The following is a 144,179-nucleotide window of genomic DNA, read 5'->3' on the forward strand; positions in this document are numbered from 1 at the left end:
AAAAAAATAAATAAAGGTGAGTCATCACTAATTTTGTTGATCTTTTAAATATTAGGAGTCAACTTGTCAATCAAAACGCAGGTCAGTGGAGAAAGCCAATAAAACTAGGATCCCTAAAGTAAAGCCTTTGGATGTTTGGAACTGAGGAACAACTTTGGAGGAATTCTCAATCTGGTCTCATTGGAGTGTGGACAATATTTAAGAGCGTTGGTCACCATTTCTTTAGTAATATAAATTTGAAACCAGCTGCCAATCCAATTTCAATAGGGTGAAAAATGTAATATTTTAACTCCCAAAGGAGTTCTGAATTGTCTTCAAAGAGGAAGAAGTTACCGCTGGCGCACAACATTTATTGCAGTTTATGAAATATCCTTACCCAAAAGGCTCAGATGTCCATCCTGCACTTCCTGTGAACCGAGTCCTTAAAGAGCAAATGCATGAAGCAGATAAATAAGTAAACACGTACTCGGCTTGATATTCTCTGTATACACCCACCTCCTTTCATATTGGTGGGACCAACTTCAAACAAGGTGAAAAGATACACCCTTACAGACTTCAAAAGTGCATTTGATATCCCAAGCTGGACATTTGGGGCATAAATAATAGATTTTGTGATTTTATTATTTAAAATTGAATGGGATGTTTCTTCTTCGAGGACCATTTCCTTTTTATCATCTCTGTGTGGAAACCAGCTGAAGACCAAGATGGTAAGACAGAGTGCAATATGGGGGAAACCGTCAAAGCAGCACAAACTGACCCTCTTTATTCTTTTCAAAGGCCCTCCTCTGCTATACGCTGCGAGAGGCACAGTGCATTTGTTCCCTGCTACTATGGAAGGCGTAGGTGATCGAAGGCCAGTAAGGGTGAATGACTCACAAAGCAATTCTTCTTCCTCGGCAGATATCTGAGTAAGTGGACAGGCCTGTATAACCACAGCATTTCCCGTTTTCTTATTACAAATCTCAGCACCAATCCAGTTCAGTCATACACTCCTCCAGACAAGCTAATGTTAAAAAAATAGAATGTGTTCAGGTACAAGTGGCTACAGATTCTAAATAACTACCTTAACTAAATAACTACCTGTTGCCGGTTCGAGCCCCGGCTTGGACAGTCTCGGTCGTTGTGTCCTTGGGCAAGACACTTCACCCGTTGCCTACTGGTGGTGGTCAGAGGGCCCGGTGGCGCCAGTGTCCGGCAGCCTCGCCTCTGTCAGTGCGCCCCAGGGTGGCTGTGGCTACAATGTAGCTTGCCATCACCAGTGTGTGAATGTGTGTGTGAATGGGTGGATGACTGGATATGTAAAGCGCTTTGGGGTCCTTAGGGACTAGTGAAGCGCTATATAAATACAGGCCATTTACCATTTACCATTTACCTTTCAGTTAAAGGGGAAAAAAAGGAATGTTAGAACTCACCTTGAATTTCTCTTTTCTGTAAATAATTCAATTTATTATTGATTGCTCTTGCTGTCTGCTTGCTTAAATAAGGTATACATAACTCAATTTGCTGCTTGTTAAAAAAAAAAAAAAAAACCTTAGAAATTCAACATTACATACTGTAGATGTGATGGTAGAAATAACACAATTAGCTATGAAATATATACTCAAAAGTTATGAGTGAATCCTGAACAACAGTAGATATGACTTAAAAAATAAATAAAAACACTAAGTGAAATGCTTCGAAGTTCAAAGGGGCAGAGGATGCTTTTTTCCCCTCTAGTACATCAGAACAGAAACATCTAGCATCATATTCATTTTTTACAAAGGGAAAGAGAGAAAGATCAATACCCCAGTTGTACTTTGTAATGAACAGACAGCTGAATAAGTCATTATAATAAGTTTTGTATTGCTACATTAAAATCTCTTTAAATTTGTTAATATGTTATTAAACAAATAAGCCTCCCCCCAAGCGCTGGGAAGAGGGGGGAGGGGCGGTAGTTACACTCGCAGTAGCACAGGAACAGAGCAGGAGGGAGAGACAGAGAAAGAGAGCCAGGGACAACAACGTCACATCAGAAAGGTGTAGTTTAGTGGTGTGCAATACTGCATATTTTGGACGATACCAATACTTTTCAATAAATAAGGTGGATGCCTCATTGAATTGCTAAATCGCAATTAATTTTCATGACCTTAAGTGTTTTTTGTGATTTTTCTTTTTGTATTATTAATTATTTAAAACCCAGGACATAATTAGGAGAAATAATTTATTTATAATTAAATAAAAAATGCTTTATTATTGTGGCGGGCCATGGTCTGCGATGCTGCTGCAGGTGAGATGGACTCACCTTCACTGCAGCTACAATCATGCCTCACCGGCTTATAAACCTGTGCGCTGCTTGTGCTGTTGTTGTTTTTGGTGTTGATGTGTACAGCTGGCAGCAGGAGGGCTGCAGCCGTTGAATGTAGGCTACTGTTACAGCAACCGGGTGGACAGCACGCGGCTCGGGGTGAGCCGGAGGCTGGCGCGCCAGTGGGACCTGCCAAGCTGGAGATGGAGGTCGAGATGCGCGGGGGTCCTGCCTGAGGGCGGCATGCTGTCCGCTTCGGCACGCAGGCTGCATGGTCTGCCCAGCTGCCTCTGAGCCCGGCTCACTTCCACTCCTGCTGCACCGCCGCTGCTTGCCATATGGGTGGCCATCAGGCCAGCTCCCGGGCTTCCGCTGGAGGCGCAGGCGACCGCCAGAGTGGACACTTCCCAGTCGCTGGGCTGGGGCGCCGATGGTCCGGGCCGATTCCTTCACCTGTTCGCGGGGTGGGGTGAAGCGGGCGATGGGGGTATGTGGCAGGGCGTGTTCTGCGATGCCGCTGCAGGTTTGGTGGTGGGGGAGTTGCAGCTGTTGAATTTACTGTTACAGCAACCGTGTGATTATTGTAAGAATAAATGATGCGGCGAAGCATGAAAATGCCATCGGATCTGCTGTGGTGGCGATCTTTCTTTCTTTTTTTTTTTTAAATCTTAAGTGCACGCAAACCAGTAAAACAAATGAAAACAAATACTGTTGATAAACTATAATACAAAAATTACAATTAAAATTCTCAACAACAAAAACAACTGGTAAAAATATAATTAATATGTAAACAACTTAATAACTCCCAAAGTGTCTAAGTCACGTGACGTGTCAGCGCAACACCGAAACATAAGAGGGGGGGAGCAAAGTGTGCCTGCTCTCCGCTGACACAGGAGCGGCGAGTCCAGCGACCTGGCTTTTTCGTTTTTGCCGAAAGCACAGCATAACAAACAAGCAGAACTCAAAGTAAAGAATCGATCTAACCAGGCTAGTATCGATCCGATACCGATCCCGACTTGGGATCGATACTATCGATATTTGGATCGATCCGCCCACCACTAGTATAGTAATCAACTATTTTCAGTTGCGGATGATAAAGGATTCAGAAAGTTTATTCATGCAGGCCCATATGACGGAATATGCATCTTCTTTTAGTTTTCATATTTTAATTTATATTTAATTGTGTTGTGGTTTGTAGTGTTTTGTGTCGTTTCATTTTAAATTTGTTTAAAAGGAAAAAGCTGAAAATTTAAATAGTTAAAAGTTGAAATGTGACTAGTTGGTTTTTGTATTATATGATTTATTTATTACATTTTATGTGGAGTGAATAAATAAAAGCATATTTACGGTGGCCCCTACAGAAAAAAAAAAGACTCCAAAACACGTACGAACTCTGGAGCACGTAGAAACTCCAAAGTCAGCAAGTACCAACGACCGGATTTGGTGTGTGGTAGTAACAGGTAAATTAACATTTTTTTTAAATTATTTGAATATATATGAGTGCTTGTGTATAAATACACAAACAATACACATATGCTTTCAATTGTGTAATTTAAGTGATCTAGGTAGCTCTGTTTTGGAAGTTCAGTTAACGCTAGAAATGTGTTTTGGAGTTTGTACATGCTTTGTCTCTAGGGGCCACTGTATATAAACATATATAAATAAAACCACTTTTTTTTACATTAGTAATTCCTTTTGTGTATAATTTTATATTATTGTTAATAATAAATTAATTAAAGCAACAAAACAACCTGAAGAGCCGGTTCAGAGCTGAAAGAGCCGGTTCTCTAAAACGAGCCGGAAATCCCATCACTACTCGCTACTACCTGCTCTTTTTCCTACTGCACACATCTTGCAATATAAGCACCACTGAAGTTGTATTATATGTAGTGTTTAATATATGTACATTTATAAAATACTGTTTAATGTAAATTTTACATGTAAATAAGAATAACTTACATTGTAATATAATATATACAGTTAATGTGTCATTCACAGGCACTAATTTGTTTTTATAAAAATGCTGTGAATAACAGATTGTTTTGTAAGTGCGCTACCATATAAAACCTTTTTTCACTTTTGTCTGGCGTTTTAAAGAAAATAGTTCTTTCTGTAACCATGGGAAAACAAATCTATTGATGGATCATGAAAAAAAAAAAAAAAAAAGATCAGTTGCACGGAAAACTTTCTTCTAGTCTGTAACTGATGAGTGAAAATATTACAAATAATGTTTTGCAGCTCCCCAATCCAAAGTTTATTAATAAAAAAATCTATTCATTTTTGACACCACTTCTTTTCTCCTCCCCATATGTTATTCACTTCTTTCTCTTTTCCTATATTTGTTCATTAGCAGAGTTCCTCCCTGAGCTTTGAACACTGTTGAGCTGACAGATTCTGGCCTTCCTGACAGAAAGCAATTAGTGAGCGTAAGGTTGAACAGCTTGAGGCCTAAGGCTGCCAAAACTACTCTTTGCCTGCTCCTGTTGAAAGAAGCTATTTGATCATGTAGCTGTGCTCACCATAAGTTAAGTCCAATAATGACTGGACCCCTTACCAGGCAGGCTGGACCTGTTCATGACAGGTCAGAAAGAAGTATGTGTCGAAATACTGTAAAGATGACAACCGATCTTTAACCACTCAAGTTGTTGTGCAGTGCCACATAATAAGCTCCCAGCAGAGACTGCAAGTATTCACAGCAGAACCAATTTATTTTGTCTACTTCAGATGTAGTGTGCATGTGTGTTTTTTGGATTTGTCTAAATGAGAAAATGCATGCAGATTAAAATCTCCAAGTCTCTAATAGCATTCATGCAAGAATGGCGGTATTTGTCCTATACACGCATGTTGACATTGAAGACTGTTTTGTGATTTCCGCTTCCAACGACACATAAACTGCACAACATCTAAAAACTTGATTTCCTTTGGTACAAAGAGAAAATTAAAAATGCCCTTGCATATAAGGAGATCACACACTATTGCCTGAAACAGCCTGATTCCACTATCCAAAGCTTCTTTCCTTCTTGCTATGATGCACAAATGTGCGTCAGAGAAGAAAAGCACTATGAACCATGAATTATCCAAAGTCCATATCAAATGACAGTCTGCTATTAGCTTACACATTCAGAGGCAACAGTAAGTCCCAGCAGAGCCTCTGGTAGAGATTACAGAAAGAAATGTGGTGGCATTTATAGCAAGCACCCAATTCATTTGTAACTATTTTTTCTTATGTAAATTATATAACCAAGAAATATCCTTTCTTTGAATCTACCAAAAAAAACAAATAAATAAATAAAATGCTGACCTCTATAAACTATAACTCTAGTATCCAATTGGCCAATTGACTATTTTAAAGCAGAACTTACTATTCTGTGTTATTTGATAAATTTGTAAAAGAAAAAAATCATTTTAGGACAATTTTAACACAATTTTACGGTCACAAGAAGCGGCTCAATATAAAGCACAGCAGCAGCTGGCAGATTCAGTCGCTAAAACAACTAGCTGCAGACAATCTGGTGTGTTTACGAGTTGCACTAATGAAATACAGCAGGTGATACAAGTTTATGAAGTTTATGTATTTATTCCCAGAATTTTAGGGTCCCTTATTATTCATGGTGAAAAGAGTTCCTGAAGGAGAAGGAAGTCATTTGCTTGTATTTGCACCGTCATTTTTAAATAATCTAGCTCCTGCTCTCTTTATCTGCCCTATGTGTGTGTGTCTGTGTGTGTTCAGCCAAACCAGTCCAACTAAATATTAATTTAAGCCCCACTTGCCAAGTGTGGTGGATGCAGCAGAGCTGTAACAGAATCATTCTGGCTTTAATGACACAGTGCCAAGTGAATTAGACTGACAGCAATTTATTGACCCAATTTTGAAACAGAATTGCTGGAATCATCATCTTCAGTGACAAATTAGGCTCTGTATGGTAACTGCCACACAGCTACCTTGTATGTTCATAATATCCGAGCTGCTCGAGAATCATGTGCAGGGGCTCATTATTTTCTATGTTTTATTTTTTATTTACTCTTTTTTTGTAATCAATAAATAAGTGGGACACTGGTGGCCTATTAGACGGAAAGGCACATGTAGTTGTAGCATCTTTGGTCATTTGGGAAACTTTGCAGCGTATCTCCCTCCTCCTCTTCCTATATTAATGTTTTCTTTAAGTGATCCAATAATTTCAAGAAAGAAAAAATACTTAAGTGACAGCAAAGAAAATTGAACTACATATAATATTTTCAATTCATTTGATTTACTCGACTATACTTTTTAAAGTTCCTCTCGTGCTTACTAGAAAAGAAGCCTATTTAAACAAAACAACAGGGAACAGTATAATAGCAATTGATCTGCACTGTGAATCAGCTGCTGAAGTTCAAAACGCGGGTAAAAATAAAGCAGTAGATCCTCTTTTTTTTTTTAACTATTCAGGTAAATAGTCATTTTGGTGGAAAACCATAACAACCATAAACAAAGGAGTTACTAATATTTGTACCTTTCCATTATCTCTTGAAACTAGCTCCATGTTAGACAAACATGCTAATTCAGTTTGTATTTACAGATGGTTTCACAATCTGACAGGCTAAACGTCAAATTTGCTTTACGGACTTTTAAACATTTCTTTAATAGACCACCAAGAGCAAAAGAAATGTCGACATTGTGTTAAATATGACTAACATTTTATCATTACAATCAACCCTAGCCAGAAGGGGCCATGCACAGTGGAATACAGATCATACAGCATTTTAATTATTTGAATATAATTATAATATTAAACTTACAACTGAAAACAATGGTCATACTTAATTTAAAGTGCTACCTTTAATTTCTCTCCTAATGACACCAGTTTTAAATCGCCTACAGCAAAATCATCCACCTGATGTTTTCGATGCAGGTCAAATAATTTCTGTCAGATACATGAGTACCCTTTGCAATTCACAATACTTTGGCAATTACAGTGAATTAGCTGTGATTTGTTAGAAAATACAATATCACCAGTTAAGGGGAAAAGGGGTTTGTTGGGAGAGATGACAAATTCAGTTTAAACACATCTGTTGATTGGCCACACAGTGGGAATTCAGGGAATAATAACTGTGACGGCAGTGGGAGAGAGCTGGGATGAAGGGATCTAAAATCCAGGAAAGCCGTTTCCCTGGCACCGTTCTTCCCTCAGAGATTACATGTCTCTCGTTTTCATCATAACATCCAAGTTGGCTTGTGACCATTAATAGGACAGACCTCAGTACTTTTCCCCACTGCAACAGGCCAGGCACACAGACCGCATCAGAGGAACTGTGTCATCTACACAGCACTGACTTACAAATGCAAAACATGACATCACAGTGCAAGCTTACTGAGAGATGTTTAAGTATATCACTTCTTTTCAAATGCGAAAACAACATAGAATTCTTTTCACAGCACTAAGCTTGAAGTACAATTATGTAGTCTGGGAGAAATACTTAAATGCTCTCAATAGGCTTAAGCATGAGGCTGCGGGCTGCATTCAGGTGGACAGCGTGGAAACGTAATATACTGTCGCTGCAGAGCACAATTCAGAGCCTGCAGTGAGTTGAGGCAGTTTCTGCACCACAGCCCTGCCGGCTGTTCAAATCATCCTCGTTCACTCGCTCAATATACCTCCACCTCTGCAGGCTGGAGCCTATATACTGCCCGCCTCATCTCTCCACAGTATTTAATGTGTTCCTTCCTTCCCACTCTTAGTTCAAACCTTTGCCAAACGCTTGCCTGACAACATATCCCGCAGCTTTTGCAGCAGACAAGTAATATGGGCTCATTCTGCAGCAGCCTGTGGCACTGACAGGAGTGGGCTTGTGTCTGCCAGAGCTGATTACTTGCCAAGATTGCTGATCAAATTGTCAAATCACCCAAACTTTCAGACAGTTTTCACTCCCACCTAGTAAAATGTGACCCGGTTTTATTTGCAGGGCAATTTCTGTAATATCTGTGCTTTGCAGACAAAGACTGATGCGACTCCAAATCAAAATTTATGGGTTTTTCTCTCATACAACTCGTACTATTCTTCTAGGAAACGAGTTCCAGTTCCAGTGTATTAAATCCCGGTCCATAATAATTTGTCTTGTATTATTACCTTTTATCTTCTTCTAGAGGAGGAAAAACATCAGGGAAACACGTGCCGGCCTCACTCAAATAAGCGTTTTTAATCTCTTTCATTAAGTTGGCATTAGAGCTTTGAGAAACTGATTAGATGCCTCATTCCTAGTGGCTGCACTGATTGTTGTTAATGGCAACCTGTATTGCAGGGGCATTGTCAGACCCTGGCTCACTCTGTTCAAGCAACTTTCTGAAACACATGGCTGTTTTAATTAGGTCTCCATTCAGATCAATGCAGCATTGCTACTGTGATCAGTATTCAGTATTTGAGTTTTCCTTAAAAACTCCCCTCACTTTCCTTCTGGTCTTGATTGTGAAGAGCCTGCTTTATATGAAGAGCTTTAATGAAAGATTATTCCGCTGTGATTTCACACTGTGGATGTGGATCTCAGAACCAAATGCAACTCCAAAAGGCAAAGAGATGAAAAAAAATGCTTTCAAATTGGTTCACTAGAATGTAGACTGCCTTGTCTAGGTATGAAATGTTTTCTTAATGAAACCTATATTATAAGGTATACTGCATTATTGTCATAAATAGCTTCTCACTGGAATATATATTAAACTAACTAATCATTGTTTCTTTGTAAGGGAGAATGTCACAGCCTATGAGCAAAAATGGAGCCTGGATCAAGTATTCTTTCTACACAGAACATATCACAGGTAAATAAAAAACAGGTTATTTAGGTTCAGTTTTATTGATGCACTACAGAAATCCGTATCTACACATGTGCTGTGCTGAGGATAAAGCCTGCCTCTCTCCTACTAGTAAATACATTGAGTCAGAGTGGGGGAGGCAGACAAAGGCTCCAGATGCCCACTTCTGGGCTAGACCTCCCTCAGGACAGGCTCGCCTCTTCTTCGGCTTCATGATCCGGCAAGAAGCAGACTGGTGTTTCCATTAGCTTAGCCTCTAATAACAACTACACCTGGGTCCTTGTTGTCCTGCAACAAATCCCTCTCTATGTGACCCTCTTCATCCTAGTCACGCTCCAGGAAAATGAAGTACAAATGAATCTAAATATTTTGTAAGTAATATGGACAAATTTCTACAAAAAAAAAGAAAAAGATTACTGAAAATATCTGAAATATCACCCTGCCTTTGTTTATACACCACATTGTTAATCTATGAGCTTTTAAATAAAAACATTATAATATGAAACATCAGACCTGGTGGCCAAAGAAAAGTTCATGAATAAATCTCATGCCCTTAAACTGCCCACTATAGCTACACCATCATTTAATATTTGTAAAGAATAAATCAATATAATAAGTTATCAATCCCTGAGCACAAAACTAAATGGTTTTTAAGCACATTTTGCCATTTATAGGAGCTTTACAAATTTAACTTTATTTGAATGGCACAAGTTCATGTCTGGTTTTGGTTTCCATTAGGTTCACAAAGGAACCAAATTTCACTATTAAAATCTCCTTTTTTAAATATAACTACATCTATATTTGTGTTGAATGCAAGGCGGGGCTTTCTGCCACATCTTCTTTGAATCTTTAAAAATGTTTAATTGCCATAGCAGTACTGAAAACTGCTTTTCTATTAAATTGTTGTGGTCTAAATAGCCCAAACCTGGTCAAAAGGAGTTCTAACTTCTATCAGAGATGTTTTCTTTAAATTGGTCATTCTTTTTAATGTTTCAATTTTTACATCGCTTGTATATTTTTTCTGAACTTTATTTATCCTCTTCTTCCCCTTTAGGTATATTTAACTCATATACATAAACATGTATCTACTCATGTGAAACACAATAAGAAAATCTAGAGAAATAAAATTCCTATTTAACAACATTAAATCAGTGTTTGTATGGTCTTTCTATTCTGATTCTGATTTCTTGTATATCTACAGCATAATGGAATGTTGAAACCTTATTCATCATAATATATTGAACGTCTATTCAGTAAGAATGTATCATCACATTCAGTTACTTTTTTTTATGACACCAATGGATTTATCTCTTCCTCTGTCTTATGCATGCTTCCGTGGGACACTTTTGTGTCCCACACAGCAGTCTGAAATGCCCTGATTGACGCCTGACTCCAAGCATCCGTTCAGCCTCTTGCTTTGCAAAGCTTGTGCCAAGAGGATTAAAAATGGAGTTCTCTAGGGCCATGCCATGCCATCTGGACAGAGTTGATCTGGGAGCAGGGTTGTCAGCCAGGAGTGCTGAGTGCAAAAATACTACATAACTATATTCAAACACAGCCTTTAGCCTTTTAGAAAGACATTAAGAAACACATTTTTTCTGTGACTGTTCTGTGCATTCAGGAAGTAATACAAAATATGGTCAAAAGGAAGACAACGACTTTGTTGTCATTTATTATTACTATTTTTATTTATTTATTTTACTTTCTTCTGCCTAGTTTGATATTGCCACCTATTGTATAAAAACAATGAAATGAAATTGAAACAGGATGACTGACTAATTACGGTTAACAGGGGAGTCTTGATGTAAAGCACTGTTTTGCACTTTGAAGGCAATTACTTTCTCTAAAATAAGGCTAAACTACAGACAGGTGACACATTATATGAAAACCCATCAATGTGTCTAAGTTGAGATATGTTTTGTTTTAATGTGACTTAGAATTTATTCTACCCGTGGGTATCTTAAAGGGGGCGATCTTAATCCTGTATTTTCAGAAGGTATTTGTATATGCTGAAAAATCTTTGTTTTTCTGAAATTAAAAGCACAGACTTTTAGAGTTTGTAATAAAAAAAAAATGCAATGAAATGGGCAGAAAAGGAAATATAGTTTTACCATGAGTCCTGTCTCTCTTTAAGACATTTAAAATGAAATATTGAGAGGACTAAATGCTAATGCCTCAATAACCTTTTTCCATAGAGTGATGTGTGTCACCTTTGATTCTCCCACCATATCTCGGTCTAACTTTAAAGGTTAAAGTGAGCCGTTGCTCTTCAATATGCCTGAGAGAGGCAAGATGACATCTGCGCTCTGCGTGGCCAAGAAAGCCAAGCATAAGTGCATTAAAAACATGCACACATGAAAATAAGAGAATTTAGGTCACCGTCAGTGACAACTGCTATACTTCAGAGGCATCTGTGAAGTTTTGATGTTTAGATGATGTAATTCTTTTTCTTTGGCGATATCTGTTGGGAATAGAAGCGGGAGATGTTGGGGTTCTTTATTAGCTTTTTCTCTTTGAGTGGTTATGGCTATTAGCAGTAACCAGCTGATGCCTCCTTTTCTGACTGGATTCCCTCACCTTATTTTCACTGCGGGCATTCCCTGTACCGCTGTATATTATCGCTTTTTTTGAAAGGTGGCATCCACATAAAGACATATTTCACAACTTCGTCCACAATCTACCCCTGAAGATGCACATATTTACACTGATGCATAGTATAAACTTATACTGATTAGCTTACCCAGTACAAGCTCTGGGGTAGCCTACTAGCTCAGACATGAAAATGGAGACCTCCACAATGGTGCTTTGTTCTACAAAGCTTAACATGTTGCCATGGTATTACATTTACTAGTCATATATGATCAGGGTCTGGTGGTGCAAAAAAAAGAAAAACAAATTTAGTTAATAGAGCCCAATAGTTCTGTCAACTCATTGCTTTAATTTTGTAGTTTTTATTTCATTGCAACACTTTACTGAACTACAAGGTCTACTATACTTTACAGTGATATACTGAGCCACTTAATGCCATCTAATAGTTGCAGTTTTTACTCAATTTCCTGATTTTGACATGCTTGTTTTATATAGAGATTTACCATTTGATTTTTGAATGAATGAATGAATGAATGAATGAATGAATGAAAGGCTTTATTGGCCACATGCAGGTTGCCCCGCAGTGGAGCATTAACATGCACTGTCCTAAATAAATTAAATTAAATTAAAATTAAATAAAATTTTTCCATACACTGCAAAAACCAGCTTGATGGATTTGCAGAAGGCTACATCATTGCTATGTATGAACAACGCTAGATTTCATGTGCAAAAACGATAATAATGAAGACTTTCTTTTCACCTCTTAAAATGAATCACCAAATGCAGTTTTGGTGATTTGGCAAATTTCAGTTTTAGCTTGTGAGTTTATTTACACTACACCTCCATCTGGCTGGTTCAGCTGCCACTCAGTCCAGGATAATGGCCCTACCCAACACTATACTCTTCAAAGCACTGCCCAACAGTCCCAACAACTTCAGAAAACCAAACACACAGATCTACGTGAATCTTCTTTTTAAAGAAATGATTAACTCGCTTCTGTTTGCAAATACAAATAAGTCATCTAATTTCAGTTGAATTTTAAATGCACAACATCCACATGAGCTCTGGACAAAGGAAGCATCTCCAACCGTCTTTCTGATTAGAATATCCCCAGGGACCACAGCATGCATCATTGCCTCTGTGTGTGTGTGTGTGCGTGTGTCATTGGGAGTTTTGGGGGTGGGGTGCTTACTGGTCGGTTTAATCTGCTTGATGATGAAGATCTCCGGTACTCAGGGGACCTGATGGGGAGGGTAAAGGGTTTTGAAGAGAGGTGTTGCTCTACTGTCTTGCACCAATGCAATCACGACCGTTGCTCGCCACTGAAGCCAGCAGCGCTCACAAACGCTCTCCCTGTCTCTTTCCCTCGCTCTCTCACTCCTCCACACACTTCCTCTCTCACTCTCCGATACACGCACACACAGACTCGCACACTAGCTAACTTCACTGCTCACTGACTCGTTCGCCCTCCCTCAGTCGTCACCTTGTAATGGTACGGACACACTCGGCTTTGCTACAGCTCCTGTGTAATTCTCCAGCTATTCCAAAGCTGCTGTCTCAGTGCCTCGCGTAGCGCGTTCACTCATAAGCATCTGTTCTGATCTAGCGTGGGCTCAAAGTGTACACAGAGAGCGGGATAATGAAAGAAAGGCACCAAGGAGGAAGGCAGGGTGAGAGAGGGAATTAAAAGGAAGAGAAGGATAGAGCTTGCTCTTGCATAAAGGTGGGAGGACAGTTTGATTCAGTGAGAATTTGGATTAAGCTGGCTACGACTCCGCTCTAAAGTTACCACTAAAGGTAAGTGCATCTTCTCCTTGAGATATTTTCACTCTGCCTCTATGCATTTCACATCCTAGTTTTCGCCTCCATCTAATTTAAACTGATTTCCAGCAACTCTGCAGCTACTTGGTTTAGTTGAGACTCGTTTTACAGCTTGTTGACAGAGCTTCACAGAATAGACGGAGCTTTATTCGATTAAGTCACTGTCATCGTTTCTTTGAGACACACAGTTGAGACTCTTCTTTGCAAAAGCTAGTTAAGTGGGATGAAATTTGGATCGGCAGTGCCCTTGACAGTGTTGTAATGCCGTTTAACTCTGACGACGGCAGACATTTAGTTGTCTGCCTCTTGGACTCTGTCACGTCTCCCAGAATTAAATGAGAATTCAGTGAGTGTCAATTAGTCACATGTCAGGGAACGCTTCACTCTAAATGTGCTAACCCCATTTGTAGGTCTCCGTTATTTCAGCTCGTCTACATACAAAAGACTGTGAAGCTTTTCAACTCTGTGTACTGGAGGGTGCTCAACACTGATTAACACACCATGGTGTGTCAAGTGGCTTTGGCAAGTTTTCCTTGCGACTTCAAAATACCAACCCCCCCCCCCCCAAAAAAAAAAAAGAAAAAAAAGAAAAACATGAACATGACCATGCTTTCCTTCTTAAAAAATCAAACTATGGTAAAATATTTAAATCAATAGCTTCAAATTAGCACTAATATCAACGTTTTTAGCTGAGAGTAAGAGCACGCAAGGTCTGATGGCTCAATCACAGGCTTGAGATTATTCTTTTTGTTTGAATAGTGTATATCTGCAACATCATTAGTTGGTAAGGCCATTCTTGTGGTGTGGAAAGGGATTAGGGAGAACAATCTAAGAGGATATCAGATAGGCTTGACAGAATCTGATTTGCTGAGAAACATGGGATCGCAGATGCAACCTTGCCCCCATTTTGCATAACAGATGCTTATTTGGATGAGCTAGAATGGAAATCTTAGGCCACAAAATATGGAAATGTACCCTTCAGCAATGCTGAGACATTTGCATTAAATATATATATCTGATCATTACATCGGCAATTCCGCTGTGATTTGTAATTGCATCAAATTTGCATTTCTCAGACGAGATCATGCAGTGGACAGACACAGACACAATGGACTTACCGGACTTCTGAAGCAATGTGCGTCATTTTTATTGCAGCAGGAGTAATTAAGATCGCAAACTTCCCAATCTCTCTGTGTAACATCATTTCAGTCTAAAGCGATACCTTTTGAATTCAAGCACAGCTTTTCAAAGTCAATCCCATCTTTACTTACAGATTAGATTAAAAAAAAAAAGTCTCTTGCCTTCCTCTACTTTAAGCACGTCTAATGTAACTCACTTTAGTGTCAGAGGAGCTGAGTCTTCTTATCAGCATTCAGCTGAAAACACCTGCTTTGGAATAATCAAATTACGCTCCAAGGAGTCCACTTCCAGAGGAAAAAGAGGAGCTGGACCCTCTGAGTACACAGAGGCTACTGTGCAGAAAATGAGCATTCAGGGCATGCAGCCACCAACCACTCAGGTATTATAACTGCATTAGAGGGGATAAATGAAGAGGCATGCAGTATACTTATGGTATATTAAGTGATGACAGTGATATCTGCTGACTCGGGTGCATATTAGGACAATTATTTTAGCCACTTTGGAGACAGCGTGAGGTGGAAGGAAACACTTTCCAAACGACAGGCAATCTATAGGAAATAAATGAACAACTTTTTTTTAAGAATAAAACAATGTCAGGTTTGCATATTTTGTTTTAGATTTTCAGCATTGCCCTGCATAAGTGAAATTTGTCTGCAACGGGAATAAGCGGCATCCTTGCAGATTTCAGATCCCCACACTGCCTTCTATTTACATGGATGTAATCAGGTCTCAATGACCAACAAAATTATGATGAGCATGTCTTGTTTTTTAACTACCTCTTCTAATCACAACAACTGACAATTATGTTTGATTACTTCTTGGGATTTAGAATTAATTTAGCTCAAGGCACTATGAAAAAAGATATTAGCACTTTGTTCTATTTGTTGTAAATGTAAATGTGGAATGTCCAGAGTAATGCATATGATTAGTTTCCTAAATGCCCTGATAGATGGGTGACAAATGAAAGGACATCAAGTGACTTAGTAAGCCTCACTCTGATTTGTTTTATTCACCAAGTCTTTGTAACTCGAAAGGAGGCATGGGACAGCAACTTTTGAACATGTATTCTTTAATTTAGAGTTTTGATGACAACATTTGTTATCGTCTGCATTAAGTGCACTGAGTGGTCTAAATATTGCACAGGTGTTTAGTACTGCTGAGATCTGGTGTCTATGAGGAGGGTAGCGTAAGAGCCACAACCCAAACCTTTCACTGACTTTTCATTCTCTGTGAACAAGAGCATCTTCATCCTGGTGCTCTGAGTCCTGACTGCTCACATCAGGGTAGACATGTTTCAGTACAGAACAAAGGTGACCACTCAGAACAACTTTGTATTGATTTGCTAACTCTAAAGAGATAAAGTGGATCCAAACCACACCAGCAAAATACCTCTAACTACTCACTCTAAGGGGCAGTCATTCAGGTTTTTCCTTTAATTTGTCAGCTGTCCGTATGAGACCATGAGCCCAGGAAAATGTAAAGCCAAGCAGCTCCTGATGCCTTTCTCTGCACTGTGTCCATGTAAATTTAATGGCAACCCTGAGTGCTTTGTGGTAAATTACAGCATTAGGTCTACAAAGCTGTCATCATTCGTTAGGATCCACTGCTCTGTTTGATTAGGGCTGAGCTGTTATTTATGGAGAGTCTGCAGCCTTTACCGTAAGCAGAACTACGGTGATCAGTCATACAGATATGCTACCTATCACTGCATTTTGAAGTAAGTGTCCATCAAGAGCCTTGGGCTTAAACAGAATCAATACTTGAGATTATTTGAAGTCCCCAGACTCTCTTTACCTTGGGCTCTTCAATCTCCGCCCTCACTCAACGGACTCATTTTGACATCATTCCACTCTAAATGAGGTGTGTCCGAGTGTGTGTGTGTTTGTGTGACAATAACGTGTCTGTGTTCATTTCTGTAGCACCCCAAGATGTAATAAGCCATCTGTCAGAAACTTGCCTCCATCGATTAAAGCATCTGAATGCTAATCAGACAGTGGATTCAGTTGTTCTGTCTGCAGTCCTTATTGTACTTGCATAAATGCGCTTTGTGTAAGGCAGTGATTTCTTGCCCTCATCCACCCACACCCCCTCCCGCAAGCCGCTCTCAACTAAGAACCCTGCAGACCTCTAAGACCAGGCTCTCATCAGCAAGAGTCCTAAACATCTCAAATTAAAGTCTTGCAGTGATGGATGACTCTCAATCTCTAGGAGATATTGCGCACGCTTCTACTCTGAATGATGGGCAACTCCTCTTCACTCTACTTAGTAATTATTTATATGGATTTGTCTCTGCTCGTTTGTCAGTTTTTGAGACGTGTCGTTTCTTCCTCTCTGTGGTATTAATACCCAGCAGAGGTAAAACCTCACAGTTTCTGCAGCCGTCTGATGCTGGTGTTTCTTCTTTAATATATATTCTTTTCTCCTTCTGGAAGGAAAACGAATATAACCTTCCCTGTGGTATACGCTTGTTGTCTGAAGCAATGGTGAAAACAGAAGTAGGAAGGATGCAGTTACCTGACGATACAATTTATAGAGGACACAACTGTTTTGCCCTACGAAAATACAAAACAGTGAGCTCAGTGTGGTGTTCTGTGTGAGATAAAAGGTGAGGCAGGTCCTCCGAGACTCAACTGTGCCGAGTTTCAACATTGATTATTACTCATATCTGAGCACTGCTGTGGCTTATCTTAAAATGCCCACAGTTGGAAGCATCAAGGAAAATGACAACAGTTTTTTATTCCTTCTTCATTGACATTATTAAGCTGCTTTTCCACATCCTTTAAGAGTTTCACCTAAATGCCTCTGATTTTTTAAGTATTCCCTTTGAAGATATTTCAAGGAAAGTGGGGTCACATCATTGTCTCTCCTTTTGTTCGATTGCTTTATGAACTTTCTTTCATAAATGATTTTAACATTGCAGTGCAAAGTCTTTAAATATCCCAAAGAGGCCCCTGGGCCTTTGCGTCTTTGAATGTATTTGTGCCATCCCTTTGAGAAATCCACCACAGATTCTCAGCCAACAGTGGGCAGAAACAGTTGGGGTTATAAAAATCACCAGAGGCAAAGCACAGGCACAAGTACAAGCAGATGATTGAGGGTGTTTTTGTGCCAACGCTTTTACGCCACCATTTATAAAAGTTGTTCTTTGTTGTGTCTCCATATTCGAAGAGCACTGAATAACTGGTTGCATTGTTTTCAGTCTTGGTCAGACAGGCAATTAGCAGGTTATATATGTAATCTCCATCCTCTGCATTTGTGATGAAATACTTTCGATCTGACAAACATTTAATCACCGGGAGTCGTCCAAACAATAAACAGTCATCTCTGGCTGGACTCGACTTTATAACCTTAAACACAACCTCGCTCGCCCCAGGGGGGGACGTGGGAAAGATTTCCTGTCACACAGGTGAATGACTATTAGTTTACTGACCCTAGAGGTAGAGGGAGATTGTAATGATTTTTAGAGAGGGTGCTGGGGGGCCTTTCATTATAGGGGCTGAACAGGGCTGTGGAAGTCCTGCAGGAAAGAGGAAGGCAGATATGGAATACTCTATTCTGGTGAACTGATTAAATCTCGCAGATGACTGCAACCCCTTGGCTTTAACGGGTCAATAAAATTATCGCAAGTTTATTTTCATTTGAGTTCGGCTCTTCAGGAAACACTGGGAATCGTTTCTATGTTGGCAATCCGTCACTTAATCCGTCGGTGATGATAAGATGAGCACTGAGATACAAATACAGTGACATCCCCAGGCCAGACAAAAAATAAAACGTGATACAGAACATCCTGAAGCAGGCATTAGTATTTTAAAGGCCCGTGATCCCAAGCCAAGTCAAGCCATTGGCTTTAGCTTCAATAACGCCAAAGATGGAGTGCTCAAAGCTGAGGTAATGAAAGCATAAGAGATGAGCCAAGGAAGTCGAGGGACCTCCTAGCCATCTGCAACCATTACGAACCCGGCTGTAAGAGGATATGGAGAGAAAGAATATAGTCTGCTGGTGCACCTGAAGCAGTGGAAAACTGAATGACTGCATCACATTTAAACACTACTAAGCTGAGCATTAGCAAAAAAAATAACAAGAGTGATGAGTTTTGATTAGCATAGATTTTAAAATGGCAGGGTTTTCACAGGCTACCACCAAAGTTGGCAACTAGGGGCATTAACATTTATTCATGTATGTATTGCTTTATTTATTTTATTCATTTGGTTGCAGTTTTGGTCACAACTTGTAAAAGGATTTAAAACAATACAAAACCTGATGGTATGTTGGGTTATTTTTAATTGCCACTTTTCATTCAATTAGCATCACCATTTTATCAGTCATACACATTTAGCTCGAAAACATATTTGTCTCACTTTAATGCTCATTACTTAGTATAGTATATAATGAGGCTACATGGTCAATCTTATTAATGCTAAATACAAGCTTAATTTTGATTTAAGGAGATGAATGTGTTGTTGTCTGGTTCAGTATATATTATTGGCAATGCCTCCTTTTTCAGTTTTCAAGAAAACTTTGCAATTAATTCATTCATTCTTCTACTACATGCTGCATAAAATTGTTACTTTATTAATTATAACTCTTTTGTATTTAATTAAAATGAAATTAGCTCCTTCAATGACAATATCCAAGTGCAGCAAACACTACTTTTTCATGAAGTACCCTCAGCAAATACATTTTGTTTAAAACACCTGAAGAAGCTAATCATCCGGAAAGTAGACTTCAGTAATGCAGCTGGTGAAGCCGAAGTGTTTTATACTCCGTTTCCCATGTCCAGCAATACTATCACAGTATCAATTTCATAAGTCTTTGACACTGGAGAATATTGCATAGATATTTCTAAGATCTTCCAAACTACAGGTGAGCCACAAACTAAAAGAACAAAAAGGGCATATAAACACAGTTGTATGATTTATAATATCTGAGGTGTAATTTCAGTCCTGTGTGCATAAAACGGCTGGTGTAGGTGTTCAAGGTGATTTGATAAAATTACCCATGGAAGTTGCTCCCGCTGGTATCTCCTCCTCTTATCATTATTGTGGTAGAAAGGAAAATTACATCATAACTTACTGAAGTAGAACAGGGGCTGAGCTAGCACAGTTGCAGGCTGCTGTTTGATATGGGCGCTAACCACAAAAATCACTTGAATTATCACTCATTCATGTTATCACAGTATTGGTACATCCTAGAGTCAGGCTGTTAGGCCTGTCAACCATTGCTGATGGAGGTTGCACTCAGTGTCTGCAGAAACATGACATGAAACTTTGTAGAGTTTTTGTTGTTGGTTTTTTAGGATTAATTAAAACTGGTGGGTTTTGGAATTAAAGACACACTTTCTAGAGTTTTGTGCAGCACATAAAGATGCTGATGTTAGCAAAAGTTGGCTTTTTGAATGGGACCAAAAACATGCATTTTAGGCAATCTTTGATTAATTAGCTGCAGAAAAAAGAAAGTTAGTAAACTTTCATATTAAACAACTGACGACACTGTAATTTAGGAGGTGTTGTTCAAATTAGCCTACTACGAGATTTCAGCCAAATCAAAAACCTTTGGAGGAAAAGAATTAAGACTCTGAAGTGTCGTCTTTGATCACGTCTTGAGGACAAAGAAGCTGTTTCTATCGTATTCGTTCGTGCTTATCTTCCAGTAAATGCCTCTGTGAAAAAGGTCCCTGAGATAGGCAAACATTGTTGTCTGCTTTTTAGTTTACTATTGAGAAGAGCGCCAATCCAATCTGAAATTACCCATTCATTCCCAACACACTTAAATCACTGTGACTCTTAAGGACATGTCTTTTTTGTATACAGGGTTTTTGACTTAACAGCTTGCCATTTCAAACAGGTTTGCCTCTTATGTCTTATATAAACCATGAACTTGGGGAGTGATAAAGCGTTGCACTTCTTCCATTAAATAGAATAAGAAATCATCCTGACAGACCCTAGATCTTGGCCTGGGTTAGTCTTCTTATGAGCGAGACTTCCTCAAGGTCAGCATGATGGTACTTTTCTTTGGTGTGTGCAAGCACCTGTGATGAATAGGACACAGTGTATGCGGGAAAAGGATGTGAGGGATGAAGATTCACGAGGGTTAATGTATTGTGTTTACCTGTAAATAGAGGCCACGGGTTTCAAAGACGTGACAAAGAACTTTTTTTTTGAGAGAGCGTGCCCTGATATGTCCCAGTCTTTATAAACTGTTAATGTCATTACACGGACAGGCACAAATCACCAGCTATTAAAACCAACAGTTTGTCAAGTTAGTTACCAATTCAAAGATTATCTCTGTGTAACTAACTATGCTTTCTTTTTATTCCCTTTTTATTCCCTTGAAAGATTTCTAATAATGTTACGGTTAAGGTCCAAAAAGGAGCACAACAAATCAAAAAAAGATTGTAATAGTTTGATTCAGTACTTAAAAATGTTAAGAAGAAGCGTGAGTCATTGTTAAAGTTGAAAAGCTTTCAAAGTAATTTCATGCTAAACTTGGAAGTTAAAAGCAGTGTGACACTGAGGTGACCTACATCAAAAGTGCTGATTGGAATACTTGAGATTAGCATGGAAAGTCCCTCTCTACAATCAATATATTATGCCAAAAGAATTTGACAGGTTTATGTCACAATGTCTCATCTGGAAATAACCCATTGAACACGGTGAAATGGTCAGAGGAACAAGACAGTTTCTTTGTGTTTACGGGATGTATTTTTTCTGAAAGTGTGTTGAGTACACTAGAAAAAAAAAAGAAAATAAATAAAAAGCACTAGTGAAATATTACCTATTACACAAAGGCGGCCTTTCAACCGGGGATGGAAATATGCTTATTGTGTGCTTCAAAGAAAAGAGAACTGTATCTGAAAATGAGAGGATCTGAATACTGAGTGTGGATTTTAACAGTCAAATACAATTGTCAGTGCAACAGACAGTTCAAGACAGGTTGCCTTGATCTGGCTGGTCAAAACTAGTGTCAGGTCCATGCAAAACATCTTGGCTACAATATCACAGGGTTCTTAATGCTGAACGAAGACGCTGTCTTGCAGTTTACTTACAAAATCTACTTACACTGTAAGTAGGGCTGCCACGATTAGTTGACTAGTCGCGATTACGTCGACTATCAAAATCGTCGATGACTGATTTAATAGTCGACGCGTCGTTTGAAGCTTTGTAAGATCACAAAAGACGCAGGAATAAGTAGTAGGATTTAAGAGTGTAATAACGGACTGAAACAGAAGATGGCAGCAGTGCATGTACAAGGATGCCAGCTGCCGTTAAACCCAGAAGAAGAAGAAGCTGTGTCCCAGAATTCATAGCGCTGCCCAGCTCAGTTTCCAACAATGGCGGCAGCTAGTTAGTTTTAATGTTACTCTTATTATTCTTTCTGGGTCACAAAATAAACGTTTAACATATTTTCAGGTGAGAATGTAGCTGTGTAAACCTCAAATATCTGCTCAGTTTATCAAGACACCACATATTTTCAAAAGCGCTCCGACGTTTTCGGTGACGTCTGTTACCCACTAGCTCGATAGCTAGCCGGGGGCTAGGTCACTAGAGCCCATGAGAACACCGGACTCCCGGCAAATCGTTTTCAAACCCACCGCCGTCTTACGCTACTCAGGTTAAACATATATAAGTCACTTAGATAACTTAAAAATGTTATTATTTGGCTTTTTTTTTGTATTTTATTTGTTCCTGAGTAAATCGGTTTGGCTGAGATTATAGTTATAGTTTTTACACAGCTGAACAAACGTCAAGCAGACAACTGATTATCAGAAGTGTGAGATGCTGGAGAATTTACTCCGGTGTCCTGTTAGATTTTAGATAGCAAAGAGTTTCTTAAACTTCACCGAAACAATCTGCAAATTTCATTAAAATTTAATAAACTATCATCTTGTCTTTATTTTTAGTTAGCACATACCTTAAACACTTAAAGCTGTAAGCTAATGATAGTTATATAAGAGCAGATGCTGCTGGTGCAATAAGCTGTACGCTGTACGTCCAATGGATGCATGATCTGATTAGTCGACTAATCGCAAAAATAATTGGTGACTAGTCGACTATCAAAATAATTGTTTGTGGCAGCCCTAACTGTAAGGACATTATTTTGTGGTTTACTGCTCTGTCCGATGTAAATAAAACAAGTAATTACCTGAATCTATATGAACATGCTATTAAAGCAGGTTATCAGTGGTCGCTGTTTAAATAGCATGGGTGGCTTTTTCCAATTCTAACTACCCTCAAAGTGGAAGTGCTCCAAACTTCCACAGGTTCTGCTGTACTTTACTTCTGCAGAGCAGAACAATGAGTCACACAAAGCAAAATTCAAAACAAAACCCCAAAGGCTTGGTGCCTGTGTCTTTGACAGCTGTGGCCTAGCCTGCTGAGTTTTCCTGATGAGCAAGACTTCATTGTGTAGAAGATAAACAAGAATGTGCTCAGTCACCCTTCTCCAAGCAAGGCCTCTGTGAACCCCATTTCTGGTAGTCTGCACAATCCACTAGACTGACAGATCTATCATCTTTGTTATATAGAGCTATAAATCACTCTGGCTATGTTTTAGTAACTTAAAATTGGTTACATGTTTGATCAAATAACCTGCAGTAACAAAAGGTTCACAGTGTTTACAAAATATAATTTATGAAAGGGAAATCTAAACTACACACACAGAACAATGCTTTTCTTTTTAAATAAAAAAAAAAAAGTCCCTTCATACATTTTTAAATACAATTTGTATTCTTTATCAAAACCACATGCATTGCACAAGTAACTGGGCCAACTAGGACAACAAAGCATCCGGCAAGGCTATATTTTCTTTATATAGCGCTATCCATTAGCACTGCAGCCTCACAGTAAAAAAGGACCTAGGTTTTAACCTGGGGCCTTGTCCCTGTTCTCCTTCTGCCTGCACGGGTCTCCTCTGGGTGATCCACTTTCCTTACTCAGCCCAAAGACATGTTTGTCAGGTTAACTGGTCATTGTCTGTCTCTCTGTGTTAGCCCTGTGATGGACTCTGAGGTGCAGCTCACCTTTCGCCATTAGTCAGCAGGGACAGTGTATACACTCCAGGCTCACAAAGTTGGAAAAGCAGTAAAGGATATTGACTGTATCTAAACAAACATCTGAAGACTTGAGTAACATCTTTAATTAAAGAATTAAATCAACTGAAATATGTTATAATTCAACAAGAAATTTGACATTGAAGATTTAGCTAATTTTTTGGTTCTCTGTCAGTGTCATTAACGACTGCTGCCAATATTCAAGTGACTGGCAACACTCGTGTGTGCTTGCATCCAAGAAAAAACAAAAAAAAATACAACAGCTTATGTTAGTGTCATGACTCAAGAGAACTATTTCTTACTGGCAGAGATGATCTGTTTTAGACTGTGTGATTTTAAGAGTTAGGGTGAGAATTATTCCCCAAAATGTTTTTGTATCGTGCAACAATAGTGGCGGTCTCTGTTGTTTTTGGAGTATTGCACATTAACCCGACATGTGGACCAGTGCACTTATTTTCATTAATTTTATGTGACTACTAATGCACTTTGTCATGTGGCACTTTGATTGCATCATTGAATAAGAGTCAAAGTACACACAGTACAAGTACTCGGGACTGCATGGTGCACAGAGTTTTGACTTAAACCTAATATGACAAGGTTTGCGACTGTGGTTAAGATAACAAAATGTGCTGTAAACTTGGATTTAGTCAAAGAAAAAAACAATAAAATTCCATGTAATCCGAGTATGAACTGGTGTAGCAACATTGCGTACAAAAATGTAATCCATTTATTTCACTCTACAGAGAGCCATTTACTTTCCACCTCAAAGAAACATAATTAAAACATTCTGCAGATGTTTTTGGGTGACGGGTGATGATTATGTCTCTACACGTTACGCACGATAACTGTGAAAGAAATAAATAAAAAAAGGCAAATAACTGGTACATGTGACTCATTCAAGAAACACATGGCTGATCTCTTATCTTATCACACGAACAGGGATTACATAATTAACAGTTACTCTGGGAAAATAATGATTTGATGGTTGAAGCAGCTGGGGAAAAAAAAAAAAGGAGCCGCATAGCGCTGTCAGATTATACAGACGATGCCTCACAGTAGCTGCTCATCAACACTTAATTTTCTCCTCTACAAAAGAAAAAAAAATCCACATGAAGATTAATTTTCCTCCCGCTTATACTGTTGTTTTTAGAATTTTATGGATGCAATTTCTAGTCATTTATAACCAAATAAGAAAATACTTCTTGTTCATGCTGAAGCAGTGAAATCGGCTACGTGTGATTAAAATAATAGATTATAAACATGTAAACATTGCAGCTTATCTATATATTTGCATTTAGCTTTTCAGACGAAGAAGTAGAGGTTGAGTGTATTGCAGCCGACAGCCAGCAAAGAGCAAAAATATCTTCTTCCTGTTGCATAACATCATACCTGGTATACAGCTTACAGTAAGAGACTGCTTTGAAACACCTATGTATAGAATAGTTTTATATTCACTTCAGTTCAATGGATGATGGATGAATAATTTGTATTTTCTGGCAAAGGGTTTTTTCTGTTTTTAACGGAATTCATATTAACCTGCTCCAGTTTCAGCACATGCCAACACCTTTTCTTCCCAAAGTTTACTTGCTAACTGGAACAGAATAATGTAGAGGAGATGAAATGTGGTATGTGAAGTTATTCATAAACCTTTTATAGCTATTGTCAGCATTAGACTCCATCTTTTCAATATTTCAATACAGCTTGCAAAGAAGAAAGTACAATAGAAGGAAAGCAAGTGAGAGAGTTCCTCCCAAAGGGAATTTTATGTCCAGCGCTGTTGCTTAACAGACAAAAGATATTATACCATTTTAAATACTGAAAGAGTCCTTTATAAAATAAACCAGCACAGAGATATTTCTTTTTCCGAAGTCAATAAATACACTTTTTGCAGCAATTAAACAGTCAATATTGCTGCTTTTAAATAGAGGAGTAACTGCTGACAATTAGCTTTAACGTCCAAATTTAACAACAAACATAGATGCACACAAATGCCATAAAGGACATGAAGAGCCTTCAAAACAGAGGAAACAAAGTGACACAGACAGACTATCAGGCAAACCTAACTGTGTTGTTTATGAGCAGGAAAAGCCGGAGACCTGTACTCTTTATTTATTTATTTATTTCGACTTGGTTTGTTGCGGGGGAAAATGTTCCCGTTTTCTTCCCATCAGTGTGAGTCATGAAACTCAAGTGCAGCAACCTCAGATCTTCTTCTCCAGTTTTGTATGCCATACCATTATGCACCATTGACCCAGTGAGACAGGGCCATTACAGAAAAGACTAATTCTTAATCTAGGATATTGCTTTCTCATTATTCCCTCTCCCTCTGGCCTCTTGCGTGATAACTGTTTGATTAAGGCAGTTATGTCACTTGAGGCCCTGAAAGAGCCCACCTTTTAATATTACCTGGCTGAGTGATTATGCCAGCACTGCTTGAGGCTAATAATGTTGAACTGCGATGCTTGATTACAAATGCTGATGGGGCCTCTTTGACAGCATTCAGAATTCTTAAATATTAATCAATAACCACTACAAACGGAATCCCAGTGCCAATTCATTTTTAATAGCGTGCACTCAGATTGACTCTGAAGTTTACATTTTTGTTTAGTCCCTGTGTAATTCTACCATTTCATACAAGACACGCTACTGCTGCCTGTGAAACTTCATTCATCTGCATTGAAACTGAAGAGCATGAGCAGTCCACTTCAATGAAATAAAGACTGTCATACCTTCAAGAATGCTTTGATTGCACACTGTTGGAATGAGGCTCGTGTCACTTTAATTAAGTGCTGAAAAACACTGGGGCTTAAGTAGCTTTCTGAATGCCTGTGAGGTCAGGCCACTCTATTATAATAGTGAGGCTCAGCTGAGGGTCCATTACATTATCTGTGCTTTGAGATGAGAACTTGACAGCTTGAAAAGGAATTTCAGGACAGGGGAGCGACATGGAAGTCAAACTGTGAGCAAAAAAACTGGGAAAAACTCTCAAAGGAAGAGAGTCAAATAAAGATGCATGTAGCAGCTTTTTTTTTTTTTTTTAAATTTACTTATAAAATCTGTTTTCAATTTCAGACAAGCGCAGGCTTATATGCCGTGAAGTTACGCTGAGCTGGAAGTGTGCTGTGTATACAAAAAACCCCCAAAAAACAACCTCTGTTTTAACTGAAAGCATATCATCCTTGCCTGTCCTAATGCTCTTTGACAGCTTTGTGTCTCGTATTGTTTCTCAGTAATCAGTGGCAGACGACAGCAGGCAGGGGAAATGCCAAATAAATGAGATCACAACAGTTTCAAAAAGATAATCCCACCAAACAGCCACCTCAAAGTCACTGACTCACAAAACTGTTCCCTCTTCTATTTGCACAAAAAGGTATCACAGGTTAAAGTGGACATTTTTGCCGGCACAGTAATATCACCCTGCAATGCTGCAAACATCAATAGCTTGCAGTGCAAATTGCTAAAGGGGAGGAAGATGAGATTCCGTGAGGCGTATCATTTATATCACATAGTGTGGTCACCGAGGGGCCGCCTAAGGCAAAACCCTGAACTCATTCTCTTTTACTTGCATTTCTTTGATCTTCATTAATTAATTAGATAATTATTACACCAAATTTCAAGCGTGTGAAATGCGCATAATGGACCATTAGTTTGGGATGATGTGATTGGTCTACTGGGTTTCTAACACTTGCAAGTCAATGAAAAGCCTAAAGAAATGTTTACTGCTCAGTTCTTCTGTGTCTTCTTGCATTAACAGTGAGATACTCTGCACTCAGTTACAGACTCGCACACTTTAATATACATATGTACCAGCATGACCATTTGGCTACATGGACACACATGAAAAACACAGAAGCTCATTAGCATAAACCAATGACATGATCATAACTATACATCAGCGACTTCCAACCCAAATGTTCTTTGTGTTTATCTTTACCCTGATAATGAGACTCAGCTTAATGTGATTCTGTATCTAATAACCCAGAACACCATGACAAAAATATTTGCTTTTGTCTCTCCCTTTCTAGTTTTATTTTGCAGCATGGTTGAGCAGAAAATGTGCACCACGCAAGAGAAAATAAAAGAGCCATTAAAACCGAGGATAAAATAGAGCCAGCTGTGGAGGAGTGGAGGTTGACTGGAGGCCACAGAATAGTAACCTGGTCTAAGGTTGATTCACTCCCACACCTGCCCACCCGTGACAGATAGTGGAGACCAGAAAGTTCAACTGCATCATTTTAGGTTCACTGACTTGGCAAAACCTAACGGTTAATGAAATTAGGTGCAGAGTTTTGTTTTTTTTGTCAAGGTTTCATTTCAAGGACATAACTCCAATAAAGGAGAAATAAACCTGGCTGTGTTACTGATATGATATTCTTCCATTCCATTCTTCTGATATTCTACTTTTCTATTTTAAAGGTTTCTCTTAAAGGGCTTACATCTATGAGCTACATAGATGCATTGATTATATAAGCTATCTAATTAATCTAAGTTAGATGTGTCACCTTACATTTAAGAACAGCATGTTTTAATCATGCTTTTCATCGATTAATGATTCAGAAAAGGATGAAGCTCATTTAAATCAGTTTTGCTGTCTACAACTGGGAAAACACGAGTAACTACACTATCTTTTACATGCAAATTAAACCAGCTTCTCTCTTCTTCCACTTGTCTTACAGTTCTGAAAATGTTATTGTTTCACAACACTTAAACCAGGATTTTTCAATAAAAGTTGCCCAGGAGCCCCAAACAAACCGACATAACTTAACATCACCAACTGTGTGGTATGGGGGAGTCTGTTGCAGTGATGCAAGCTACTCTTCTATGTGTCAGGAAGAGGAAGACGACAAAGAAAGTGTCAATTGCATCAGCAGATACACAACAGGCACTGCTCATGAAGAAAAGACAACAAATCAGACTCCTGATATGTTTTTTTTTAATGATGCAGCAGTCTGACTGTGCACAAGTCCAGTCGCTCACACAACAGAAACTATTGCTCCAAGAGTAAAACTATAATTTACTAAGCTAACATAAATAATATAAATAACAAGCTCCAGGCTGCATTTACTGTCAAGGTTGGGTTCAGAAATTCAATGTTCACCGGTCACTAGGGGTGAGCTACATAAAAACGGCCTGCTCGCCATGTGAAATTGGCCTTTGATGAGGATTTTAATTTAACAGTTCATTAATGCTCATAATGCCAGACCTTTCCCGACCAAGGAACAGATGTGATGTACATGCCCCTGCTTTAAAGAACCTTTTTCTTTTTATGTTTTAGGCAATGCTTCCAAGTAATTAGGGTCAGACAGGGCAGGAAATACCAGGTTTAGTACGAACCATTTAACTTTAAAACTACATGCAATATCCTCCACCTCTGTCTTGTGATCACAGGTCCAACTAAACGACTCAAGAAGAATAGGTGTGCATCCACATTGATCTCAAATGACAGCAACCACCTCAGAACATTTAAATGGGGATATGCGGTCAGGATCACTTCTCTTTTCCTTATCTTGGAGGTTGTCCTGATAGTCCCAAAATAAAATGTCAAGTGTTCGATCCATGAAACACCAATCAATAGTTTAGTCCTTCTCTCATACAGGCTGATTAAGAGACACATTGAACCTATGTATACAACGGTTCTGCATAATAAATCTAAATGTTAATGTGCTGCTCAGTGTGCCAGAACAGTAGCGGACTCCCTGCAGTCACACTGCATCTTCGTTATCACTTGTTTCAACACATGTAGGCCAACAATAGAAATACCTGCGGTTTGGCCACATATTTAAGTCTGTCCAAATGTGAAGAGACTGTTCACTTTGTGCGTGCTCTTTCCTGTGCTCTTTTAGTTGGGACATCATTTTCATTACTCCTTGTTGTCACAAAGGTCATATCTTAAATAATTATTGCTTATTTGATAATACATGCTGGTATTTCAAATTCATTAGATGGGGCATGCAAATAAAAAAAAAGGTTTTCTACTTACATATTCAACTGGGTTTTCTATAGAGTTCTGCAGAATTTCTGTGGTATTTCTGTGGTAGTAATAACAGTCATATGTGACCTCAAGCCGGTGTTTATCTATTTGCTGTACACAACTGAATCCATTTGAGCGCATAAATAATTTAAAAAACAACCTCTCTGCGATAGCATTTTCTCATTATACTCTAATTGCTAACTTTTAAGAGCTATTGTTTCATTCAGTGTTTCTACATGTTGTTTTGGGAGGTCACATAACCCAAGTTTCATATAGAGTTGACTGCAAGAAAGAAGTGAGTGCAGGTATTTGATGATCATTATAAAATGTTTCAAAATCAATTATTAACTATGCATTCAGTGCTAATGCTGCACTGTATGCTGTATTTAGCAATCTTGCGGACTGTTCATCTGGTTTCAGATCTACCCAGAACACCACAAGCTGTGTGGCTCTGCTTCCATCCATCATGATACTGGGATGGGGGGAAAAAAGGGAAATCCGCAGGACAGAATGCTGAAGGATAGGAAAAACAAGACTACTGTATCTCCTCAAATAAAAACTAGCAGTCAGTTTAAAAGCTGAGTTGACATGTGTGTTGAAAAAAATACAAAAACAGAACAGACGAGCTATTTCTGCATAATTTAAACCTGCCAAAGTCTCAATAAAAGTATAACGCAACATCTGTGTTTAGTTAAAAGTCAAAGTTACACAATGTGTTAAAATTACTTATACTGCATTCAGACTGCATGTCAGAAAACTTGGCGTTTTAACAGTAGCCAAGCTTAAGGACTAATGCGTTCAGTCGTTTTAAGTAATTTCATGTTTTGCCCCACCCCCTCCCCTCATTTACCGTTTGGTGGCTCATGATGTGTTTTATTTAACCTCAACTCAGACCAGCAAAGCTGTGACACTATGAGTGCAGTTGATGAAAGCATACTGAAATAAATTTGAGTAATCCCTTTTGAGGAAACAGTGCCCCCCACACCCACCCCAAATTTAAAACAAAACGCCAGCCTCTGATACAAGCTTGTTCTCTTGAATAGTAGAGGCAGATCCCAAAGATCCCTTTGTTCGAACACACACATTACAGCAGAGCATTAATACCAGACGATTAAGATTTGGAATTTCTATAATCATATCATTGTGCCCGTTCAAGAATAAAGTAAACCAGTCTGTGTCACAAAATTACTGGAAGAATAAATAAGAAATGAATTCACACAGTGTCAGATGTAAAAATGCAATAATTTTCTACAATTTAGCATTTTTAATTAAAAAAAAAAATGATTCCACTTCCATCGGTGTAGGCGTACATTAATTACCATCAGTATTTGTTGCACAGGTTTTTGTTCCTGTGCATTTGTCTGACCCTTGATCGTTTTGCCTCTTTCTAAGCTGTTGTGAATTAGTGGAAAATAACAACATTTTAACTGAAACATTAAATCCCCTTTACATTAGAACATTAATACACAGACAATACAATTTGTCAGTAAACACTATAAAAGTGTATAATTAACCTTATCTGGAGGGCCTTCTTGCACTCACCAGCCTCTTAACAGGCACTTCAACAAGCACCGATGGCACCCACAGTGTCAGCAGTACTCAGTTCTTTGATTCTCATTTTTATTTTTGTGGGGTTTGTTTCAGGAAATTTTCCTGTTGTATTCGAAATTCCCCATTTTTGACAGCTTTGAGGAGATTAAAATTGTTTAGAATTTCACAACAAAACCAAAAAGGCTTCCACTGAACTCAGTTTTCTGAAACTCTGCTTGTTAACAGGAAAGATTGTCAAGAGAATAAAAATTCCCTGTCTCATTTAAACATCCTAAGCCTTTAAATCTGCAACAGGGGAGTAGAAGACTGTGGGGTTTCATTACCCACAGAGTGTAAACCTTTTATTTAGTTTTTATGTTTTTCTTCCAGGTTCGTCCTAAATAAGTACAGCTCTTTTTTTCCCCAAACATCAGGCCAAAATGTTCTATTTATTTTCTGAACAAACAAACTTTTCTTTTGGTATGCAGGAAAAATCCTGCTAGAATGATATGAGAAAGAAAAATAAATAGAAGGGACTGGACAGCATTTTCTTCTTGCAGACTAATTTTGTAATTTCGAATTGTGAGAGGCAGATGTGTTTCATTTTAGATAAACTCAAATAGAAATTGAGTGAAGAAATGAATGATATGGACTCTGATATTCCACAGCTTCTAATGAAACAAAAATGATAGGAAAAGGCCATGAGTATCCCTGACCACGTCAGTAGAGTACAATTGAGTGGCAATGCCAAAGCAGCAGCGTGCAGAGGTAGATTATTGGTATCAGACCTCAAACATGTGGGTTTAAAGTTACAGAAGGACAGGCACGTTCAGCTCCTACGCTGTGGAAGTATTTACAGTGCTGCAGAAGAGGGGAGATAGGGGAAAGCAACTTCCCAGGTGTCACTCAGGACCATATCCATGCAGGGAAAATTGATGATGGCACAAGAAGGAAGGCAGGAATGATGAAGATTTTCACTGCCACCAATCCATATCAGTGTATCTGGGATGTCTGTGCCACCACACTGCGTGTTTGTGTGCGTGTCTGTTTCCTCATTCCATGTGCAATCAAAGTAGGCAAACCTCTGAAAAGCTTCCATCTAAGTCCAAATGATAAATTCAGCATATCCGCTAAGAAATGCATGTTTTATGTAAAAGTAAAGTCCCCAAATTATAATTTGATTAGCTTCAAAATGATCTGCATCACCAAAGACAACCGCCATCCATTCCTCACCTACTGACTGCTCCATGTCATCGTTTAGTTCAGTATCATATTCCGCTATTTAGGCATCCTTGCACATTTCCTTGCTACTTGTATCGCTTCTCCTGAAAGTACAGGCAAAAATGTGTCAGCATCTAACCAAAAAGCTTTATTTTGGTTCAATTAGTGACATCTTTTACAATATGCCAACCTGATAAGCAGTCTCTATTCGCTGAAAGTAAAATTTATGTATAACAAAAGGTAGAATGGGAAGGGAAAAACCACATGTCAATTCTAGTGCACATGCTGTGCCATAAGCATCATTCTGGTGGAAAAAGGGGCAGTTAAAATTTGCATTTAGATTACTATGGTAATAGAAAAAAACTACAGTGATGAATCTTGTTCTGAAAGAGAGACTAATGTGGTTGTATTTTGAATAAAATTGTAAAGTTAAATACTTGTGGTAAGCTGTATGAAAAGAGGTACAATGTAATCCTCATAATTAATTCATCGGGGTTAAACAATAAAAGCCAAGCCAAACTTACTACCATAAGGAAAAGATGGCAGTGGTTTAATGGAGATGAGCCAAATCATGTGTCACCACCATTGTTTATCAAGTGCGCTAAAGATTATGTGAACTTGATGCTTACTTCTGCCATGTGTACTTTATAAAATGGACTAATGGTAATGCAAAGCAGTAAAAGCTGAAGACAAGTCATTATTTCTTCAACATGCATAATCTCCAAACATTGCATGAATAACTATATAATTGTAAAATAAAACTTAAAGACACGAGAAATTCAGTCATGAGATGAATTTGCCACACACCACACAAGTACTGATTTTCATATTCATGAGCACCACATTGTTTGTCAATAGTGCATACCAAAAGGGCTTAATTTGTTTTCAGTTCTCCCCCGTCCTCCAATTGCAAAAGTGACGGCTCTGCAGCATCAGAGCCACTTAATTAAGCATCGCCGAGCACACACACACGCACTTTTTAGAGCTGTCTCAAATAATCAAATAATAAGGCATTCTTTGGGTGAGAATTCCCCCGATGACTGTAGTCATTACTGTGGAAGGGAAAATGTAAACAAAAGGCAGGAAACACAATTGAACACAAGTTGGAGGAAATTTATTCAGGGAACTTATTTTGTACTTACTTCTCAAGTTGAGAGAAGTTTATTTTGCAGCCCAGGATGGCAACAGGCCAACTGTTACTCCAGGCCGCCTGAATTATTAACTGCGTGTGACAAACAGAAGTTGGGACTTTTTAATTTCTGTCCAAGACTTACTTGTTGCACAGCAGATGTTTCAGTGAACTGTCAGACGCCATTAGCATTCAGTTGACTGCAGAGGTGGAGAGTCAGATTAAAGATTCAGCATGTGACAATATGCACAAGCTTGCAATTCATACATTTGTAAGTACTAAAAGTTTGACTTAGTATGGACTTTTTCCCCCCACTTCAACCTCACACGCTTTTCTCACTATGTGAGAAATATGATCCATCCCCTGCATCAACATGATGAGCATAAGAGAGACGCTGCGGTTGATGTGAAGACACTTATTAAGTAAAATGCTTTTGATCTGACTGTTGAATAGAAGATGCAACATTAAAGCAGGCCTCCATAATAGCTATGCTTTTAAGTACATCACCACAATATCATGAAAAACAAAATAAACAGGAGGAGGGAGGGTGGGAAGAGGCGGAACTGCTCATAATATCAGCTCCAAAACTGTTGATTAGAATCTACAGAAACGCCTTCAAAAATACCACAAAAGCGAGCAAAGGCTGGTTCGTTCTCTGCTACCATCAAACGGGATTTCAGAAACTGTTTAGACTCATTTCTCTCTCTCTTTCTTTCTTTCTCTCCCTCTCTCTCTCTCGCTCATTTCTAATTTATTGCCATCTGCTCTGCTCGGGTGTAAATCTGAACGCAGGCTGACTTGCTCGCCCAAGCTTTATCTGTTAACATTTAGCAATGTCTAATTAAGCAAAAATGGGAAGTGCGTTGGCTGAAAAATGCTGCGGCCGGATAATGACAGTCATAACAGTTTGGGATACGTGTCTGTCACAGCAAGCAAATGCACTTATTAGATCAGGGTAATTAGAAGAAGACAACAGCTATAATAGGCAAAAGCTGTTCAGCTGTGATTAAAGAGGCCAACTTGCAGTACGTCGCTTGCTTCGTTTTTAAGTTTCAGATGTGCAAATTGCTGATGAAGGTCACTAAAAAGGCAACATACTTCATTCACCGTACATACCTACTGACAAAGACAACAAATGCTTTAATTAAAACAAATGTTCTAATCTGATGAATGCAACAGTAATTAACTTTTCTGGCTCAGCTAGACAATACTCAGTAATCATCACTAAGTTGGCTAAATCAGGGCTTTAAGTTGGCGTATCCTGAAGTAGCCAAAGTTGAGCAACAGCAAAGATAAGGAGCGAGGAATTAAGCGCTAAAGCCGTAGTGCCCCATAGGCCTTCAAATATTATTTCATTTGGATACTTAAATACATTAGAAACAATACATATTTTGACGATTCTCTGCCTGTCCCACCAATCAAACGTGTGAAACCAAAGTAAAAACAACCATCTGGAAATAATTCAGCTGTCAGAATTCAATTTTATGAACAAAAATTATTTTATGGCCAAGTGAACATAGCAAAATGAACTTCTACTGGTTAGACATTTTTACATGTTGTCAAACCAGTATTTAATTATAAGATAGGTGCCCTCTAGGGGGTAAAAAAAAGTCTATACATAGAATCCCTTATAATCCCTTAAAACTCCTCTCAGCTTACACGAGGAGTGAAATGTCCCAAGATGGGTAATTCAAGTCAACAAACAACTAAATAATGCTTAACAGACCAAAAGTAACACATTTGCAATGCTAAATGGTTGTTCCTGAGTGTCATTAATGAGTTTATCCCATGACTGACTTTAATGTGCTGTATTTGCTGCCTCACTAAAAGATTTCCAATTTGTAAGGTAAATCTAGGAAGGGCTTCCTACTGCCTCACTGGAAGTTTAATGTTTAAGTGTATACTAGGACCGGACAGTTTGACCAAAAATCTTCTCATCGCTGTAGTTCTTGAAATTCGGATGGTTTCACAGTATAAAAATTGAATGTCACAATAAATATATAAATACAAGTAAAGAAACCAGAAATCAATAAATAATCTTCTCTTAAGCTCTATCAATTCAATTATTTTCCAAAATGCTTGCAATGTTGAACAGCATTAGTTTGGTTAATTGTTGTCTCATGTAAAAAATGTATCTCGTGCATGGAATTACAATTAGTATAGAGGTAATAGAGTAATCTAGTAATTTAGTAAAACTACACAATCCCCTGTTATAGCTGATAAGAATGTGTTTGGATGGTGGATTTCTTGCATCTACCAGTCCTTTGGGCTTTGGGACTCAAAAGGTAAAATTCATACAGTTGACTCAAACAGCTGGATGAATTTATTTTATACTTTAATGCCAGCTGACTGTACTGTTAATCTTTCAACAGAAACTCTTGTGTGTAGTGACACTATAGGAGATCAATGCACACCTGCAATGCAGTTTCTGGAAGCAGAAACAGAAAATAATGGCATTATTTGACACCCGCATGTACTCTGCTTCTTGGCATTTCAGTTAGCATTCTATATCTGGCATAAATCATTTTTTTGAAGTTCATAAAATGATGTTTAAGACATTTTTTTTATCCTCAATTAACTTTAAACTTTTCTAGCACAGAAATTAAAATCTGCCTTTCTGCAAACACATTTACATTAAATTACCAGTGTTGTTCATGACAATTATGGATTTTTTTTCTTTTCATGAGTTTTGATTACATATGGTTTTCTGCAACTCGAAACTTAATTTTCTTCTCTCACCTTAAAGAGAACCGGTACTTAGCCACTTCTCTGGTGCTATCAGTCTTGTTATCATCTGACTTGCCTTCTCTAACCTTGTCTGCCAATAGTTGGTGCTGCCTTCAGAAGAATTTAATGGCACACACTGTAAGGCAGCAAAAGAGTTCAAAATTCAGCCTTCGACCATTTCTTTCCATAGCTCAAAATGAAGCAGCAGGGGCTGAAGCACTATCTGAGCTTCTACAGCGTACACTACAGTAGGGAGGTAAAGCAAGATTCCTCCTACTGCCAATTTGGCTTCTGGGTCTGTGCTCAAGCTGAGCACTGACAGGTCTTCACAGTCACACCTTTTATTTTAATGTACCTTCATTGAGTTCAGATCAGAGAACAGCAGTAGCTTTGACTAAAACAGCATGAACCAGGAATCACTTTTGAGCTGTTCCACCTTTAGGGCCAGTTTTTCTTTTCTGTATGTGTGCAGCATGTCACAGATTATCCATAGCATCTAAACTTTAGAAAGAAAATACAGAATTCCGATCCTGGGTGCCTGTCTGAAGTTTTATACATTTTTCCTTTTTAATCATAACCTTTCATTTGAGCGATATCTGTTGCATCATAGATTTTGTTGGCAGGGGATCCAGACATGTTCACGCTGGGGAGAGCTGAGTCAGTGTGGAGCTTTTTTTTTTTTTTTTTTTTTATTGCCTCAGGCCAGTTTTGTCTCTACAGCTAAGCCTTCCATATATTCAGGGGGGAAAAGTTCAGTTTCTAACAGAGAGGCAACCTTCGTTCAGTAGGACACATAGCTAATTTATTTTTCATAATAACTGGATTATATTCAAGGTGTTATACTGTCTCACAGAGTACTCAGTGGCATGAAAAGTTCCTAAATGAACAGAACTAAACTTGTGAAAAGATGTCTTAGTTTGTAATCTAGTCTACCTGTCTTAAATGACAATACAATGGAAAGCCATGGAAACCGACGTAATCAAGGATTCCAAAAACACCCCAGCAAGCACATCGTCAGTTTTCCCCCTATCTGTCTCTGAACTGATAAGGAGGTGACAGATTTATGACTGGAATAATCTCCAAAGTATCAGGTATCCACAGCTTTGGACACATTTTAGCATAAATCTTTAGCTTTTGGTTGTCGTGTACTTGGTATGGTTAATTTGTAATCGACACCACAATATCCCAAATATGCATTCACCAGTGCACAGCCATTACTGAATTATGAGCACTGCTGCTGAAATTTCATGGTTCATCAATATCCACAATGGAAGGTAATCAACACAAATTGTAGTTTCTACATTGCAAGCAGCTAACTGGGATCAGTATGAAACAAAGAGGACCAGATAGCCACAAACAATTGCATGTATAATTTAACCACTGCTTACCATAGATGGCTCATCAAGTGTTACACAGACAGCTGGAGTCAAAAGTTCATGGAGAATTTTTATTCCCAGATACAAAATTGGACCTAGACTAGTGCAACAGTGTCCTGCACAAAGTGTATTCACTACAGAGCTCCATCAAGTCTCAAACTCCACAAGGCAGACATAAATCATCCTAAAGATTCAAATTTTGTTTTAAGCTACTCCTCAGCTAGTGTGTGTGTGTGTGTGTGTGTGTGTGTGTGTGTGTGTGTGTGTGTGTGTGTGTGTGTGTTGGTCCAGTCTTGCACTTTAATGGTCATCGGATCAATAGCTTCACTACTTAAAAGAAATATAAAAAAAAGTCTGCTCCTAAATATATTTCTGGAAGTCATTTTCTTTTGGCATAAACACAATCATCCATTGAATTGTGATTATTTCTTAGAGACAGAGGCCCATACAGAGGTACTGTCACAGAATGCATGCAGTTTAAAATGAGAAACTCTGAGGACCACTGCTGCAGTCATGCCTCTGAAACGCAGACTTCTACTCTACATCAAGATAGTGACTTTCTACCTGCTTACTCTAAATAGATCCTCCAAGATACCCAGTTATGTTTAAATAAAAAAAATGTAAAAAGCTAAATGATACCAAATGCCACAAGACAGAGTTGTGAATCCCTCATTAAGTGCTGTTTTCAAGCAGCTCAAATTCACAAGGTCAAAAACTTGTTGTCTGGCATCCCTGAGAACTGTCTGCCTGAATGACGACAGTTGCCTGTGTACCATTGGTGCACCATGGCTGCCTTGGGGCAACAGGGATGTTTCATTTCATCTTAGTAGCTGCTTGTCTTTCACTGCTCCAGAATAAGATCAGGCATGTCTCCTGACTCTGAATATTTGTATCTGTCAAAACCTCAGATGTCAAAAAAGTGATAAAAGATAGCTGAGGACTGGTTTATCAGGATATAGGGGAAATATATTTGTTACTGTGATTCTTTGATGTACCTGGGTATTAAAAGTCTGAGTAAAAAAAAAAAAAAAAAATATATCTATATATATATATATATATATATATATATATATATATATATGTATTAAGTCAAAATATATTAATATATATTAAATGTAATCAAAAATAGTTTGAGTATTTGGGATTTTTTATTTTTTTTTGTACACCAACACGTTAAATTTTAAATCAGACAGACAATCGAGGTGTGACTGAAGTGAAGTCTTTCGTCTCTAATTCAACTGTTTAACAAAGGCAATGTGAGAACTGACACTTTGTGTCAAAGTGAAGTGACGGGGTGACAGACATCAAATCAAAGGCGCAAAATAAGCTGTTCTTGCATTTCCTGCCTGTCTTGTTTGACTTTATTATAAAACTCTGCTTTTTGGCAATCAATTGTCAGTTTTTATCATTATAAAAACACTGCATGTTGCCAAATCCATGCACACCTAGATCAATATTCCAAGTCCTTTCAAAGTAGCAATCTGCTGACTCCTCGTCTGATCAGATACTACTACTAATTGTGTATCAGACACACTGAAATACCAGCCTTTTATTTCGTTGGAACACCTTTTACTTCCCAAACTAATTCATCCAAATAGTGAAGGCCCTTGTTCCAAACTATTAAGGTGATGAGCTTAAATTATTGATATGACTAAACATTTTAGTGGGCGAATTCATCTCTTGAAGTTGATATAAATTGAAATGCTGGAGAGAAGACGTCTCACTCTCTTGGTTGTACAATAGTCTTAGAGTAGAGCATCTCAGACACCAGCTTGCAATGTTACAATAATTTGACAAGACAAACTTAATTACATAAGAAGATTTTAAAATAATTACCTGAAGCATCTATAACTTTATTTTTCCCTTTCAAAGGGAACACTGACAGAAATCGGTGCACACAAAGCAATACTGCAAATGACAAAGAGTCAAGGTGGACAATGCGGTACAGTACAAAATGTGTCATTTTAGGCTGTTGAACTCCCTGTCCTTGTTGTGATACATAAACAATGAGATGTTTAGATATGTGAAGCAAGGAAAGCAGTAAAAGTATACTTCCTAAGCAGCTTCTATCAAAACCCCTGCAAAGTATCTTTGTAGTGATGACTTTCTGGTTTTGTCGATGTAGCACTTTAACAAACATCAAAGCACATTCATCACAGAAATAGTCTTGGCAACAAGCATAGTTGCCATTTGTCACTATTAAAAGAATGTGTTTTCGGCTACTGTCTAGTAGTTGTAATAAACTCAAAGGATTGAGTTCTTCTTCAACAGTCCAATTTAACAGTTTAGTTTAAAAATGCATACTGGCATTTAACAGTGGTATCACCTCTTTTAAATCAATGGGGTTATTTGCTGCTGAATCTATTTGTTGGCAAGGTAGTTTTTTGAATGCTTTTACAGTTGTTGATACCCAAATAAGACACATATTGAGGGTGCATGCAAACTGGAGAAACACTTCCCGACAAGACTAAAGTGTAAGTGCCAAACTTTTGTGAAAACTTTTCAATACGTTTTATGATTGGAAGCAAAATATGTACGCAACCTTTTTGAAGGACTCAAACTTTGATGGATGTGGACATGAATTTATTGCAGACAGAATGCCACGGGCTACCTATGGGAAAATAAAATTCATCATATTCCTGTTATGCCCACAGTATTTCATATCGACTTCGTGCTGCTTGTACATTTGTGTTATAGACCTTACATGCTGACGCCCTCCAAAGTGAAGAATGTTTCCATTTCCAACATTAGCTGTGTTATTTTACACATGAATAAAGGACTGTATTTTCAGACAAGCCAACTGCATGGTAAATAAGTACATTTATCTGAGTAACTAACTGAGCCCTTTTGTTCACTATTCATTACTTAGGTTGTGCTATAACCTACGCATGAGGTGTTCCTCGATAATTTACCTTGACTGGCCAGCTGTGTTGTTACTCCCATTTTCATTACATTGCTTCCACCTACACCTCTCTCCTCCCACTCTTTCCCTCAAGGGTTTCAATGATATTACTGTCTTCTTCTGCCTTAGCTCTACAAAAAAATTCTTCCAGTTATTTCCCTGACACTTTTTTCCCCTCACATGTCCTCAGCTTTAGTGCACATATTTCCTCCTCAGTCAGAGCTGTACTTGACATGAGGTTTCTGCCTCGAACACTGTAGTGATAGAACTGTGACAAGTCCTTTCCTATTAAAACTTGGAAACAAAACTCCTTGTATGTTACAGATTCTTTAATGCAGTGGTCCCCATCCCCCGGGCCTCGGACCGGTACCGGTCCGTGAGTCGTTTGGTACCGGGCCGCGAGAGTTGAGGCTCAGGTGTGAAATGTGTGGTTTTCAGGGTTTTTAATCGGTTTTCAGCGTTATTTTGTTATCGTTTTTATCGTTAACTTGGTTTTCCTGGGTCTTTTCACGTGTGTTATGAATAACTCGTCTATTTTTCAGTACCGGTACTAGTTTTATTTTGTTGTATTTTTCCGCGACACCTTAAAGGCCGGTCCGTGAAAATATTGTCGGGCATAAACCGGTCCGTGGCACAAAAAAGGTTGGGGGACCACTGCTTTAATACAGATACACATATAGATCCTAATACCATTATATCTTTTAATATCACCAGCTGATAGTTTGTCAAATATAAGCACAGACAGAGGGAGACTAATCCTTATCTAGATGTACATGTAGGTGCTCTCAGGGAATTGAGTGAAAAGCCTAACAATAATGCAGAAGTGAGTGAGTCAGCACTATGTGGAAACACCTATATTCAAAGGACAAATTATCCCTCATGAAACAGCATTTAAAAAGGTTATTCTTGGTACACACTGAGGAATTAAAAGACCTAAGGAATGTGAATCAGGTTCATAAAAAATGTCAGTATAACATTCTCAAACAATATATGAATAAGTAAAACAAACTGACAGCAAATTACTTGAATATAACTCTTGAGATTATTAGAACAGCCATGTCTGGTCTAAAAGGAAGACCAGACATGGCATTCAACATAAAATCTAAATATTGTCCAATGTCCAGTATTTACAAAAGGATTTTCAGTTCTGTTTAGAAAGTTACCCTTAACACAACAGTTAAATAGGGGAAAAATGTTTACTTGTTTTAGTTTGCTTGAGTCCCCACAAGAGAAATCTTTGGTGAAAGCCTCGGAGCTTTGCAGAGCTACAGGAAGCCAGTCTAGAATATGTTGAGACCAGAGTTCGATAAGCTTTCTGAGATGCCCTGCACCCCCGTTGCCAAGAATGATTCATTACTCCTATGCACAGAATTCAATTTGTAAAGTATAAATTGTAGCACTAGGGATAAGGACCCAGGTCATTCCTGGACTGGCAGAACATGTGTCCATCACAGTCTGTGACCTCCTATCCATAAACTCAAAATCACTCTTTTAAATGCAAAAGTCATTATGAAGATTTACGAAAAAAGAAGCCATACGACAATAAATTATGTATTACATTCTTGCATTGTTCTGCTTAGGCTGCACTACTTGATGCTTCTGTCTACAGTGAAATGTGCATGCTGTTGCTCTATAATCAATGGAATATTTATTCATCTCTGTATAAGTCGATAACCTCGTGTAGATGATCATCAACATTTACACAAGGTTAGTGAAATCTCATTCGGTAGTTGTACATTCAGGAAATCTAAATGCTGCTGTTAGGGTTGGACAAGATGGTAAAACCTCTCACACAGGTACGTCTGAGGAAAATAACAGCATGCAGTACTAAACTATAAAAACGTAAAATTATAATATTGTAGTATTACTTGTTATTTGCAGAGTCACATGGAGAATACTGTGCCTGACAAAAAAAGATATTAATAGAGAAAATAACAATGTAGAGTGTAAGAAAAGATGTGCTTTGTGCAAATGCTTTGTAGCAATTGTGTTACTGGTTAAGCCTTCCTCTTTCATAAGGTGACCTTGTGTGCTACCTGTGTGTATCGTACACAGGTAGCACTCTATTTAAAATATGAAATCAAGATCAATTCTGTTGTATATCAAACGTAGCTAAATCCCTAACCTTATTATTCCAAGTACAAATTTTCTGCTGGCCGCCACTGCAAGATGCTGCAGTTTTTAAAGAAGGACGAAAACAAACATCTCTGCCCACTTGTCTACCAAGACATTAATGTGTTTGCAAAACAACAACTTGATCCAGATGACTCATTTCTCCCCCCTTTTCCAAAAGTCAATGCCTACTTATTCGTTTGTCATGTTTATAGCAGCCTTGACGACTAATAACTTTCTGTGGGAGTTTCTTGTGGGTGGTAATCTGCACCAGCAGATCGGCCAGCCATATGTTGTTTGATTATTGAAGGTGATGTGCGAGAACACTGTCAGCCTACTGCGTTGTGTTATCTGAAGTAGACACCTGGGTCAAGGCTCACAACCGAAGCCAGACATATGCTAATTAACTTATCTCATAAAATATGCATCAAGCCCTCCCAGGACCGTACAGTGGCAGAGGATCGTGATTTTCCAGGAATTATGGGAACAGTCATTTTCCATTATGTCGATGCTAAATGAGGAGTGACCTGCGGGAGAGGCATGTCTGACCCATGTCAAGACAGTTCCTGCCAATTTTGCACAGAGAACTTTGCAGATCAGTTTTGACTTTTAAGATACTGTCGTGACAGAGAGAATAAATGGATCCAGTTGCACCGCATAACCTTGTTGAAGTAATCTTCTTCTGAAGCCGATGTTCCAAGTCAGTATAATTAATCAAAGACAATGATGTCAATGAGGGCTCCAGTTATGAAATTAGATTCACGCTGTCTTCCATTACTGTACAGCTTATAAGTGCATTAGGAGGGAAAGAGGAATAATAAACCAGGTGTGGAAACCATTAGCTCCATTCTTCATTCCCACCATTTGTGGTTGCCTTCTCTTGTTTTCAGCACAATTAAGTGTCTTGAAACAAGGCCAGAGTTGAATGCGTGAGTGTTGATATGGTAGTCAAGATTGTAAACAAGGTGTGAACAGCAACACTCGGTACAACAGTCATTTGCTCAATAATGAATGAGCTTAACAAATTAGGCTCCTTGTGTAATATTTCATTCTCTTCTGTGCAATGGACTAATGAGTGATTGTTCAATTACAATACCATTTCAGTCCTTTTATTAATAATAATTTTAAAAAAAAAAGACTCACCTGACATCCATAATTGCAAGTAAATTAGTTTGAAACTGTATATTTTTTATGTCTGTCTAAACGCAGACAAAAATGGGGTTTCTAAATTATGTACTTTAGCAATCCTGTTTCTCTCTATAATCTCTAGACACACACAAACGGTCATGTTTTTGTGTTCCATTCTCATTTGTTTATTTAAGACTGGTGGATATGTGTGTTAGATCAACACTAAAGTATACCACAGGGGCTGAGCGGTCAGAAAAACTATTAAAAATGCGCTGTGGAGTCGTTTCAATATTATCTAAAATCTGCATGCCATATTTCTGCAAATACTGCAGGGCCATTATTTACCTGAACTGCAACAAGAAAGGTTTCATTTGAAGCTGGCTTGAATTAGAGGCAGGCTTTTATTTCTAGTTTCCTCTGTTTAATCAATACAAGTGTCCATGTATCAGCATTAAGTCTCGTTACGCACCAGTTTGCCCCGTTAAAGTCACCAACACGTGGTAACTTACTTTTGGGAGAGAGAGAGGGTGTGTGATCAGCGAGGTACTTTATATTAATGATTTCACATACATGTAAAATAATTCTCCAATGCACCAATGTACAGGTCAAAACAATTTGTAATACTTCAAGATGTTTACTGTACTGGAAAAAAGTCTAAGACTTCTCTAAGAAAGGCAGGCAAAATAAGGTGCTTTTTCATTAACATAATTTATGAACATAAATATTTAAGCAACTTAAATCCTTATGTTTACCAAGCAGTTTAGGTTTGTTCATACTTTACATCTGGCGCTATAGCACAAGTAAGACCACAACACAACCATTATTGTTTTAACCGTTTTTACATTTTTCCTTCACTCATTGATGCAAAATCAGATCAAATGAACTTCTAATGAGTTTTATGCAAACAAAACCTCTTGGATATACTGTAAGTTCTAATGAAATCTAACATTATATGTCTTTGAGTGGTAATATGTATAATGAATATCTTCTGCATGAGGTGCCACTTTTGTACAATACATGTCTGTCAAATGACACGCTACAGCAATAGGTTCAATCTCCTGTGGCCACTAGTTGTCAAAATGCACTCCACATAAGAGCGATGTCTGAAAGAAAGCAACGTATCCTAAAGAAATCACTGAGAGCATGTTGACATTTTACACAATACGCATGTCAATTTGATATATGAACTGCCAATGTATCACGTTTTATTTTCAGATGGCTGCGTGCAACGTTTGTCAGGTTTTTTGTTTTTTTTTCAGTAGAGTTCAACTTTCAAGTTTCATTGGGTTTCATACTAAGACAAGGTTTGTGAGGCAAAACATAAAGCTAATCAGCAACCTCTCATTAAAGCGTCACTAAATAATACATAACTTTGAACTTCTGTGGGAAATCATGGCAGTGACAGGTCCACAGCACAGTGGCACACAGTGGTTTGACAGCAAGAATAAAGTCTCAGTTTTCACTAAAGAGATGAGTAGTCTAGATAATTAGTGCATGCGTCAATAAGAACCGTCTGGTGTAGAGGTAATCTATCACCAGGCAAATAATTACAACAATTATTTTTATGCTTGAGAATCAAAGTAGTCTCATTTATCACTGTGCAGTTAAAAAGTAAAGCATGGAGGTTGGGGGAAGAATAAAGGCTATGCTGTACTATCGATTCACTGACATTTATGAATAGCAGGATAACAGCACTTCATATCAACCTGTGATAATCACAAGTGCTGTAAGACATTCCTGGACTGTCTCTAATCAGAATTAGCTGTATTATTACAGTTTGGTGCAGGTGTGGAGGATAAGGACGTCTTTTCGACTAAACATTTGTTTTCTTTCCTTCAGGTGATGAGCTCCACAACTCTCTAAGAGGGATCCTGACAGACCGGGGAGAGCTGCAGAGTCTCACAACTCACCCATTTTCCATACACGCCATCGCAGATTGTTTCACTGTGGCTCAGTTCTCGTCACTGGACTTTAACTTGGGGACCTGAACCGCACAGATCGCCAATGCTAACAAGGAACTGCCTGCTGCTGTTCCTGTGGATTCTTGTCGACGAGGGTTCGGTCTCTTATTTACGTCCACCTTTACCACCATTGGGACGGAGCAGGACGGGAAGGGAGCACACCAGGAGCTTGGTGGGCCCAATGAGGAATGGGGCAGCTGGATTTCAGCGGGTCAAAAGGGGCTGGGTGTGGAACCAGTTCTTTGTACTGGAGGAGTACATGGGGTCAGATCCGCAGTACGTGGGCAAGGTAAAAAACTTTTTTTTTTTTTCCCCACTGTTATTTATGGTGCAGCAGAAGTCATAAATCACATAGTAAGGAGCCTAGGAGAAATTGAATTGGGAGTAAATGGAGGGAGCGATAGAACATGAGGAAGATAAAATGGGAGGAAGGGAACAGAAAAAAAACCTTCTAGTTTAGAGTAACTATAAAACTACCCTAAAACTACCAGTATTTTAGATGGGAAATATTTTATTCCTTGAGGTTATAATTAATTATTGACTATTTTAATACCATGTACTTATACAAGTAACAGCAAATACTAGAAGTTGCCTATTTTCATTCATCCCCAAGAACTATACCTCTTTAATCTAATAATGCTCCTAAGGCTTGTAAATCTGCTCCTATTTCTTAGTGTTTTATGATGTGACCAGCATCACGCAAGAAAAAAATCCAGACCTAATAATGGAGCTGTGCCACAAGATTTCCACGTTAGACCAGCCACACATGACATTGAAGTGGTGAAAGGTTTGATGGTGTGGTAGAAATAAATTTAAATTACAGTCCTTGTAAAGGTGTCAGAACATCATAGTTATGAGCCACGGAAGATGCTGACAGCAATAAAAAGACAGCAGAGACCCAACAGCCTGATCTGAAACCAGACGGAGATATATACACATACATCCCATCAAACTCACATCTTTTTGTGTCACCTCAAACCTTGGCCGTCCCCGCTTTTTAGCACAGGATTTCTTATTCACTGTTCTGGCTTAAGACATTCGTAAGCAAACTCTGTGGGGGTTTAAGGCTAAAGTTGTAATTTGGCACTCCAAGCTTACATAGGATAATAGTAAGACTGACTTATCTGCCTCAGTGCCACTGCAATCAGCCCTGACAAGCCACGCTGTTTGTGGAAGTCTCTGAGGCTAAAGCAGGGCCAGGGAAGCAGCTGTCTACTGCACTCCTAAATCACTTAATCCTGGGCGGCTGCTCTTCTTCAAAATAATTGACTGATTCTTCAACATATGAAAAGCATTTGGAGATCCTCGGACCTTTGTTGGGAAAATCTTAAGGGAGAGGATTTCCCTTTGAATCTTAACCTTTTTATTGTACACTGTTAAATGGCACGGGGAGCGCTGGAGTGGGTTACCATTTACACACACTTCTGTGATATCATATTGAACGGTAATGTGAGAAATGTTCAAACAGAGAGCATACTAAGAGATAAAGATGTAGGTGAAAGGGTTCAAGGACCTTAGGAAGCAGCTTTGTTTACAGGGCACATTAATGGACTATAATTGACCATAAGTCTGCAATGAATGCGTGTTCTATATTACATCAATATCTAATGTGGTAATGTTTTCACTTTAGAGTGTACTCATGATTTCCAGCCAGTGACCTGCAGTGAATTGGAGCTCAAGACACTTTTGTTTTATCCTCTGTGGCAGAAGTGTCCTTCTGGACCAATTGAAGTAGTAATTATCTGACAACAGAGAGGCAACTGAACCCAAGAGGAAAAAGTTTAGTGAAGCAGCTGAAGCAGTTTGGGGTATTTTTTTAACATACGCTAAGTAATATAGAAAGCACAAGTAGTGTACATGTGACTAGTTTATCCAAATGCACACCTATAGCTCAAAAAGGGTATTTTAATGAGACATGGTTTGTGAGTATGTTACCCGGCATTTATTTAGGTATATAACGTACACAGTGCTGTTATTATTCATTACTTTTTGTGTTTTTATTATTATTTTTATTGTTTTGCCTTTATTTGATAGCTGCAGCAGAGATCTATGGGAAATGTGGGGAAAGCAAAGAGGAGAATGAAACATGAAAAGGAACCAGGAGCTGAACTGAATTCTGAATACAGCAATCACTATACTTTAGTACGTGATTGTTAAAAATGCTGTCATAAGAGATTTATCAACAATGGACTAATAAGGGGGGGGGGGATTTTACATGCCACACTCCAATTTATCAAGGAGATGATTAATGCAGACAATTAATATTTCCTTTTAAAGTTTAAATGGCACGATCTGACTGTAGGAACAGCGCTCACAGAGGAAGCTCAGAAAAAGGTACTTCTGACAGCAGGAGGAGAACGACTTGCATCCATGCATGTGTGAGACGAATGACAAACATTAATAAATCCTGACCCTGTTAGCAATAATCAAAATCTATTTCGAGAGCATTAAATGCATCACTGCCAACTGTAATTTTGACAGCCAAATCACTACTAATTAGTGCTGGCCAATAAATAAAAAAAACAAAACAAAACACGAGTCACATTACAAACAAGGTGTATTTCTGCCAGTTGTTCTGACAGCACAGAATGCAGACACGTATCGGACGAGGAATGGGGACATTGCCAGTACTGGTGTTATGGATCAGTAAGTTTGCCTATTAACTAGTGCCTTTGCCTGAACACACCAGCTGTTTGTGGAGAAGGAAGATGTTAAAGCACAGCGGGATAACATTTAGTTGTGCTTACATCTGCCTTGCTGTACGTCAAATTGTCAGAACACGCTCACCTCAGTTTTAGACTTCACCAAAACAATATCCGCGCCAATGCAATCGGCACAAACATAACTGGATAACATGCAATTCTACCTGGTTTTACTGCTTGACTATTCCCACTAAAATAACTCATGTTTCAAAGCATCTGACAGACATAAATAACCAAATCATTTTGTGTATCTCAGAATATCCTGCTTCTTCTATTATATTGGTAAATGTATTTATTTTTCCTAGTTGCAAATCCATTTAATAATGATGCAACAAACCTAATTGGGCATTTCTGTACTTCTACCTGGGGCAGCATGTGCATGGTGATTAGTATCGTTACTTTACAGCAAGAAGGTCCTGACATCTGGCCTGGCCCTTTCTGTGTGGAGTTCAGATGTTTGCAAGGTTCTCTCTGAGTACTCTGGGTTCTGCCCGTAGTCCAGTTATTGGGTTTAGGTGGTTCTAAATATGCCATGGGTGTGTATGTGACTGTAAGTGTCTTCCTCCATGTGTTAGCTGTGACAGACTGGCGATCTGTGGTAGCTGGGATGGGCTCCACCCCCCCCTCCCTGTGACTCGGATAAGCAGAAGAAGATGGATGGATACAGTTACCTGATATAACGGATATAAAAAGATGATTCACTGGTCCAGCTTTAGTTTGCTTGATTTAATTTACCTTAGTCCTGTCTTAGTGGCTTACATAAGGTTTAGCTAGAGCAACTGAAGGTCTTTTAAACATGATATAATACTAAAAATAAATAACAAGGTTCTGGGTGACAGACTTATGTAAATTTGTGAGACTAGGTTGTCTGTAAAGGGCAGAAGAAAAACACATGAAAAAAAAAAACATCAAATGCTGCCTGATCTATTTTGGATTAATGAGTGCAAGCAAAGCAAGATTTCTTTTCTTCTGCACCACAAGCAGAAAGATATGCCATGTCTGCATTTTCACTTGTTCTGTTATTATCAGATGAGTACAAAATAAAGAAAATGAATCTACACTCCAGCTTATATACCGTTTAATATATGCCATCTAAATTAAAAATACAAACTGTGTAACTGTGTGTGACAAAAAAAAGAACCACAGAGCTACAATATTCACACCGTTTTTAAACACATCATATATCTTAATATTTAGATAGGATTTTATACACTCCAACACTAACAGCTACATGCTCGGGAACTTAAGGTAGGAGACACTAAACGTGAGAGGAATGTTAGAAACGCTACAGTCACAACTGCAGGTTCACCTTCACTACTTACTTAATTACCCCGATTTCTCCCAGAGGTGTAAGTAAGGTCACCGGATTCAGCAAGGTCTTTAGCACTACTACTACTAGTCCCAACTGCTTGTATTAACAAATGCTCTGAGTTCTTGCATTTTTTTTTACTTTTCTGCATACAATCACAATGCTTTATGGACTTTTTTCTATTAAAGATGCACTTAGAGTGAATCACATTTACATTTGAAAAAGCAAAAAAAGGGCATGTTAATACCAGATTTGATTTGTAGTGTAAATAAAGGAAACATAGTCTGCCAAGGATATTATAAAGGTTTTAAACCACATTAACATGTCATGCTCGTCGTTCACTTTTATGGTGAGGTTGTTCTCAGCAATGTGAAGAAACAAGCTTTAATGCCATAAACATAAAAGTAAAACAAATATATTTTCACCATCTTTCTCTGCTGTTTATAACGATAGCACATAAAGTATTGTGTCAGCGTTTGTGTGTACAGCATTGTTTCTTTGCTGTTCCATTAGTATTTTCACAGCACTTTTCATTCACTGAATGGTTAGGCACCTAAATTTAAATTAAGTTTTCCACAGTGTAATTGTCTACTAATGAGACTGCATCATCAATGTGGTTTCATTCCCTCAAATTTAAAGTAATACGCTGCACCGACAATACGTTTGCAGAGACAGTTACTGAAAGTTGCACCAGCAGGTAGAGCTTGTCACTAACAGAGGGACAGTTACAACACCAGCTGTGGTGGCCACGTCATCTTCTTGCTGACAACTTGATATAGCTGCTGTAGAATGTTTGGCACACATTGCAAATGTTTTCTTAAATCTGATGCGTTGGCTGTTTCGATGTTTCGAAACTCGTGTACATTCAGTATCAGTCCGGTGCAATTAAAACATGAGCTGGAGGGGAACTTCATGTGCTGGCCCAAATACTATGTAGCAAATAGTAAATTAATTGATTAATCTCTATCGCTAAACTATAACCAATAGAAAGGCATGATCATTAATAAATGCAACGCTAAATGTGCATTTGCATAGTGATAAATTTACTGCTAATGTCAATAAGCTGCACCCCTTTTAATACAACCATCAATAAAATCCTAACGACACCTAACCATGCACTTAACTCAAGAATATACGTGAAGAAAATTTTAAGACTCATGTTGACAGCATCATTATTGCAGTTTAGCAACGAAGCCCAGAGGGCTCGTGGGGGTTAATATAACAACCCTCTGTACCCTCAATAAGATAATGCTGAGGCCTTTCGTGTGCCAAGCAGTGATTATCTGACGTTAAAAAAAAAAAAAAAAAAACTATTAACAGCGTGGCTGCATATCAAGTCAAACTGCTTCCTCTCACTCTCGATTAAACTCTCCAATGAGTTCGGGAGCTATTTTCGAGATTTTTCCTCTGACATCATGTCACTTTCTGTTTAAAGTTGATGGCTATGGAGGATGGAAGCAATTCCCTAAGATTTTTAATAATATGGAAACTCAGAATACACTTAAACAGCACTTGTCTTCTGAATGACAACACTATCTTAATACTTAAGAGTAGAGATGTAATCAAAACCCAATGTATCTCTTATTTTTGCCAACCAGACTGCTGGGATTTTTCTAGCTTGATGCTCCAATTTTATATAAAGTCATGCATATTGTGAGTACTTTATATTGCATTGCATATGGATGCTCAAGACAATATGCTTATATACAGTTAGAGGAAGGTAAAGAGAGATTATTACACTGATACTAAACTAAAAACTTTGTTTTCAGTATTTTCAGTGCAACATTATCTAAGAATTGTAACTGAGTACTGGCCCCAGATAAGAAATGTTTTCATGTTATCAAATCCATCTGAACTGTACGCCTGAATTGGTTTTTTTGGGGGGGGTTTTTGCTGTTGTTGTTTTTTCTAAATCAAGCAGTGCACTGTAAAATGACAGTATAAAGCTTGTGACACTGGATGCTTTTGCAAACTTGATTCACATGCATGATATATTTTTTTTTACCATGTATTCATTCTAAGAGATAATTAACCAGTTGTACTGAAGATGAAAAAAATAGACATGATAGGGAATCCACTATTTTCTCTTTATGCAAGTCATGAGAAAATGACAACAATGGAATGTGCTGCCAATGACAGTCTCAAAAGATACTCAACAAATTATACACTTGGCAAGAAAAAGCAGACAGGGAATTGCTTTCATTAAAAAAAATAATAATAATTTAAAAAACGCAGCAACACGGTGGCACAAAGCAATTATTTAACCCGTAACGGCACTGAAGGTTAAAGAGAAAGCCAATCAATTTAAAGAGTCACATTTACAACCCATACAAGGAAAGAAAAAATATATGCAGTGTATGCAAAGACATGCAGGACATGCCCCAATGCCCTGCTTTTCACACTTGCAGACAAAAGGTCACTTATTTACATATAAGTCAATAAGACTCTTTTTCTAGAAAGGGCAGAGCTGTTTCTCCCACAACTTGTTTGTTTCCTGCCTGACAAGGAATGACCATCCTTCTTTTTATTGATGGCTCTTCCTCCCAGTACCACCCCACACCTGGCTGAGATTTATTACTGATGTGAAGCCTGCAATTTAATCTTTCAATGAGGACCTATAAGAAGGACATAAAAACCTTTTCAGCAAGACTTATGCACCAGGCTCAACAAAGAGAGCGATTCCATCAGCTGACCATATGAAATTTACAAGCCTTACTCTGCGATAGTATGTTCCACACTGTTAAATACAGTTTGTTTTAAATGCTATGGAATTAAGCTGTAAAGCTAAAACCTGAAGACGGCCATATAAAAGCAGCAAACCTGTTTACATCATTTGATGATGACAGCCACTGCTGTAAAATACTTGGGATAAAATACTTTGATTGACTACAAGGCAAGCGAGCGGATAATTAACTTCAACTCCAAAACTCTCAGCCTTCATAACACTGTTTTGCATGAAGCTATGAAGACTGGTAGCCAGTGATCAACAGCTAAGCTACAGAAAGCTACAATTTGAAGAGTCTTTCAAGAATCCTGTTGAATTGTGCATGACTTCTATGCAGTATGTCCAACTTGTACATATGCTCCCTACCGGTCTCTGAATTCACCTCTGAATTCAAGTTTGCCACCTTTTTAATTCACTGTCACATTCTGCATAATTTGAAAGGATTGCTCTCCTGAAGAGTATGCATGGAGTGTGTCGGTGAGTCAGCTGCTCGTTACAACATATTAAGAGGTTGAGAGCATTTACAATTGTAATGTACGTTAGTGATGAATGCTGCAGGATTTCTGAAAAGAACAGCTGAAATAAAAGCTAATGATGCCATTCATCTGTCCTGCCAAAGTAATATATATTTCACATATTTTGTCCTCATGGGTAATGGGCTTTTTCCCCTGAATTGCTTGGGCCATATATCCAAATGGTGCACTAATGCCCCAATCAGTATCACTTTATACCATAGTCCACTTTTTCTATGTTTACAATGACACTGATGGGCAGTATTGTTGGCACTGTAGGCAGAAAATCGCATTGTGCATGTCATATCACACATCAATATATCGTTTAATCATGTGTGATATGAGGAAATGGAATGCAGCCTTAACCCTGTTTTCTGGGATCAACAGAATCATATATATCAATGTTTTATTTAAAGAAAGAAGAAGAAAAAAATCAGTACTGCATAATGTTATTTGCAAAAGGTAGCCTTGTATACAACCAGTAATCTTAGCACGAGTTCCTCGGATTCTTGGCCTAGGAAACATTTACATCAAAAACAATTTACAATTGACCCATTTACAAATGGTAAATGCAGTTGTCTCAGTTCTGACTGCTGCTGTCGCACACCCACGACAATATCTGTCACTCTGTTACTGCCTCTTGCTTTCGCTCTCTCCCTTCCTCACACGTGTTTTCTGAGATTGCGTATCTACCAGTATAGCCTCCTGTATGAATATCTTTTTTTTTGTTAGCTTTTCATCCCCATTACCTGACTGAGGTATGACACAAACCAGACAGGGAGCTCCGAGTTGTCAGCAGCAAAGAAATAGCTCGGAGGCCAGTATCGATCAGCTATAATAAGCTTGCAGGATTTGGCATAGTATTTTCCTTCCATCAGCCGCTGCTCACCAAAATTACCTGCAAAAACTTACAATGCAACCAGGAGTCATCATGTGCCCTGACAATACACGAACTTCAAGCCACCTGCAACGTACCCCAATGCCAACAGACTGCCATACTGTCATCATACTCCTGAGTTGCTAGGACAGTGGTTGAATGGCTGAACTGAATGGTGGTTTCAGACCTTATCTAATGAATACAAGACAGCAATAGAACAGGGGCGCATAAGAGCAGTGGAATGTTTTACTCTCATTAACAGTGCACAGTATAAATTCTGACAGGTGACATATAGAATATGCCCTGGTCTTGCTCAAAGCATAATCCACAATTAAATATGGATTAGAATCAATTTATTTAATAAATATAAAGTATAATAAATATGCAAAGAAGAGCTTTGTGATACCAGTCAGGAAGCATGTTTCGCTTGTATACCACGAAATGTGAATAATCCACAGAGACATTTAACTGCATTTAAAGACAAGAAGAGCAAGTACGTTCTAACTCTTTTTCGACTTGTTTACAGTTTTGTAAATGCACTCAGTGGTGCGGGATTGCTGGACCATTCAGGGAACAATGTTGGCTCGCAATCAGCAAAGGGTTGTGGCTGTGATATGCATTCCTTAGAGGAGCTCCACATAATCCTGGTTGCAGAAATCCAATTACAGCATTTTCTACAGAGGTTGGTTACGTTCTCTGAAATCACTCAAATTAATCAATATGCAGGGTTTACTGCATTGCCAATGAGGAACCATGCACTGCAAATCCTAAAAGGAACAGGGATCACCGACCTCTTGCACATTCAAGAATTTACTGCAAGGCAAATTCCAAATATGTGACTATTTTACAGCCGGTAAGATGAGCTACCATTTCCCATCATTTCTGCTAGTAGTTGAGTAGTCTGAGTCAATATTAGTATTTTGCCCTGATGATTAATAGATGAGTAGTTGCCTTAGCCATATTTGTTTTCAAAGCATTGCTGGCGCATTGGCTGCTCATCATTTCTTCAATACTGTGGAAATTAAAGGTTTAACCCTAAATCTAATCTTTTTTTTCCCCTTTAAAAGCTATGCCAACAAAATCTGAACTGCTTCGTGATCACTGAAACATTTGTCTGACAGTCTGTGAACACTAAAGGACATTAAAGAAAAAAAAAAAAAGAAATGTAAACAAATGAAATGTAAGTGCAGTGACAGTGTGAGCTTGGATGGCAACAGGAATCTCATTTCAGCTCCACACACGAGCAGTTTCTTTTTATAGCTGCCATGTCACCTGATACCTTGAGCAGAGAGTTTTACTAATTGTGCTTAACATGAAAAATGGAGAGGAAGGATATCATCACAAGCCAGCTCTTATTCACTCATTCTCCACAAGTTAATTTACTTAATGTGTGCAAATGAAATAATGGCATTACTGAAAACTGTAACTGTTTTGTTCATGTGTTAGAAATTGGAAGCAGTGCTACAACAATGGAAGGAATTTCCCCGTCTCTATTTTTAAAAAGCCGTATTGTTAAAAAGGTTATGGATACGATCATGTCTCTTGTCTTGTGGGTGTTTTATAGCTTAAACAAAGCATTTGTCTCCCTTCTTATTAATGGACTTTCTTTACATAATTGATTACCATTGTTAGTGCAATGGAATTTTTAATTAATATCAGTCAAGTTTCACTTATAATTAATGGGGCAATGAGCCTGTTCATTTTCCATTTGCATTTCTTTTTCATCTCCAATTCTGCAGCTCTGAATCAATGTGCAGGTTCCTCTCTTGGGTACTTGTATTGAATAAACTACAAATGTGAAAAATATTCTTTTTATGCCAATACCCAGAAGAGGCTTGTTTTTCCCCACTCTCTTCTTAGTTAAATGACAATTAAATATAAACTCTCATAAATACAATGTGATTATTTGCTCAATAGTACACAAAAATATGAATGCGCCCACAGTAGTACTGTGTTGACTGATGATAGGGCAGCCTATTGAGTCATTAGTATATTGATTAAACACCATCACATCACAAAGTAGAGTACATGGAAGCTATCACAAACAACTAAACAACCTTAAGCAATCTGAAACAGTGCACTGTAAGAGACAGTGGTGTGAAGATGTTGGCTCAGCACTACTGACTACAGACTTCAAGTGCTCCCTGTTTTGTTCACTGGAACTGTGGCAGATAAAGTTATGTAACTGCAATCACATTGTGCGATTCATGTGTGATCAAAACAATTATTTTAAAATTCATTATCATATTTACATTGCTTGTTGCAGAACCTGTATTAGACGATGATGACTGAACACAGGTGTTTGTGCTGAGTGCGACCCTGTATGTTTCTTGTCAGCAGAGGTGGCAAAAGTACAGACATTCTATACTTAGAGGTACAAGAAGAAGTGCAGATACTAGTGCTAAAAACCACTCCAGTAAACGTCCAAGTACTGATTCAATTTCTTTACTCAAAAGTAAAAATGTACAAGCTCTCAAATGTAATCAAAGTAAGAAAGTAAAAAGTTGCTCTTTGGGGGACATATCTATTTTTGTGCAAAGCTAACTGAACCTTGTGCTGTATTAACATAATGACAAAATAATATCAGGAGATGGGAATGGAAAAACTTAAGTCCAAAAAAATTAGCTGTAGGGGCTCAGCGTGGGGAAAAGGATCTCACAGTAATTTCTACTGAGAGCTCCAGTAGATTTTCTTAATGTACAGGTTGTGATCAGCTGGCCTGCTTCTCTCTGTGGATGCACACAACTGAATTCAGCAAGATGTCAGCGGATGTTTCATGAGTTGTCTTGGCCGATTTCCATCCTCACTGACAGTACACTGTTTATGCTGTATTTTTTCTAGACAGTATAAGTTGGTATGACGGTGGAATTCAGTCAGTGAATCTAAGCATCATCTGCTAAAATTCATATGAATCTCTGCAACACTCGTTGTAACTCTGACCATGAAACCACAGCCGCTGTGCACCACACGCTGTTCTTTACTTTAAATCCATCACAGTACAGCAAACTAACCTGTTTAACCTTCACTATGCACAGGATTTTCATGCAACCTTTAAATAGCAATGTTCCACAATATTAAAAAAAATCAAAACATACTGTCACATGTACAGACCCAATATCCGATTTAAAAACATGAGGACTTACATGTAAGCTTTAATTTTCCAGTTTATCAGATACCACAGAGCAGTTCTTACCTTTAAATGTATATCTTCTTCCGCTCCTGTCCTGTTTTTCTTATCTTTCTCCATCTCTGAGTGAAGTTAGCGCTCCTTCTTTTCTCTCCCTGTGAAATACAGCGGCTTTAGCTAGCAACACAATGTGCGACAAACCGCACATGAACAGTTTGTCTTTGCTGACGTTTGTTGAGCTGACAGAAACATTGCGTTTGAAATTACCTGACACTTAAAAAAAGGTCACTCCTTTTATGCTCGCTCCTCTTCAGTAGGGCTAGTCATTCCAGTGTTGTGGCAAAAAATAAATAAATAAATAAAAACACCAACCCACTTTTAGCCCCTTAATTTGGCACATCTCATCTCTTTTTATGCGATGTCCTCTGGCGATTAATACACGAACAGGATTTCTTATCATATGTTACTGTTTAGGCTCAAATCGGTTTGAAGACCAGCAGTGACATAAAATAACTCCTCTCAAGTGCATTAAAGCAAAAGTTACGAACCTGTTTTGAAAATGTAAAGAGTAGGAAGTAGTCTTGTGAGATACCACGGATTTCCTTTCCGAACCGATACCAAGTCAAATTCACGGCGCTATCAACGATACTGATCCGATACTTTGTACAAAAACTTAATGTGTTATTGTATTTCAGATTATAGCTTTATAATGATTACAGGACATCAGACTACTTGTTCTTATTGTTCAATTATGAAGAATTATCATAAAGAAATGTAAAAAGAACTAAAGTTGTGTGTTAATTGATGCTATTTGAACAGGTATCTTGTCATTTAACATGTATACTTGCCTGGACATTTCAGCAAAAACATTCAACATTCACACTTTCCCTCATTCACAGCAGTGCTGTGCCACACTACAAGTTTTGGTATCAATCCAATGCCAAGTAAATACAGGGCCAGGATTGCCGATATCAGTACAAATTATTTTAAGTTATTCAGGCAGCTAATTGTGGGAGAGTAGGTGCCATGACTTATGAGATAAATTCTCAGTTTGCAAATTCTGCACAGTTTTAATCACCACTATATCACTGTGATTGTTACTTTCCACAATAATTAGTTAACACAACAAAACACACCTTTCAGTTTTTCACGTGTTCTGAGACTGGGTTTTTGTTGACCTGGGATGTAAATATTTCTGTCTCTAAAGCACACAAAAACGTTCAGACATTTTTTTATAGTGCATGTTTGCGGTTCATTTTTTGCAAAGAAATAATTAACACAGTTCAGTGGGCTACATACTGAACTTAATGGATAAAAGCAAAGTATCAATCCAATCGTGCTAGTACCGATCCGATACCAATACTAGAGTTGGTATTGATATTTGGATTGATAAGCCCACCGCTAGTAGGAAGTACAGATATTCACTAGGTATTCACTAGGGGTGGGTTTAAAAAATCAAATCGATTTTAGTTTGAATTATGCCATATCGATTCATTAAAACCTGAATTGATTTTTAAATATAAATGTATTTTTCAGTAACACCACAATCCTGAAAACCGAAATCTCACAGATTCTGAAGCTGCAGGTTTCGTCAGTCTCCAAACAAAACTCACTGAACCAGCAGCAAAAGAAGATCAACACTACGCTTCACATTTGAAAAACTTTGCTATGAATTCCTTCTTAATTTTGCTTTTACTTCCTGCACAGCTCTCTGTCAGTGTACTTAGAGACCAGTTTACCATCAAAAATCTCTATTTTCTGCATTATTCTCTTGCTTATTGTGCTTTCGTGCTGATTATGCGCCAGTCTACCGTTGTGTACCATGCCTTCGGGAGCTGTTTTTTTTTCCCCAAAAATGACCTCCAACAAGAAAGCCTAATTTCTGCTGTTGAATACCAAGGAAATGTAAACTTTAACAAATTATGTCAAATTGCAAAACGCTTAGCTGTGTCTCCAACAAAATATTTGTAACTTTGCCCTGCTTCACTTCAGCAGCATCAGGTAATGTTCATATGTTGATTCATGGTTTTCTTCTGTTTTTGATTTCCTGTGGAACATGTTTAAGTTGGTTATCTGCCATAAAAAGCCAGGCCAGCAAAATTTTCTTCATGGTTTTCCGTATTTGATCCTCAGTTGCTTTAACACAAAGGCATCTGCTGTGATGCTAACACCTCTGATGAAGTCTCACAAGTGTCAACTTTGTTTTTATACATGGATATAAAAATCTGAATATGTCTGATCATTCATACACTAATGAATGATCAGTATTATGATATTTCTGACTGTCTGAGTCAAAATTGAATCGAATTGGGATCTTGTGAATCTGAATCGGATCAGTTATAGAAATCAGTGACGATACCCAGCCCTAGCATTCACTCGTACGTCAGATCATTGCATTCAGGTGTTCCAGTCACCTTAATGGGCACAGGTAATATAAAGGACTTAGGCATGCAGAGAGCTTCTAAAAACCTTTTCGAAAGAATGGATCACTCTCAGGAGCTCAGTGAATTCCACTGTGGTATTGTAATAGGATGACACCTGTATAGCAAGTCCAGCCCTAAAATTTCATCACTGCTAAATATTTCACAGTCAACTGTTATTGGTGTTATTATAAAGTTGAAGCGATTGGGAACAGTCGTGAATGTACGTCACATGCATCACCAACACTAACAAAAAAGTGTCAGATACAGTGGTGTAAAGCATGATGCCACTTGACTCTAGAGCAGCATTCTCTGATATACCATATCACTGGCAATCTGATGTCAGTGGTCTCGGTTTGGCGATGCCAGGAAAATAGTGCGTGTCTGACTCCAATGTGCCAAGTATACTTTTGGTAAAGGGGAGATTATTGTGTGGGGTTGTTTTTGCAGGAGTTGGGCTCGACCCCTTAGTTCCAGTGAAAGGAACTGTTAATGCTGCAGCTTAACAAGACAGTTTGGATAATTTCATGCTCCCAGCAGTTTGGTGATGGCCTCTTCCTGTTCCTAAGCAGTCCTAAAACAAGTTTCAGACTAGCTGCCTGAGATTATACCCTTGGTTTGAACTTATAATGGTGAAATGAGTTGCGCGATTTCTAATATACACAGGGCTGATGTGGTGATAGTTATAGGAAAACTGAAAGAATGCAGAATGCCATGGAGACATGGCCATGGAATAATATAAAACTTCCAAAGCAAATATAAACAGAGCAGATGTTACAGCAATCATGTAGTTTAAGGAAAAGCACAATCAAAACACAATCTCTACCAAGGATAGGGCAATAAAATCTTTAGTTAAGCTCACAGTGTATACGAAAACCCTCTTGCGGAAAACATTTAAGTGAAGAATTCCCTCCGCAATTTTGAAATATGTATTTCAAGCCCTCGCTGTTCACTATTAATTTAATTTCATCTTCCCACAGTTGGAAATCTACTGTAGTACAAGTGATTTCATAAACCGTTTGAATAGATTTTGAATGTTTACAAGATTGCAAAACAGGACACAAGGTGAAAGATGCATGAACCATAGTTACACAAAACCCTTATTCATCTTGTACTCTTCTTGATGCTCTGATACTGTCCAACTAAAACACCAGGTACTAGAATACACAGTGTTTTATTAAAGACCAGCAAACTCTGAAGCACAAATTCCTGGGGAGCACTGGAGGGCAACAACACTTAAACCATACTGCTGTCAGTCAAAAGATCCACAAGAAATGGCTGCCTTTCATTTGGCTCAACAAAATACAATTCTCCACATAAGAGTGCGTATATCCACAAAGGACTGTGTTTATACCCCAGGCCCTAGGGTATCTGAATGTAGTTTAACCCGCAGACATGGTACTGTGTTACATATAGCATCAGAAAATGATAAATAACTGTAATCATTACTGCTCCAAAAAGTGCTGCCCAGATTTTGTGATGAAGACAGTTTAATTAGAGAGGGAGCTCTCTGCCCAGCTGATTTTACAAGAGCCTGATGCATCCTACAACAGCGGAGACAAGAAGCAGGGAACTGCAGCCAGCAACATCATGGCAGGTTTACTAAATGATGAAATGCACAGCCAAGCACAATGGCCAAAGTAAGAGCACAATGGCTTAAACCAAAGTAGAATATAAACAAAGGAAAATAAAACAGCCCAATTATACTTTATAAAGACAGAAAACATATCAGGAAGCCTATTGCATCTAGGTGCATAGGTGCATCTGCACCTATTGCCTTTGCATCCTTAAGCAAAGCCATCACAGAATTTCCCACATGGATTCTATGTTTTACAAATCAATAATCCGAACAGAGAAAAAGTAAACCACATCTTTTTTCATAGCCACTGAAACCAAAACCCTTCTGTCTTTTCTTGATTTTTATAATTACTGATTCACATTTTACATTTTTGAGACATGGCATGACTCAAAATGATGGGGGAAAAAAAAAGAATCATAACAACTCAAACTATTTCATCAACTTCTCTGCTGCAATAAATAAATGTCAATTGGATATCTGAAAAAGCTGAACAGATGGGCCAAAACCATGACGCACATGCTGCACAAGCCTGCACACATGCTAGCAGGAAACAAACAAAATTCAAGTGTACATGAAACAAATCTCACAGAAGCTATAAGCAGGACATCAGCCAGGCATAATGGCACAGCAGCCTATAGCCCAACATCACAGCAAAAAGTAAAATAGATGATTATAGATAATAAATAAGAATGTTCCTCTTAAATGTTTTAGGTCAGACGCAAAAAGAAAGGAAGCAAGAAATCAGACAAAAAAACAGTAATGATTTAAATTAATTAATTAATTTTGGACTTGAGAAACCTGGTGAAATAATTGACATACACTGGCAGTCAATACGTCGTTATATATTATGCATCACCCAGCCCTTGCACTCATACACATACACAGGCAAAAGTAAAACTGCAGCGAGCCTGAGATTGACAAATGGCACAGAGGCACAATGGCACCCAGAAATGGAGAAAATGACAAATGGAGTCACTGAATCATATGCTATATTTTGTAATCACAGTGTTTTCTTTAATGTGGTATTTAATACGATATTTTCATCAAACCCAGAACTCCTCGGGTCTTTGCAGTCCTCATGAGCTCATGTTACTCCATTTAGCAGCAAAGCATTGTAACATTAAGCAAAACTATTCCTGGTTTCTGATGGCATAGGTGTGTGTGTAAGTGTGTGAGTGTGCTTTTCTTTTTAAGCTGCTAATTACTTGGCATTTTGCACATTAAGTTCTATTGACTTCATCCACAACATCTTCCAGTTACCGTCTATCATTCCATCCATCCAACCATCCTGTTAACCAGTTCAAGATCGCTGGGGACTGGACGCTTTCCCAGGTAGGGAACACCCAGGACAGGTCACCAGTCTGTTGCCTGGCCAGTTCAAAATTTATTTTTTAATTTTTTAATTCTGTGTGGTTGCTTTGTCTGTCCCTGTAGTTCCCAAAGCGAGGCTCCTTCCTTATCAACATATCTTCCAAACTAGAAGTTTCCACCCTCAACCCCGTGTCATTGCCCATTGGGTTGAGTGCAGGCACTCATCCTCACATGAAATGAAGATGCATTGTTAAAGTTTTAAAAATGAGTTTTTCTGTACACTTACAGTGCTGCCCTGTAGGCGGATAGCAACAAAAGAAATACCCCAAAGCCTTTTACAATGTTAATTTGAGACACATGAAAAATCACAATTAATTATCATTAAAATTAAGAGACCCTCTGGGATAAATGAAACTGCTCAACCATTCAAGCATGATTGGAAAGAAGTTTTCAGTTGCAAATACTGACACTATTGTTTCATTGTAAGCACTTGCAACAAGTTTTCATTTTATTCTGTTTAGTTTTAATACTTTATGACAGGCACGTTACGACATCCCTTTCTTTCAAGGACTGAATTCTCTTCATGTGGAGACACTTGATCCACTGGTTTCTCTTCATTATAAGACCAACATGTCCCTCGGCAAGAGGGCCTTCAGCCAATAAATGTTACCATCTTTTGCTTTAACTCACATGTCAGTTAGTGGTTAAATCGACATAAGATGGTAGTTTTAAATTAACAGTAGTACATAAGGGTATAATATAAGCACAGCACATCTGCATATAGGAAACCAAGTAAAAAGGTACTTTTTAATTATTTAACGTTGGTTGTGGCCCACATTCTGCTACATCATGATATATACTGTTACGATGTTACAGTACATGCCAATCATAAGTTAGAATCACCTTATATTACTAACTAAGGATAAATGCAAACACATTTTAATGTTACAATATCTAGTTTGTGCCTGAGGATCATACTTTTATCATTATTACTTTATGTATATTAGACAATAATAATACTTTTTGCATTTTTTTTGGTCATTGCAGAAAATATTATGTGGTTTTGCTGCCATCCAATAGGGGTCATGTACTAACTCTAATTTTCATTCATTTCTGTAGAAATAAATAATGCACCACGGGTGATAACATTATAATGCCAGGCTATGCTTGCGTGAGCTTGGGAATTTGCTCTGAATCTCAAATTACTTCTAGTGTGTTTGTGCACATGTCTGTGTGTCTTGGGTTGTTTTGAACCATAATCTACAAAGAATTCATGGCCTCATCCCACATTTACTCTTGGCTCTATGCCGGGCATTGCCATGAAAATTCACTGGAATTATCTATGTGCAAAAAGGTTAATATTTACAGGCTGAAGAAAGGCTAATTTAATCGAGAGAAATGTGAGTGTTAGAGTGTGGATCTATCCACGTGTTAGGTAGTGCCATTGTAAGAGGGTGATTACAGGAATCAGTTCACAGGTTTAAAAACAACCAGAAATGTAGCAACCTCTACTCAGATCCCTTTTTTGATAGAATAAAAATGAAAAAGATGTTTTGCCCCAAGCCACAAGTAGTTAGCTGGCTATGGAAATTCCATACCTTAGCAAGCAAAAATCCATAATCATATATGGTGATGATCACATTGCATTACAGCCTTTAAATATTTAAAAGGCTTTGAATTGTATGAATGAGCGCTGCAGTGAGGAAAACATAACTGTGTCAATAGGCTTTCGAACACCAGCCCAGAACTTGTTTGTCTTGTACAAAGAGAGCTGCCACTGTCCTGGGTTTATATACAAAGAGGTTCTCTTGCTGGAGCTGTGATACTGTGAAACTGTGCTGACTCCTCTGGTTACAAGACTTTTAAGGTGAAGGTTGAAAACGAGTATTTACTTCAAGGATTTATAGTTTGAACTTTGCTACTTGGAAGAAAAAACAGAAAAAGAAAAAGAAACCCTCACATCTCCTGTTTTATATAAGAGAAAATTTTTTCGTCATTCATGATTAGGAATTGATCCACGATGTTGAAGAGTTATCACTGCAGCGTAATTGCACAGAGAGAATACATTATTTATGAGCGACTTAGCCTCATTAATCTGTGAAATGTTCTGAAAGCACGATCATTTTATTTTTCTCATGACTTAGTGTTTTGCAGATCTGTGCAGAGAAATGAATTTGCTCTTTGATGCGCAGTCAGTTTCCTTGGCTGTCTTTGTGAAATAGTCTTCCTTGACAGCCCTTCCCCGGCGCATTCAATGAATCATTATATGTGCCAATGTTTGCACTCAACCTGTCGTTTTTTTCTGCTTTGTCTTGCAGCTACACACTGACCTCGATAAGGGGGACAGTGCAGTGAAGTACACTCTCTCAGGAGAAGGGGCTGGCTCCATTTTCACAATTGACCAAACAACGGGGGACATCCATGCCTTAAGAAGTCTTGATAGGGAGGAGAAGCCTTACTACACCCTGCGCGCCCAGGCTGTTGACATCAACACCAATAGGCCCCTGGAACCTGAATCAGAATTTGTAATCAAGGTCCAAGATATCAACGACAATGAGCCCAAGTTCCTGGAAGGACCATATACAGCCAGTGTTCCCGAGATGTCACCAGTAGGTAAGTAATCATTCAGAGTTACTTTTAAATACTTGGATCAGTATCATCATCGGCACACCGCAATTCTCAGCATTGAAAACTTTATTTTTTCCACTTTGGAAACACATAAAGTTCTCTTTCAGGCGCATCTTTACAACCACAGGGTAAGACTGCTCCCCCCAACAGATTTTGACATTTCAGAGGACCATTTATTCTTGGTGTGCCCCGAGTGAATTGCACTGCTTTGTCTTTCAACGTTATCCCCAGGGAGAACAGATCAAGGTAATTCACGGGGAAAAAGGCTCCTCTTGATGTGAACTGCAATAAAACCCTCAAAACTCCAAAATCAGCACTCTTTGGAGAATTGGTAGGAAAAACAGGAACAACGCAGCATAACCCCAGTGAACACTCCCAAATCACAGGCTGCATGGTAACTGTTTATTGTAGAATAAGAAAGCGACTTTTAAGTTTATCAAAAGAAAAACATCTGTTGTGACCATGGAAACAGTGTACAGATATGAAATTTAAACATCACCCACACACTGGATTAATGGCGTTGCTTACAAATAGCTAGTTGTTGGGCTTCTGAGGTCCAAAGAAAAGAAAGTCAAACAAGCACTGATGATTTATACTGTGACTTTCATTCTAAAGCATTAGCGAAAACTTCACTTTCCATCAAGCGACTGGATAGTACAGTTCATTTGTGAATTTAATCAGTGATTACATCTGCAACAACCCCACCCCCCACCCTGTTTGTAACACTAGCTTCCTGCTATAAGTGGAAAGTCTTAAGCGGAAACACCCCTGATGATATCATATGCAAAATGATTGGTGAAGCACCCCTGATGGTATCATCATAGTCATTTTTTCAGCCTTTGCAGAGCTCCCTCAAGATCCATAGAACACATACTCCAACTGTTTTTACAGCTTGAGTAATACTCCCTATGGTGTTATGACTAAAATGACCTTCGTGCCCATTTATTGGACTGCCCATTTAACTGATATTGGCAATGTGAATAAGCTTAACCAATATGTGACTGATTACTGTTTTAGGAGAAGGCAATATCTAAATGTATAATATTCTGTGTAAAAATAGTAAGAGTAACCTATTTCTACATTGAAGAATATGTATATGTATATTTTTTAAATAATATCTAGTCTGTATAAAGGTTTAGTTGTGTGTTGGGTGATAGAACTGTTATTCCAGGTCCCATTAAAAAGTAATGGTGAAACCAAGTTGGTACCAATTTATACAGAGGGACATTACTACCAGAAATGTCTTTGTTGAGAATTCAACTGTGTGAATTCAGCCGCAGCGGCCAGTGTAAACAACAACCCACAAGGATGCCTATACTGAGCTGCAACCATTGGATTAGCATTAAACCAAATGAAGTCATTATCAATATTTATAGCAGCAAGACTTGGGTGATCAATGGGCTCATTAACTGCTACATCTCTCTTGTTGTCTTTGTTAGCAGGGCAAAATAAAAGCTAAAAGATGCTGAGCATAAACACTGGCAGATAGAGTCAAGTAATCTATTTGCCCTCGTGGTAATAATCCTTTGTTAGCTATTAGCTTATCCATGAAGTTTTTAGAAAAAGTTAATGTGCTGAAACGACTGTACCTTACTGTGCAAAAGTCTCCTCTAATTTCTTTATATTTTACTCCCAAGGAGCCAGACCAAAGCACCTAGCCCAAGGGATGAATCACCTTTGTATCTACATACAGTATATATGAAAATGTAGCAAAGAACCAATTTTAAATTGTATCTTTAGCCAATATGTTACTTGCAGCCTGTCTCAAAAACTCATAATTTGTTCCAGCTTCATTAGTTCAATTTCTGAAAAATCCCAATTACACCAACAAGATGATTTTTAAAGAGCTAAAAACTAGGCATATCTGGGCATTGTGTGCAGTGTGTCCTTAAAAAATCTGAAGAAACTAGACAAGAGGAGAACAAAATTGTTATACCTAAAAAAAATAAATCTGTGTACTGAACAGTATCTGAAAGTCACGCCCTTAAGAAGGTCAAAATCCAGCAAAGACCTGATGAAAGACCTGAGAGATATATCTGACCCTTAAGCTGATGCATCTGCAAAGCCTCTTCAGAAAAAGTCTCAGTGGATTAAATGCTGTTGAGGTAAATGAGGAGGCTGAGGTATGCCAAATCACTGACGAAGTGGACAAAAATGGACCGTAGTGTCAATAGGTCTAATGGAGTGATGAATCTGAAATTGTTGGTTCCAGTTGTTATCCATATGTACAGAGTCAGGTACAAGAGTGTGTGTCTGCAGCCATTTGCAGGCACTTCAGCTAGCAGTATTGGGAACCTGGTCAAAATTGATTAAGTTACAAACATATAAAACTACTATCAGATTTTGATCCACCATTCAATATCATCTGGAAAGTCTCTGACTGGAAATAGCTTTATTTTTTCAGCATGGCCATGCTTACAAAAGCATTGTAAATGCAGTGAAAGCATATCTGTATAGAAGACACAGTGCTTACCAGAGCTCAGACCTCAACATTATTGAACTTTAACTTAACAGAGGACATAACAAAAGGCAGTCAACATACAAAGAAGAGCTGTCTGTGTTTCTTTGAAGACACTTGTCAGGCTTGAATGTCCTTCAAGAAGCCTGGAGAACTATTCCTGAAGACTACTTAAAGAAAGGACAAGAAAGTTTGCCTGAGAGAGTTCAGGCTGTGTTGAAGATTAAAGGTGGCGATACCAACCATTGACTTTCAAGCTCGTTAAAATCCGTTCTTGCCTTATATACTGTTTTTCCATGCACCAGAGTTCTTGACTGATGCTCACTGTATTCATTCTCTTCTTTTTTACTTCATATTTCATTTCAGTGTCATTTGACTTCCTCTACACTCTACTGAAACACATCATCGTCATTTTTTTGAATACTGACTGAAACGAATTGAATATTTAAAGTTAGATAAATACAATATATTTCCTTTTTGCAAAATGTTACCAGCAGTGACCTTTGAAGTCACTTCTTTCATCGTATTCCTACTTATGCATTTGAATTTCCATAATAATAATAATATGAGTAGAATTTATTTGACTTGTTTATAGCCCTACACCTAGGTTGGTGCCTGCTGCGTAGGCGTATGATGTGCTTAAAGTCTCTCAAACTCTCTCTGCATCTGAGCTCTTACTGAAGCGGATTTCCTCTCCTTGGATGAACAGAAAAGGTGTTAAGTGTATTATCTCATCTATTGTATACCGTGTTGTAACATGATGCAGTCCTTCTCAGGTATGTCTAATCAGGCACATGTGGAGGACTGAAACACTAATCCCTCACACCATGTTTAATTCCATTGTTACCATCTCCTCAGACTGAAAAGCCTATTTAGTATACATCAAGTTCTTTATAGAGAGCTAAAATCTTAGCAGAATTCCAAGCAACTATGTAAATACAGTCCCCGTGGTCAGCCTCTCTTGATCATACTAAGTATCCCATAAATGCTTCAGCTATATTGTGCACAGCTATCCAGACGTAGGCATGCGGTTGAGACGTGGACGTATGTGCACTGCGAGTGAAGCATCAATGTCAACCTGTCTGCAAGTCCTCCTAAACAATTGGTCCATCTGCACGAGAACCCCCAGAAATGAGTTGTGGAGTTGTCAAACAGTCATGCTGTCAAGGCATCACTTATTGTTTCCTCACACTAGAAACTTTTTATTAAATCTGTTTAATTCCAATGCATTTAATCAGGATTGTGTTAGTGAAATAGTGTTTTCACTGCCAGCTAGTTAAAAGGGATGAGCAAAACATCCAACAAGTAATTATTCTGTCCCTGTTACTGAAGGAGTTTGGAAGACTGCCATCTTAATACTATTCTTGCCATGCCCCTTTGTTTTCTTAATGGTTACACTGTATAATGAATAGTCACATAAGAGTTTTAAGAGTTTTTGATAACCAAAAACATAAAACTGCTGCTCTATTGTTAAAGAACAGCTACTTTTTAGCGATGCACAAATCAACACACACAACAAGAAAATTGAACAACTTCCCAGCACATTATTTCTCCTCTGCACTCCTCCTCATTGCTCATTGCACTCCATCAGGGGCTCTGAATGTTGCGCATTAGCTGAGGCTTTCTCGGCAGAGATTCACCATTCATTAGTGTCAGGTGAGATTGTTTAGCAAACTGATGAGGTTCAAAGAGTTTGGATCTCGGTCTAATGAAGAAAGCGATTAGATCGAGTCAATATGTCTTCTGACTCCTGTCTGCAGGGACATATGTGACGCAAGTAACAGCCACAGATGCAGATGACCCTACCTATGGAAACAGTGCCAGAGTGGTGTATAGCATCCTCCACGGGCAACCCTATTTCTCTGTTGATCCCAAAACAGGTAAAGTACTTGTGTTTTTTTTTTGTGTGTGCTGTGAACAGATTTAGAATTTAAACAAAACAATAATGCAATGTTTTGCAAATCTCAGAAACCTATATTTTATTCACAACAGAACATATAAAGCATATCAAATGTTAAACTGAAACATTTTATCATTTCATTAAAAAATATTGTCTCATTTTGAATTTAATGGCAGTAACATGACTAAAAAACTGGCTGAAAAACTAAGTGGTACTAAAAAGTTTCTATTAATTGGCAACAGGTCAGTAACATGACGGGGTATAAACGAGCTTCTAGAGAAGCAGAGTGTCTAAGAATTTAAGATCAGCAGATGTTCACCAATTTGTAAAAAAACTGCATCTACAACTTGTTGAACATTTGTAGCATAGATATAGCATTAAAAATAGTCATGATTGTGTTATGAAAATCACTTAATTATCTCATGAACACTTCCAGAAATAACTGGCTGTTATCCACGATATCCAAAAATGCAGCTTAAAGCTCTAGCACGCAAAGAAGAAGCCTTAAGTGAAGATAATCAGGAAACACTACCCAATTCTCTTGGCCAAAGTTTGTTTTAAATGCACTAAGTCAGGACGCTACCTGACCCCATTTTTTTCAGATATGTTGCTGCAATCAAATTCAAAATGAACAAATATTTTAATGAAACGGTAAAATGTCCAGTTTAAACATTTATGTTTTCTGTCTTCCACTGTGAATAAAATATGGCTTTATGTGATTTGCATTGTCCCAAGAGAATTTGGTTTTTATCAAACGTGTGAGCATGTGTGAGAATTTAACACTCGGGAAAAACAGGCCTCAGAATTAACCTTGGGGCAATAAGACCTGAGAATCTGAATTATTTATTTGAAGGTTTAAAATTGGATTATAGGATGTGCTACACTAAAACCAAACTGCTCTAACATCACACATTCACCTTGAATATGGTGAATGTCATTACTTTGTTACTGAATCTCAGGCATATAGATGCTGGCTAGCCAGTGTTGTGTGCATATAGAGGTAGGTAATTTTAACCAGTATCTATCTGTCTCTGGTGGTGAGACATTAAGAGTGTTGGTTATTTCCATCTTATTTATATGTGTGCTTTGGTCTCATGTAAAGGAAATGGCACTAAAAAGGTTGTGGAGTGGCAGCAGGGGGAGCATGGCAGATGATGGCTCTGAATCTAAAAAAAAAATCGAAATAAAAAAATAAAGAATACTGTACTTTCATACTGCCAGTACTTGCTGGTAGTAGCCCGCTGTTGGCTTGCTTTCTGGAACTGTTCAAAGCATATGAAAATAGGTTCATACATATCACACAGCCAGATATGGTGGAATCTGTTGCTGATTATGCTGCTCATCCCAGAGCTTTACAGAGCACCTACTGTGACTGTATTTCAAACTGAAGCTGGAAAAAAATCAAACTGTTAAAGCAAATGTTTGCCCTGCTGGGTCTGCAGCTATCTACAAACGCACATAAACAAGGGGAACAAACACTAGGAGGTAAAAGGTGAGCAAAGGCAGGAGGACAACAATATACATAAATCACCATGCATGTCACAGGGAGAGACACTCTCCTTCTTCCCAAAAGAAAAAGATGACAGAAGTTTAAAAAAAAATAACTATAGTCTTTGATTTGGATTCTTACATGTTAGATGTTTGCGGATCAAATGGGACATCCTCACCAGATTGAGTAGAATGAGAAAAGGAGAAAGTGTGGACCCACCTATGCTGGTTGCCTCTTTTTAGCCTGCCAACCTCCCACTGACCTAGCTATTAATCTGCAGTACAAACGCTCTCTGATCTCAGGGTCTCTGATCCTCAAGTGAATCATTATATGGCTTCACCAGAGCTCCCTATTGAATGTCAAGTGTTTCCAGTTTGTAAGATGACCTCTATTTCAGCCTTGGTCTGAGCACATATGCAGCTTCTTACACGGGAGTCAGCTGCTTAGGTGGAAATATATTGTGCTTTTTGTAGTAAATTGTGGATCTGGCATCAACTGTTTTTTTCTGAGAATTTTATGTTCACTACTCTTTTTCCCTTTGTCTCTCTATCTCTCCATCTCTGTCTCTCACTATCTGCTCTTCCTTCTCCGCTATATCTCTTCTTTATTATCTGTATTTCTCATCAATCTTGCTGTACACCAGGGGTTATAAAGACAGCCTTGCCCAATATGGACAGAGAGGTGAAGGAACAGTACCAGGTATTAATCCAGGCCAAGGACATGGGGGGCCAGCTGGGGGGACTGGCTGGGACCACCACCATCAACATCACCCTCAGCGATGTCAACGACAACCCACCCAGGTTCTCTAAAAGTGAGTGCACTTTGCAGAAAACAACGTCTTGGCTGTTATGTAGAGCAATGATGATGGAGATGACCTTATACAGGTTCACACATTTTTTTGATAATGAAATAAACACTGTGCAATTACAACGGGGCAGGAGGTATTCATCATATCTACTCTTTGTAATTGCTTTTCATTATTTGTCATTACTGCCTTACTGTCGTAAGCAGTCGTAAGCAATGGCCTGTTTGTTTTGCATGATTGCATCTACTGCTACTACTCCTGGCAAATAAACCGGGGTTGGTTTTATTTCGCTCATGGGGCATCCTTCTATATTTGGATCAGATTTGAGCATGTCGCTGATGCATCAGGGATTGAGCCAGTGTATTTAAACTCAGTATTTTACTCAGTATTTTATATAAGCTGCTAAACAGATTAATTCAATTGTAGCGTTCACCAGGTCATGTAAGAAGCCATGCAGGGGAAAAAAATCCACAATTCTGTAAAATCATTGATCTGTGAAAGCTTCTCTGCATATACTGAGCATAAATATTAAACTCTCTGCACAATGTTTTCTATTCCAAGCCAGCAACTGTATGACAGGAAAGCACAAATACTGCTCTGTATTGATGCAGACTTTTTCGGTATTTCAGGTGACACTGAATGGCCTCCTCTGAATGTAAATAGATGCAGTCAGACGGTCAAGCTCCTTTGGCTGCAAGGAAAAGCTAATATTTCCATAATGCTGTCACAGCACAGAGGTTTGGGCCAAGTATGGTGGCTCCTCTGCCCTGTCCTAAATCCTGCCTTTGTCTTCTTCTTTTTTCCATTTATATGGGGCTTGCAGGTTTAAATAATGTGCAGTGGTCATGAGTAGAAGCACTCTTTCTGTCTGATTCAGTAATATATTGCCGTATGAACCCACCACACATCTGTCTTTCCGTTGCTTGTTATTATAGATTATGTGTTTGGGAACTGTCAATCCCCTAAACCTCTGTGATGGAAAGCCAGCAGATGCCATTACTAATAGCGGTGTATAGTACCTGCATCTGGCTTAGCTGAATTAAATCATAGAAGTTTGTTAACCCAATGACAGTGCCACATAACAGCTGTTTGTTACCATCTAATAATTTATAACTTGATTTTTTTTTTCACTCTGGGGTTTACAAAAAGTTCTTGTTCTATCCTTGAAAGGACACAAACCTGAAAAGACTTTGAAATGACAGGATGTTCTTGAGAGTATTTGATTATTTATTGATTATATTTAATCACAGCTCCTGGATTCACACATATGCTGCAGCTTTCCTCTTTCAATCCTTGGATCAATATGAAGGAAAAAGCTATGATCCACAGTAAAATTGAGGAATAACAAATGAGTCCTAAGATAGTACGCTATTATTTTCTTGTGGTATTGGACAGTTGGTGGTTTGTTTTAGCATATTTATTTTTGAGAACCAAAGTAGGAATCCACTGTTATCAGAAGCACAATCACACAATTTCTTCTGCACATTTTGTTCTCTTTATTGATCCTTTCTAATCCTCAAGTTCAAGCAAGATTTTATTTGTCAAATAAAGGCTAAGCAAATAAAAAACGTGTAACTGGTCTTTGCTGCTTTTTTTTTTTTAAGTATTGATTCAGTATGATTGGAATTTGCTTATTAAAATGGCAAAGCAGTGAAGCTGGTGCAGCGGTCAGGTTCAGCTGCTGGACTCTGATTAGACGTGCTTGCTAATCCAGTCATCATGAATAATATTGCAGTGCCTTCTGACATTGCATCATTCTGAGATTTCTTAAACTTATATAGATTGCAAGGACAAAATCAGTGGTGTAATTACCCTTAGACGTTCCAGGTCCACTTTCAGTGTTCTACTGAATCGCCCACACCACCTCCTTGAAGTCACTAGGTGTAGGCACTTGATTTTTAATGCAACAGTAAAGTTTTAATTTCTCTGGCAGCAGCAGAAACTGATAGTTCAAACTGATATCCTTCTGAAATTTAGAATGAAAAAAAAAAGAGATGAATTTCTATCCACCGCCTGGTGTAAGTGATAATCAATCAACCTGCTGCTTGTTTGCTTATGGATTTCTTCCCAAATCCTCGGCAGAAATGTCTGCTGTTGGTAGTATCAAAGCCCCTGGACTCTTGTGTATGTTGGTCTTACAGGTTGAGCCAACCAATTTCAAGGAGCCGAGCAGCCTTGATGTCCAAACACGTCAAAATTGAATAATATCATGCCTATAGCTACAGGCCTGACTTCAGACAGAGAATATCAGTTGCTTTGCCTGTGGGTGGATAAGACATCCTTGGCTCGGTGAGAGAATACTTAAAGCACAGAGGATGTAAGGAGCTCTACATTTCCATTTGATGACAACAGATGATAACAAATGAGTCCTGTCTGATTTATATAAACACATTTTTGTGTTGTTGTTGTTGGCAGGTTTCTTTCACTTGAGAGTGCCTGAATCGTCTACAGTGGGCTCTGCTGTTGGGAGAATCAAAGCCCATGACCTGGACATCGGAAAAAATGCAGAAGTGGAGTACACAATTGTGCCGGGCGATGGAGGAGCCATGTTTGATATCACTACCAATGAACACAACCAGGAGGGGATCATCATTCTCAGAAAGGTAGCTTCTCAGAATTGCTAATTGATTCAAATAATGGTTGCGTGTTTTATTAATGACATTAACACACGCATTTGCTGGAAGCGTTGAGTTACCAGAAATGGGAAAAGACCGGACTGTGTCAATCTCTACGGGTCAGGCTGTTGCAGTAACCTGAGCATATTTAGTTACCAGTGTTGGTCAAGTTACTTGAAAAAAGTAATCAGTAACTAATTACTGATTACCTCTCCAAAAAAGTAATCCAGTTACTTTACTGATTACTTATTTTCAAAAGTAATTAATTACTTAGTTACTTTTTAAAAACACAATTTACAACCTGAAGAGGTGATAAAGCGATAGATCTTTCAGCCCAATTCTACTTTTTCTGCATAATCCATCATACAAAATGTAATCAAATGGAAAAGTATCTTTTTTTTACTTGTTTTATCAGTTTTAATCTTTTAACTCACAGTACAATAATATTGAATGGGTTGCATTGTTGTATTTTGTCATGTTTCTCAGGTCTTTGTCTGAATTTCTACGAACATTATTGCTAAGGATTGTCTTATTGCATTGGAGTCACACTGGGTTAAATATGTACACTTGGGTTTTAAGGGGTATTTATTATTTTCTTCTTTTTTTTGGGTTGTATGGAAGCCCCAAACGCAATTTCATTGTTCTTGACAATGACAATAAATAAATAAATACTAAAAAATACTAAAACTTTATGCATCAAGCAAAAAATTTAATTATATGCACCATTCTCTGACTTGAATAAATTAGTTTAACATTTAAACCTATTTTCTGCACATTCCAGCACATAAAATAAAATATTTATTGTGTTTACACTCAGTCTTTCAAATAGAAGCAAGTAAAACACAGCAGAAAATAAATAAAGTCAAAGACTCAGCGGTCCTTTTGCTCTATTTTCACCTGTAAAGCAGGAGTGGGGAGGCGGAGGTTTCCCCTGGTGCAGGTGTGCCGCAGCGGTGAGTGGAAGAATCCGCGAGTGAATTTCCCATTATATCCTTGTGCACTCAGTGCTTGTTTAGGGCTTTTTTTTCGCTGTAAAAAGAAGTTTTCTTCCCACGCACAACGGACGCTAATGTTTTTGTCACTTTTTATGGAATCAAACTCAAAGTAAGGTCAGTACTTCCACGCTTTAAACGCTGCACGCTCATACTCTCTCCGCACTCGATATATTATCCATTGTTGATCTGCACACAGCTGTTGTCACTAACGGCGCACTCGCTTACGTCACTGTCATGAGACATTCTCGCAAAAAAATCACGGTTTTAGTAACGCAGTAACGCAGCATTCCTATGGGAAAGTAACGGTAATCTAATTACCGTTTTTGCAATAGTAATCCCTTACTTTACTCGTTACTTGAAAAAAGTAATCAGATTACAGTAACGCGTTACAAATAACGCGTTACTGCCATCATGCATTGTTTTTTGTTATCTTTACACCCAGGATGTCCACATGGATAATATTTTTAGTAGTGTGATTATGAGTTTTGAGCACTGCAAAAGGTTTTTGTAGCATTTTTAGGCCATAGCAACAATATTCAAATAAGTGAAAATGTTCAGGTAGTCCCTCTTTATGTTATGTTGTATAATGCTGGACTAGGCAGATGCAAGGGCCACACCTGTGATCTCTCAGTTGTGAGATGTTGCTCTCTGCTTGAGTCCTTGCTGTCCATGCCTTAAAGCACAGCACGGAGACATGGCATAACTCTCTCTGAGCGCCTGTGCTATATAAAGCATTCACTCAGCACGTCAAGGCTCATTTAGTATGCCATATGTTCTTTCTGGTAAATGGATTAATACATCGAGAGCATTGTGACCCACAGCGAAAGGTCTTGGTTGCTGGCTGTTTTGAACCACAGAGCAAAAGTATCTCATTTAATACCAACTTCTTTCACCACACACAGCATTAGAGTGGCCATGATATGACTTCACAAAATGGTAAGTGGCACATAGTGATATTAGTGAAATGTATTACTCCTAGGATAAACCCACTGAGATCTGTCATCACATTTTCGAGGGGGGCCTGTAACTGCAAGAGGTGAAAAAAGGCCATTACAGCCACAGACTAAAATTAGAGAGAGAAATAGAATGGTCCAGCCAGCGCAATCACTTCTAATCTGCTAAAATGAAGCTATATTAAGACTGATTATGCAATCCATTATTACATTTAAATATGTATAGACAGTGCTGTGCAAAAGTCTTCAGCCACCTACGGGGAATGGAAATGGGGAATAAGTTCAGTGATTTATTGAAATGTGCATACATGGAGACACACTATGTTAGGGGAAAACAGAGTTTGTACAAGTCTGATTAGCTTGAAAGTACAAAGGAGTGTTAGGGCCACATTAAGAACAAAATGCAAAATGCCTTGGCACTGTCGTGCTGTGTGATACAACATACATTCTCTTTATTGCAGAAGAGTGTAACCATTGTTTCCTTGCATTTATCCATTGCCAGCCATTTTGCTTTGTACAAATCTGGCCAACTCAGAGTTTGTGTGCTTTTTTTGTTCTGAGCAGATGCAGATTTCTGCACCGTTTTTTCAACGTCCTTATAATTATCACCACATAGTATTTATGTGCTAAAAGAGGGATAATTTCCTTGTAACTGTAAGTGTAATTGATTTCACTACAGAGGGCACTTTGTATAGAGCATAACAGCTGCAGGTTTTTTTCTTAAAACCACAACAGGAATCTTCACATTTCAACTTTTTTCCTGAAATAGAATTTTGACTTTATTCTCAAAATGATTAATAATGTATATATTTTTTTCTTAATGTGGTCCTGATACTCTGTGGTATGAAAGTCAGTATTTCCCATGACCAGCTTTGAATCAGAATCAGAATACTTTCTTAATCCCTAATGAAGGAAATTATGTAATTTTGCTTTTTGCTTTTTAAGATAGTCTGAACCTGAAGTTTTCTTGTCATGGACTAGTAACTAGTTTTTGAAGGACATTCAAAGCTTTTCTTTGGATGTTGGTCATGATGATCTCACATTGCTACATTAATGTTGAGATACAGGCTCTGTGTTGGCCAATCCATGACCAAAAGCTTACCATTGTGGGGTTTTCTGTGCAGGTATAGTTCGACTGAATTGGCAGTGTGTTTAGAATCATTGCCATGCTGAAAAATCAAGGTGTTGCCAACCAGATGCTTTCCACATTGCATTACATGGTAAATTAAAACCTATGTTTGTAGTTCCATTCATTTTTCCTAGATCCATAACACCACTGGCTGAAATGCAAAACTATGACAGAATGTATCATAAATCCAACAAAACATGAGAACAAATGATGTGTTTTTGTAACAGGGAGCAAGTTACAAATTTGGCATGATTTAATTTAAGTCTTTACAAAGTTGCTTGTTATGTATAGAGACAACACTGGTTTATCCAATGAGGTGCCTCTTTTATACTTGAATATAAGTGGTAAGTGGCTTAAGAAACCAAAATAAACATTCCTCTGTAAACAGTCAGGTAGAAGTACTGAAAGCAAATGAAGAAGCAGCCAATGTCCAAAGGGAAACTTTGAAAGACCATCAGAAGTATTGCTCAAGACCACCAAAATAAAATGTGACCTGTGCTGCTACTCCAATATCCATTGCAATTTTTTGGATTTGAATAACACAAAATTAGTATACATCAATTGTCCAGTGTCTGATTTTAAAACCCTTTGAAAAAATAAGCAGAACTGTGCAGAAACATTTTTGTGTTTTTTTTTTTTTGTCATTTTTAAACAGGTTGAAAAGTTACATTTGAAATTACTTAAAACAATTTACCTCCTTTACTCTCATTTACTTTCATTCCACTTCTGTGGTGTTAGCTAGATGCTGTATAGTGATCGAGTGTATTTACATCTGCACCTTAAATACATCACAAAGATGAGAAGAAAAAAAGAGTGTGACCAGGTCTTTTCATTATTTTCTCATTGCTGAATAAGTGTCTTCGTGCCATTACTGAAAGCAACAGCCAGCTACAGGACACAGGCTGCAGGACACAAAAATGAACTCATTCAGCAATAATATGCATTAACCTGTCTATCAGATTTAAATGTTCATTAATTCAAGGTGCAGGAACGCTGTACCGGATTCTGCTGGTCCACTTTAACGCCTGAGTACACCTCATGATTCAACAGCTTGTAGAACCACCTTTAGCGGCAATAACTTGAAGTAATCATTTTTTTCTATGACTTTATCAGTCTCGTCACATCTTTGTGGAGGAATTTTGGTTCCAGCAAGGAACCAAAAGCAAGGTCCCAGCAAAGTGTTTCAATCAGGCTGAGTTCTGGACTTTGTCTTGGTCATTCCAGCACCTTGATTCTTTGCTTTTTCAGCCATTCTGTGTTATCTGTAGAGAGAAAAATCCAATTTTAGATTTAGACAAAGAGCTGTGACACAAAAAAGCAAACCTCTAAATTTCTTCAAGTCAGAATATCCTCATTAAAATCATTTATGCTCTGTTCTGTTGTGACCCTTTCTTTGTGATAAATCTGGTTAACAACGTATGTTAACACACATAAATAGACATACTGTCACTCTTACACCCACAGCAAAAGGATGATATTTCTCTTTGGACATTGAAAGCATTCAAGTCAATTGCCGTGGGTGGGTGAGTGCTGCATGGGCAGAGAAGAGTCACATTGCAGTCTCATTAAGGTTTCACCGGCCATCTCTTAAAAGGTACAGCTTTTAGAATGATGGCATGCATCACAAAAAAGTGCATTAATAGAATTTTATATAACTTTAATTACCACTGGATTGATTTTTTGCCTTCATCGGGCCATATTAATCAAAATCAAAGTCAAAGTGCCTATGTACACAGAAACACGAGCTTCCTGATGTTGATTTGTTTGCCTCTCCACTCTGTTTTGTTTTATGAAAGCATCAAGCATTACAGGCCTAACTAATACTGTGCAATATGTTGTTTTCAGCAGTGCACAAACTCATACCTTTCATTGCCATTTGGAGCCATAACACCATAAATAATAAACAGAAATGCTCACGCTTCCACAATTCTGCCATCATGCCAGTATCACTGGAACAGCTGGCAAATGTTTGGCTCACTATCTCAGAAAGTGTCATGTAACAATAGAGAACAAATAATGTGAAGGTGTAAAAGTTAAAATTACCCACACAAGAAACTACACAGATGCACTCATATGAAGTTTTTCATGCATTCTCGCTTTCTCTCTAACGCATGGACAAAGAAACATGCAGAAATATCAGCTCTCAATCACTTAGCAGCTGACACAAGTCTATTGTTACACTGATACCTTCGTATTCTTTTGCGTATTTCACTTTAGCAGGATGCAGCAGACCCCTGTGGTGAGTTTAAATGGCATTTTCTATCAGTGGTATTGAGATTCAAGAGAAAAGGGGGGAAAAAAGTGCAAAGGAAAGCTACATTTGCATGATGAAAAAGCCAGAAAATGTCAGCATTGTGGAAAAGAAGACAATATAAATGTCAGTGACTAAAGATTATGCTTAGCATGCTTTTATAGAAAACATTTAAATGTGTTGGAACATATGTAATCGATAAGCCACAACTTTTTCTGTTTTTTTGTTTCTTTTTAAATACTTATTTAACAGCAACATTTAATTTTAATTTCATTTGATGTCATTAAATTTTTCTTGTCTCGTAGTTATTTTTGGTTGTGTGTAATTGTGTATAAAAAGAGTCTTCCTTCACATGAAAAATCACTTGTAGAAGTTAAAGAAGTGGGTTTCACATTAAAACTTGCTTTCTTCACTAAAAAAAAATCACTGCTAAGGAGTTACAACAGATCCGTTTTTGTCTCTCATTTTATTCAGGGACGGAGCATTTATTTCATCTGATTGCAGAAGTATTTGAAAAAAAGGTGCAGCCAATTCTGTCTGTATTTTGTGCCTTTCAGGCTTTTTCTGATGTAAGTGTCTAAAATTTTCTTTGGGGGAATGCGAATCTGCATTTGTTTTTCTGATCTATCAGACTGAGGTATTCGTTAACTGGTACATTTTTAGTACATGCCCCAGCACACGACTACACAAAGGTGTGTGATCCTTTGATCCTCCAAAAATATGCAGCTGAGTGAGTAATTGATTCACTGCTTAGTGTAAGAGCTCCCTCAGTATGCTCTATACGTGTGTGCATGAACATGTGCAAACCAGTGTGTGTAGATCATAGGCACGCGTCTGTACACTGAAAGCGAATAGTGGATATAGTCATAGCTGTAGATCATTATATCGTGACCTTCTCATTGACAGTAATGGAAAAACAGAATGAAACAGGAGGCAATTATAATGTAAATGAAGACAGTTATTTGTTTACATCAGGCATAGCCTCGATGGATGGCAGGGATGCATCTTTCCTGCTATTGTTTTACTTCCCATGTTTGATATGCTGCCATAACAACAATGCAGCATTGTGATGTATCCCCTACAGTAGCATGGTTCTGTACAAAGCCAGCATTGAAGGGAGGCATTCTGAGCCCCTCTAACTGACCAGACCCCCCACAGGGTAATTTGCCAAACAACACGTGCTCCGTCCCATCTGGTATTACGATATTAGCAGGAGTGAGAAAGAGAAAAGAGGAAGAATGAGCATTGCCTTGGAAAGGCGTGGGAAGCAGGTAGCCAGAGATGAAGCCTTTAAGAGTTGTTCACTGTGTTCCCCAGAATACTGACCTGCCTACGGACTTGTCTTTTTTCAGGTTGATAGACTATCCCTAGAGACAGGTGTGCAAATGTGCACAGATCACCCCTCACTCTACCGTTTCCCCTCCCTCTCTGTCTTTCTTGTCGTTTTTTTTTTACTTCCCTTCCTCTCACACACATTAAAAACAGTGGGGTAGAGACAAGAGCCACATTGTGCACAGAGCAGAGTTTGGCAGACCTCAAATTAAAGACTCAGGAAGGTTGGCTATGATAAGAGGATCAGGCTGAGTGTTGGGTTCAAAGGATGATCATCTGTTTCCCAGTCTACCAATACAGGGAGAGAGGTAAAAAAGAGGCACAGAGGCATAGGGGGAATTTGTACATCCCATCTGCAAAGCATAAGATTATGGGAGACAATAGGTAAATCCACCAATGAATTCCCAAAGAGACGTACTGACAAATGTGTGCATACAGAGGGACATACTGTACATGGAAAAGCATGCAGTGGCACACAGTGTGTTCAAATATCACTATAGGTATATGGAGAAGACTCGCACACCCACACATTGAGAGATCTTGCATGATAACCTTGGGTTACGACGCTAGAATAGTTTTCAGTCAGATTGAATGCTGTTTGTCCATTTGCCTGTTTATTTGCCTTCTCCTGGGAGGGAAAAAAAGATGGCAGATATGTGTAATTGAAATGTGCGAGGCCTAAAGGAACAGCATTGTTTAATGACAGCTTGTGTGGCTCAATATTTGCTGGCTCACATTCAGGGAATCTATTTTAATACAGGACTATCTCCTCCCTGTAAAAACTGAATGCCCCCAGCGGCCACAGTGCATTGAATAAAGAGCATTTGCTGCAAACCTCTGGCACCACTTCCAAATCCATTACCACAGAGAGCGACAGTGGTCCATAAACCACTGTAGAGAAGTACAGACGACTTCAGTTGCAAGCTGCTGTATCTATAGCTTAACCATGAGTATATATAGACAACTGGGGTTGGTAAAATAATATATCTAGAACATATGTATGCAATATGCTAGGGAAAATCTGGACAGCTCAGCCAGATTTCCTGTAACCTCAGATGATAACAGCATTTCCATGCCAGTCCATCTTGCCTTACACCTACATGTATCTGGGCATCCTACTGGCAAATCTCCTTTTTTAAATAAATTTGAATTGAAATATTTTTATTTAAAAGGGGCAGTCTATATTATTGAACATATCAATGTAAATATGCCAGAGTTAGCCAAATGGCTATGTTTCATCTCCAGTGCCTGGCAGTTCAGACAAAATAAAATAAAATAAATAAATTTAACACATCATTAGATAAAACAAATATGATATGGTTCTTTGGATATTACAGTGTTTTGAGCTGCTGTTGGATATTTTGTTACAATGGTGTCATGTCTGGCATCGTTTTTGATTGGTTGTCAAGGTTTTCTATAGTTTATGTTCATGGTCTGGCTATTCCTTAGCAAGAGTGGAGTAAGTTTATTAATCAGTGGTTTGATGCTACAAGATGTTGAACTCCAATTATTCTCTGTGGCAAGCCTAACACCTTTGCGCTGAAGCTCTACAAACATGAGGGTGAAAATGGATTAACGAAATACATATTGTATAGAGATTTGTCCTCAGCTTTAATGGTCCAGTCTATTAAAAATCGGTTGCCATGGATTTTGAAGTCATCAGTTAGGATTGTTAGATTATTGTTAGTATATTTAAGTTGGTTGTCAAGGCAGTGTTGGAAGATCATTGCATAAAAAATGCACAGAAAAAGTGAAAACTTATAAACAGCACAAAGCGTAAACTAGACACTCTTTAGACAAGCTTCATCTTAAGAATACCAACTTTCAAACAAACCAAATACACAGAAAATGTGTCCACGCTGTAGGCATTTGTGCTTAAATTCTGTGCTGCATTGTGCCACATTTATAGAAACATACATGCAACAATAGCAAAAGTACACTTTACATAGAAATAAGTTTAGTGCTTACTATAAAAGAAACAATTAGTTTTACAGAGTCCGTGAACATAGGTGTCATTTGTCACTCTGTCCTTGGTGCTGAAACATCTGACAAAGAAAAAAATGGCTTGAAGGTTTCAAACTTAGCATATACTCACCAGCCACTGTGTTACCAACCACATCGCCACAATTCAGTAAATTTAGCCATGTAGACAAAGTCAATATGACCTGCTGAGGTTCAAACTGAGAAACAGGGATATAGGGATAGGGAATAAAGGGGAATGTGCTGTGGTTTTTGGTATCAGACAGGCATTTCCCATTCAAAAATCGTTCAGTTTACAGAGAATCTGAAAGACTGTGAAAAAACATTGAGTGGGTGGGAGTTCTCAGGGTAATAATCATTTTCTAATTCCAGAGGTCAGTGGAGACTGGACAAACTGCCTGGAGCTAATAATCAAATAACCACTTGTTACAACCGAGATTTGCAGAACAGCATCTTTAAAACACAAAGCAGATTGAATGGAACAGCTGAAGCCTACACCAGGTACAACTCCTGTCAGCTAATTACAGGAAACTGAGCCTTCAATTTGCCACAACTCACCAAAACTGGATGGTACGGAGGACTGAAAAAATGTCTTCTCTGACAGTCAAATTTAGGGTCAAAATTTGGTGCAAAAAACATGAAAATAGGGATCCATATTGCCAACAACAGGCTGCTGGTGGTGTTGATGCAATATTTGCACACTTTGAACACTTTTAGTACAAATTCAGCATGATTTAAACACTACACCACAGCTTCCCTGGTTGTTGTTGTTGACTGTGTCTGTCCCTTTATGGCCACATTGTAAGTAAGCTCAAATGATCTCAGACTGGTTTCTTGAAATTGAAAAGTAAGTTCACTGGCGTCCAAACTTACCAAATCAAAGAGCACTTTTCTGGGGCTGACAAATCTGCATCAATGCTTGATGCTGTCACAAGCAAATTTCAGACCATATCTGAAAAGTTTTAACTGAGATAATACTTCATACAAGAAGTCTATAAGATTCAAGACTCCATCACTCTTGCTTATAGATGCTATGTTAGCGTACAAGCTGGATTATTTAATGTATTTAAATGTAAATAGAAAGAATGTCTTTCAAGATTTTGAGTTAATAAAGCAGCAGTCAAAGTCAGCCAATGAGTCATCCAGCTTGCATAAGGTGACATGTTTTTTCTGCTCCCAAAGAACAGCATGTTCAAGTGATTAATGTTATAGTGTTGCATGGCATTTAAGAAAAGAGTGTGCCACCAATAGGGAGCAAAACAAATTCGACTGATTGCTTGGTTTGCCTTTGCTCAAAATGTCCATATTTAGACTTCCCCATAGTCAATTGACTGTACTGAGAGAAGAAGCCTTTTTTTTCAGCCTTCCTGCCATCAATTAAGGACTTAATTTTACTGAAGCCATAAAGTGACTGCAGTCTAATTTCTTCATCAGACATGTCATTACTGTGCTGTTTGAACAGTAATCATTTCAGAGCATGAATGCTGTTAGCGCCTTTCAATCTCCCTGAGATACTAGCTTAAAAAAAAGGTCAAACGACAAACACAATGAACAAGCTGCTTGAAGGACCAAAAACTGTGAAGAATATTGGTTGAATGCAAAAGAACAAAGAAGACTGATTAGACAAAGGCACATTCATTCAAATGTCTTGAAATAACATGTCATTGTATTGTAAAACCATCTGAAACATATAATGCTCATAACCTATATATTTGTATAGGATAATTACAGTACCCCCCCAACAAACAAACAAACAAACAAACAAATAAAAAACAAAAACAGACAAACATACACGCCAAAAAGAATCCCCCAAAAAACAGAGACCACGGAGTGGCATGATACTACCTAGTCCTGCTCAAAGACAAGAGTTGAAACTCATCTATTGATTAACGTGCCGAATGTTCCAGTAGGAGGTGAAATGAGTTATTTTAGGCCTGGTGTAAAAGGAGTCCAGAGATGGGGGGAAGCAGGAAACAATATGTCAGCACAGCGGGAGATTCAGGTGTCCAACACACGAATAACACCTTGCCGAGACGCCAAGCAGGGAGCAATGTGTGTGCACGTCTGTGTTTGCATGTGCCGTCTGTGAGCAAATACGTACAACAAGAGAAAAAGAGGAGAGAGAGTGACAAAGAGGTGGCTGAGGTGGTGCTAGGAGTCGATGAAGTGCCTTCTCTCTCCGGTGGCCTGGGGAGGCGTGGGTGTTATAGATTAAACTAGTGTCTCGGGGCTCATCTCATGGCTAACCCTGTCCTATTAAGAGTGGCAGCGCGAGTCTTTCACAGTCACTCTACTCAACTGCAGTGTGGACAGAGCTGCTGGCAAGGCTCTCACATGGCACTCCACTGTTGTGAACACTGGGGGGATGGAGATGCTTCGAGGCAGCCAAGGACACAAACCGATGTGACTGATGGCAGCACAATAAAGTGAGCAGCTCTTCTCCGCAGTGTTAGGACCCCCTGGTATTCACAGGGACATGAAATGGCTCTCTGGGGCATGTAAGCTTTTCTCTACTGATGATAAGCTCTTTGTGCTCTGTGGTCAGTTGACTGCTGATAGCACAATTGTGGCCCCAGGGCTTAAGTATTCTTCTGCATGGCCGAATTTCGCCGAACTGTCAGTCAATGATTGCAGTGACTTCATGAAGGTGTCATTCATTTTAGACAGCCCTACTAAACCGGCGACAAACCATGCCTCATAACTGCTCATCTCACAATCTCAGTGGAATCTGAAGCGACTTTGTATCCAACAAATAATGTGTTTAGCTTATTGGACTGGCTGTCATGTAGGCTCGGAAGGTATTGATCTCACAAGAAATAAGCATCCAGACAACACGCACTTTTGCTATTCAGAGAAATATGTTGGCTCACGCGGCTGCTATTAGAAATGTGTAATATTCTGGGCATGTTTGGCTTAACTTTGATTTGCTCTCGAGGGGGTTGGAGGGGTTGGTGATTCATAAGCAGTATTGTAAATATATAATACTGTGGTTAAACGGATTTAAAGCCGCTCTGCACATCACAGATTAACCAACACTGTTGGATTTTTCACCCATTTAATCTTCGGCCCTCTTCAGGTAACACAGGCATTCAGCACAAACAAATAAAATCAGCCCTCTAATGGCTTGCTGTGCTGTGATAATGATTCGTCAGTGGGAAAGACTAGATACAGTCCCGGCTTTTGGCAGAAAACTATCCCCCCCCATTAGCAGGTGAGCATAGCTGAAGTTGAAGAAGAGTATTGAACTCTGCTATTGTTACAGTATACTGAAGTGAATGCACAAACAAACGGTGAACTTATTAAATATGCATATCATCCTGCCTCTCACATCCCTAAAATAACCACCAAGGTAAAAAAAAAACAAGACAAAACAAAAAAACAACAACAGCTGCAGCTAACACTTTATGCTGTTAAGAGAGAAAGCTGCGAAGGCGCGAGTAGAAACAGAAATGAGTGCCAAGTGAGACATAAATTACTTTTTTTTTTGGACTTGCCCTTATAATATCTCAGTATAAATCGTCAACGAGCTCATCCATTGTTCTGTATTCACACATGGGAATCTGTCGATGTAAGGACTTTTTAACGTGTGTGAAGGATAATACTGTACCTGTGAGACTATGATGCTGTGATTAGTCCCCAGCTCTGAATTAACAAATTCCCTTGGAACATAACAGGTTCAATTGGCAAGGAAAAAATAAATAAAGTTCCTTCATTCAGTATCACTGCCAGTGCAATGAAGGTGCACATTTACATATCAAAGGGCGCTGCGCCATGTCTAGAATTTCAAGTATGTTCTGTTGTGATGTTGAAGAGCAGTAGCACTGACATGAGAGGAACTTGGTTTGTCCTCCTTACAAATTCCGCCGTTGATACGCTTCCTTGTTGCGTCTGCAGTCACCCATAAAAAGGTGCATAACAACTGAAGCAATAATGAGACACTTTAAACATGTAATTGAATGGTATGCAACTTGTTTATGGACAATATACATGTGTGGATATGGGTAATACTTAGCAATACAGAGCTGGCTTCATAAGTAGGTCATCTTCGAAGGAGAGGGAGAAAAAAAACCTAAAATGATACATGCAGGCACAGAATGAATGGCTGTTTTTTTTTTCCTTCTTGGGAAATTTCCCCTATGGCCTGCAGGTCTGATTTGATTCTCCCCAAGTCAAGCGTTGACACATTAGTACGTCTTCTCATTAACTCAGAGTTTCTCATTACCCCCTCCTGGTCCCATTTTATTCCAATTTAACCACAGCTATCCCAGACATACTTGGACCATCATTGGAACATTACTGTTTGTACTGTGGAATTTGCTCGATGGTTTGTCCATGCATTGTCTAATCTCCCGCTTCCATTTGTGAAGTAAATGAACTGCACTTTGCCCCCGTGTTGTCATCTCTTTTCATTTAATAGGAGACTCGATATCAAAACCTTTCAATCGTCTGCCATAGTACTCCATAAAAAGAAAAAATAATAAAGCCATAATAAAGCACTAATACGTGCTCTATCATGCCGGGGTGTTTGTTGTGTGTTTTTAGTTTTCAAATGCTAGTGTAGAATTTGAGAGCTCTGCTCTTTATTTTGATACTGTAGAAGAAAATATCCTGGGGGGGGGGGGGGTGTCTTTGTGCAATCAAATATTATTGGCAGTGTTTGGTAAGCTTAAAACAATATGATGGGGAGGGTATTAAAAGGTTTGGATTTTTTATATTATTTTTCTGGTCTCCTGTGCACTATATTTTAGTCTTCCACTCTGTTGAATTGTTACACACTGAATAAACATGTCAAATGAACTTAATTAAGTTTCATAATGAGCAAAATGTTATAAATGTGATAAATGTTGCATAAAATGATTCAGGGCAGGAATATTTTTATGACATTTAAAACACTTTCTAGTTGCCACGTTGGCTGTTTCAGCTAACAAAGGTGAGTGTTTCATAATTATGAAAAGACACACATCTTTCAAAGAAATGCACCATACTATTAATTTCTTGGCATAAAACCTGGGACATCTTAATAAGTAGGAATTTTTGTCAAACAAAGCTGTTGTGAATGGGAGGGTGAATGTGAATGCACAGATTTGAGAGCACCTTGTAGTTAGTGGCTTGTGAGAAATGTTAAAACATTTGCAAATATGCAAATGCAGAGAGTATAACTGCAGAAGCAAAGAAGTTGAGAAAAAAAGAAACAAGAATATGTGAATCATAACTCATATGTGATAAATATGTAGTAATAACGAATAAACCAACCAGCAGTTTTAAGATATAGCAAGGTAACTTTTTGAGTCTGACAAAATTGGCTAAGCGTTGCTGCAGTTTAAGAGTGCCTTATTAAAACAGTCACATTTAAAATGCCTGAATCCACATGCAATTAAATAGCATTGCTCATGCTCAACTGTTTTCAGGCATTATTTATGCAAAGTCATTTGTCAGCTGGAGCTCCAAGACACCAGCTGCGCTTGCTAGGAGATTTGTGTCAAAACTGTGGCAAAGTCGGTGTGTGAAAGGAGCATTTCCTCATCGCATCCCGCAAGACTGTCCTCAGCTAGCTGCGGATTACAAGAAAATTAGACAGTTATAAAGGGTGAGATTTTGGGCCTGTATCCTAATTGTGGTGATGCAGCATGTTGAGATGGAAAGCAGAGCTTCTCCCTATCCCCAGTGAGATTCTGGCTAATGAGGCCGGGCGTACACCTCCTGCTGTCCACAGGCCCACCACCGCCTTCCCTCCTCCTTCTCCACCTGTGCAAGTATTACTGTTGAACTATGCACGGCTGCCTACAGATGCCGGTCCAGGCACAGTATGATGTACTATGCCAGAGGGCCTATTATTAGTATGTTATTCATTTTGCTTTGTTTATGCGGGGTTTGAATCGTATAAATTCAGGTAATGAGAACTGTTTTAAATATCTTATTGGTGCAGTTATTTCAGTTCTCTCAAACATACTTTTTAAGAAACAAAAGCACAGAGATTTCCTTTTGATGCTGGTTTCCAGGAATTCACAGCAGGAAGCTCAGTAAACACTGACTGTTGTACATTTCAGACTACTTTGCAGGTGTCGGTGTAACTTTGGGGAAACTTCTCGCTTGATTGCGGCGATCAGAATTTGACTGACACCCACAATTAATTCAGTTTTTACACCAGACTGTTGCTTCAGGGAGCTCTGTCTTCCCTTGATGTTGTCACCTCTTGAGAGTGATTGAAAGGGACAGAGTGTATTTCCTGTTAAAGAATCTTATAGCTGTGCCTAGCCAGTTGCATCTGGTGCACTGTAATCAAACCAATCATGGTGGTTGATGGTCAATGATTGCTTTCAGATTGGCTTGCCTTCACATAGTGCTCTCGCTCTCTTTTTTCTTTTTTTTTTCTTTTTATGGACACCTGCTGCAAGTGCAAGACTGTGAAGCCGTGGAGATGGAAGAGAGACAGAGGGCTTGAGAAGCATCTGTTATCACTGTGAAATCATGACTGCACAGCCTCTGATTATTTCTAGTGGTTGGACTCTAATTACATTGCTAATTCATGTGCATTTAATTTGGACAGATGATTTAGTCATATTCATTTTGCATGGCAAAAAAAAAAAAATCCTCAATTTTAGGCATCCTCCAGCTTACCCACTCTCCCACAGCCTCTGTCTCTTCACATAAGAACATTTTGCAGCCCTATTACCAGCTGTTTTCACTTGGTGTCTTCTGAAACAGCAGGCCAGAGAAGCCAAAGACCTGAGGCAGGGAGATAGCATTGCTGCCATAGTGGTTACATGTTAGTCAATTTGAAATACACAGAAAGGAATGTCTCTCATGTGACTCCCGGCCAGTAGAGCGTGACCAACTGCAAGCTTGCCAAGTACGGTTGGTCACACATGAGAGGGCAGGAGACAGGCAGAAGCACGAACACGGGTGTCATTGCTGTCGGATGTGTACACCTCATTCGCAGACATGCCGAGGCCGCTCATTCCACCCCTCGCTTTTCACTAATTGACCCTGAGCTGATATGTCAGACGCTCAAGTAGGAAGAACATATGAACTCTGAAGCTATTGTTTGAGAACTCTTGTATGTGGGGTGAAGTCCTGCTGAACCAAATAAGTGCTGCTTGACTTAATCACCCTGAGGGGGGGGAAACGTTGACCTGGTCAGGACCTGCAATATGTGTCTCATGAACTTGGTGCTACTGTACTATTAACTGCCAATTGACCTGTCATGTAAACAACAAGCATACACACAATCATTATCCTTCCTATCATATCAGTTGTTGCTTTTTTCACATGCATTTACTCTTTTTTTCGCAGGCAGGTGTGAACAATGCCGCTTGAATGTGTTTTGCCAAACTGAATAAATACAGGAAATAACACGTAATGCTGTTTTTTATTGAATGTGAAGACTGATGTTGACATTTGATAGCAGTTACTCATGCTTGAAAATGATAATATAACAAAAATGAAGTGAGAGGAAACTGCTGTCAACAGCGATGCTGATATCGAGTTGCAGCATTTTCCTCAAGAGCTCTTAGCACGTACATGATGAACACTACACCAAAAGTGCATTAGATCAGAAGTGCAAACACATGACACAATTATGATTTGCAAACAAGTTGGAGGTAAAAATTACTTCTTTTTTCCCCTCACTCAGCCTCTGGACTATGAAACAAAGAAGGCATATACCTTTAAGGTAGATGCTTCCAACGCTCACCTGGATCCAAGATTTCAGAGCTCTGGGGCCTTCAAAGACACAGCAACAGTGAAGATTAACGTTTTGGATGTGGATGAGCCTCCGGTGTTCAATAAGCCCTCCTATGTGATGGATGTGTATGAGGACACACCTGCGGGGACCATCATCGGAGCAGTGACTGCACAGGATTTGGATGCCAGCAGCAGCCCAGTCAGGTAAAGTTAAACTCTTCAGGATTAAAAAGTAGATCCTGTAGACATATATTTCTGCACATGGTGTTTAATCACAGTTCAGTTTTATCAGTTTTGTTATATCTCAGTGGTGGGAAAAGTGATCTGATTTATCAAAGGGTAAGCCAGTCTCAGGTTTCTTTCAAGTTAAACTGCCACAAATATTTTGCACACAGTGGAAACTGTCTGGAAAACCTTTGTTTTTAATGCCCCAGGAAGTGGTTGTATTTAAATCACAAACATATGTCTCCACAGTACTACACAAATGTCTTGAGTAACCTCTCATTTCTTTATATTCTGCAGAAAAATGGGAAATATGTGCACTGAGTTATTAAAACACGAGTATAATTCAAAGGTTAATATTTGGTGTAACCAGATAGTATAAGTAACTCCAGTACAGCCTGAACTCTCTTAAGCAAGGTTTCTTGTTATTTCTGTAAGCAGTTTTCAGGCATAGTTCTCCAGTCTTGTTAAAGGGCATACAATACAATTCTCTGGATGTTGTCTGCCATGATGAGGTCTGGACTTTGAAGAGGCACATTTTTCGAGCAGGATACACTTTTGTTGCATTAATAACATGTAAGGCATCACTTTTGTGCTGGAAAAATGACGCTGTTGCCAGTTAGATGCTTTCCAGATGGTATTGCATGATCCACTAAAATCTGGCTGGACTTTTCTGCATTCATAATTCTATCAATTTTAATCACATGCCCACTACCATTGGGTAAAATATAGCCTGGAATTTTGGAATTTTCTGTATAGTCAACTAAACTGTTGTAACAAGGTACCAAAAGATACAATTTAAAATAGTTTCTATGTTAAGTTGTGTGAAGACATGAATTAGGTGTGTTTTTATACTTATTCACAGTTTAATAAACTATAAGAAGCATATCTGTGAGGCTTCTCAGTCATCCAGGTCATCGTAGTGTAAGGAGCTTGGAAAGAAGAGCATCTGGAGTTGTACACCTGCATCTAAAGAACAAAGGCCATTTTTTTGAGAATGCCAATGTCCACTTCTTGGACAGAGAAGACAGAGGGTTTGAAAGAGGAGTGAAAAAGCCATCTATGTCCACTGTGAACAACCATCTTCAAACAGAGGCGGTGGCTTACGACACCAACTGTCTGCCATCTATAATCCAGTTTTGAGATCCCTTCCCAGACACTTTAATGCCCACTCACATCTTAGGTCATTTGTTCTCAGTAAGTCACATGATAGGGTGGGGCAAGGTCTCACAACAGGTTCACCCAAAACTTTGGCTGATTGTGACCCACACCTGTTTTCACACCTTTGCTTGTGTGATTAGGAAGAGGAACAACAGGGGGTCCAGGATCCTCTTAGGGACACTCCCAACAGGACTTAAAAATCTGGGACTCTCCACCAGTTGCTCTTAGAACTGAAGAAACTTCTCAGATGAGAGGTTGAGAGGTGAAATATCTTCAAGAAATTTTAAAGAAGTCCAGACACTTTTAAAATATAAGAACAAAAGAAATAAAAAATGTGCCTGAAGAATGTTGCACAGCACTGTATATAATTCGAAATATTTCTCTTTTGTAGGAATGTTCAGAGACAAACTGCACTTGAAAATCAGTTTTTCATGCAATCAGTTATGCCACTGACCGAATATGATGCTGAATGAACAACACTTACTTCTTTTCTTAATTACTAAGATTAACAGACTTGTCAAGATGCTATGCATTTTGTGCCAACTTAATTATACTAAATTTGCATCGTCATGATGGTTTTATGTAGAACCTTGACAACACAGCTACATTACAGTGTTTCCCGTGATTCAGAAATCCCTGCCATTAAAAGAAACACATTGGTTGACATTATTCAGACTATAATTTGTACTAAATACTTGAGTAAAGTATGGTAGGATCTAAACGCGCATCCATCTTCAAGAGCTCAGGCTATTGAGCCAAATTGCCCTTGGTATTCTCTTGAGAATAAAAGTGTTAAATAGGGAAGTACTGTCATTCTGCAGCCGGTGATTGAAGGTTTTAGATCTCTATTCATCGGTGTTTCCAGTCTTCATTCATCAGTGTCATCATAGCTTTAATCTTGAGAGTTTTGTCAGGTTTACTCATCAGTCTAAAGCCCAATCAGTCTATGTAGAACATTTGACACTGCCATCTAAAATCCTGCTAGGATGATCTGTTAGCAGGTCTACACTTGCCGGTAATGTTACACAACATAAGCAGCCTATTTGAACTTTGTAAGAGTTGTCATTAAGTATATTTAAATATTCTGTGTACTTTCAAAACAAAAATTAGTGACTTTAGTTTTTAATAGTTTATAATGACTCATTAAACTAAACTGAATGTATTGATCCCTGCCTCTCAAGCTGAACATTAGAGATACCTGTTGTTATGTTTAATTTGTTTTGCAGATAACAAATAGGGATAAAGCAGCAGGAACCTATGTAATTATGCCAACAAAGGCAGACAATTTGTTGGCACAACATCATTGAAAGAACACTACAAAGCTGGACATTGAGAGGCGATAGCACACTGGGAACAATAGTGAGCAGTATGGACATAATAAGCCAGCCCTGACAGAAGAAAGCAATGACCAATGCATCTACTGAGCTGAGGTTAAAGATTATGGCCAAACACAAGGTATCAACCCAACTGAAAACGATCCGGAGCTGAAACGGAACAATTTTGAAGAATATGTGGGAAAAAGAGTTGTCACACAACACAAACTCCAAGTGGCTATTGGACCTAAGAGCACACCTCCCAGAACAAGAACCAGTCAACTTCACAAAGACAGACATCCACTTTCTGGAATGAAGAACTGGACAGTACCGGGACCCGGCACAAGCCCAGCCTATGAAAAAGCTATCTCCTCCTGAGATCCAGCCTGTTCATTTATGGCCCCTGTAGTCGACATACAAATCACAAAAAAAGTTAAATTGGAAGATATTTTTGCCCTTTGTTCTCAAGAGGATTTGGCGATCCATGATTGCCTGGCAGCACGAATAAGGGGCTGCTAATAGCAGGTATTCATCCAGACAAGGCAGAACAATCCTGATCATGAAGGATCCCCTAAAGGCAGGTAACAGCCAATTACCTGCCTCTCCACAGAACACAAATTCCTATCAGGCATTATAGCAACCAAGCCGATTAGGTATATAAGTCAACACGTGACCATGACCGTTTTCCAATGCTCAGAAGAGCATTGGAAAACCCACCAGACTGCCAAAGCATCAGCTTGTGGTTGATAGAGCAGACAGTAGGAACACATGTGAAAGGTAAAGTCCAAAGTGATCCCAGTGGTATTAGTTACATCAGAAGCTGTAACCCCCCAAACTGGGAGAGAGACTCCACCAGATTCTAAGCACAACATCAGAGGTCTCTGTCCAGAAGATTGCAGTTCTAGCAACAACTAAGACACTGGACTTGTTACTGGACACCTTTCATACTGTTTAAGTCCAGTTAAGAAGAAACAGGACGAACATTTTCACCAATCACTTTTAAAACTGTAGGTGACAAAGAGTGGACCTTAAAAATCTGCATAATTTACAAAATTGATTTTACAAAACAGATTTCATACCTTGTTTTGTTTGTTTTTTTCTTTTTCTTTTTCTTTATTTTTGTCAGGTGCAGGTTGTTTTCCCATAGACTTCTATATAAACATTTAAGATTGCATGCATCATTTTTTTTTAACAGTGAAGGAAATACTTACTGTATCATGCAATCAAAACCCAGATTGTACAGTGAATTACGTTTTACCTTCTCAAATCTAATCCCTTTTGTTGTATCAGTTTAGTATTGCTGATAAAGTATTTTCAAGACATTCTGAACAAAACATGTTTTCAATAAATCAAGGTTTACATACATGGCTGTGGATTCTACATAAATGCATACAGTATCATCACTTCACAGTGTTGTAGCTTGTAGTAAGTCTGCTTTGGACAATGCAGATGACATGTTTGCATTAAATACTGCTCAGAAGTAATAGATCTAAGAATGTGTTAGATGAAAGAAAAGTGTAAACCATAGCATAATATATCCATGTAACCTTACAAGGGTACTAAAAACAAATGGAAATTCATTCCCTTTGCTAATTTATATTATTAGAATTAATTACTCAGGTTTTAATTTCCTCTTTAATAGTTTTTTGTTGAACGCTGAAATCAACCACCTAGTTTATGAAAGCTGAAGGGTCCTTTATAAGGCGCTGCTGCTCTCTCCTGGGTAATTATCAGGTGAGACATTTTAACATTACAGCTCAGTTTTATAGATCTGACATGCCTCACTCATCTTCTGATTTATAATCAAGGCAAGACGCTCCTTTTCTTTCTCAATCTCTCTGCCTCGATATGCACCCGCCACTGCACGCACACACATACATAGAACGCACACTTACTCATGCTGCCCCATTTTCTACCATTAAACCTCAGTGGTGGATAACAATAGACTGTCCTTTGCAAAGACAAAAGAGTGCATTCTTAAAAATGTATGAGAACCCTTTCGCTTTTTAAAACATATTAGCTGCTCTTATTCAGGTGGATTGCTTTATAGTAATGGATTTCAGAGATGAATTACCAGAGTGTTACGCAAAAAATGGGAAAAAAAAAACATGTTGCATGGACAGTAGTTGTTTTATTATGAATATTTCATCCCAGGGAAAACAAAAGAAGAGAAGAAGCAAAGATTTGTACAACAAAAAACGAATGCCCTCTACTCTGTGGATCTCCACTTTGTCTCCAACATTTTAAATATTCATCAATACCACAGCTGACATTGTTCATTTGTGTGCCTTTAGAGAGCCATACATTCTTCACTTCAAAACAACGGACCCAGTGACCCATCATGCATAAGGAATAATGCTTTTAGACATTTAGACTCGACCAGTAACACTATTTAGCAGTATAGTGTCAAGCTATCTCTAGCTGCAGGGACAAAAAGGGCATCATGAATAGTGCATTGTTGGCTGATTCTATAGAGCTTCCTACAGCTTGTGTTAGTTTTCAGAACTTAAAGATGGAAAGGCCTCTGCCTAAAAAAGGCAGTAACACAGATCACAAGACTTTGAAGAGGCACATTGGTCATGGACTTTAAAATGCTACCACAGTAAAACCATAAACTCTAAAAACCAACGACTGTAGAAAATAAACTGAAACATGCCTTCCTTTTTTCCCTTAAATCACCTTGTGTACTGTGTGCAATGTGCACTGAAGTGAATTAACATCATCGCAATTCAAAGAAGGAGATAACGCCATAATTAATTTTCATATCTACAGCTGTCTGCACTGAGTTGATCTTAAATAGACTCTTTATATCTGTGATTTCTTATTCCTAGCTGTTGATGAGCTCTATTCTATTTAAAGATAACTCAGAGATTAGGACAATTACAAGTAAAACTATTTTACATGCTTTTTGTCCCACATGAATACAGAATTAATGTTTTTTTCATCTTTGTAATGCACTTTTAGAAACTGTGACTGATGTGTTGATACGTATTGTGTCGTTGAACTGAATACCAGCGCTGTTTGTTAATGAACATGCGATATCTTGTAATACCAACTGCATGGGCCACGGTGAAAGCAACACATGTGCTTGACTAGCAGGTTGACAACAATGATACCCTCTCCCCACAAAAAGCATAAAAATAAAATGTTTTACCCTGAGGAAAAATTACACCTATTGATTTTTTTGAACTTTTGATGGGAGTTTGGCTGTAATATTTATCAAAGAGACTCACACTAAACTATTTTGACACGATCATGTTCGCTTCAAGGCCGCATGCAATGCAGAGTTAAAGAGAAAATGGCGACTGACCCAAAACTAAACTGAAAATTTAATGGAACCCAAGCTCATAGAAAATATTACTCAAGTGGTGTTGTTATCAACCTGATTACAGTAAAAGACTTGAGGGTGTAAATGTAAGCCAGGCTTTTTTCTCTTAATGACTGAGTCAAGTCCAGTTTGAGGCTCTGTAGTGTGGAAAACAAGCATTATAAATATTCATGAGAAATAGCTTTTTAAGATCAAATACTTTGGCATGGAACAAAATGGTTTTTTTTTTACCAGGATAGTGGCAAAGACAGCCTTTTCTGTATGTAGTGAATGCGGACTCACTCCCATGAAAAATTAACTATCAGCCCTGTACAAATGACCATGAGTAAGGCACCAGATTCCCATTACATCTCAACTGACCTAATTGTGAATGAGAATGAAAAAAGACAATCTATTTATTCCTGCTGGAACGCCATTGACGATCACAAAATTATTAATGAAAAATAGCCTTTTAAGATCAAATAGCATGGAGTGATGAATGGCGCTGTCACTGCCATGCGGTCTGCTCTCAGATCTCTTTTGTGTTTCATAGTTTGCATTCAGAGCAACTCAGTAAGACCAAAGATGCATTTCACAGAGAGGACATCATGCCTTCTGTTCTCAGACATCGAACCAACACTTTATGCCTTTGTTGTTCATTGAGCATGAGAGATTGATACGGTTTCAACTGTGCCCAAAATTCATTTATGTTCCCAAGAAAACCGTTAGCTCAGCATGGCCAAAGTATGTGTGCCCCATTACTAGATTGGAATGTATATGCGATCCTCAGCACATTTCCTGGAAATGACCATTCAGAATGAGTAATGAAGGCTACGCCAACATTACATTACACCTAACTCATATACATGAAGCTAGAAGGAAAATCGCTGTGGTTTAATTTGCTGGTTTGTGCTGCAAATGGATGTCTTTAAACTAACGTTTTCTTTCAGATATTCCATTGACTGGAAGACCGACTTGGACAGCTACTTTGACATTGATCCAGTGGAGGGAACGATTTCTACAAACGAACTTCTTGACAGAGAAAACATCGCCCAACACAATATCTCCATCGTAGCGACAAAACTCAGTAAGTATGACAATGAGATCAGTTATGATTCACGCAGGTGTCATTGTCCTTCCCCCACCTTAATCTGCGTGAAAGATTTAATGCACTTTTACTCAAGTCAATACTCAATCCCATTTTGCTGGAAAGGTTTATAGGTATCTATAAACTATGATAGCTCTCCCAGAGGGATGTGTCTTCAGGACATTGTCTCCTCTAGCATACTTGCCTTAACTCTGTTTTCATTTTTAACTGCCTCTTTTAGCACGTTTGATGTCACTGGCATTGGAAGAGAGCTTGTCTTGCCAGAGTCAACTTTTACTTACGCCGCAATAAAACGTGAACCTTCCACAGTTTAACAGTCCGCCGACGCAGCAGCATCGCAGCATGTTGTGAGCCAAGCTCGGAAAAGGATGGAACTAATGTGAAGCTGTGGCTTTAAGACATGTCATCAAGCTAATTATGTTTTTATGAAGGAAGTGGAGCAAATTTCTGGATAAATAAGCAAATCCATCGTCATCAAGTCATCAAATCTGCTAAGAACCGTCAAAGTCATTATCCCAGAGGCAGGCTGGTGCTCAATCAAAATTACACATGCTGTATATTCATTAGGACAGACTGTGAAATATGGGCTGTTAAAACTTGAGTCATTGTCGCCTTGGAAACTGATATTAGTCACTTCCCCTCAAGGTCATGGAAGTGACATGCTAATTTTGTTTTCAATGTGTGTGCGCCTTTCTTTGTGTGGCTTTTGTGCATAAGTGCCAAGAAATTGCAGGATGAGGTAGACTGAGAGGAAACAGCACAGATGAAGAGGAAGAGAAGCGAGATGGAAGTTTTAATAGGCAGTTACATGTTCAGTGTGTCATACTAGATGCAGGAATCAGGGGGAAGTTCTGCTCATTTTATCCTCACCCACCTGCGCTTCACTCCTTTCTTATCACCTCGCTACAAGTCGGGCTCTGATCCAGACCTCTGCCCACCCCTCTCAGAGGATCAATGTTCATCTACAGACAATGTTACTCACTGACAATAACAAAAAAAGAAATAAACAAAACTTCCAGAGCCAGTGTTTAAAAATAATAGTTGGACTGGTGCAGCAAGAACAGAGATAAAACCAGCACCCCAGAGTTTGTGTCCCAGCTTGAGTTCAAATCTGTGTTTGACCTTGAGTTAGATTTGGCAGTACTTTGTGTTCTGGGTATTGGATGGCTGTTATGGCTCCACTCTTCTGGATACTATTGTCATCGTTGGCATGTTTGCTGTCTGTTATTCAGGTCTTAAACCATGGATAACAACAATAAATACTAAAGCAAGGATGCCTTCAGTGCCCATACAAAAAAATCCAGTTGTTGAGGAGAGGTCACGCACACACAGAGAAAAAAAATAATTGTTCTAACTTATCTACAGTCTGTAGCAGCCCAATTTAGTATTGCACAGCAGTTTTCAATAAACAGTAAATTATTGCAGACCTCTGTATTTGACCTGCCTCGGTATCTACCGAGTGTTCTTGCCGCTAATGCTTTTTAACATTTATCCGCCCACACCTTTTATTCCCGTTACACTTGGTGGAAAGCATCCAGCAGTATCGACAGAGTTGCTGGATGGCATTTATGCTTTTGTTCGTCGGCGATAAACACCTGGTCACAACACCTGAGCTGGAGACACTTTAGTTCGGAGACCTTGGCGATCCGTCTGGTCGTCTGTAGACACTGCAGTCATGCAGCAAAATGAGAGCAGTGCGTGCTGTTCCCCTGAGACACTGGGCTGAACAGAAGGCGTGCTAAATAAGAGCCAGGGCTAGATTAACTGGTTGTGTTTTGGCATTTAAACTCATTGGTAATTTTAAGGCAAGGGAGAGATATATTCAATGCTGTAATAACCATGACATGGGGCAATTAGGAAGCACACTTACTATCTTTCTTCTTTTTTTTTTCTTTTTTTTCAAAAAAAATGACAGTCAACACAATTTGTTTTTTTGTTACTTATGTTATCTGCAGTTACACTTTTAGCAGACAGATACTCAGAATGATTTCTTTTTATTAGTGTTCTGCAGTGCATTTTATAGATCCGTGGTTGATTGCTTGCAATAATAAAGTATTTTTTTTTAATTAAAATGAGAAATATAAAATGCAAAATGTGCATTAGAAAAACAGTATAAGCTGGTAACTTCAGGGCAAATCACTCAAGCATTGTACAACTATACAGGACTCAGTAAATCAATAGAGCATATGTTTGGGCTAAATTGCTGCTCGAAGTCAGATTCAAATATAACCACTGTGCCATTGCTCCATCTAGTGGGCTGAATGATATATCACTCATAATAACAACAGTTATGGAGATGAGTTTTTAAAATTAGATGAGAGGGAAAACTGTAAACTTAACTAGCTCAAACCACTGAGACTATATAGAAATATAGAATTTATTGATATGGAAATATTTTAAGTTGTCCCCACTTTTATAAATAGAGTTCTCGATCACAAGCGAGCGATAGTGCCTTTTTGCCAACTGAGCATCCGTGTTAGTAGTTCAGTCAGTGCAAAGCAGCAAATCCCATGATCAGTGTCATTTTTACCTTGGTGGGAAGATTGCTTTTTCCATCAAGGTCAGAGACAGGTTGCTAACTTCTCCAATCCCCCCGCCCTTGCATTTTTTTTTCTCAACCACCCAGCAACGCACAAACCTACCAACCTATGCACTGGCACTCACACAAACGAGAACACGCTAAGCCTCCCAATGTGCACCAAAGCCTATTCCCACATCAAATCCATAAAGTTTACCTTAACTGGGCTCTCACACAAAGAGAACATTTCCCCATTGTATCCCCTCTGTGAGGAAACACTAACAAACAACTGTGGATTCAAGCTATTCCCACTCGAAGGGGCTTTCACACACTAATTAGAATGGGATGCACATCTTATGGTTCAAACCCATAACAGAACCTTTAAAAAAAGGCTTGTAATAAAAAATGTCCTCTCGAAAGGGCCGTATACAATAATATGAGGTGTGCTTTAGAAGCAACACATGGGATGAATTTAGTGCATGTATTTATTTTATTTTCCTTCTCAGCGTCAGTCAAAAGCATCATAAAACAGCATTTATGCATCACTGTGTTCCACACACATAAGACGTTTTCCAGAATTTGAACACTTGCAGTGGCTAAGCAGCTATAACATCTGTTCAAGGAGACTCAAGCATGAAAGCCTCTTTAACCACTTGACCATGCTACTGCAACAGTGATAAACCTTCGAGCTCTGGCTTGTCATAAGATGGTAGTACTTAATTTATCCATATGATGTCAGTGCTGTGAACAAAACACCCAAAATGTCTCTGTTTCTGTATTCATGTAATTGTTTGTTGCTTCTCTCTGCAGACAGTCCAGTTCTGACCAGTCGAGTAGCCATCACTGTCCAAGTGCTGGACATCAACGAGTTCCCCCCTGAGCTCGCCAGTCCTTATGAGACCTTTGTGTGTGAAAATGCTAAAGCAGGACAGGTATGTTTACAGCTGCTGCTTTTGTCTGACAGATGCTGAAGGAATTAGGCAGAACTCATTAAATTGTGTTAATTTATAGCGAGATAACATCTGCTTGTTGGAATATGTGTTCCCCCATAGAGGGGGGTATGGTTTTACAGCATTTACTGACAGTTATCTAAAGATGTCAAATTGAATATGAAGGATACTTCTTTATGAATAGTGACAAAGTGTCCCTGTTTCAACTTTGGCAGAAATAATTTCAGACTTTTTAGAGGAAGTTTTTGCTTTTTGGAATGCTACACATTTCGCTCTCACATTGATATCTAACCAGCTACTGCATCTTACTCAAGGTCACTTGAATAAAAGCTTTTATTTCAGGGGATTTTTCCGAGAACACTTACAGAGTAGTACAGAGTATGAATCAAAATCTCGAACTGACTGAGTCATGGAGTTGGATTCAGTTCATAAAGCAAAGCGGCGCTTTGCATATCAGCAACCTCGAGCACATTTCGGATAATATATTTGAGATGCAATGGAGAATTTGCCTGTGTGGATTGTAAACCACCTGTGCCTGTAAATTAGCCCATTAACTAGCATCTATATGCAGTTAGCGTTGTGAGGGAACAGCGTCTTTGGCAGTCTATCAAATCACCGTAGACACCTCATCACATTAAGGATGTTTTGCTGGTCGTCAGGTCTGTTGCAATCAAAACGCCCATGCCCTTCATTTGAAGACATCAGTGTCTTCCTTGGCATGTGAATTTGTCATGTTTCTTGCTTGCCAGACTGAATTAAAACACAAAATTGTCATTTTTCTCCTAAATTTAACGTGAATGGTTTCTCATTTGAAGTTAACCTTCACTCAAAAGTGTGTTTTGCTCATGGCTTCACTGTGCAGGATGATGAACAGTATTTGATAGTGGAAGGATGTTTTATCATTTATCTCCTCATGGAAAATGTTTGTCTTGAAGTTTTTGTCTTTAGAGTTTAAAGCATGTACCTGTGAGCATGTAATTCATCTAATCACACCTAATCGGAAGGCAGTTCTGGACCAATATGCAATTTACACTTCACAGCATAATGTGAGCACAGTAGTACAGATACACTGATGTTCAATGATGTGCAAGGCTTTGTGCGGGCAGCAAACTTTTTTTTTTTCAATCTAAAAAGATTGAAAAAAAAAACTATCTATATATATATATATATTTCGATCCACATTCTAAAGAAATGAGGTGTACAATGCGTCCTTTAAAAGGTTTTCAGGCTAGCGGCTGTGGACTTGCGGGTGGCTTATGGGAGGTTTAAGGAGAGTGTATAAATGTGCAGATATGAGTGGCTATCTGGTGCCCTGAGCATAGTTTCTCTTTCCTGAGGTTGTGCCCCTAGCTTTAAGGATTAGGAGGTCATTATGTTCAATTATATGACTGCTTTGATTCTGCTTCAGATGAACCGATAGAATCAGCTTTTTATTTTGCTCGGTCTGTTGTTTTGGGGTTTTTTTGTTTTGAAATTCCTTTATTTAACAAGATTAAGATTAAGATTTTTATTTATTTATTATTTTTCTATATAGACCTGTTATACATGTGCAAATGTATTAGGGAGGTAAAGAAAGTAAACAAGTTGAAATAATATCAAGGCATTCATATATTCAGGTGAACTGGTCACATCATGCAAGAAGTGTCCTGTATATAAAACACAACATCGCATCTCCGTGGGTGGCATGGTATCGTGGTGTATAGTATTACTGCTTCACTGAGTTTGAATCCACCTCGGAGCCTTTCTGTGTGGACTTTGCATGTTCTCGCTATGTTTGGATGGGTTCCCTCTGTGTACTCTAACTTCCCGACACAGTCCAAACACATGCATGTTAGGTTAATTTGTGATTTTAATTCGAACATAGTTCCGAATGGTTATCCTTGTCTCTCTGTTAGCCCTGTGATAGATTGGCGACCTGTCCGGGGCATACCTCGCCTCTCGCCCTATGACAGCTGGGAAAGGCTCCAGTGACCCTGAATTGGCACTTCTATTTCTCTGGAGCTTCTTTTTCCTCAAATCCGGAGCATGCTTTTTCTTCCACAGCATGATCCTTCCAGGTGTTTTGCACAGCACAGCTGGAAGATTTAACAAAAAAGAACCGCAGAGCCTCTCTTGTAAAATCCATCATATGTTCCCCTTGTCTGCACTCACACGGCTAAAAACATGTAAAAACAGCTTGTTTCAGAGTGTCTCGTGCTGCTGCACAACATCCAATTCAAAATGACTGGTAACTTGGATGAAACCAAGCAAGCAGGAAAAGCAACTGATTGTTTTTATGTAAGTGTGTGGAGAAAGTAGGGAGGAGAGTGGCCTGAAACCTTCAACTGAGTTTTGCATATAAAGAAGATCAGGGTTGTGGCAAAGTTAGACAGCAGGTCGTTTCCACATCCCATAATTTACTGTACTCAGAGTCAACTGGTCAAGTGTGAAATGAGAAAAGCAACCATAAAGGGAATATAAAACAAATGACTTCCTACATATTAGCGCAGCTGGCGCTACAGTGTGTTCCTTCTGTTATATTTACTTTGTTTTTGATAATGCTATATTAAAACAGTGACCTAATGAATCACACTGATTCGCTGGAACAATTACATTTGCATTTACAGCATTTAGTTGACACCCTCATCTTGCTGTATGCAAAAGTGCAGAAGCAGGATACACTTAAAAACCATTAAAATATATATAATAGAGCCCGGTATATTCTACACATGTTTGTATGGGATATTGTATTTGTTTTAAATGTTATATACCTATGTGGTATGTGACTTTTGTTGCCATGATGCCAGGTCTCTCTTGGAAATGAGATTTTTAATCTCAATGAGATTTTTTACCTGGATAAATAAAGGATTAATAATAAGCGGTTACTGCAGCAACAGCTCTACTTGTGATCAAGAGGAGAGGTGAAGCATTTTTGAGAGCAAGGTAAGGTGGATTTACACTTGACAGATTATAATTAATTTTCTGTTTGTGAAAAATATAATAAATGCTGTTTTAAATAGGTGATACGAGGTTCTGATGTTTCAGCAGTGAAGCTAATTGTCAGTTAATACTGCGTGACATGGATTTACAGTAGTAGTAGATACTGTGGTCCTTGATAGGTAAAGAAGAGGGATAGTGGTGCACTAAAACACATTTTAAATAAGAGCGAGATTTTGTGTAGCCAAAGCTGATGGAGGCATACTTGCCAACATTTAATACAGGCTATTTTACTAAGGTTTTATGCATTTTAAAATTCAATTGATGCTAAAAGACCGTAACCTCTTTCATCCTTTACTTGGGGATAAGTATCCACAAGGGAGGTCTCCTGGGAACGACATACCTTCCTAGCCTCCCCCCCTATTTGCTCTTGCATCTCTAATAGTGAAATCTGGAATGATGTAATACCTGGCCAATGGTTGGTAATGCAAAGTCACCTTTTACTTTTGATATTTTCTTGTAATCCTGTTTCAACTTCTTAATTTTCTCTCTACATGTACCACATTACTGTGCTTTGTGTTGGATGCCCAGCAGCAGGTCAAGTGGAGCTACTTGTGAAGATTTTTTATATTTCCTCTGTCGCATATAGGTTTAGATTTTCCCTGTTTTTCCACCTGACCTCTCTGCAGAGAGTAGGGAGCCAGAAGTGTGCGTGTATATGTATATGGTTTTGTTGAGTTTGCGTTCTCAGTTTGCTTTTGTTTTTCGCTCTTGCATAATTGAACTTTTTGCACATCAGCATTTTTAGGTTTTCGTTCATATTGTGTTCATGCTCTAGTTAATGTTTCTGTTGTCTTCTATTTGTGCTCATTTTCCTTAATGTTGCTTTTGTTCAGTGTAGCAGTTATCTGTGGATTTAGTTCTTGTTTTACTTTGGCTGTGCTTAGTTTTACTTCCTCCCCTGTCTCATTTTCTTGATTGTCTACACCTGTGTCGATTGCCCCAGCTGTCTTCACTTCCATGACCATGACTTTCATGGCTTCCCTTCACTCTTTCTTGCAGTGTCTGTTTAAACTTACACTGTGTTCTCTGCCTACTTTGGATTCAGTTTTACATTTTTCTGGTGGACTTTGAATCAGCCACAATAAAAGGCCCGTCTTTTGTTATGTAGTCTGTTTTGGAGTTTCCATTTGGGTTCTCTTCTTGCAATTCATTAGACAACCTGCCCATATTTCTGGACCAATCACAGTACACCTACATAATTCAAAGTTGAAGGTTTTATGTGATATAGTTTAAGTCATTTTCCTTTGGAATACACTGCAAAACACGATTTCCCAGTCTTTTGATGGCCATTAGACAAAATTGCCTATATTTATTGAAAAAAGATGGGTCTGTTTGTAGCTTCATTTATTCATAAAAAAGCTAATTTGGTTGCAGGGGTTCAATAGTGCAAACTGTACATCTGCAGCGAGGACCTCAGCAGAGTGCTCATCACACCTAGTGTCAAGTTTACTCCCCTGGAGGGAATTTCATTTAGATACTGAGAAGGGAAAACCTCAGACACAACGCAGCCAGGGTAGCAGGGCAGTGGGGCCGAGTTGTGGCTCCTGCAGGTGGGGGAGCCAGCACCAGGGCACTGGGTCTCCCGCAGGTTAAATCCAGTAAGTGAAGAGCAGCTTGATTGCACAGCTGGATTGGCAGCAAGGCCATTTCCAGACATATCTCTGAAATGTTTGGGGAACAAAAGAAAGTAGAAAGCAGTCAGCCGCCTGGCACAGAGGTGGCTAAATCAGCAGTCTATGTCTAACAGGAAAGTGCAGAGGGGATAGTGGCTGTCATGGTGTTCTATTAGTAAACTCCATTTCACATGTAAGTGATCCAGTTTGCTGAGGTGCAGTAGTACGTAACAGTCGGTGTCGGACTGATCAAACTGTGTCTTTTTCCTGCATTTGTCTATGCCTAAAGCAGATGCACTATAAAAGAAATGCAATTTAAAATAGCTGGCCTCTTTCCATGACCATTGCACAAGCTCCAGCAGTTTTGAATGAAGTTAATCCATCACTTCATGTGATGAGGTGATCTAGCAATTTCAACAAGTTTTCAATCAAGTGCTAAAAACGTCCGGCAAAACAATTCAGTGGCAGGTCTGACACACAGGCAGTTTAAAACGACTAGACGTTGTTCAATGATGGATAATTTTCACCTCCAAACTGTGCAAATTCAGTCAATTTTCTGCATGTGCGGTTTGCCAGTCTTCCACTAACCAACAGGCAGGAGAAGAGCAAGCCTCTTAAAATCCCCCAACGTTTAATACACATAAATGGCAAAGGAAAAAAGTTGATTTGAATAGTTTTATTGTCAACCTGTGGCATTCATTTATTTATTTTTTTTGCAGGTGATACAATCTTTCAGAGCAAAAGACCAGGACTTACCAAGCGCTGGACAACAGTTCTCCTTCAGATCACCAAAAGAAGATCTGAAAAACAGGAATTTTACCATCCGAGACTTTGGAAGTACGTATTCTCTGTTTTGACATACCTGACCAATGAGTACAGTTTGAAACATGTCTCCTGCTTTAACAGTTTATGAAATACTGACAAACAGGTCATAATCTTAGAAAGCAGATGACCTTTTTCAGAGATAAATTGAAATTGCACTTGAAACACTTTAAAGTGACAGTGAAAGTAATGATGATACTGAAATATACTGGGGTAGTGACATAAAAATCACCTTGGGTTGTACATTCAAGTGAGATATTACTCTTCAGTCGCTGCCTGCAAAAAACCTGTCTCCAAACAAAACCCAAAAGCACAGAGACTTCAGATCATCTTTTCATTGAAAGGTTTGAGTGGCATGTCTCAGTGCTAAAAATAACCCAAACACATGCAGTCAGACACTGTATTGTGATAAGGCCACATATCACATGTGAAGCTCTGCAGTCTGCACCGGTTGAGGCCTTTGAAGTCTAACCAGAAAGACGGGTAATGAAAAGTGAAAAGTGGGACATGGCAGGATGAGGCCAGGGAAACGAATGCATTCACCATCCTTGACAAGCACTGGTCCGAACCTCTGATCCAGTTTTACCTTTTGGACACAGTGTCTTGCAGCATCCTGACTGTATCTGGAGAGTGTGCTTCTGAGGCTTCTGGCAAAGTGAGATCTGATAGGTAGGGACAGGAAATGCAAACACCACAGGCTCTGCGGACAGGTTGGGTAAGACAGGGGGAGAGAGTGCACAAACAAAATCGTGCTTGTGCGCAACATGCAAGGTGTGCTAAAACGCCTGACCTCCTGTCAAGAGAAAGTGCTAGGCTTCGTCACTGGAACAAACCTGGCTTGACAGGGGTCAGACAGTCTAGCTGTAGCAGACAGAAGCAGGCAGGTTTAACCTGACATGTTCCCTCTCCCTCGTATACACTGTCGACCTCTATTCAAGTTGAATTTCTTACACCTTTGGCTGTCATCCCAAGTTGTTCCCTTTGTGTGTTTTTAGGAGTGTAATCAACAAAGCAGCAGTAACCCCACTGGAATTATTCAGATTATTTTATCCAATCTTCTTTTTATTTCTTTATTTATCCATGCTGCAAAAGGTTCATGAAGTCAGAACCATAAAAACAAACATTTCACGACAGGCTCCCTGTTGCCAAGAATATTCATACCACAAAACTTTAGGTGCCGCACACGGAGGTGCCACTATCAAAATGAAGTTTACAATTTTGCACATAGCTCAAAAACAGCTTGGCTTGCAGTGGTTTCTTTTCATAGTTTCATTCTCGGAGTCTTTGTTCTAATAGTTTTCAGCCCCAAAGTAATTTCCAAAAAATGGTTACAAAGTCAACTGATACATCAGATTTGACATTACAAAGTAAATCAATATTTATTGATTTAAATAGATAAAAAATAAAAGGAATTTCCCAGTTGTCTGAGAAAATACATTTCTTAATGCACACTCACTAATGCGTACTTAACTTTTCTCCAAGTGTACTCATTCATAAATAATAGTAACAATTTTTAAATCATTAGACGTCTCCATTTAAATGCTGCCAACACTGTTACAGATGATTTAAAGAAAGCGATCACATTTCAGTAGTAATCGGACACGTCGATGGTGAGACTTGTCTGAACTGCTACTGTATAGTCAGCCTGTATATTATAGACTTAGAGTATTTGATAATACATGCAAAGCTAGCAGAACAATATTTTAAATCATAATTTAATCTATTTTGCTTTAAGTTTAGTTTGACAAAAACATGTACATCTGAGTTATTGCCTCAGCTGTACACATGTGATGTCATTACATCAAGATGTGAGAGAGTATACTGAAAACCATGTGTCTCCCCCCACTGGTGCAGCCAGCAAGTCAACTTCAGCGAACACGTAAAAGTTAATATTTAACATTCCTGGTTTCTCCCAAATCCTACTTGTGTTGACAGAGATCTGCAAATGCTTCCAGTCAGCCTGGACCCAAATTATTTATAATAGAAAATTATCTACTACCTGTAAAACAAGATAACATCATAAATAAAACATGCATACATAATTACAAACTCTCTGCAGTTAGATAGAAAACCCTTTGTGGTGTTTCAAGGAATACTGTCTCGGGTGTGGCTCGAAGCAAATTATTGAAGTTTCTCATCTCACTCAGAGAAACAAACTGAGAGGATTTGATATCACACATAAAGAGTTATCAGACATGGCAAAATTTCGTCTCTCAAACTTGGACATTGAGAGTTGTAATTCAGCTCAGAGGATTGTCTGACTGATGTGAGGTTATACTTGGAGGAATATTTCAGAACTTTCAAGCCTGCACAGATCAAGGAATAAGCAGTTGCTGCACTACTTCAGGCCTTTCCATAAAAAAAAAAAAAAAGATCTCCCTGAAGACCAACACAGAGAGACTGAGGAGGAGCTTCTTCCCGCAGGCGATACGGTCTCTCAATCACACCACCACACAGTACTGACCCACACATACAGTTCTTACACACACACTGGACTTTCTGGACTTTGGTTTTGCACAACACTGGTCACTATATTCTTCATTTCCGGTTAATACTTGTACAGCTGCTGTTATTGTGTATATATTTATTTATATTTAGATTTCTTCATACATTCTTATATAGTTCTATATTGTGTATTGTGTATTTTGTTGTACAGTTATTTTATTTTCAACTTTAATTTATATATTTATCTTTATCTTATTCTTCCCAGTTAAATTTACCCTTCATTCTAATTTGTGTTGTACAGTTATTTCATTTTTAACCTTAATTTATATTCTATTCCTTCCTAGTTAAATTTACCCTTTTTAATTTTTCATATTTATTTCCTATCTTATTCATAGCCTTTTCCTTTTTTGTTTTCTTTAGGTCACGAGCAGTTGTCCAAGCATTTCACTACATATCGTACCGTGTATGACTGTGTACGTGACAAATAAAATTTGAATTTGAATTTGAATTTAAATCCAAGACTACATATGTTGTCAAAGAATCAATGACTGTGTTTGAAGCTCTTTTGTTTATTTGATGACATTTTAAAAAAGCTCTTGTCTTTTTTAGATAACACAGCTGGAATCGTGACAAAGCGGAGCGGCTTTCGAAGACGTTTACAGGAGAGCTACTTCCTCCCTGTGGTTATTGAAGATAATGGCTACCCACCCAAAAGCAGCACGGGCACATTGACCATCCGTGTATGCGGCTGTGAATCGGACGGTTCACTGTTAACTTGCAGTGCAGAGGCCATCTTTCTTCCTGTGGGTCTAAGCACAGGAGCGCTGATTGCTATACTTCTATGTATCATCATCCTGCTCGGTGAGATTCGGATTTTATTCTCAAACTTTTGAAAACTCCAAACTGTGTGAAATATGACTATATTTATGGCAGTTATAGTTAGTAGTCATTTTCTTTGTGGAAAATATTTCATGGGATTTCAGGAGGATAAGTCCTAGTCTGCTCTATATTTATCCTTTGTACTATAAACTCTATTAAAATGTGAACTAGTTTGACATTTTGGGAAATATAACATCATTTTTCATAACAGCTGGAGGCAGTCCAGCAAAACTGCTCCGTCCAAAGGTCTGATGGCTTCTTATCACTGTAGAGGCTCAAGGGCACACAGTGTGCATATGTTTAAGTTGTATGAAAAACCATTGCGTCCAATTTTCCTGGCTTGGACTCTTTCTTGGCTGGGTTCAGCGACAGTCTGGAGTCTTCATTGTTTGCCTGGCGATCTCATAATGAGGCCAGGACTTGGAGAAATATTGATCTTCTCTAACTTCTGAGGGGAGAAAAAAAAAAAAAGCAGGGGTTGACATTTTATGAAATATCAAACTATTGACATTTCCACTCTACAACTATTCCTTTAGTGCAGGCTCTGAAAAGTTGAGAATTTATTTTTTAATTCCTGCGATTTTAGTAGCCAAATTCTGATCTGAATGTAACCAAAGAAAACTGTAATGTTTTAGAAAACCCTGTGAGACTAGACGCATGTGCATCAAAGAATATTGATGCATGTGCTCCAGATATACTTCCCCTTGTGTCTGGCAATACCTGGTTCCAAACATGCTGAGCTGACCGTCAGAGTTGGGCTGGCATTTCTCCAGGAGTGTCTGCAGTTAATTATCAAACCCATGTGAATATTGTCATTCAATGAGATGTTAAAGACTAAAGGGAGGGTCGCTCGGCTCTATAAACTAAATCCAATCTTGCTGCCCTGTGGCTGTTTCAGAAGCTACAGCTTTTACATTTCCCACAAGGTCATGGTTGTAAAACTCCTTCCTAATTCTCTGCTATTAATGCCTGAGCTCATCTGCATAGCTGGGAGGAAGTAAATGTAGGTTTATGGCATCATTTTCTGAATTATAAGCGTGGGATGGTCGGTTGTTAAAGAAGACCTTGTTTTAAACTGGAAGTCCATGCCCTTTGAATTTAGCTGTATTTACTTTTCTCTATCTCCTTCTAATTTACGGTGCACGAAGAATCCACTGTTAAATTCCACCTATGCCTAATCATTAATCCTTTTTCATTACCCTCATGAATGTATTCATGTGAAATATCAGCCCAACTTCCACTGTTTTATATGTGATTGAACATAAAAGCACATTGTGGCACTGTGCTGTAGAGCTGTGTCGGTGTGTTCACTTCATTTGAGAAGAATGTCTTCAAAGCTCCAAGTCGACCCACCCCCAAGGCTAAGGCTGATGCCAAACTGTCATGCTGTCCCTGAGAAGGGAAGAGGCAGAGAAAATCAGCACTCCCACTGAGAACATTTCCATAGAGCCACTTAGTTTCTGTGCAGCATTTGTAAGGATGACCCAGTTGTCCTGTGAGGGGAAAAAAACCGAGGAGTCGAAATTAAACAAGCCAGGCGTTCATCTGCATTGCTATGTCTCCCAAACCGATGTGGATCGGCTGCATCTAATGACAAAGCCTGTAATAACCGTCTGTTGTGAAAGTCTACAAATGAGCCACTGGGGGGAGCTGGAACACCACTTAAAGGAAGATAAAAATAACTTGAGAGTAAAAGAAAGGAGAGAGAAAGTGAGCTACAGAGAGGTTGAAAAGAGGCGACCTAGTCAGGGCTTTTTTCAGTCTGAATGTATTTATTGGAATATTTCATTTGAATGATTTCACTTTTTCCTGCCCATTGCTCTTACTCCTAGATGCAGCTGTATATTAAAAGCCCAGAGGAGAAAAAAACCCCCACATTTTACTGCAGTTTTCAATGACTAGGCTGAGAAGGGGACACAGACACAGAGAGACAGATTGCACTGACAGGAGTGAAGAGAGAGTAGGAAATATACCGTGCTGAAAATAACACAGCGGTACTATGGTGTCTAAAATATGCAGCACCTCGAGCAATCTCTGATGGTTTGTGTGAAAAAACAATAAAATGTTGCTTTGGGTATATTGTCAGCGGTACAATTTCACTTCCAACAATGTTTACAGCTCTGTGCTATTTTTTTCTAAGCATGTTTTGCAGTGAGTACATCTTATTCTTTGAGATGCCAAGGCAAAAGAAAGCATTGATTTGCAGGTCAGATGTCTAGACAAAAAATGACAACGATAACAGGGATCGTGGGTTTCTTTTTTACCCCTTATAACTGTTGTTCCTGTGCTCTATATTACCACTTGCTTTTGATCGTGGGTATGACACAGCATGGCAAAACGTATGGCTTATGTTGGAATGAGATTAAACATCTAGAGTCATACTACCTGCACTTTGCCGAGCACATTTCTACACTAATCCTCTTTGCTGGCATACTCATCATCTTTGTTTCATGTGTACGCATGTTAATAGCATTTTATATATATTTTTTTAAAACACAATACTCAAAAAAAGAACACTCTGGGCCACACTGTGTATAAATCTTGATCCTATTAAACATTTTCAGTAGGATTAAGCATAAAACCAGCTGGACTCAGTGAAGGAGGGAGACTCAGGTGATACCCTTCTGTCCATCCAGTCGAGTAAATTTTATATAGGGTTTAATATTTAAGTTGCCACAGTTTCTCTGCATGCTACTCTGCCATACAGCCAATCTCAGCTGCAGTATCTGTTCTCATGTAGAGCCAAGTAAAAATTAAGACATGCCAAAATCATCTTTTTTTGACTATAGGGGTCCTGTTTAAAATGACATTTACTGTTGTGTAATCCAAATTCATACCTCTGATCAACACATATTTTGAGCTGTAAATGGTTAAAACTATACCTCTAAGAGGCTCTACTTTTCTCACAAATAACCTGATATTTTTGGGAAATCTAACATGGAAACATTTCGATTTGTTCTCCTAGTTATTGTAGTTCTCTACGTGGGATTGAGACGGCAGAAGAAGAAGGAAACCCTTATGTCATCCAAAGAGGACATCCGGGATAATGTGATTCACTACGATGATGAAGGAGGAGGAGAAGAGGACACGCACGCGTTTGACATGGGGACACTTCGCAATCCCAAGGTTGTCAAAGACAACCTGTACCGCAGGGATGTCAAGCCTGAGATGAAAAGAGGTACCAGGCCGCCTGTCTCTCAGGACAGCGCAGACATCCGAGACTTCATCAACCAGCGTCTGAAAGAGCATGACACGGACAACTCAGCCCCGCCGTACGACTCCTTAGCGACATACGCTTACGAAGGAGATGGCTCTGTAGCTGAGTCGCTAAGCTCCATTGAGTCCCTCGCAATAGACCTCGAGGAGGACTATGATTACCTCACTGACTGGGGGCCCCGCTTTAAGACACTGGCAGGGATTTTCGGGGAACAGTCAGAAACTCAGTCGAACTCAGCAACCACAGAGAACGCACATTGATGTTGTTCACAGACTCAAAAAGCAAATATGTAACAATATTCTTTTTGTTGGCTCAAATGTTTCATCATTACTTTCTTCCCATGTTATCCATTTTTAATGTTTTGGGGATTTTTTTTTCAGCTCACTGTTTTCTATTTCATTGGTGCTTCACCATGCTCAGTCCCCAAATTGTCTCAAAAAATAAAATAAAAAAATAGAAAGAAAGAACATATGATAACATAAGTACATGAGCTAAGCAGTCATTCAATTTCCTTTCGGCTGAATATTGTTTCTTGTCTTACATTTTATTTCCTCTCGGGGATTACGCATAGACACGGAAATGTTGCCGTTTCCAACAACATCCTTTAAAGTGCCTCAATATAATTGTTCTTTCACTTGCTATTTCATGCCACATGTCCAGTGATGTTCTTTTGAGCCCCATAGATAAATTCAGTCAGCACTGCGCTCTGTCTGGCAGAAGCATCTACCAACACCAATGTAACTCTGTGGGGACAATGAGGTGGCCCAAGTTTGGCCAAAGATGTTTTGAATGTTATTTATTGTTATATTTATTTATTGGCTGATTGAGTTTGATTAGATTTTTGTGTATTTATCTATTTATCTCTCAGTCATCAATCTGTATTTTTATTTTTGGAGACACTTGAGGATTTTGTAATTAATCGAGGCCCACTTGAAAATGTATGTTTCTATTAGGTGGGTCCTGTGAATAGACTTGTACTAGAGTTGTAAAAAAAAAAGAGAGAGAGAGAAATTAGGGCTAAATACTGCAGTTGAGTCATGTAAGCACTGTTTTGTTAAATAAACCACACTTGGATAGAATCCCTCTCCATCTATTTATTACTTATGAAAGTTCACTTACCACTGATTAAAATAATACTGTCTGATTTATGGTGAACTTAGAAGTTGTATGAATGGACCTGAGCACTCTTGGTAGGTACATTAGGTGTAATTGTGAAGCTGTATATATTATACATGTGTAAATAGTAAGTTCTAGCTATCAGTGGGTGATGTTACAGTACTACGCACCGGCAAATTCATAATGTGAGTTGCTAACTAACTTAGCCATCAAATGTCATTATGTTTAAATAGCATACATACAGCCATGGTGAAAAAGAAAGTGCACCCTATTTCAATTCAAAGAGTTTATGTTTCAGGACATAAAATCATCTACTCCTTACCAGGGCTAAAATGAGTTAAATACAATATTGTTTCATTGTTTTTTTTAAGAAAAGATAAGACAAAATGCAGAAACAGTGTGTGGTAAAACTAAGAAAAGCCACGTGCTGCTAATCAAATGTACTTGTTTGATTAATCATCATCAACTGTGAGCACCTCTATAAAAGCAGAGGTTTTGGCAATTTGCTGGTTTGGAGCATTCGGTTGTACAAGCAATTGTTGATGGCCATCAGTCTTGGAAGGGTTGTAAAGCTGTTTCCAAACCATTTCAAGTCCATCCTTTCACAGTGAAAAAGATTATAACCAAGTGACCAAAGTATTATAGAGACAAATGTGAGACCGTCTGTGTGACAGATAAGCTTGGCTGAAATTGGGTCATGCAACAGCACAATGATCCTGAGCACAGCAGCAAATCTGCAATAGAATGGCTGGGAAAGAAAAGAACAAATGTGCTGCAATGGCCCAGTAAAAGTCCAGACCTCAACCGGATTTAGAAAGAGATGTATGGATAAACAAATGCCAATAAAGATTAATGAACCAAAGCAATGTTATAAATACAAGTGGGCTTGCACAACAATGTGAAACTTGTTGGTGAAACGGCAAACAATTGGAGTTATTTCTACTAAAGGTGATTCTATAAGTTACTGAATCAAGCGGTGCACTATTTTTGTTTCACGCTGCTTCAGTATGTCAGCTTAGTTTCTGTTAAATAAATAATGACACTGTGTGGTAAGTCATGGGTTGATGTTAATCTGAGGTTGTATATCACTAATTCTAAGACCTTTTAAGGACCAGACCATTTTAATATGTCCCAACATTTAAAACCTTAGAGCTGAAAGACTTTCTTTTTGCCACAACTTCATGTCTCTTTACCAGGTCTCACCACCAAAGTAACACAACCTTCCTGCACCTGAGAAATTACTTTCTGATCATTTGATTGAAATAAAGGTTTTTAAGAGAGTGTTTCTGGATTTGGCCATACTGAACAAAGGTAATCAAGGTGCAAGCATTTCAAGTAACACAGAGACTTCAGTAGGGTATTAGAATGGTTTATTCCTCCAGTAACTGAATGAGGTGGCTTGGTTTTTTTCTTGGCATGCTCTGGTGACAACATAATGGAAGGTCTGGATGAAAGCCAAAGCAGTGACATACAAGGTAGATCTTTTACTGATGGATGTAAGTGATTCCACTTTCTGTCTCTCTTTGTCACATCCAACAGGTATACCAAGGTAGAGCTTCAGTAAATGTGTAGCGATGTGTTTAAATGGACATTAGGTAATCTATGATCCTTGCAGGCAGCAGCAATTGCAACGACAGTGATATAAGTTAACTCCTACACCCTCTCTGTCCTTTTTACGGATAGTGGTCCACAACTGACAGTGATGACAATAATGCTGCTTTGTGCTTGTCATTTTGCAATTTGTCAATTATAGAACTGAGCTTTCCTCACAGCTTAGCTGCACCACTGAAGTTTACTCCAACTATGCCTATGATGCAATATGTTAATTTTGTGCTCTTGTCATATAACAAGTTTTTGAACCATTAAAACCTGTGAATTTTTTCATTTGCAAAATTGCAAGTGCAATGCAAAAATATTCTGCAAATTATAGGCTTAGTAGACAGAAACTGCAGACTCTGGCATTACAATTAATAATTCTCATCTAGCTCACATTATTGCTACTACCATAACAGCCTCAGGTTTTTAGCCATGGATCTACCAAATGGATTGGCACCTAATTTGGTACAAACTATTTGGTATTCATTACATTACATTAGATTAGCTTCAGAAGCACTGTGCTTTGTGCTAACTGGAAATGTAAAATATATGAATTCTACATGGTGAACAGTTATGAGCATATATGCATAATGATTAAATACAGCCTCAGAGGCTCAAGGCTGTGCACTTTTGTTGTACTGTATTAACTGATGGTGTAATGCAAGAATTATTGCAATTGTGGCTCATTTTTGAAAAAGAAAATGAAAAGAAATCTTAGCTGCATTCTTATGCCAGGGGTCAATTTGGTGGCAGCAGTTCAAATACTATGGTGGTGGTGGACTACTTAGAACTGTTGTCTCACAGGAAGAGCCAGCTGGGGTATTTCTGTGTGGAGTTTGCATGTTCACTACATTTACAATCTCAAGGTAGTCTGGCTCTCACCCACAGTTAAAGTGCATTCTTCTTGTTGTAGTTTAGCTGGCGATTTTAAATTTGTAATATGTGTGAATTCTTGTCTGTCTCTATGTGTTAGCCTTGTGACAGACGAATGACCAGTCTGGGATGTATCCTGCCTGTCATCCAGTGACAGCTGGGAGAAGCTCCACCTCCACCGCAAACCTGAATCAGAAAAGTAAAAGGAAATGAATGGATAATGAATGGATAACTGAAAAAAAAAAACCAGTAATGAAAACAAATCTTTGCTACAACCCCAGTTTGGTGACACAGTATTTGAGCGGATACAGTAACCAACTGTGATCAATAAACACCCCATTCCCCTGTGTGGCTGTTCTCAAAGGACGGCATTTCCAACACTGCTTGTGACTCACTCTGTCTTGTGGCACAGTCTGTGTACCAAACCAAACAGAGAAATCAGGACTAACAGGGGGTTGTGGTGGGTGTGGGAATGAGGGGGATGCCATCCCCTGCATAAACATGAGAGAACTGGCACAATCTATGCTATAGCTCAGGGGAAAGCGGCCATTACTACCGCCAACAAAAAAAAGTGATGGCATTGATACTGTTTATGTTGGACTGGGTTCAGCCTTCTGTGCCCCGGTGAAGAACACTGTCCAGTCCCATTGTTCTTGCTCCTCTTTTCTTTTTACTGCCAGTACTCCACAATGAGTTAAGTAACTCCATAAAATGAAAATGTCCCCTTGGTTGCAAGTTACTTGTCAACAGTGTTGGGACTAACGCGTTATTAAGTAACGCGTTACAGTAACTACGTTATTATTGTGGTAACGAGCACGGTAACTAGTTATTATGCCAAAATCAGGAACGCGTTAGTCGTTACTGGGATTTAGATAGGGTCGTTACTCGTTACTTCGTGTGGTGGCTATCGCGGAGCTTCCACAGATTCAATAACATTAGCAAGTGGTGGAGGCAGCAGGTGGATGAAGGAAAAGGGAGGCAGAAGGAAAAGAGACCCGAGGCGGCCGCCGGTCCAAGTGTGAACTGAACTTCAGGTAAGAAGTTATGACCTGCAGTCTCTCTGGGTCAGATATGAACCAAGTTTAGGTGGAGTTTATTTTCGTTATTCTGACTTTTTCCGTACTGCGTGCTAGCTAGCATGACGGAGTTTCTATACAGCTGGGTGGTGCTATGATGTTAACGATGTTAAACTTTATTTTGTTCATAAGTTATTAGAGTTGCCAACCGTCCCGTCTGGTATTCAGAGAAAATATTACGCGTTTCTTATTGAGGTGAAAAGGAACAGTTTGTCCCGGACTTCAGCTACAATGAAAAAGGCACAAAGCTGGAGTTATTCTGTGTTTACGCTGCACAGCTGCCTCTTCTTCTTTCATTCTCCCCCCTCCCTCTCCTGTTTCTACTTCAATCATGAAACTGATCAATGATCAGCTGATCGGCTCTCTTGTTTGTTTATCGCTCACTTTGCGCCAGAAACAGGAAACCAGCGGATGTCGCGCTAAACAACAGTAGCACGTTTAAGCTTGATCAGCTGTTGTTAGAATTTATTTAATATTAATTTCTAGTATCAGCTGATGTTTGCTGGAGCCACAGCTGTAAAGCTGCTGGTCATGATATCGGTTTGGTTATCTGGTGAGAGGGAAACATGAAGATGAAACCAGGAGATGTCCTTACTGGATCATCAGAGCTGAACAGGTGATGGAGAAACAGGTTTACCTTTTAGGTGACATGAATGAGTTGAAGGGAAGTTATGAACTGTTTCTGAGAGACAAATAATAACAGGATCCTTTTCTAAGTAGCTAACAGCTGGTAACTGTGCAGGTGCGGATCTAGCAAAGTGTTGCCAGGGGGGCATGTAGGGCATTAACGGGGAAAGGGGGGCACAAAGAAATACTTTTCTTTCTTATTCTCATTTAAAATGTCTAGCTTTTAAAAAATAATTATCTGAATCTTACAAAAAACAATTGATAGATTGATGCATATATACCATCAAAACAGTGCACATCACTGTCACAACAGTGTTTATTTTCATTCAAAGGCTTTATGATTTTTCCTATAATGGTGGGCCGGTCTCTAGTAAAAATGTCCGGGCCAATTTTCTGTCCCAGTCCAGCCCTGTATGCAGCTCATCTGCAGTCTGGTGTTACCTACATCTTCCTATTCAGAAGGCAGAATTTCCGAGTTCTGAGTACAATCAAAGCACCACGACTGCAGTTTTTGTGTTGGATGTAAAAGGCGCAAATGACGCTGTGACGTAGGCTAGAATCATGGCAGCAGTCAATGACGGTCCAGGCGTGGGATTTCTCTCGTGGAAATATGCACATTATCTTTTCCTTTCTATTGGTAGGTGGCACAGTGCACTTGTGGCAAGTAAGCAAGCTAGAAGACTGGCAAAGTTATGGAAGAAACACATTAACAAGAGAATTCTGAGTAAAACCAAAGTTACTTTCCCTAGTAACTAGTTACTTTGAAAGTAACGAGTAACTTGAAGTAACTGAGTTACTTTTGAGAGAAGTAACTAGTAATGTAACTAAGTTACTATTTTAAAGTAACTTACCCAACACTGCTTGTCAATACTTCAATAACAAAACTGTAACTCTGGAACATAGAGAAATATCACAATATACGGGACATTCATGCTCTGGGACCATTGTTTGGCTCTGAACTAAGATGTTTGTGCAGCATTCACTTTCTGAGTCATATTAGCCTGTGAGAGCATAGCTGTCATGATTCAACAATCATGAGTTGTCAAGACACCTTTTAAATCAACTCCCCTATTGTTGTAGGCACTAAACTATTTGCTTAGACGAAATAAATGAATACACATCACCAAGAGTACTGTTATTACTTTGGAGTTGGCTATGGAAATATGCCTCGGTTACTAAAGAACCCCTCAGGGATTATAAGGCTCAAAGATGCACGTGCGCTAATTAATACCAGTCACTTTGTATTATTCTGCATGTAGGATGCTTTTAGAAAGTGGATTTCATATGTACATGGCAAAAAAAGCCTGTCACTACTGCCACTGAGTTCTCACTAAGCTGACAGGTTTGCTTTACAGGAATTTGCTGATCTTAGTGTGCAAAGCTGCGCGTCTTTGGCCACTTACTTTTGTTAACCCTATTAATTATGCAGTGACAGCTGCTGCTAACCTTGAGACAGAGGAATATAGGTAAACACAGCAGTCATTATTGCACTCTAAGAACATTTTTAGCTTTTGTTATGGAATAATTAAGACATAATGATGAAACAGAAATAACTTTTTAAATAGGCAGTTTACACCCAGATGTACCAGATATATGGCACAACTAAGAAAGTGAAGCTGATCGCAGCCAAATAGAAAATGATTATTGACATGATGTTGGAGAATTGCTGTCTAAAGGTTCAGACCTTATGCTTAATTGTATTGTACTGCATGGGTATCAAATCCCATTTACTTCAAAAGGGTGAAAAACGGCTCTTATTTTTATCCCGAATCATGACAGACTGCACCATAAATGACACTATAAATTCTAGGCATATGTACAGATCATCTACTTGGAATTAACATAGGGATGTGTTTGAGGCTTCCTATCTTTAGTATTACACCAGACACCAGGGTTGAAAAGAACTGGGTGAAAAAGTCAGCCAGTGAATAGAAACAAAGACCACAGTAATTTTTTCCTTTGATGGTTTTATAAAACTAAGCCACAAAGTAACTTTTTGAACCCATCCACAAATTTCAAAACCATGTGTAAAATAACCTGAATTCTTTTGTTGTATGGAGTATCTTTATTTTCCAGCTTGTCACTGTTCTCCACCTGTGGTGTGATTCATAAGAAGTCGAACTAAATCGTCTCTCTCTGTGTGTTACATGTTCTACTCTGTGAAAATGGCAGCGTGACTGCACCAAAGCCAAGAAAATTAAAAACCTAAATAAAAAAAATCAGGATTAATTCTGTGGCGACTTTGATCGAAAAAATTTCTGATAATTCAATTTCTAACCCGGGGAGCTAAATATGGCACGATTGCATGTATTTATGGAGTAGTATACAGTCCCTTCTACTAAACTTTGTCTTGTCCCTGTAATCCCACTGCTGCTTACTTAGTGTGAAATGAAAATGAATAGATTGAGTCTAAGATAAACAGACATCCAATACGATAAAATAAGCACAGAGCCAAATTGAAGTGCTATGCAGAGGCTACAAAGTACATTAGAACAATGGCAAGGGAAATAAAAACAATTAAAGGAGAATCAAATTGAATAAAATGAGAAAGCACTCTCACATCTCCCGTATAAAAACAAATATATTACATCGAAAGCTGTTTTCAGTGATTTTCTGTAATCTGACAACCAGCATATCAAAGTTTGTTCCATTTCTATTTTTGATCTTCAGCTCAATCTTCAATGACTACTCTTGATTTCTGAAGGTCCTGGATATTACTGCTCTCGGCGATAAACAAGAATGGAAACAAATGCATTAAACATTAAATGCCACCATGACTCAGCACACAGCTAGTACTTTACTCCAGCCCTGACTCATTCTTTCAAGGCAGTGACACTATATATAAATAGAAAAAAAGGCCGTGTATCTCTAATGCAGGTCAATATGGTACAACGCAACCTAAAAAGGTCAACTTTTAGGCCAGTAACACATACCTTTTACCTCTTCTTGCAAATGGTTGTCTTTCTTGTCCATCTTTTGACAAGCAGAAAATACTGTTTGACATTACCTCACAAATGACAGAAACACAATAAAAAGCATAAAAAAAGACAATCCAAAAACAATAAGAAATACAAAGTTAAATAGGCTTGGATTTAAAAGGGAAAGTTATTGTGTCAGTGTTTTAATACGTTCTCATATAATTGAGGCACAGAATGTAATTGTTACAACCAGGAATCCCTAAATAGCAATATTTCAGTCCCCATTGTCTTTGCTACTTCATTAACTAAGGAGAAGCACCTTCTCATTTCACCACTGAATGACTTAAGGGCCATATACTCTGTGCTCTGTTCAGTCTTAGAACGTAGAGTACACATTGCTTGAACTCATATTCATTTAGTCGGCTCCTTGTGTGCGTTACTAACACTAACAGACACAGACCATTTTCTACATGGTATCTGCCCCAAGGGAGTGGAGTGCTTGCTATTTTTAAAGCCAATACAAAACAGGTTAGGCTGGTGAGAGCCAAATGTGCATGTTATTACCAAGCCAGCTACTACAAAGCTGTCCCCATGTAATGTGTATCAAATAAAACAACATTGCCCACAGATTTGTGTCTACTGTCATCCTTTTCTTAGAATGTTTGCATAATGTTGAAAAAAATAAATACATTTTCATTTGTGTCTTTTGCAAGAGGGAGGGACTGAAGTTGGTTCCCTGTGCAAAAACCTGACATTGCTTGATAAAGTACAGGATTATGGTAGGGATGCGCGCATTTTGCATGCTCGAAGGAGTTTATTCCAACTTTGTAGACATGTCTCCTCTATACTGTTCCAAGTCGTGGAGCTTCCAAAGAACTGGGCCAAGATGCTTTAAAAATGCACTTCTCACTTCTTCTTCAACCACAGAGGTGCTTGTGGTATTTAAGTACAAATAATCTGCATTTAACCTTTTTACCATGACACTCAGTTTGGATGTGGGTCTGCTGACAGTGAGAGCTCCAAAAGTATTGAATTTTGCAGAGCATCCTGCCTGAAGCCTTCCTTCTATGCACCGCTGATATAGTAAATGTGTGGAAGACTCAGACTCCTTGAAGAGATTTGACCAGAGATCTGTGAAATTAAACAGATTACTGATTAATACCAGAGAGCACTCCAAGAGCACATGACTGTGTCAAGGCTGTGCAAACCTCTAAGTTTTTTTTTTTTAATAAAACATTCTATTGGGATTATATATATATATATATATATATATATATATATATATATATATATGTGTGTGTGTGTGTGTGTGTAGATGAACCTCTCATTTCAAATGCAATTTAATTAAAAACACACAGAAACAAACAATAATGATATCATACCTGTAATTCCCAGAAGCAACTATCATGCCCTCATTAAAATTATACACATTCCTATTGGTTTAAAAATGTTATTTAGCATTTATGAATCCATTGCCTCTAGTTTAATAAAGTCTGTAGATGAAGAAGGACTACTAATGCCATCTCTGCAAGACTTTTTTGATTTCCTGGTGGTGGAACAAGTCATCAGCCTCTGTAGAGTCATAAGAGTCTCTCCTCACAAATTGCTTGAAGACTTACTGTACCTCTTGTGAGACAGTTTTCTCATACTCTCTGGTTACAGCTCTGCCAAAAAAAATACCATTGGCTATGCACTTATGTGTTACCGTGCACCTAAAGCCTTGTGGCACTGGAATAAAGTGGAATAGAGTGTTGAGACACTTATTTTCAATGGTCTCTCCTCAGTCTTCTGTGGATTGTGTCAGATTTGGTTGTTGCTTAGGAGAGAATTGTTCATTTTAGTGCTCTAATTGTCTAGTAACACTTTATTCTGTTTGTATTTCAAAACTACAGCACTGCCATTGCATCATCAGTATGTGTTGTGATATTATCCAGATTCTTATAAGATAGACATTTTATTTCCCACGTTTGACAGTTTTCTTCATGTTGATAAGCATAGATCTTGTCTGACAGTTCCTATCTGATGTTGATTTAAATTAAAAAACTCTGACAGATTGAAAACAAAAAAAAAAAAGAAGTGTGAAATAACACTTTATTTACATCTACTGTAGGTATAGCAGGCTCACAGCGGATAGAGAAAATGAAATGGAGACAGATTGAATCAATGTTAAAGATATGGCGCATATGATGTAGAAGAATGAAGGAAGACTGAGCTTGAATTATTATAGTGATGACCCTTGCTTTATATATTTTGAGTGGTCTGCTGATTTCCCACAACACCCACTGAGGTCAGTGCACAAAATTCGAAAACACGGCGGTCTAATGAAAAACAACCAAATGATTATATCAGCCACATAATATACACTGGATTACACAATCTCTGTGATTACCCCTGTGCTCAATGAAATTCCCCCGGCTACATCTGTTTAACACATGAGATGCTACTGGTCAGTAAAGCTTCAAGCTAATGTAGTTTGGGAATGTAAACAAGTTTAGATGGCAGTGGGTTTTGTTCAGCTCTTTGAGGATACTACGACAAAGCAAAACATTTATTTATCCTTATTATTACATTTATTATTAATTTATATCTAAAGTGTATAAGTTTCTAGATAAAGTATTTCCAGCTTCAGTGTTGTGTTATATTATTTGATTTATGTCCCACATAAATCAAAGTCCTGTTCCTAGACTACAGTTCAGCATTCAACACAATAATTCCCTCAAAGCTTTTCACCAAGTTGAAGGACCTAGGACTCAGCTCATCACTGTGTCAGTGGATCCTGAACTTCCTCACAGGCAGACCCCAATCAATAAGGGTGGGAAGACATGTCTCCCTCCTGATCTCACTCAGTACTGGAGCACCTCAGGGCTGTGTTTTAAGCCCCCTGCTGTACTCACTGTACACTTATGACTGTGTAGCCACATCACATACCACCTCCACTGTCAAGTTTGACAACATCGAGAAGGCCTACCTGGAGGAGATTATGAACCTGGAGAACTGGTGCCAGGAGAACAACCTCCTCCTAAACGTCAGCAAGACTAAGGAGCTGATTGTGAACTTCAGTACAAAGCAGGCGAGGAATTATGAGCCCCTAAACATCAGTGGCATGCCAGTGGAGAGAGTGGACAGCTTCCGGTACCTGGATGTCCACATTACCCAGGACCTGTCATGCGCCTGTCACAATAACACCCTGGTCGAGAAAGCCTGTCAGCATCTCTTCTTCCTCAGAAGACTTCAAGACTTCTACCTGTCGCATTTACTCCTGCACCACTGAGAGCATCCTGATGGGAAACATCTGCACCTGGTGTGGGAACAGCACCAAGCAAGACAGATGAGCTCTTGAAAGAGTGGTGCGCTCGGGCGAACGCATCATTTGCATCAGTCTGTCTAAACTAAGCGGTGCAAGACCAAAACCAGGAACATTATGAAGGATCTCTCCCATCCCAACAACGGATTATTCTCACTGTTAAAGTCTGGGAAGCGCTTCCGCTCCCGTATGGCCAAAACAGAGAAAATGAGGAGGAGCTTCTTCCCTCAGGCTACTTGGTCTCTGAACCAGGTGTAGGACATACATCACACCACTGCACATGCACTCTAATAACAATAATGTAGTTTATTACTATACCTCAGTAACTTGTTATTTTACTGTAAACTATTACTTTGCACACCGTATATTTTAAAAAAAATCTTCAAGTTGCTTATTTGAACATTTTTTTAAAATGTAACTTTAATTCTTAGTTCAGACTTTACTTCTTGGGTTCAATTCCTAATTTATTCTTTAAATCTTGTTATGTAACTCTTATTTCTTTTTTCTGTAAATTTTTACCGTATGGTCGGGCATTCCACAGCAACAAGCATTTCACTGCATGTCATACCGTGTATGATTGTGTATGTGGCGAATAAAATCTGAATTTGAATTTAAAAAATACATAAAATGTGATCAGATTACAAAAAGGACATTTAAAGTCCAAAACAAAAATCACAAAGTCAGTAAAGTCCATAATCAAAGCAACACAAGTCTTGCAGGAGCAAATAGTAGGAAACACATTGGCAAGGAAAAACTGAGGAGGACTGGACTATTTATACACATGTAGTAATCAGAGAAGTGGAAGCAGGAAGGATTACTAAATTAAATCTAAACAAGGAGACAGAGGCCAAGAGTACCAAGTAAAACATGACTGCGTGACAACCAAACCAAAACCCAGAAACATGAACGACCTTAAGAAAGTGAATCTATAAGAGGATGACACTGAAGGAAAAACTAAGGGGACTAATTAAACTCAACAAATACAAAGAGCAAATAGAACTAAAAATACTCCAAGACTTAAATGCTTAACACAAACCTAAACAAACCTAAACTAAACAGATCTAAGACCCAAGTAGAAATCACAAAAAACAAATAATAAAAAAAGTAATCCTAAATCCAACAATATCAAAACCCTGGGACCACTTAGAGATCATGACCAGTTCAGGAGCAAAATAACATTTCTGATGAAGAACTGTGAATAAAGTAATTCATTTGTAAGCTTATTATTTCCACATTATGTAACATCGCTGAAGAGTAGCATTCAGGGTATTTGCAGTAAAACTCTATGCAACAAAGTGCAACAGAGAAACTAATCCTTGGTTTCATATCCTTCTGGACAACTTGTTATACTTTGGCATGACTCAGTCTTTTTATCTTGTCTTTGAATGTTTCAGAATTCTGCAAAACAAGTTTTGAAAAGCTCAAAAGAGAGTCTGTCAGTTCCTCTTATCGCTTCAGGCCAAATAATTTAATTTAAAATTCTTACATCACAAATGCCTGTTTGGATATATTAGCTTCAAAGGCCTTTGCTCTTCTAACCAAAGTCCTGGTTCCTACATCGAGGATTAAATAAATGTTATGGGGAAAACCTTAACAATAGGTGCATCAAATTTACTAATTATCTTCCTCTGCCACTGTGCATGTTTTTAGAATCTATTGAGCTTGTTATTCACCTAAAATTCAGTTTTCCCCATTGTGTCTCATCAAAGAAATGTGTTTAATCACTTCCATAGCATTTTTAGATGTTGTGTTTCTGTGAATTGTGAAACAATGTGTTTGCATTCATTTTATTTGATTATTTTCACCACATTTCTCTCCTTGTGTTTATTTTACTATCTCTCTGAATGTGCTGCAAGAAACTAGGAATCTTTTGAACATTGCTTGTGAGAGAAATTTTACGATAATTATTGAAATATCTGATAATAAAAGCTATGTAAAGAAACTAAGTGATGTTAATTTACATTGTTTCATTATTTTGCTAATAGCTGCCTTTCCCAGCTACCGCACAAAGACATGGCGTGTTTGCTTTTCTGCAGTTGCTGCTGGGAAAAATGACATTCACTGTCAATGCTTTTCAGACAGCTTGATAATAATAATTATGTTTTCATCGTTGAATACATGTATCTTTTTGTCACACTTTGACAATTTAATATTTCATATTTTAGTAAAAAAGATCATTTAGTTTAGTTAATTTATGGACAACAAAATGCAAGAATTTATATACCCTCTCTGAGCACTTTGTTAGGCAAACTCGTTCAAGCTGTTCAACTGCTCGTTTACACAAATATCTAATCAGCCAATCGCATGCAAAATTTAGGGATGTAGAGATAATCAAGACATAATTCAAATCAAACATTGGAATGGGGAAGAAAGGTGATTTGAGTGACTTTGAAGATGTCATAGCTTTCAGGTTATCCAGTGAGCAGCAGTTCTAAAAAAAACAAAATCAGAGGAAAATGCCTAGACTACCTCAAGCTAATAGGAAGGCAACATCCTCTTGTCTTTCCACTTTTTAGATTAATGTATACTGAAGAACATGATACCACTGACCTTGAAGAAGATGGCCTACAGCAGCGTAGGACCACACTGGGTGTTGCTTCTCTCAGCTAAGAACAGGAACTGAGACTGTATTTCACACAGGCTTGTCAAAGTTTGACAGCAGATGATAGGAACGTGCTGCCTGGTCTTATGAGTCTTGATTTCTGCTGCAACATTCAGATGGTAGACTCTGAATTTGACATGAACAACATTAAAGCAAGTTCCATCCTGCTCCATATCAAAGGTTCAAGCTGACCATGGTGGTAAAAACGGTGTGTGTGTGTGTGTGTGTGTGTGTGGGGGGGGGATTTTCGCGACACCCACTGGGAAGCTTTATATGAGATAATCAATGTTTAAACATCACCGCTTACTTGAGTAATCTTGCTGACCACAATGTACCCATCTTCTGATGGCTGTTTCCAGGAGGATAACACACCCTGTCATAAGGCTTAACCTGGTTTCTTGAACATGACAATGAGCTCACTCGCTGTCATGTTCACTTTGTGATGCCATTGTATCAATATGGAGCAAAATCTCTACGCATGTTTCCAGCACCAAGAACTAAGGCATTTATGAAGGAAATAAGGACTGATAACAGAAGGAGTATATAATAAAGTGTCTCAGATGACATGACGACTATTGTGATGTCTAGTGTGTCATCTATTTTGTATTTTATTTATTTAATTAACTATTGTTTGTGTTTTTCTTTCTTTTCCTTTTTGAATTGTGTCAGTTTTTAGTACCAGGAATCATCTGTAATGTTTCTAAGAAGTTATCTTGTATTCATGTGAGGTAACTTAAAAATCTGTACATAGATATGGAAGATAACTTAAACATTTATTCTCATTCAAGTGTGTCTGCTTCTAAAAGTTAAGATAGTTTTGAGGTGAACATGTTGCAGATTTTGATCTATATGATTCCACGTTAAAACGCTCAAGGTGTAATATCTATTTGACCTTGATCGTTGGAGATGGACAGCGTGGTGTGGTTAGATTTGAGCTTTAGGTTCTTGACCTGGCATCAAACATACTCCCAGAAAGTCTTTCTATACAGGCTACTTCTGTTTATTAATTAATTTAATCTCTCTAGCAGCAGTATGCATCATACATAATCATAGTCATAATCATTTATATGAGATTTTGTCAGCAATTGCAGGTACTACCTTTTAGGAGGAAGCTGTCCTGTGTGTGCAGCATACCAATACTGATTGGTCCTATTAGGAATAAAATGAAAATAAGACCACATAAAACACCCCAAGCCTCGTGTTAAGTATAGAAACAAAGCATTTATCAGGGTTTATGAGTCATTACTACGGGTATTCTATATTTCTATTTAGGTTGGGATAATTGAAAATTAGTTTGGCTCAATTGTTTGGAGACAATGATACAGAGAGCACAAAGAGACATGACTTCGACTTTGCCAAAAGCACCTTCGTTGCTGAAATAGATACTCGCCAAGGGGGAATGAGGAAACTCATTACCCATGTCAGTTTTGTTCACTGATGAGATGCACACTACTACTACCAACTAACTGCCAGGGGGAGAAAGAGGGAATGGAAGACTAGAGTAACCTCGAAACCGGCCACCTCGTTCAGGTATAAGTGCAGATGTTTGCAGTGTAACTCTGTTCTGCATGATGAGACTCTCATTACCAGTTCAAGAAGAAAAAAAAAAAGGATGAAACTAATTTTTATTGCTTTACAAAGAATGTAATCAAACTCAACAAACCGTGTATCCTATGCAAACTGCCTCACTCTATAATGAATGAAAAAGCCAATGTTTATGCAAGGTTTGCACTGTAATTACAGAGTTCATTTAAGTCTTTTAAGTCAAGTACAAGGTAAACAATTTTAAGGTGTGCCCCCCCCCAAAAAAAAACGAAGAAAAATTAAAAAACAAACAAACCTGAAATTATTGTGGTTGGCAGCATTTTGTTAAGCAGTCCCTGTCTCACTGATATTTGCTGTTTGAAAGAGATGTGGTTTGTGTCAGGGTTCAGACAGAGTGAAATGCTGCTCTGCAAAATGCCAGTTTATCTCTTTTTCTGTCAAATGGGGGTGTAATAAGCAGGTGATTTACTCGGATGTTGTGGTTGCAACCATGTGTCTAAAGAGGTCTTGCATATAAATAACACCTCTGTCTAATTTTGAAAAAAAAAAAAAAGATTTATGCAGCATTTCATATATAACATTAGTTTTACCTTGTGAGTCATTCTGAAGTATATTTACTGTATAAATACTAATAACACAGAAGCTCAGTTGTTACCATTGTCTAAAATGAACATTTGTTTGATGATTTTGACATTTAAGTGTGACATAGCTGACAAATGTACAGAAAACTAAGAAATAAAGGGAACATACATGTTTGTTTGTTTTTTTCATTTTTATTTTTATTAATAGTCCAACTGCACATTTCCATCAAGTTTCAGATGTGATGGAACTAAACTGAACATTTCAAGGATACGGTCATGTAAATGTTCTGAGATGGTAGGATGAGCATTTATAGACTTTCAACAATTAATTAGGTGCAAAGAAGAATGTGATGAGGACAGAAGATTTTATTTAAGTTTCATTCAAAACATTAAATCACAACTATTTTTCAGAGAGCCTGAATGTTATACTTGTGTTTACATTTAAATGTGTTAATATCAGCGAACTAATTTTCCCTCTTCAGTAAATGAAAGGAATAAAAAGGGAGGAAATATGCATTGAACACCTTTCTAAAATGAGAAAGAACAACAGGGTGCCTTTCAAAGCAAACCAGGCATAAATTTGTTGTGCACAGTTGGTCGACCCTGAATATCAACTTCAAAGAGGAAAACGGGAGTTTAGTTATGGCTCGAATCTCATGCATCCCACAGGCAGCATAAATAAAGCAGTTCTCTTAATGGTGAAGTGGAATCTGCAGATTAAAGTGGTAACAAACAAGGTTAAATCTCCAATTCAATGATAGAGAACTAGCCAGTAAATTATGGAGAAGAATAGAGGTAAACATATCAAACACTGGTGTTGGAAAAAAGATGTTTTACAAATTTTGCTTAGGACTGAATTGTAGCATTTGTCTAAATGTCTGAAGGACTTTTATCAAAAGCTGTTATTGCAAAGATTTTAAGCAGCTATTGGTGCTCGGTTATGATTAGTTCCCCAGTCTCTTTTCAATTTGTCATTCTTCAAACACATAGACACCTCAAATTTCTTAAACATAGTAAGTGCATATACAGAAAATCTAAAGCACTCTGTGAAGAAACAACAGCAAAAAACCAGCAAACAAACCAAAAGAAAAGAAAAAAGAAGGCTGAGTGAAACTTGATTTGATCGGGACAAAGGAAACAAGAGTGACAGCATATCATCACAGTGCCATACTTAGTAAAAACGTATAAACCACTCTCAGAAAACAAAAAAAAAAGAAAACACTGTATGGAGACAGATCCTCTGTCCTTGAATGCTGGCTGTGCTGTAATAAAAGAACCCGTCTCACTATCAAAAACAAAAGATAAAAATAAAGCTTTAGGTTGTTTCACACGCCTGCACCCTTGAGATGCACTTTTGGCAACTGTAAAATGTGACACTGTTCGGCCTGTTTTTCAGAATTTATAGATGCTAAATATTATATGAGCTATACCGTACCATAAAAACACAATACTTATGGTTGGATGTGGACTGTAATAACAAAACTAATGGTATAACATGGAATAACACAGGGGATGAAGCATGAGAAGAAAATCACATGATTTGTTCACACCCTTGAATTTTAAGAACATGTTTGGCTTTGTATTTATGGATGCACAGTGTGAGCTACTAGACCACCTGTGTTGAATAGCGATTAAGATAATGGTGCAAGTATTCTCTCAGACTGATGAAACATGTGGATGAATCACTCTGAGTAAACGTGCCAAAAAGATCGAGCTTTGAGCACTCTTTCCTTGGTCAGTGCCTCTAGAAATAACTGGTCATTTTGATGTTTATTCAGCCTTTTAAACTGAAAAGAAAAATGGTGATAAAACTGGGTTTCCAAAATTAGACAGTTATTTCACAGTGATATCAAATAACTCGATTCTCCATGGTCTTAATGCATCGGTTGAGTATGAAATTCAATCAGATTTGACAAATACAGAACTCTGCCTGCCTTCTATCACTAGAACATCCAAAGCATCAGAAGACTTTTTTTGGATAATTCATCAATAGAAATTGATAAACAACTATAGCAGTCGGTTGTGGCATAATGACTTTTGCCAGTTGAGTTTGTGGGCCAGTTTTAAGTTTACAAACTCCTACAAGACATGCTTAGTGCTTTCCGTGGATTCGACTGACTATTTCAGCATGTATTATTGTTATGGCCTAGAAATTATTCATTTCACTGGATTTAGACCAGAGTTACTTTAGACAAACATCTAACTTTGGGCAAAAGCAGATGAATATCAAAACAGGGCCATGGTGCTAGGTTTATGGTTTAGTTTTTCTTTCACCCCTCTGCTTTTTACCGTTTCCCTCCTTGTGTCTGTGTGACCCTCCATGGAATTGTGTATTGTTTGCGTATCCATGATATGATCCTCATCAAAAATGAACTCAAAAGATTGTCTGTCTATGTCAATGTGGTATCATTTAAAACAACTATTGATCTTTTCCCATATTGATAACAAAACTGCTTTCTAACCAGGCCGTTTTGTTATCCTGGTCGAGCCATATTTGGAAACGTGAATAAAAACTGAGACAAAGTGAACCTTAATAGTAGAAAAGAATTGCACTCCACTTACCTAGCCAACAATCAAGGCCTCCTACCTGCTAATACAGACTTTCTCCATCACCAACAGTGGATACACTCAGAGATAAACATTTCAAAAACTCTTGTATAGGTGACATTGAAACCCTAGGAACGAATGAATGGTATGATGGTTTAGTCATGAGAACCTGCTGGTGTAGTTCTGCCATGATCATAGCTGTTTGTCATCCTGTCTTCTTATTTGCCTGTTATCATTCCCAGTGTTTTCCTTATGTTCATTGGCCTGCTTATTTTGAATTTTGTGCAGAATCTATTTCATGAGTTGATTAAACACACATTTATAACAGTAGCACAAACAGTCCTTTTAATATAAAGTGCTCACACATGACAATGATCTCCAGAGAACTGCCAAGACAGGAACAAGCACTTGATGTACCTCAAAACACTGAATATATAAATATATGCCATCATGTCCATAATAACCAATTTAAGTATTCCTGGATATACCGGAATATTGGATTTAAATTGCTGCTGATATTGGAAGCCATTGCCTTTGTGCTGTATATATGGTGCTATGCATTTTTTAAGTTAGCTAATGTTCTCTTAAGTATCTGTCACCTCACTACTAAAGCCTGTTAACCTCATCCACTGCAGAGATGCCTGTATCAGGATCAGGTTGTATTTAATATACAGACATGACTGGCTTTTTTTTATGAAGGTTTTCTAAGCATGAGAAATTTACCAAAGAGGCCCTTTGGTACTGTTGTGACTAAAAGAAATGTAGGATTTGCTGTGCATGAATTTGGTAGAGTTGCCCTGGAGAAATCTCTAGAACAGGTTCAATAAGACCACTGACACTCAGGCATTATGAAGCTGTCATTCACTCTCAACTTCACAGTTTTGATCATAAAATAAGTATTTTTCCCCATTGTCACTGTAGACCGGTGAAGGATGAGGGGACTTATTGTTTTTCCAAAAGTCTCTCGATTGTCTCTTACCAACAAAGCCCAAGGTTGCATTTCTTTTTTCCCCTTACCATTTTGAAGCTATACCGCAGTTATGAAAAAAATGACTCAATCTTGAGATCTAACTAATTTTTCAAGCACCTGAATCTTGTTTACTTGCATAACAAGTTACATCAACAAACAATTCTGGTTGGATTTCTGTCAGCTCGTGCTAAACCCTTTTATAAAACAAGAAATAAATAAAGTATAATCAGGTTGTTCAGTTTTCTCTTCTCCAAGGCTTCATGCAAATCATGTCATTGTGTCATGATCCAAGCAGCCAGGAACACACAGGCACAAATGTAATCTTCAAAAAATGGGTTTTATTATACCCCCAAAAAGGACAAGATGATTACAAAAATTCAAGATATCAAAAATAATGTTTTTAAGAACCAAGTGGGCCCGTAAAAGAGGTTAACATAACATAACATAACATAACATAACATAACATAACATAACATAACATAACATAACATAACATAACATAACATAACATAACATAACATAACATAACATAACATAACATAACATAACGCTACTCAAAAGTCACTTAACAAAAACATAACTCAACAAACTGACCTGCTCAAATGAGAAACAGCTCCAGTTATATAGCAAATGAATAAACCATTATATACACCAAAGGTGAAAACTAAAGAGATAACAGCCAACCATCATTCAAGAAGAACCCCATTCCCCCTGCATGATCACAATAGATGGTTCAGTCCACTTTATTGGCTTCTGCATTTAAACCAGCTCCACCCTCAGCCTCCTCTTTCAGCCAAACCAGGAAGGACTGGAGCGGAGGTCAGGTAACTCAGAAAGAGCAGAAATATAATCAATATAACATATACCTATATAAAATAACAAACAATGCAAAGCAAAGTCTATGCCACCATTTGGGCTATAGCTAGTGCTGTCATGCATTACAGGTAACTCAAAATATCAAATTAGTTAACTTATGATCACAGAAGCTTTAGAGCATAACGTAAACATAATACAAAAGACCACATGAATATTACCTAAGTATCTCAGTTGTGTGGTTGCATGCATCCATCACACATTGTAAGAACACAAGTAATTCCAGCTTTATCTGTGTCTATCCCTCATGTGTTCAACTTGCCACCTGGGTGTTTTAGTTGTGAATCAACACAGGAACATGAGCTTTGCTGGCGTAACTCAAGCTTTGTGTGTCTATAAGCCTTGTGTTTTTAGAGCATGGGAGTAAATGGTGGATTATGCATGAAGCCCCTTGCACCAGAGCAGTCAGACAAGGTGACCCCAGAGAACAAGGCTGTGTTTGGAAGATATGGAGATCAGTGTGGTCATCCATGACTGCCAGTCTCCAACTTTTTACACCTCCTTTTTTAACAATTGCAGTCTAACTGCTACATTTTGTATGGTTTGCTTTGCATTCCCCACAAAGTCTTGTCTTGTTTTTTTTTTCTAAGACGCTGTGTTCATAAGCAGATGGTTATTTGCTTAATGAAGTGAGACTCATTCCAGATTATAAACATGGTTTAAATTCCACTGAGAATGAATTATCTACTGTACCAAAAAACACATTAAGACCTGTTTGCTCTACATTTATAACAAGTTTGTATTAGTCATATTGCAGTTGGAGTTTTGTGAGTCAGAAATGTCTGATGGCCAAAAATGTGAGTCAGAAAAGTCTGATGGTAAAAAAATGCTCAAGACTGCAGAGCTTTGCTGTGCTGTGCGCTTGCTATATTTGACTAAAAAGGTCAATCTGGTGCATATGGCATGATGAAACAGGCTGAATTCAGTAATAGTATTCTAGTTATTGCCACAGATACAGTGGGTGCATGAGTGATTGTTACTTTTTCTTTCCATTCTTCAAAGAAAGAACTTGCTACAACCTACTCTTATGACTTAGTTGTCACATGATTTCGTGGTCAGGACCCATCAGCCTAACATTGTAATGCACTGAGTACCCCTTTGGTGTAATTTTTCAGAGTGTAGTAGTCAGACACAGTTCAATAGGAGACCGCAACGTCTGAAATAGACACGATGAATCTGTGTTGATGCTCCCAATGGAAATGTCAGTGAGGTCTGTTTGTAGATGGGAAAGGCTTGCCATTTAAAGCGTGTTTATTGTACTGAAAAGGAGTATTTTTACCCAACCCATGGGTTTTGTTACCTAAACCTAAGCAGAGATTTTAGTGACTAAACAGCAAGAGAGAGGAGAAAGTAAACGAAAAGTGCAAAAGACAGATGATGCTTGACAGATGTTCTTCCGTATGTATATATATATATATATATATATATATATATATATATATATATATATATATATATATATATATATATATATATAAAAATAATGTTCTTCCTCTACCCCCCCCCATTTTTGCACATGTCGAGGAGCGTGTCAGGTTACATTTCACTGTGTGTTATACTTGTATAATTATGCATGTGACAAATAAAGAACCTCGAAAAGTGCAAAAGACAGATGATGCTTGAACTCTCACATTCTCGATGAAAGTCATATGATTACCTTATTATGCAATCTGTTGAGAGTGACATATTGGCTGCTATGTTTTGTTCTTGTAATATTGGGCATGGATGTTAACACCATTGGCTCACAGCAAGAAGGTCCTGAGTTTGTGTTTCTTTGAAATTATTTTTAATTCCCCGAGATATGCAGATTTTGTGAATGGTGACAATGAAGAGAGCAGAATGAGAGATTGCAAGATGCAAAAATCAAGCCTGTTCAGAAGTGCAGATTATGGCATCTTATTTTGTTGAAGGAGAAGAAAAAAAAAAGATGAATCAACATGTGTCTACAAAACTTTAGTATTCCAAATACTGTATGTCTGGGACGTATGAATCTGGGAAAATGCTAGCTGCTATCTTCCACAGTTCCCCATCAATATATTTCTCTGTGGAGATGGGATCTAGTTTCTCTCTGTAATGACGATCATGTTATGTTTATGCTTGTGGGCAGGTTTGTATATCTCAGTTAGCCACTGACAACGTTCAGCTGTTGTGCAGCTGAAAATAGTTATACACTGGCTTCAGAGCAATAAACTTTCAACAGTCCTCAACTTTTTTGTCTTTGTTCCGACACCTTTGAGAGATAATTTCTTATATTTCTGTTCCCTTAAGATGCCTCCTGAAATCATGTCAGAGTGTTCAAAGCATCTCAGGCTGATGCTGCCCTATTTTAGTGACAAGACAGGCAAGGGAGCAGTATTCTTCTCAAAAACAATGATCCGCTGTGGAGATACTCTCAGTACTGTCTTTTTGTTAGTTGTGAGTGTGCTAAAGTAGATTCACTTACCACACTACAAGATTGAGCCTCAATAAAGTTTAGACGTCAAGAAGGGATCCTTTCACTCAACCGACAATCTCTGAAAGCTAGGCTCCTTTCCTTCTCTGTCGGTGGCTATTTAAACTGCGCTATTATTTTAAGTCAGACTTCCTAACATCCAGACTTGGTGAGGGATACAAATAAAAGTTTTGGAACTAATTGAAAGCAAATACAGCTGACTTAGCCTGTACTGTAAAGCCCTTTTTTGATGTGTCATCACTGTCCTCTCCTAAACCTTCACCCTGCCCAACCCCATATTAGTCTTAGTCTGAAAATCACCTCATTGCAGTGAATTACACCACAGGGTACCCACTGACATGCTTCTCATGCAGAAGGAAATTAACAACAGACCACAGCTTTCCAAAAGTAAGCTTTAAAGCCGAGTAATTATTGATGGAGGTGTGAGCCAAGGGCAGCAGCCTCTCTGTGTGAAGGCTGCAGAGGCTGGAGCATGGTGACCCGAGTGGGTTCTTCTTATGCAACACTTGAATGGTAAGAAAAAAATAAAGGAAAGCAAAGTGTTTCAGTGGTTTTGGCGAAACAGCTGAAAACAAGTCGATTGTGTTTGCTGTTTGATGAATGTTGTAAATATAAAGTCTTTTTTCCAATTATATCACCATGTGAAATATGCTGTTATCCATGTAACATGTGTTACAAGTTTTCACAATGTTATGTCTTTGGTTTTTTAACAGAGAGATGTTTGTAAAAAAAAGATATAGAGAGGCACACTATCCCTCTTAGGACACAAAAAAAGGTGACACAGTCACTGCTTCTTGTAGTTACTGCAAAATCCTAAGGTAGTACTTCTTAATTGTGCTTCTCATAGTAATAATAAGTTAGGATGAAGTTATTTTATATGGGCTGACTGAAAGTGTTGGATTTCAGGTCAGGAACAAAGTTCTCAAAATAGAAAAGGCCTCAGGTTACTCAACAAATATTTTTCCTTTCTTTTTTCCACTTTCCTTGGCTAAAAACTTTTTAGGTGTTGCAAGTTTTATTATTTATAATTTATGTATTATGACTACCGACTACACTCTCAGAGTGAAGATGCAATAATTAGATGTAAAAAAAAAAAAAAGTCCTCCAACTACACAAGCATCTTGGGCTTTTGTTCATACTGTTTGAAAAGATGTATGTAATCACCTACAGTAAGCAGATCTGAAAGTGTCCGTGAAAATCTTTGCCCAATCCTAAAACTCAAAGATTTCAGCATTATTAATCACAAACAAAGACAGTGTTCATAAGTCTTGTAATGATCGCTCATGTATTTTTATTTTCTTGTGCTGTCCTATATTTGATTTGTGCATGAGGTTTTTTTTTGCCTTTGCAATGATGTAGTGTTGTTGTTATATTTGGATGCTTCTGGGTTTTCTTTTGTGTTTGCTTTCCCCCATGTCATTGGATTATATTTAAGTCTCTTCCTTGAGTTTGTGTATTATTTTTAAATCTTACAAGTACTTTCCATATTACCACTATAGTAGCTCTATATTCCTTTGTTTTTTGCTGTGTTATCGTGTCTACTCCTGCATGCTTCTGCCTTCGATTAATTCCTATTTATTGCCTAGTGTTCCTGGATTTACCTCATGCTTTGGATTTCATTTGAAATTTTGTGTGACCTTTGTTATTTTGGATTTCCAACAACCACAATGAAGGAGTAGGGTGCATCCTCTACTCAACACACTCAACTCGTGTACCAGCCTGTGTCCAAAGAAAGTCCACTTATTTATACATATTCTAAATGTTTTTAGTTGCTTTCAGTGCACTGTTGTCATTAAATAATAATAATAATAATATTATTATTATTATTATTATTATTATTATTATTATTATTATTATTATTATTATTATTATTATTATTATTATTATTATTATTATTCCTGAATAAAAAACAAAAAAACCTCAAACAAAACAAAACAAAAAAAAATTGCAATTTAATTAAATCAAATTAATCCTCTTAATTATTATAGCAGCAATTTATATGAATAAATTTTTTTTTATTTAAAAAAAAAAAGACTGACTGGGGTTTGGCAATGGTGTAAGCATCTCTTTTATTCTTTATTCCTTTTTATTCTTTTCATAGATGTTGGGTGGTTAAAGGTCATCAATGAGAAAGAGGAAGACTCAAAAATTCAGGACCCCAACACTGAAACTGAGTTTAGAGATTTTACCAACAAAACTCAGGAGTTGCAAAGTTCCTTAAAGGCTATGTTGGAGCACAAGGAGAATCACAACTAAGTTGTTGTTCAGATAAGTGAAGTTTAAGCTGAGTTTGGACCAAAAAGGTGAGGTGGTCAACCTATAAACAAAAACACTGCAATTTATGTGACCTCTCAACCCGCAAAATGTCAAAAGACAATGACAGTAAATTAATAATATATGATATACTAGATACGTTTTCAGCTACTTTTGAAGTGAATTGATGAAAAAGAAAATTGGTCATATCTATAAAATCTATTGTGTATCAGCAAAATAATAACAAAATACACCACAGCCCCCACATCAATCATTAGGTATTACTTTATTGCTCAACCTTGCTGTACTGAGCGTTTTACACAAAATAAAAAGCAACCATGCTATTGCAATACACTTTCTTTCAATACTTGCTCAGCTCATTTAAGCTCTATGATCTTCCTCGCTGGACATACTAAAGAACTTTATTGCAAACACTGAATAATTAAAATGGAAGTATCTGCCATTTCATTGTAATGCCAACATGCAGTGCTGTAGCTAATGAGATTTTGGTGATGGGCCGAATTTCCCCCCACAGGTGCTTTAACACCCGTGTCTCGAACCATTTTGGTGGAGCCAGGAAATTGCCTTGCTGCAAGCTCCCTGCCCTATTGAGCTATAAATTCCTCCAAGGGAACAGAGCACCTTTATGATCTCCAGTCTTCTGCACAATTGTTGCTTGTTGTGAAGACTTGTCACTTGTTTTGTGCGTTGACAGGTATGGCTTGTTTGGTGTCTGAATATTGATAACAGAAAAGCATTTTTGGATTTATTTAAACTGAAAGTGGTGTTTCATGTCATGTTATACTTGAAGGAGTGTCGGCTATAAATCTCACATAAAAGAGATGCCACGCATATTTTGTGTGTGATCTCTCAATTGCTATTTACACCGATTTCTCTGAAATACATGACACCTCAGGTGAAGTTACTTTTTAGATAGCCTAAACATCAAGTCTGCTGTCTTTGGTTTCATTGACATCTAATTTTATGACAGCATTATTATTTATTTATTTATTTATTTTTTGCATGACAAATGTTCATTAGCTTTATATTTCCCCGCCTATTTTCAAGACCAATTCACATGGCTGGTTTATATGAAGCTCATGTGTAAGAGTAGTAAGGAAGATCTCATCTGCCGGCCTTCCTGGGAGTTTGAGTGCTTTTCTGTTCTTTACATGAATACCACTTTCCCCTTAATCTCAATACTGACTTCATTACTCTACTCCAGTCCTCTTCATACATGCCTTCTTTGAGCCAATCAGCCTGTGCTTCACATGGTTAAATCTGTGCTCTCTGTCATTCCCACTTTCAAACTTCTTTCATGCAATCCACCTTCACCCCATTTCAACCTTTAGACACCTCAGACAGAGCTCTATTCAAGCCTCAGCCTTCATCTTCACCACCACCTGTTTCTAGATTCTGGGGGGTCCTGTCCTAAATCTAGTCACTGCCGGGACTCTTCTGGTTCATCGGAGTGTAATCGACAAATACATTATTTTCTCTACCTCAATAAATCATGTTCAGTTCTTCCAAGTAATCTCTCCTTATTTAAATATATCTATATTAAAACAAAACAAAACAAAAGACAAACTTCTACAAATATTGAAACTCTGACATAATCTGGTAACACTAAAAATGTCTAGAAGTTGTGAGCAGATACACCCGGTGCTCATAAGCCTTACAATCTGGAAAATCTTTCATTAATATGTAAACCACATAAACCTGCTGGTATCCCGCTACGCTGCATAAATCACAAAATAAATCTGAAATCTTCCCTTTACAATTTAGGTCCCTTGTTTCCTGAATCCTTCCTTTTCTTTGAGAGGTGTGAAGTATCTAATTGAACAGTGGAAATCTCTCTGGTGCTGTTTTGCAAAGCAAACTAAATTAAAATTCGCCTCACTATGGACAATAATCATTCACTGAGGGGCTTTTTCAGAATGCCAGCCACCGCATATCGGCATGAATTCAAGTCCAGATGAAACACTAGAATAAAACCAGTCTCCCGTGCTTATGTAAATATGTCTAAGAACATTTGTAAGATATATGGAAGAGGATTCGACCACAAGGTGGAAAACAGGCTTAACATTTAGCACATACAGCAGCATTACAATAACAAGCAGGTTTTAGATTTTATTGAGACTGTGTCAGAAAAATGTGATGAGATTTTTGTGGCCATAGCTTATAGCATTGCTTGGGATTGCATTTTATTGCAAGCTTTTTCCTGTTATTTTGGCCATCCACTGTAGGTGGACTGCAGATTGGAAAAATAAGCATACAGCCTTGGACCTTGTCACAGAAGAGGTTAGCTTCCAACAACCTCTTCTCAGATGTGTAAAGATGCTTAATTATCATTCAGACAGGATAGACTGTACTAGAGCATATGGGTTCTGCAGAAAAGAGTGCAGAAGGTGCCAGAATATGGGCACTTCTTGAACCAGATGAAGAGTAAATCTCAAAGAAACATGTGAAATGTCATTGGCACACAAATGGACAGCTCTAAGGTTAATCAACGTGGGTTGATTCATATACTGAGATTTTCATTAGGAAGAGTAGACACTATTGTTTTGGTCCATGTGACTAAATGTTATTGTAATGTAAAAAGGTCATAAATAGGCTGTTGACCCAGTAATCTAATAAAAAACAGATTAGAAAGGGGAAAAATATGTTAATAACACCTACATTTAAAGGGTAACAGGATGCTTGATTTTACTCTGAAAAACAGTAAAGTAAAATAAAAAGTCATGCAGTGCATTGGGTTGCATGTATTTTAAGACAGAAAGTGAAAATATAACCCTTTTATGCATGCATGCTTTAAACCTGTCTGATGTCTGTGGATTTGCTACACCAAATTCACCTTACATGAAACTTATTATGACATTCAAGGCATAACAACATGTGTGGGATTATTTTGTTGAGGTGTCACACTATAGTCCAAGAAGTGCATTTTTTTTCAGACACATATTTAACATATTGAAAGACTGTTCAAGTGTCATTCTTTACATTTCAGTTGGATAGACTGTGATGTAACCAGGTCACAGGTTCAGAGCTTAGCATTCAGTTTTCTGACAGTGAACAATCTACAAGATGAGATGAGAAAGAGAGTCAAGTTCATTTTGTTGTTATATAATTATTTAGACAATGTGCAGTCGTAAACTGCTTATTTTTTAGTATAAATAATTTCACAAGCCATGTGTTTATGTCTGCTCAGTTGATGAAGAAAGCATTGAGATACTGATATCAGACTACAACTAAGATATTACCTTCAGTGCAAAAAACTGAGATATTACCTGCATTGCCTCAAGGTTTGGAACTCCACAAGACTCCCAGAGACTCTATGTGCTCACACATCAACACTTACACCACATGGGCTTATGCATTCTTTTGAACCCATATGTTGGTCATCATAATTACAACTTTTTAATTGGATCGGCAGTATGGTGCAGCAGGGCTCCTTGAGGTTCAGCAGCAGCTGCAAATTAACTCCATAAATCTCTCTTTTCCCAGGAAATGCATGTTGAATGTTGGTTACTTGTATGGTCATTAGACAGAGTAACACAGGTTGAAAACATCTATAGAGTCATGTGAAAAAGTTTCTGTAGGACTCTGTGCTGTCCTGTGAAAACTTAAGTATGCCCAATGATGCAGTAGTTTGCAAAACTAAAACATTTTATGGACAGCTTTATCAATCTCGGTCATTGTTGTGTACAAATGTTGGTCCCTTCTTCTTTATGATGTTGTTCATCAAGGTTTGTAGGCATTTGTTTATACGAAACATTTCAGTTGGGTCGGGCTTTGGCTGGTCCATTGGAACTGCCTGATTCTTCCTCTTTTTTTCAGCCAACCAATTGTAGATTTGTTCACGTCCTTGGGGGTCATTGTCAAATTGCATGGCCAGTTAGCGTGACAGTTTATGTTTGTTTGTTTTTTCTCTATCCAGGTACTTTGAGTAAATTGGCATTATGTTTGGGATCATCATGGTGACATTAGTAATTAAACACTTTAAAGATGGAATCTGACAGTACTTCTGTGTTCATCAATTTTTGACAAAATCCCCAACACCACAGAGTGAAAATCAGCCCCAACCAGACATATCATCCACTGTGTTTTGCAGATATCTGTAGGCACTCAAATTTGTAGCACTCTCCTGACCTCCTCCAGGCATACTGATGAAAATGTATTTGCATTAATCACTAAATAAGACCTTTCTTGTTTGTTTTTTTAAGTCATTTTTTAAATAAACATTTGTAATACCTATCCATGTTCTCCCTGTTTTCCTTCCCTAAGAATTACTTCTTGACATCTACCCTTGTCAGGGGCTGGGTCGGTGACTCAGTGTTTTTGAGTTTATCTTGTATGGTCGTTTTCCTATATTAAAATTAATGTTAAATTCAGGTGTTATTCTTAAGTTAAGGGTGTAATTGAGTTATTTTGTATTACTTGAGATATGTTAAGTTCTAGTATTGTTATTAGTTTGTCTTGGTTGAGTTTTAAATCTGGTTTACATTTCTTCTATGCCTCTTTGTCTATGTAGGTTCTCCTTGTGTTCCATGTTTTTCCAATATGTCATGTGTCTATGTCTTTGTGTTCTGTGTTGTCATGTCTACATCGATGTTCCCTCTAATTTTTCATGTGTCTGAGTGAACACACAAACTCCCTGAGCGGTCCCTTGGACCACTTTGAGCAACAGTAGACGTGTGCACTGTGGTCACGCCAGCATCGAATCCATCAAAGTTACATGGTTTATTAAAATAATCAAATTACAGCATTTACATTTATGTTAGACTACTTTTAAATAACTGCTTTAGCCCACTTTCAATGAAAATTGAAAAAAAAATCTTGTTCATGACCTGTGTAGTATGTTAACACTATTGGAAGTAAAAATAACATGAACTCCAATTTTGAAAATTTGCTAGCTGAAATGCTAAGGACGCTGTCATAGCCTGTCAACGACGTTGATTAGCTGCGTATATACAAATGTGAATCGCATCATTGGCTGGACTATGGGATAAGGTGGAATCGTTCTACGGGATCAGCCAGTCACTTACTGACTAACACTGCAAAACAGAATTGTTAAAGTATTAATTTTAATTTCAATTCAGGTTAGATTTCTTTTTTTTGTGCGCAACGCAGATTTTCTGTGCGCAGAGACCGTGCCAGCAGTGCGCATTTGTGCACACGTGCAGCTTAGAGGGAACATTGGTCTACATCCCATTATCTTTCCTGCTTTATTTTGAAGAGTCTCATGTTCCATGTTCAGTATGTTTTGTTTTGCTTCCCCTGTGGTGTTCAGGTTCATTTGTGTCAGCTGTGTTTCCTCCAGGTGTTTCTACTTCCCTTCTCTGTATTTAAGTCCTCTGTCTCTCTCTGTTTATTACTGGATTGTCTCAGGATCATTTTCATGCTTCTGTTCAGGTCCATGTCCATGTTGATGTCAATGTTTCTGGTTATAGTTTTTGCATGTGCCTGTTCAGATTCACGTCACGTTCCATATCATAGTTTTCATGTTGCGTTTAGGTTATTTGAGTTTAGGTTTTGGTTTCGTTTTTCCCCCCAACTTGCCTTGTTTTCTGTTTTGGATATCAATCTCAATAAAAGGGTTGACTTTTGCTATACCTTATTCCCTCTCCTGTGTCTGCTTTTGGGTCCACACCACAAACACACAAGCCGTGACAATCCTCCCATTAAGGCCATTCTTGATGAGGCTTTGGCAAACAGTAGATAGATCATCGGAATGACCCGATGCGTCTCTTAGGCCCTGGGACAGGTCTTTGCTGGATTTTTTTCTACTTTTTAATAACTCAACTGTTCATA

At 38.3% G+C, this 144,179-nt stretch overlaps 1 protein-coding gene across 1 annotated transcript; it reads left to right on the forward strand.

The window, feature by feature from the left end:
- The first annotated feature begins 13,091 nt into the window (after window positions 1-13,091).
- Window positions 13,092-114,106, forward strand: LOC309714195 (cadherin-12-like). Its single transcript, XM_082546455.1, has 12 exons — window positions 13,092-13,451; window positions 45,600-46,010; window positions 64,602-64,896; window positions 69,130-69,249; window positions 71,402-71,569; window positions 73,979-74,166; window positions 90,452-90,705; window positions 97,455-97,591; window positions 100,941-101,062; window positions 106,392-106,509; window positions 109,549-109,800; window positions 112,784-114,106. Exons 2-12 carry the CDS (start codon window positions 45,765-45,767, stop codon window positions 113,293-113,295), a joined length of 2,412 nt encoding a protein of 803 aa, XP_082402581.1. The 5' UTR covers window positions 13,092-13,451; window positions 45,600-45,764; the 3' UTR covers window positions 113,296-114,106.
- Window positions 114,107-144,179: the final 30,073 nt, after the last annotated feature.

This window comes from Aulonocara stuartgranti (assembly GCF_965226115.1).
Source record: "Aulonocara stuartgranti genome assembly, chromosome: 9".
Lineage (NCBI taxonomy): Eukaryota > Metazoa > Chordata > Actinopteri > Cichliformes > Cichlidae > Aulonocara > Aulonocara stuartgranti.

What these genes read in the sequence shown, in the direction of transcription:
- LOC309714195 (XM_082546455.1), top strand. Translation starts at nt 45,765, where the DNA reads ATGCTAACAAGGAACTGCCTGCTGCTGTTCCTGTGGATTCTTGTCGAC. An exon ending in TCCCGAGATGTCACCAGTAG is followed by an intron (nt 64,897 to 69,129) that starts GTAAGTAATCAT and finishes TCCTGTCTGCAG; the next exon opens with GGACATATGTGACGCAAGTA. An exon ending in TACCATCCGAGACTTTGGAA is followed by an intron (nt 106,510 to 109,548) that starts GTACGTATTCTC and finishes TGTCTTTTTTAG; the next exon opens with ATAACACAGCTGGAATCGTG.